This window comes from Plectropomus leopardus, chromosome 22, assembly GCF_026936395.1.
Source record: "Plectropomus leopardus strain MGB_pleo_1.0 chromosome 22, ASM2693639v1, whole genome shotgun sequence".
Taxonomy (NCBI): Eukaryota; Metazoa; Chordata; class Actinopteri; order Perciformes; family Serranidae; genus Plectropomus; species Plectropomus leopardus.
Genome location: NC_142197.1, coordinates 23,488,111 through 23,632,289, shown reverse-complemented (window position 1 = coordinate 23,632,289; position 144,179 = coordinate 23,488,111). Strand labels below are relative to the sequence as shown.

The 144,179-nt window shown below is 38.7% G+C and overlaps 7 protein-coding genes, 1 non-coding gene and 1 pseudogene across 9 annotated transcripts; 4 read left to right on the top strand and 5 right to left on the bottom strand.

The window, feature by feature from the left end:
* Nucleotides 1–65,153: 65,153 nt before the first annotated feature.
* Nucleotides 65,154–75,440, bottom strand: asb13a.2 (ankyrin repeat and SOCS box containing 13a, tandem duplicate 2). Its single transcript, XM_042511302.2, has 6 exons — nt 75,293–75,440; nt 74,051–74,238; nt 73,183–73,339; nt 72,937–73,071; nt 71,505–71,696; nt 65,154–70,599 (listed from the first exon to the last, which is right to left on the bottom strand). Exons 1-6 carry the CDS (start codon nt 75,438–75,440, stop codon nt 70,472–70,474), a joined length of 948 nt encoding a protein of 315 aa, XP_042367236.2. The 3' UTR covers nt 65,154–70,471.
* A 48-nt stretch (nt 75,441–75,488) lies between these two features.
* Nucleotides 75,489–81,585, bottom strand: asb13a.1 (ankyrin repeat and SOCS box containing 13a, tandem duplicate 1). Its single transcript, XM_088072800.1, is given in 7 exon segments — nt 75,489–76,946; nt 77,018–77,209; nt 78,135–78,269; nt 78,344–78,421; nt 78,424–78,493; nt 79,781–79,968; nt 81,441–81,585. Coding segments are annotated over 7 exon segments (864 nt in total). The 5' UTR covers nt 81,484–81,585; the 3' UTR covers nt 75,489–76,788.
* Nucleotides 81,586–83,567: 1,982 nt separating this feature from the next.
* LOC121961223 (rab GDP dissociation inhibitor beta-like) lies at nt 83,568–99,775 on the bottom strand. The gene is made up of 10 exons (XM_042511127.2): nt 99,610–99,775; nt 92,385–92,492; nt 91,649–91,748; nt 90,378–90,512; nt 89,912–90,110; nt 89,655–89,786; nt 88,498–88,597; nt 88,234–88,405; nt 86,563–86,762; nt 83,568–84,656 (listed from the first exon to the last, which is right to left on the bottom strand). The coding sequence occupies exons 1-10, from the start codon at nt 99,652–99,654 to the stop codon at nt 84,504–84,506; spliced, it is 1,344 nt and encodes a 447-aa protein (XP_042367061.1). The 5' UTR covers nt 99,655–99,775; the 3' UTR covers nt 83,568–84,503.
* A 2,889-nt stretch (nt 99,776–102,664) lies between these two features.
* ankrd16 (ankyrin repeat domain 16) lies at nt 102,665–109,489 on the bottom strand. The gene is made up of 7 exons (XM_042511128.2): nt 108,996–109,489; nt 107,149–107,369; nt 106,861–106,903; nt 105,286–105,394; nt 105,036–105,197; nt 103,923–104,001; nt 102,665–102,909 (listed from the first exon to the last, which is right to left on the bottom strand). Exons 1-7 carry the CDS (start codon nt 109,331–109,333, stop codon nt 102,746–102,748), a joined length of 1,116 nt encoding a protein of 371 aa, XP_042367062.2. The 5' UTR covers nt 109,334–109,489; the 3' UTR covers nt 102,665–102,745.
* Nucleotides 108,805–108,892, bottom strand: trnay-gua (transfer RNA tyrosine (anticodon GUA)). The gene is given in 2 exon segments: nt 108,805–108,840; nt 108,856–108,892. It is a non-coding gene; the product is annotated as a tRNA-Tyr (tRNA).
* Nucleotides 109,490–110,437: 948 nt separating the features above from the next.
* glt8d2 (glycosyltransferase 8 domain containing 2) lies at nt 110,438–121,974 on the top strand. The gene is made up of 10 exons (XM_042511663.2): nt 110,438–110,586; nt 114,367–114,410; nt 115,409–115,501; nt 115,710–115,908; nt 116,080–116,197; nt 116,337–116,421; nt 116,524–116,636; nt 117,196–117,362; nt 118,550–118,662; nt 118,791–121,974. The coding sequence occupies exons 2-10, from the start codon at nt 114,392–114,394 to the stop codon at nt 118,967–118,969; spliced, it is 1,086 nt and encodes a 361-aa protein (XP_042367597.1). The 5' UTR covers nt 110,438–110,586; nt 114,367–114,391; the 3' UTR covers nt 118,970–121,974.
* A 2,666-nt stretch (nt 121,975–124,640) lies between these two features.
* LOC148185928 (E3 ubiquitin/ISG15 ligase TRIM25-like) lies at nt 124,641–125,099 on the top strand. The gene has a single exon (XM_088073060.1). The coding sequence runs from the start codon at nt 124,641–124,643 to the stop codon at nt 125,097–125,099; it is 459 nt and encodes a 152-aa protein (XP_087929186.1).
* Nucleotides 125,095–130,695, top strand: LOC121961281 (E3 ubiquitin-protein ligase TRIM21-like; annotated as a pseudogene). Its single transcript, XR_015775548.1, has 2 exons — nt 125,095–125,569; nt 128,243–130,695. The product of XR_015775548.1 is annotated as an E3 ubiquitin-protein ligase TRIM21-like (transcript).
* Nucleotides 130,696–131,655: 960 nt separating this feature from the next.
* Nucleotides 131,656–138,161, top strand: LOC121961460 (E3 ubiquitin-protein ligase TRIM21-like). The gene is made up of 2 exons (XM_088072805.1): nt 131,656–131,754; nt 134,742–138,161. Exon 2 carries the CDS (start codon nt 134,744–134,746, stop codon nt 136,382–136,384), a length of 1,641 nt encoding a protein of 546 aa, XP_087928931.1. The 5' UTR covers nt 131,656–131,754; nt 134,742–134,743; the 3' UTR covers nt 136,385–138,161.
* Nucleotides 138,162–144,179: the final 6,018 nt, after the last annotated feature.

The window sequence follows — 144,179 nt, the reverse complement described above, 5'->3', positions numbered from 1 at the left end:
CGACATCACTTTCCATAGCTCTGCTGCTTTTAGGTGCATTTCACAAGTATTTCAACATTTTAACCCTGAACAAGGTAGTTAGATTTCCTCCAAAAACATGGGGGAAAAGCCAATCAACTTATTCAGAAATAAAACTGCAACTTCTTCAGGTCATTTTCTTTAATTGTTTCAATTTGTTTTTCTCTGTCTGTGTTTTTTTTTTTTTGGTACATTTTTTCCTGGTTTTTTTTCTTAATATCTTGCTAATTTTCATTTATTTCTTCTTAAGTTGGTAAGTTGTTTTTTTTAAGAAATCAAGCCAATTTGCTCAGGTTTCAAAGGGTTAAGAAAGTGATACTGTTCCACATTTGCAAATGACATGTTTGTTGTTTTTTTTAAATCACATTTTTCCCCCTTCACCAATGTGTTTTATGTATTATGTGTTCTCTGGGTCAGGGGAACTCCTCTAAAACCCACATTGATGAAACTGCTTCAGGGTCAGCCTCTCTTTAAATCTGAACATTGTGGTAAAATTGAAAGAATTGCCCAAGAAAATATAATCTCATTGCAGGGTTTACAGTCTGCTTTGGTAGCAAAGCCTTCTTCAAATCAGCAGCAGATGACACTCACTGACTGTTGCACAACATTCAATATCAGCTCAGGGTTCTACCTGGGAACCAATATAGTGCTTTAACCCTGTCACAATAAAAGATCTCCCATCAAAGCAGGAGTCAAAGTAAAGGATGGAGATGTACTTACAGGCTCCTTCAGCTTGCTGTATATTGAAACAGCTCGCGTTAATATTACTTGTATTGTGGTGTCTGCTGCAGGGCATGTGCACTTTTTTTTTTTCATTGACGATTGCTCAGCAGTAAAGAGACACAGTTAGCAACTAGCTTGTCAAGCTGGTGTAGTATTTAGCAGCAAAAGAGCAAGATATTAAAACCAAAAATCAGAAAAATTTGGAATATTGTATGAAATGCAAATAAAAAAAGGATGCAGTTGTCTGCATTCTTTTTTTGTTACCTACATACAATTTTAAAAAAGTACAGAGACATAACCAAACTGATCAATTGAGGGCGATGAGCAACTTAGCAAGATAGCGCTCAAAAAAGTTTTAGGAAATGTGTTAAGAGTTACAAGAAAGTTACCTAAAAACAAGCAAAAAAATCCAAACAAACAAAAAAAAAAAAGAAAATGACCTAAAAAAAGTTTTTTAAAAAAAGTCATTTTATTCCTGTAACATAATAACAAATATATAATTAACAGAAAATATATTTTAATGTTTTGTTTTTAAGTCTAATAGCTTTTTTTTAGATCATTTCCTTGTCATCTTTTCTCAGTTTGCAAAACATATATTGCAAAGTTACTCATTATTGGTTTTTTCACATTTTTCTGGAAGAAATTGAACTAATTTTCTTGGGTTTAAATACTAGTCAAAGGCATTTAAATGCAGCACGAGAAAACTGATGTTGATCCAGGTGTTAAAGGGTGAATAAATCTTTCAGGAAATGTATAAAACATGCATCGGGTACAATTAATGCATTTTGTTCTATACAACCTTTTGCTGGAGTACTTGATGACCTCATATGCTGACTTTTTACTCTTAACATACTGACGTTTTCCTTTTTCCACACTGTTTTCTTACTGCAGCACTCCAGCGCTAATGACTTGATAAGCTGTTTTGCAGTGAAACTGCTGACATCACATCTATTTGCAGCTTTTTTCTCTTACGTCTTTTTCCCCTCATAATCACCTCATAAAACAAGTGTCTCTGCATTATTTTGGAATCGTTACTTCAGCACAGCATGACAAAGGCAGAAATACACCTTCTTTAAATAGAGCACACACACCTCATCTGCTGCTTTTAGCATCACAAATGTCAGCAATGTGTCTGAAAGGTTACATCACCGAAAACTCCTTTCAGCTGAGCTCTCGGCTTGTATCAGGACGGTGTTTTAGAACAATGCAGTCCCAAAGGTCGAGTGCTTAACACACACACACACACACTAACAAACTGCATGAGTTCAGTGTTTATAAATGGACACGTTGTCCTGTGTCGATCCTGTGTCACCAGGCAGGATCTGCCCCCCCTCCCCAGTTTCTGTCTCTTATCCTTCATCCCATCGTTCCGCCGTCTGCCACTTCACAAATAACCTGCTGCTGTTTTTGTCGCTGCAGGTACCCATCAGCCCTGCCGACCTCTGGGCACAGATATAGTACAATAGGCGCAGTCTGGAAGGAGATGAGGGTGAAACCAAGGAACTGTCTTTGTCACCTGTGATCGTCTGTGAAGACAAAAATGGCCCACACACACACACACACACACACACACACACACGCACACACACACACAGAGGCAGCACAATAAGGGACACGGACGATCTGATTTATTGTTGTCCGGTAAAGTTCGACACCCTCTTTCAGATAAACCACCGAGATAACATCATGTTTGGAAAATGATAACGTCACAAAATGTTACCCTCTTAACAGTAAAGCTATTGTTTTCATCTAAACACAGAGGTAAACTAGCTTTACAAATGAAGTTTACTTGGCTCATAAAGAGGAGCGCTACACTGCACAGTGTTTTTCTTTGTCCAATCCGGAAAAAATAACCCAGATGATGTCATCATGATTATCTCAGCATGGGATTGAAGAACATTTTAAATGGAAACCTGTGTTACAACCTGGGGCATCAGCTTTAAAAGACATGGTCGCTTGAGGCAAAGTGCACTATGGGAAATGTATGATCAACCAGTTTTGGAATGTCATCCATTTGAGGGACTGCTATACTATACTATACTATACTATACTGAATTGTTCTGTAGTGTACTATACTATACTTTGCTAAAGAGACTTTCTGGAATACCCCTTTAAAATTCAGTAAATATTGAAATAAGGCTTTAGAAAATGGAAGTTTTTAAAAGGACAGTTCACTCTAAAGTTAAAAATTCATATTTTTCTGTGCGGTGATATGGTAAGCTAGTGTGAATCAGTCGAAAGAAAATAGGTCCTGCACAACAAGGTCTGTAGATTATCTTAAGTAACCAGGTCGTGATCTCTGGAAAGAGACATAACTGTTGAGTTTTTCAAATGTATGTTTTTGGCACTTTGAGCACCACAAGCTGAGTACCATCTAGTTCCATTATATTGGAGAGAAAGCAGACATCTCTATGGCCGAAATCTCCAACACTCTACAACTCATAACTATCTAGAGTGACGAATAGTACTACAGATAAGAGGAAAAATATGTATTTTTATTTGGGGGTCAACTGTCCGTTTAAAGTTCCCTTATCCACAGCCTTATTTGAATATTTACAGGGTTTGTAAAGGGATATTCCAGAAATTCTGTTTCGCATAGCATAGTATAGTACAGTATAGTACATTACAGTTTAGTATAGTATAGCCTAGTATAGTATAGCAGTCCCTCATATGAGTGAAATAGTGCTACAGGTAAGAGGAAATATACGGATTTTGTATTTGGGGTGAACTGTCCTTTTAACCTGCATGCTTCCTGCAGAGTGTCCACATAACGTACATACTGTTAGATATACAGTGAAAGCACATATGCTACCTGAAGAAGGGGGCTGTCCTCGTCCCAGTGGGAACTGAATGTGCTTGGGATCGTACATGGCCGCCAACTAAGAATGTCAGGTCTGGAAGTTTTGTTTTCTCCCATTAATCTGCTGCTTTTGAAGGGTCAACCTTTACTTATGGGTTAATTTGTCCCCCACTTAGCTTGAATCCTCTGTAGCTGGTTTTTAGTCTCTTCAACAGTTTGTCACATGGAGTGATTTGTGTTGAAGATCTAAAAGTGTCTTTGAGCGCGAGATTGACTAAACTTTAAAGCTGCTAATGCGTGTTTAGTCCTCGGAGTGGAAGATATGATCTACTCTCCAGGTGCAGGGGGATTTTAAAGAACCTAAAAATAAGGATGAAACTGGGGCAAAGCAGTTTTGCACTTAAAATCTGTCTGCGTTTCTGGGAAGCGCGCCACTTAGCAAATCCATATTCGCTTGTGAATGGGTTTAAACGACGATTAGAGCCATTACAGAGTCTGAGGAGGCCTAATGTATACAGCAGGTTTGAACAGTGAGGTGAGCAGAGGTCACACTGAAGAATGCTATACAGTAGATTAAAGTGTGTGTGTGTCGGGGCAGTCTTTGATGTGGGATCAGTGTGACTCCTGCGGGGTTACCAGCCGCAGGAGAGCTGCAGCTGCTGTTGTCATCAGGAGCTTTAGTGAAGCGCGGCCTCTTCTCTGTGCGCTCACTGTGTACAGTGTGTTGCTCACTGTGTTCACGTGCAGGATCGTGTTTTCATAGTAACCCGATTCAGGCAACATTCCCGTCATTGCTATTGTCATGTAAACACTGCTGCCAGGCATGTCGCTTACAAAATAAATAAAGTGGATTGCTGTGACAAAGCTGGGATACTCATCAGTGTCACAGAGCATAAATGTTTTTAGATTGTAACAAACCCACAGAGAATTCACACAACTCTGCATTTCGCCTATGTAGCCTTTTAGCATCTTTTAGCTTTCATCAACTTGCTGTTTTCAGCCTAAAAACCCCACCGTGCACTATATGGGTCACATGATGCTATGGCTATGTGCTTGTCAGTAGGAACTGGCTCCCGCATGATGCAGCAGGAGCTACAAGAACTGTTATTACATCACATAACTCTTCAAAGGTTGAACAGATTATACAGAACTGAATCTGTTAAAATCATGGACTGTCACCTCCAAGAAATCCCTCATATGTGGCCGCTCCCACGTATAAGGGGCTCGTCTTTCCATTATGGCTCCATAACACGCATAAAGCTGCTAATGCTCTGAACATCCATCACCATGCTTGTTGGAATGTTATCGCCCGAGGAGAAGTCTCAGAACATCACTCAGTGGAAACGCAGTCATCTCACAGTTGTGTTTCATCAACATTTTGAAAATATCGCTTAGGTTTTGCTCAAATCTGTGATGGAAAGCCACCTTATGTTTCCATGCAGTACACCAACAGCAAAAATAAGTACACCAAAATAGAGTAAAACTGGTGTATAAGTGTTCTATACTATCATAAATGTAATATAAAAAACATCCAAGACCTTCAATTCCTTTCATTTTGAATTTCTAAAAACAATTTCCCTGCAGTGTGCTTCTCACAGTGACTGTGATTTAGTCACAAAGACCTGTCACTGCAGGATGAAAGCAGGGGATAAAGGGGATGAGTGGAGAGCCAGATGGGTGTTGTGAGGAGATGAAAACTGGAAGGTCAAGTCGAGGAGCACAGAGAGTTGAGACTCAGGGCGGGGATGACATTTTGTCGATGTGACCTCTGAAAGCTTGGTCTCTCCTCCCTGTGGTTCCGGTGCTGAGAGAGGAGGAGGTGGAGAGGAAAGGGCTGAGTGCTCTTCAGCACAGGAGTATAAAGTTTGTCTTGTAATAACTTTACTATCAGATAAATCCCACACTGTGAGCAAATGCTGTTCATCTACAGTCAGTCTCCAACACTAAAATACTGTATTCATGTTAAACTCTTTGGTGCTGTAGCTGCATTGTGGGTTGCTGCAGTTGAAGCAACAGGAAGGAGGTCTGTAACAGTCTGCTGCTGTTTTAAATGACAGGACACCACAGTGTTTTTTCAAAAAGAGTGTTGGAAAATTTGGAGCTCGGTTACAAGTTTTATTCGAATTTAGTGTTGTATTTCTAATATTAGGCTGGTGCTTTTTGTTTCTCAGTTATTTTTCTTTTCTGAAAAATAGATGGTCTTAATTTTTTTATTATGGTTTGTTGGTTTTTAACACAGTGCCGTTTACAATCATAGCGGCCTTTAAATACCAGAACACAGTCACATGATTCATTCAGCTGTCAGCTCTGTAGTGTATTCATTCTAAAAAAAAAAAAGGTAGCGTCCTGCCTCACTCTCCATAAATCTTGCTTTTGTGACTAACTCATTGTCACGTGCACAGCGGAGGTAGTGAGAAGATTTATCTGTTTGTGTGTTTTGTGAAGTCCACACACACCTGGCAGCTTCCTGAACACAAAAAAGCCAAAGTTAACCCAGAAAAACAAACATTAGTACTGATGTGCGGAGGTCCAGATGACCTCATTCTGACACTGACACTGACTGTGAATACTGTGTGTGAGTGTGGGTGTGTCCGTGTGACAACGTCTGAATAGGTGAAGTCACATGTGTCATGGTGTCTCCTGTACAGGAAGGGTTTAACTGAGTAAACACCGGCAAACCGCGCTGTGTATGAGTGTGTGATTAGTGTTGTGTCATTTGGATAATACGACTGAGACTTGACATTCTTTATACGCACTTGTGTTTGGACAAATGTTTCTGTGTTCTCTTCTCATTATGATTGATTTTTGTTCTTGTTTTTTCAGTAAAACTGTCTCCCCCAAAGAGAGCTAGACAAGACAAAGAACAGTCCAAGACTTACAGGCACAAGAAAGCTAACACAGAGAAAATTATTCTGAATGCTTTCTACTAGAGACAACAGCTTAAATACACAAGAGGATGGCAACTTAACAAGACACAGGTGAGACAATCAGGCACAGGTGAGACACATCAGGGACAGGGGAGGTGATCACACAGGAGGGACATTTGACAGGATGTGTGGACCTGAAGTGGCATGAGACAGAGATTAACAAAATAAAACTAGCAGGCATGACAAGGACAGTATACCCACTTCTTCTTTGATCATCAACTCTTACTACACCACTGGTTACAATATCATATTACATGTGTGAATTCATGAAGTTTATCATTATTATCATTATATTTGTTCCAACATGAGTAGGTGTTCCTAGTCAATAATTCAATTATTTTCCTGATTATTCTGATAAATACAAGTAAGATCACATGTCATGCACATCATGTCACACCCCAAGCCAGTAAACAGGGTGGAGGTCGTGTTGTTGTCTTAATACAACATTTTGGGGAATATGCCAATGCACAGGTAGAGGGGAGGCCCTCTTTTATGCTCAAAGAAATGCTCAAAGAAATCTACTTTGCATTAAATATATTGAAAATTATTCATTTTTTGTGTTTTTTGTTTAATCTAAAAACAAAGTGTAATCATGATAAAAGCCTTGGATTTAAAGGGTTAAATTCTGAAAATTAATGAATATTTGATTTTTATGATCAGGACTGATTTTGGTTTTTTTTAAAAAAAGCAGAAAATCATACTAACAAATAATATTTTTTAAAGCCTTATTTTGAAAGGTGCATTTTGTGTACAGAGCAGAGTGAGTATTTGACACTGCACAAAAAATAATAATGTATAAAAAAATCAATGTTGTTGCTAATATTGACATATCCTAGCCTGTGATAATCAAGAAAAAATGACATTGATTTTAAAAAAAATGCGTGGGTGTTTTTTTCCATCTAAAAACTATGAATATTTGATATGATTAGGAATGATTTTATTAAAAAAAATAACTCATTGAAAGTAGACAATAATATTAATGTATAATATTTTATTTAATATTTAAGTTTGATTATTAAAAGTGCACTTTTTCCTATATTGTGCTTTGAGCTATGCGTGTTTGTAATATTAAAGCATTTAAAAACATTACAAACAGTAAAAATAAAAAAAAAAAGTGTGAAAGGTGAAACATAGCTGTCATGGCTGCTAAGTTGAACCAGGTAACTTTGAACACTAAATATGCTTTCTACATGAAAATCATGTATTTTGTTAATGCATTGATTTGTATTATATTGTGTTGTTTATGTTTGCTTGAAGGAAACTGTACTCATACTCAGAGCTTTGATAACAGTGAGTAATCTAACCTGCTGCTGCTTCGTGTATGAAGTCATGTTTGTTTGTGTTGTTTGCACATTAGTTCACACCTTTAGCTGAATGGATGTGATCAGACACGAGGAGCGTATCAGTTCTGGTTGCGAGTCTTTGCCTTTTTTCTCATGGGAAAAATGATAGCGAATGACGCACACACACACACAAAACAGCACACATATTTCTAATCCCAACTCTGCAGTCCCACAGTGGGACCAATGATGTCATTCACCTGTGGTGCCGCAGGGCAACAAAGGCTCTTTTGTGCCTGTGCAAACACTCACACACGTCCTCACTTTTCTTCCTGTGTGAGTCTCACGTGAGCAGAGCAGATTGAATTGAACACACATGTGGCGTCTCTCTGCGGGGGAACAGTCATTCATCAAACCCGGTGAACAGACAGAGCTGCCGTGTTGTCACTAAGTCACCTCTTACTTTGTAAGTCGAGTTAACGAGACTAATCGGGTCGGGTCAGGAGGAGGTCGGCAGGTTTGCTTTTAGACATTTGAAGAATTTGGGTTTGTAAATGAGGTTTCTGAAACATGCAGAGCCCACTTTACAAGACTGAAAACTCACATCAAAAGGGATTCTCCGAAAGCACAAGCACATGGATTAGAAAGTTGGTAACTTATTAAAATCTCTTCTGTGTCAATAAAATTGGAGGTTAAAAGTAATAAAAAATTTAGATGTCATCACATAAGGGCATGGAGACCAAGGTTAGAGTGGCCGGATTCTGAATTAAAATTTTAAGAAATTATGCTAAAAAAAAAAAGAATTTTTGTGCTTATTTATGTATTTCTACATTTCCAAGCACATGTTTTGCTTACTTATGAAGTCGTACAAGCTCCTGCTTTGTCAACAAAACACTTCACGATAAAATGTCTTGTGACGACAACTGATGGGATTCTGTCAACAGAGACGTTGTCAGGGGTCTTTTATTTTGAAATAGAAGCGGCAAAGTTTGAGTGAGACAAATATATTTGTATTTCCTATTTTTGTGACAGCTAAATACTTTGAAACTATAACAAAAGGTGATATAGAGCCAATATAATCATCAAAACACCCATTTTCACTGTCTGTTCCTGCTAACCACTGCATGCGGCACGCGGGAAGATCGCAAACCTCCGTTTCTCTAGATGTGACAGGCAGCTGAGACGCACCTCACCAGCACTGCTCATGCAGGCAATGTGGCTGCTCTCACTTGTGAACACAGGCGCCAAAAAACTGCCTCTGAGACACTCACGCGGGCGGTGTGTTCCAGGCGTGAGTCTGCACTGAGTTTGAATTAGTGACTAATAAAGTCAGAGAGAAGTAACCAGTGAAGTTTTCCCAGATCTCTGTTTCCTGCTGCTTTCTACTGTTAACCTGTTCACCGGTCTGTCCATTGCATCGACATCATGGACACACCAACACAATCCACAAACACACACACACACACACACACACACACACACACACACACACACACACACACACACACAGAAAGGCAGACTTGTCTCCTACATGCCTGTACACAGGTCTGTTGCTGGCAGTGGGAATGAACGTGTATGTGGTAATTCTGATGGGAAAGAGGTTCTGTGGAGTCTAAACAGAATGTGGCTGCAGCTATACATTACTCCCCTAAAGTGGCACTCACTAATCCAAACTTTAAGAAGCTCTGACAGTGGAGCATTTAGCAACAGTCAGATAGACGTAAACATTGAACTCAGAGTCACCAGAAGGTCACATCACTCCAAATAAAAGCCAACGCTGCTCCACGACTAGCAAATTTTATAAATTACTAAACTGACAAAGCTGGTTCAGTAAATATCATCCAGCTTGCATTAATGTCATGAAGCCTAATATACACCACCAACACACAATACCATTTTCCCCGTTAACCCTTTGAAAGCTGTATCCACATCATTTTTTTATGCTGCACTCAGACACCTTCACATGTATTTATATCTACAATCTGAACAAAAATTAGTAGTGTTATTATTGTTATAGTATTATTTCTAATTAGGCAAAAAAACTAAAAAAAAAACTATATATATAAAAGGTATATATTTTAAGGTTTTTTGTTATCTTTTGTGGAATTATTGTTATTCCTTAGATACTTTTTTTTAGTTCATTTCCTTTTTTTGTTTTTATTTTGTTTTAAAGAATTATCATTATTGCTTAAGTGCTTTTTTCATTGCATTTCCTTTTTTATTTTTCTTTTTTTTTTTATTTTAAAGAATTAGCGTTATTCCTTAAGGGCTTAAGGGCTTTCTTTTAATGTCATTTACTTTTTTGTTTGTTTTGTTTTATCTAAAATGACTTTATGAATGATTTTGCTGATTTATGGGCCATTTCTTCTGGAGTTGCTCATCACATTTTAATTATGGTCTTGAAAGAAATCAAGCAAATTTTCTCAAGACCCAGAGGACCAAAGGGTTTTTTGGTAATTTTTTTCCCCCTATCCACTGTTGGGCGCCAAGGACAGAGGGATGTTGTATGCTGTAAAGCCCTCTGAAGCAAATTGTGACTTTTGATATTGGGCTTAATGAATAAGAGTAAATTGAGTTTAATTGAATTGAATACATCATAACCACAAGTTAAGTTCTGCTTTATTACCTGATCTTGAGTCTCTGCGTAAAAGAAGGTCCTTGTATCAAAATTTTGTGTTTATTCCTAAAACTTTGCACTCAAATTACCATTGACCAAGAATAAACAGACAGGAAGTTCTATATAGATAATAGGGGTCACAGGTATCTCTTAAACACTGTGCTCCAGTCACTGTTTTATTCCGTACAGGTGAACTGAACGTGACACACACACACACACACACACACACACACACACACACACACACACACAGAGGTTTATAGACCTATAGTATTCAAGCTTGTGCTTTTTTAGGAGGTGATTTTATCTCTTGTTGATATTACAGCAGAAAAGTGAGGACTTGTTCATCCTGATAGCTGCTCCTGAACTCCACTCGAGCTGTTATAAAAAAATCACACCTGCCCTATCAATGCGTGACATCACTGTAAATCAAACAGGTGTTCAAATATGACTGAGATTAGCCTGGTGTTACCTACATTGGGAGTGTGTGCCTGCACGTACTACACGCCAACACGCAGACCTGCACTTCTGCTTGCTGGGTTAAAAGCATAATTACAGCAGCAAGTTGTGCACAAGATAAGTGAGCAAAAAGAACAATATAAACAGTAAAAAAAAAAGGTGCAACATTACAAAACAAGAAGAAAACTTCAGCTGTTAAAACATATTTATATCAATTGCACATAGAATATAATTGCACTTGTGAAAAATTGCACTTTATATATGTATAAGATATGTACATATCTTCGATGATTTCAGCTGTAATAGCCGAGGATTTTTACATTAATTGGGGGAATATTGTTCAACTTTAAAATGCATTTGCAAATGCAGAATTTCACTTTTGCACAGCTAAGACTAGTCAAGGTAAGCAGAGTAGCAAAGGTTGAAGTGTGAGACTGCAGTTATACTGACCTTCTGTAATTTGAACATTTGGTGCTCCACTTGATAAAAGTTTGCAGAGTCAGGGATATCTCAGTGCTGATGACATCATCAGGCTTCACTGATGTCAGGGCCCTCTGGGAGTCCTGCTGGTGGTTTGTGGGTGCAGATATGGAGCTGGGTGACCTCGTGCTCCAATGGCCCCGTCAGTCATCCTCCCCCTCCTCCTGAACGGTGCTCACATGTGAGCCAGCAGGCTGAGGCTTAGATCATCTGAAAGGCATGAGCTCATGTAAACTGCAGCTCCATCACACTCTGTATATTAGCCTTAGCTGCGGCATAGTGGGGGGCTAATCCAAACACTGATAGGGAAGGACCACCCTCTCATGTGAGACTCTGCCAGAGCTCTTCCAGTGAATTAATGGAGGGTGTGTTTGTTTGTGGATATCGAGGCGTGTGATGGTGAGCAAAGCCATGTTTGGCCTGTGTGCTCCGTCTCTGTTGCGGGGCAGGATAGGAGGCTCCGCACAGCCTTCTTGGTTCTCTCAAGACTTCAATCAGTGCGCAGAGGAGCTCTTCAAGGCCAAATTTTGTCTGTTTTTCCCATCAACTGTGAAGTAAATGTCATGCCAACTTGTAAATGTTGCCAACACTCAAATGAAAACCAAGCTTGTTTCCATCTGTGGGTTTGAAATAAAAACGCAGGATTTCTGAACATTTCCTTAATGTCACATCTACAAGGAAAATTTTTAGTAATGGGTTCCCAAGTTTTGGAAAAAGCTGTTAAAGCTCTCTCATGTGGCCAGGAGTTGGATTCAATTCATGCTTCAATTTGAAAACAAAGAAATTCACTTTTATATGTCCTTTAATTAATAAAGCTTCCCCTTGTAGTAGACATGAGGCACAAGGCTATGGTTCAAAAATGGGGTTTATCCCAACTAGGGGTCGACTGAAATTGGTTTTTCAGGGCCAGTACTGATACCAATTATTAGTGGTCAATGAAACTAATTACTGATATGCATTTACAATAAACAATGAAAATCTTTCTGTCATTATTTAGAAACTCCAACACAAAACTTTACTTAAATGCATTTAGCAAATGATTAATCAAAAGTGAAATGTTCATCATTATATACAGCAAATTCCCAGCACTTTTTAAAAAAAAAATTAAGTCACGTAAAAATATAAATAAAAACTGAATTTATTAAAACAGCTCCCTGAGGTTTTACAAAGTAAAAGTTCCTCCCATACTGACACTTTCTTTGCAGTTTTTAATCAATTAATTCTGAAATAAATAAAAGAATCTGCAAAATACTAAGTATCGTCCCCAATATGCCATGCCAATAATCTTTGGACCTCTATTTTTCTTTTTTTTTCATATTTAATTTTATTTTTTAATTTTTTTTTCATTTCATTTTGCCAATTTTGACTATTCCATGTAGGTCCATTACAAAAATATCCCAATAAAAATCCACTTAAATTACATGTTGTAATGCAACAAAACAAAATATGAAATATGAAAAAAAAAGGGGGGTGGGGGGTGGGGGGTGACTTTTGCAAGGTACTGTTATTTAGTAGAAATGTTATTTGTTGTAAAAAAAAATATGTAAATATGAGTGTGTTAGCACTTTTACATTGGAGCTAAGCATTTAAAGTGGAAAGACTTAACTGATAATGTGAGGCAGTTTACAATTACAGTGTAAAAATGTCATTATGAAATGGAACAAACTAACTTTAAAAGTTTTGCTGTTGTAGTTGATTTTGTTTGTTTCCATGTAAATGGCACATTGGTGTGATGTCACCACACGCTCTTAGAATGTGACCATTTTAGAATTCTGCCTTTTAGACACCAGTTCCATCTTTCTGACCAAACATTCTAACCAGACTCTAAGTCCCAGTAGCACCGCAAATTCACTTCCACTCAACGATTTTTCTGCCCAAGAAACTTCAGAGACTCTTGCATCTGCACTTCCAATTCCTGTTGTCAACGACATAAAGGACTTATCAAGACCTCAACCACAAGGCATTTATCACAGAAGACGTAAGATATTTACACTTGGCTACATGTTGCCAGTGTGGACAACATTTTCCATCTGCAGTGTAAATTAATCGAATGAGTTAAACTAAAAAAGCCCTAGCTACAGCTTGTTCGAAAAATAATGTTTTTAATTTTTTTATTTCTTGACGATATAGGTCTTCTATAATGCAAGTAGCAAATGTGGTATTAGTCCTAAGTATTTCATTATGCTTTTAGTTTACTTTTTTAGTGTAAATTTTCACTGTGTAAAAGATAGCTAATGTTGCCTGTGCGATAATGGGCTTGACATTGTGTCAGATTATAGTAAGAGAATAACAGGGTCATGTGTATCTTCAGATTGTACCAGCATGTTGACATATATAAGGCTTCCTACGATAATAACACAGTGAAAGAAATAGCTACATCTGGCATGTAAATACTTCAAATTATTTTTTTTGTGTAAACAAGTTAAGTAATATTGCATTGTGGCACTGATCCTTTTGGTTCAATATATGATTTGACAATTATAATAGTCCATGCTATGTTCACATGATGTGGATGAGTGCTCTGAATGTTGTGTTTGTTTTTACCTTCAGATGGAACAGCAAAATACCGGGACCAGCGTCCCCATTCCAGTTCCTGATGGACTCAACGACCCAGAGGTGGATCTCAAAATGATCCCAGAGCCGACCTCACAGAGCCGTTCAGCAACGTGCTCAGACTCTGACTCAATTTTCGGGTCTGTCTCTGACTCTGACTCTGAGTCTGGGTCTGACTGTGAGTCCGAGTCTGACTCTGAGTCTGGGTCTGACTGCGAGTCCGATTCTGACTCTGAGTCTGGGTCTGACTGCGAGTCCGAGTCTGACTCTGAGTCTGGGTCTGACTCCTCTGAGGCTCCCAGTTTCTGTGGAGACATAGTAAGTACATCAAGGACTCCAAAGAGTCTGTGCATCACACATTTTTTTAAAATACATCAAAGATATGGCAGGATACAACAACTGAATTTAGTCTAACATAAAGAGAAAAATATCTGTTGGTGGTAAACAATCATAACGGATGGTGCTAAAGCTTTAACCCTTAGGGCTCGCTTTCATATTACACACACTCGTATTGCTCTGCACACAAAATGCGCTTTTCAAAATCAAGCTATACAAAATATTAGACATTAAATGATTTCTTCTTTCATTCTTTTTCCCAACATCCGCCCTAATCATAAATTCATTCATTTATCAATTTTCATAATTTTATCCAATGAAATGCCAGGTTTTTGTCATGATGCAATGTTTTAAGATGAAAAAAAAGACAAAAAAATTGAATTATTTTCAATATACTCCATGCTGAGTAGATTTTTTTAATGAGCACAGCCTGGGATATGTTGGTGATTTGCAGCAGCATTGATTGTGATGGTGCACCTAGTAGAAATAGCATGTATTTTCTCAATATGCCAAATATGATAAAATTGCTTCATCAGGTGAAAAACAGTAAAAATTACAAAGCCCAGAACGACACCCAGAAATCATACAATGCATGCAGAAAGTCATTGTATAAAAGCCATGGTATAACAGTCCATGTTTTTTAACATGATGTGGTGATCTGATGGTTGTATTTGTTTTTATTTTAATAAGGATGACTTCGACCACTGGTTCCTAAACCCTCTTAAGGCAGACCCTATGCAGCCCTGCAGCCAGCAGCCAGACTTTCAGAGGGATCCGCTACCATCAACCCAGTGTGGCTCACCTGCTGTCTCCTTACCTGGCCCCTCACACAGCGCGGACCCTGGCCAATCACCTGCCACTGATCCAGTCACATCCCCCGGCACTTATCCTGGCCCCTCTTCTGCCATGGATCCTTGCCCTTCACAGTTTGGATGTGACAGTGAGGCGTCCAGTCCACTGGAAAGAACTGTAAGTAGGGCAAGTACAGCTAACATTTGGATGATGTTTTAACTTTAACTTCCTAATAACTGTATTACATTGTTATTACAACAGTGGGGTAGTTATATTTAATATATTATAGTAGCTACTTTATTTAACTGTATTGTATCTGCAGTTCATTCAACAATTTTGTATTTTAGTAGTTAACATTAGTTAAAAGGGCATATAAAGATATCAATATTTATTGTGTATCTTGACATAGCCTTCAGATATTGTGATATTATTTTAAAGCCATTATTGTCCAGCCCTAGTATAATAGCCTATGGTATGTTAACATAATGTGAAACAGTGGTCTGATTGTTTTATGTTTTTACCTTTAGATGAAGAAGCGCTACACTGAGGTTTTTATTCAAGACCCCAACCAGCCCGACAGCCAGAGGTGCATCTTCAGCAGGGTCCAGGTATCACCAACACAGAGAGGCTCTTCAGCTGGCTCCTCACCTGACATGGATCCTGCCCCGGCATCTGACACAGATCCTGGCTGCTCACCTCACTGTGACCTAACAGAGGCATCCAGTCCTCTTGGGAAAAAGGTAAGAATGACAAGGACACCAAATTTGTACATCACACATTTGGCACATTTTTTAAATAAATATATCAAAGAATGGGAACAAACAAACAACCTCATTCTTATCTTATCTGTTTATCATGAAGAAATAGATAATGAAATAGATCTGTTGTTGGTACACCATCATAACAGATGGTGTGTTAAAAACTGCAAGAATGTAGCATGATGTGTAGCAGTGGTCTGACAGTTTTGTGTGTGTTTGACTTCCAGACAAACAAACCCTACATGTGGATCAGTGACCTCATCCCAAACTCACAAGACGTCACACGGATCACCCTGCATAGGGTCCCAAGCCCAACAACCCCACATGGCTGTGACTCTGAGCCCAGAGACTCTGGCCCACTTCAGGCACCAGTTTGGGGTTTGACAACAGGGCTCCAGGACAGAACTGAGGTACCGGGTAAGGCATTACAAGAAAACTCCCGAAAAAGACATGCAACACCAGGAGAAGCTTTACAAACAAGCTCCCGGAAAAGACGTGCAACATCCGGAGAGACTTTACAAGCAAGTCCCCGGAAAAGACCTGCGACACCGTGTGAGGCTTTACAAGAAAGCCCCCGAAAACGACCTGCGACACCGTGTGAGGCTTTACAAGAAAGCCCCCGAAAAAGACCCACAAAATTGTGTGAGGCTTTCCAAGCAAGTCCCTGGAAAAGACCTGCGACACTGTGTGAGGCTTTACAAGAAAGCCCCCGAAAAAGACCCACAAAGTTGTGTGAGGCGTTCCAAGCAAGTCCCCGGAAAAGACCTGCGACACCGTGTGAGGCGTTCCAAGTGAGCCCCCAGAAAAGACAAGCAACACCCAGAGAGGCTTTACAAGCAAGCCCCCGGAAAAGATCTGCAACAACCGAAGAGGCTTTACAAGAAAGCCCACGGAAAAGACCAGCAACATCATGTGAGGCGTTCCAAGCAAACCCCCGGAAAAGACCCGCAACACCCAAAGGGGCTTTGCAAGCAAGCCCCTCCAAAAGACTTGCGACACGGCATGAGGCATCAGAGGAAGTGGCGCAGATCCTGTCAGGGCTAAGAAACCTCATTGGCAGGGGTGAGGGGGCTGCTTCACCTGCACAGTAGAGTGCAGGTTAGCTCAAGACGAGATGAAGCGAGAGGAGAGGAGAGGAGAGGAGAGGAGAGGAGAGGAGAGGAGAGGAGAGGAGGAGAGGAGAGGAGACTAAGGTGTAAGGAGTTGTGATAACCCTTACACTGAAAGGTTTCGGAGAGGAGAGGAAAGGAGAGGAGAGGAGAGGAGAGGAGAGGAGAGGAGAGGAGACTAAGGTGTAAGGAGTTGTGATAACCCTTACACTGAAAGGTTTCGGAGAGGAGAGGAGAGGAGAGGAGAGGAGAGGAGAGGAGAGGAGAGGAGACTAAGGTGTAAGGAGTTGTGATAACCCTTACACTGACAGTTTTCGGAGAAGAGAGGAGAGGAGAGGAGAGGAGAGGAGAGGAGGAGAGGAGAGGAGAGGAGAGGAGAGGAGGAGAGGAGAGGAGACTAAGGTGTAAGGAGTTGTGATAACCCTTACACTGAAAGGTTTCGGAGAGGAGAGGAAAGGAGAGGAGAGGAGAGGAGAGGAGACTAAGGTGTAAGGAGTTGTGATAACCCTTACACTGAAAGGTTTCGGAGAGGAGAGGAAAGGAGAGGAGAGGAGAGGAGAGGAGAGGACAGGAGACTAAGGTGTAAGGAGTTGTGATAACCCTTACACTGAAAGGTTTCGGAGAGGAGAGGAGAGAAGAGGAGAGGAGGAGAGGAGAGCAGGAGAGAGGGCAAAAGAAAGGCCAAAGTCAGCTTTTCTTTCATTTCCTCCTATTTTCTGCATTTCATTTATTATTTCTCATTAAACTCAGTTCATTAAATTCATTTGCATATTTGATTTACTTGGATTCTAACTGATAAGAATTGTACAAGGGCTGTCAGTGTTAATGCGTGAATTACCATGCGATTAAGGTCTGTAAGTTTTTGGGTTTTTTTTATTAACTGCTGATTGTCAATCGTGTCTATAAGAGGCTGTCCTGGGTTGAGCTCTAATCCAGTGGTACCAAACATGTCACACTCGTATTTCTAATAACACTCCACATTTAGGTAATGTTTTGGAAATGGAAAAACAGCATGCTCATTACACAACGGTCCCTTGACCTCTGACCTCAGGACATCTAAATGCAAATGAGTTCTGTGGGTACCCACGAGTCTCCCCTTTACAGATATGTTCACTCTAGGCTTATCTTTTGCAGTTATTTCAATCATAATCAAGACAATCTGGTAGAATAACTTTACCTTGTCGATATGCACTTTTTGTCTATTTTGTAATCCAAAATAATGGAATTGAAAACATGACTAAAAAATGCGATGAAGTATGATTAACCACTGAATTGAGATTAATCGCAAAAAATGGCCTAATATGAATTGAAAATTATATCCATGGATTTAAATTGATTCAAATTTAAATAGATTTATATTAAAAACAATAAAAATGACAGGGCCGAGCCACTGTGAGAGTCATGGTTGCTGCAGGGAGGTTAGCATGAACCTCCTGTAAAAACAAACAAATTCAAAACGCACCCACACAAAAAAATAGATGCTTTTCTGTAGTGCATCTATAAAGAAACTTCATAGTAGCCGCCCAAATAATGTATGTCGATGACTTTAAACCAGTTACTAACCATTAACAAATATATATGTGGTCTGTCTGTCTATTTAATATTTTATAGATTGTCTATGTCATCATTTATAGATTTTTTTTCCCCCCAGACGATATCTGAAAGGTTTACAAATTATTCTGTATTGACTGATAAATGCTTAGAGTAATTAAAATGTTATACTGTGTGCAACAATACATTTGTTAAAATAACAAAACAAAATGCGCAGCGCCTCAGTGCAGCGTCCACTCTGGGTAGAAAAAGGGGACAAAATAATTGTGACTGGTATGATCGTATTAGCAACAAGGTATTTTAAAAAGGAAGGAAAAGGTTATTGCAGTCATAGAGGGAGTTACATTAACGCAGGGAGGACACGTGAGGAGAAGAGAGGACACCCGTCATGTCAAAGGTACGATTAATTTCTTTAATGTTATCAGAATATTCATTTGTTTACCTTTATTCTCAAAACTATTGTTTTTCGTTGTCTGCATTTAATTAGTTTATTTAAAGGAGGCGAGGAGAGGAGTGACAAGAGAGGAGTGAGAGCAGCGAGCAGAGCGGAGAGGAGAGACTTTCTGCACGAATCAATCATGCTATAAAAGTTAAATAAAAAGTCAGACTAATAGGAAATGTCTTCAGTTTATTGTCTAATATTTATGTTACACCTCATGGTTGAGCCTCGCAGCTGATATTACATGTAGGATTCATCTTGTCATTTTGGTGGTCTTTAGTTTGGCTGGCCTGAAGTTTGGGAGGCATTTTTTTTTTTAAATTGTCAAAAAAAATTAAAAAAAAAAAAAAAGAAAGAAAAGAAAATTGAAAAAAAAACACCAAAACTTTTAAAAGATTTGTTTTTTTTAAAGGAAAACTTTTGGAAGAAAAAAAAATCAGCATTTTTTTAAAAAAGAAAACACGCCCTGCATGGCGATTTTTTTTTTCTTTTCTTAAAAGGATATGAAGGGAGATTTTTGGCGCGATCAAACTGTGCAAGGAAAGTTTAAAAAAAGTCTAACTAAGAGGAGGTTAAGTTTGGTGTCTAAAATTGATATTTTACCTCACGGTTGATCTTTGCAGGTAAAATTACATGTTGAAAAATTAAAATCCACTGTGTTAATATTGTTTTACTGTTATGTTTTGTACAAGGCACTGCTTTTAAACAATGCTCTGAGGGTGCAAACTATCATGTGCCCATTTCTTATTTCCAGATATTTCAGTTAAATGGTTGTATGAAACAGAGTAAATCTTAAAAAAAGAAAACTTATTTTGGAACAAGGGGCATCCGATTTTTTCTGTTATTCATACCTACACTTTCTGGGTTCAAAGGCCCCTGTGTTAAATGAGTGTCTTTTACCTCGTACAGCACACAATCAACATTGTTACAGTTTTTGGGACTATTACACCAGTGGTTTCCAACAGGTCCAAAAGTGGGTTGCGGAGTCCATTCTGAATGGACCACAAGTGACTCACAACCATATCAAGTTTGTGAAAAACATGTTATTTTGAAGTAGAGTGAATTTCCAGCACAAAGTGCAGTTTCCTGCAGTAGAGTGAAAGATTTGGTAGAACAGTAACTATTTTATTGCCCTGTTCTTGGTATTATTTGGCTTTTAGTCATGCTATGCCTTTGCACTTGTCTTGAAGCACTAATAAGCATTTTTTTCTGGTTGCAAAGTCCAGTGGAAATTTGAAAATTCAATGATCAATTTTGATCATTTTCTTATTTATTTATATTTTTTACTGTCACTAGTCCATGGAAGTGCTCACAAAGTGAAAACTATAAGTAATTTAAAGGTGAATTTCAAAAGTAAGAAAAAATTCATATCATTTTTTGATTACCCTTTGTTGGGGTGATTTCATTCAACTACAGCCCACGTTGAGCTCGCCTTGAAACTATGGTTTGGATCTAATCAACAGGGAATGCAGAGGAAATATGAGTGTTATCGTAAACCCTCATGAGGTAAGTTCAAAAGTAAAAAGTTTGAAAAAGGTCCTTGGTTAATCTATTTTCCTTAAAAGCATAGGGAAACTGCAAAAATCTTACAAGAAAATTATTGAGAAATTAGTTTTAAAGAAAATGACCTTGAGAACTAACAAAAAACCGAAAACATAAAAAAAAACAAGAAAATGACATGAAAATTAGCAAAAAAGGAAAAATAACCTGAGAAGAAGCAGAAAGGAAAACAAGAACAAAATAACATGAAAATTAGTAACAAAACAAGAAAAAAGCAGTTGTTTTTTTAACTTGAACAAGGAAATTACCTAACAAGTTTTTTTTAATTCTAATATATTGCAGTGACTCAAAAAAGTATTCACCCCCTTGGCATTTTCCTGTTTTGTTGCATTACAACTTGTAATTTAAATGAATTTTTATTTGTTTTTTTTGTAATGGACCAACACAGAAAGAATAGTCCAAATTAGTGAAGTGAAATAAAAAAATAAAATAAAATAAAAATTTTAATTCTGGAAAAAAAAGAAAAATGGTGCATACTTATGTATTCAACCCTTTGCTATGTCACCCCTAAACAAGACCTGGAGCTACCGTTCACCTTCAAAAGTCACATCATTTGTTAAATAAAGTCCACCTGTGTGACTTAGCTTTGAGTTATTTCAAGGGATGTTGTCACCATTTTTCTTATCCTAAATCCAACCACTTTACTAGCCTAAACCCTAACCTCCGTAATTTTATACTAAATGTGTTAATTTCATTCCTGGGACATAATTCGTAAGATATCGAACAAACCCTTCTATGAGGATACGTTGCTTTGCTTACTGTATGTACGATTTATGTAAATCCAAACATTTCTTCATCAAGCAATTCTCTATTTGCAATCATAATAAGGTGCAATTTTAGACTGTTATTCCCACACAGCTTTTCCATATCTACACACATTTGACAGAAACCTAGAAACTCAGTTTCGTTTCCAGGCCACTCAAGTGTTTCTCGAAACTCCATTTCTCTAAGAGCTTTTGGAGGTGACGCTGTTTGTTTGCACTTTGTTTAACCAAGTGAACAGCCTACTTAAAGCCTGAGATGATAACAGCCTCTCACAGCCTCACTGTTTTTTTTATCTTGAGTGGAGGAGGAAAAGGTTTCAGTGTTGGAGGGGAAACTGACCTGAGCGCTCTTATCTCACTGGGCAAAAAGCCAAAAGGTTTCACAGCCGCAGAGCCAGCAGAGCGGAGCTGCCCTGAACAACACATGCTGCACTGCAAAAAAATAAAAAATAAATAAAAATCACATCATAACATCTGCTGCCATTGCTTACAATCTTTAAAGTCAAGGTGAAATTAAAATTCTTTTTTGCTAAGAAATATGGAAGCATATATCCTTGGTATTTGTTTTGACTTTTGTATTTATTTGGTCCAAATTATATTGGCCCAAACTTTAGATTTAATTTAGATTTAACTAAAATAACAATAATCTTTATTTATATAGCACTTTTCAAGTTTAAGCACAAAGTGCTTCCCAGATAAAAAAGGCTTATAAAACAAAATGAAATATCCAAAAACCCATGTAGCTCATCCCCTGCTCCACTTATGGCATAACCAAAATTAAAAACATTAAGAATGTTAGAGCACAAATATATGAAAATATCAGGTTACAAGTACAAAAATAACATTTCATAAATAAATAAGTAAAATGAAGATAAGAGAATTAAGCCTAAAGAAGCAGATAGAAATCAAAAGAAATAACCATATGATTAAGCAGATACGATGTTAATAAAGGAGATGATTTCATATAAAACAGGTAGAACGCCAATAAAAGCTCTTTATAAGCTCTAATTAAACTCTTGAATGTAAAAGTGCAAAGTATATGGAAGTGCATAAAATTGTCACATAGGGAAACTAAAACAAGACAACTATAAAATGTGATGACAAACTGGCCAATAAATGGCCACAATTATTAAAAAACTAAATATCCGACCCCTTTGTGGGTCTTTAAGTACAATCAAAAACTGAACTTTTGTAGGCGACCAAAGCAATTCTATGAGAACTGACTTGCTCTTGGAACCAGCGTCAGCTCAAGGAACAGCAGTTTTTGGTTCTTCCATTTTTAAGTTTTAAGAGTTTGCTGCTTGCCTATTGGCTATTTCATCTGTGACTGTGTTGAAATAAAGCGAACAAAAAGAGAGAACCTAGATGTTTTTACAGTGTGCGGCAGCACCTGGGTCACTCATGTAACAGTCTCACCACAGATAATGTAGTAAACACACCAGGCAAACACTGGGAGTAGCCACTGAATGGGTTAATATTGACCAACTGTATTGAGAACAATGTGTTGAAATGTTTGGTTAATGTGACAGATCAATTTGTTCCTGTGGCATTGTTTCATAACTCTGCACCTTTGCTCCACTTACTCTACTTAAGAACCTTAAGAATAGGGCTTAAAAAATCTGATTGGCTGTCTCATTTCAAAATTTTACTAGACCAATTCTGAAAAAACACATGGATTTTTGCGCCTCCACACCATTTTACCGACAACATCAATATAAGAGTGCAAGACAAATTGTGTTGTGGTGCAATTTCAAACAAAGTCAGTTCAATGCGTTTATTAAAGTAATCAGTAATTAGTGTAAACCAGATAGTGTTTTTCAGCTAATATGATATGGCCCTCCATTTCAGACTATCAGGTTCTATCCATACTCTGCCTATGTGTGTCAAATTTCACCAAATAAGAACTCTGTGCCAGATCTCTGTCCAGATTTGCTTAATCTCTGCAAGAGAATTCCACAGATTTTGGTGATTTCATTGAAATTACCTGATTTTTTAAACTTAGCTTCTTCTTTTTCTTTCTTCTTCTGGGGTGCCTGGTAGCTCAGTAGGCAGAGAGGGCGCCCCCTGTACCGAGGCAATGTCCTTGTCGCAGCGGCTGCAGATTCGCTTCCAACTCGTGGCCCTTTGCTGCATGTCATCCCTTCTCTCTCACCCTGTCAAGCTTACACTCTGTCCTGTCAAATAAAGACAAAAACGCCAAAAAAAAACTATAAAAAAAGATGTTTTAAATGTTTGTAGTTTATGAAAGAGGACTGGGCCATGATGAAAAAAAAGTTTGATTTCAAGAATGAAGACATAATATTATGAGAAAGAGTCGTAACATTTTAAGAAAAAAAAGTAATATTATGAGAATTAACTCGCAGAATTATGAGAATAAAGTCCCAATATTAACCTGGAAAAAAGTCGTAATTTTTCAAGAATAAAGTCAGAATTTTACAAGAGGGGGGATATTATATTACAGAAATAAATAAATTGCCAGCAAACTATTAAACAGGTGAGAGCACAGGCAGTCTCCTTGGCAAACAGGGACAGTGGTTGCCAAGGAGACTGCCTGTGCTCTTGCCTTTTTTCAAATATTTGCTGGCAATATGTTTATTTCCGTAATATAATATCCCCCTTCTTGTAAAAATGAAGACTTTATCTTCATAATATTTGAGTTTGAGTAAATGAGTTTATTCTCATTTTTTTCTTGTAAAACTATGAGTTAATCCTAGTTTTTTTCTCATAATATTACAAATTTATTCCCGCGATCTTAACAAAAAAAATTGAAATCGTCCTCAATGTGGCCCTCAAACTGTCAAAGTGATGCGGCCTGAGACTTGTGTTAAAACCAACAATAGCACTGTACCTGTTAAACAGCTATTACACGTTTTTGTTCATGGAGAGACTTTTTCTTTGCCAGTTGTTGCACCCAAATGTAACAGAATGACTCATGTTAGTACTTTCAAAAAAACTGCACTGCATCAAAATATTGCTGCAATTGCAACACAGCAATATCCAGATCATGATCCTGTGGGGATCAAACTAGTACAACACTGTGACTCACTGTGTCAAACTGCAGGTTGGACCTGATCTCAGGGTGTAAAAGTTTGTTCTACTGCATGTTGTCTAACTATAAATCACAAGACTGGAGTCAGACTGACTCAGACGTGCAGCATTTCGGTCACAGCAGGTGTCTGTTTGACTGACGGGGAACACCTGCAGTGACATCACTTGCCGGGGGCGTGGCCCACACACAGAGCCGTGTGTCAGCAGTGCCGAATCTATAGGTACGCAAAAAGAAGCGTGACAAATGTGAAATTGTGTAACACCGTGACACTGCTGATCTTTATACAGCCACAGTAAAAGTATTACTCATGTTGTTGCCATGGATTCAAACATTATTGTTGTTGTTATTATGTTACAGTTACATTTTCAAGACATGTAACTGTTAACATCAGCCCAAATCACGTTCAGATTTTACGGACACATACATCTTGATTTGCACTGATGTTTTACTGTAATGATTCTACAGATAGTTTTTATGAAAATGATTTTGTCAAGTTATTATATTCATTTATTATTGTATACTAAGGATTGTTTGCCTTTATAATTATTGTTTGCATTGCTGCTTGTTTTTAACTGTCTTGAGTGCTTTAAAATGCGCCTATAAATAAATGTTATTATTATTATTTTTTTAAATGTATTTATTTATTTCTGTTAAAGATATTGTAAGGGTCATTATTGGATAGGACAGAAAGAGTGAAAGGGGGAGAGAGAGAGGGGATGACCTGTAGCAAAAGGCTGAAGCGGTTACTGACATACTTAAAATCATGATTTTTTTAAATCTTTTTTTCTTTCTTATTTCCATGTCTTTTTTTTAAAGTTCTGTGCTAATTTTGATTGTTTTTTATTGTTAATTTTTATTTCATGTCAACTTGCTCATGACCTCCTCCCAGTGTTTTTCAAAAAATAAATAAATAAATAAATGCTAGGCTTTTAAAGGGTCAAATAAGTGGTACGAAGTAAGGTCTGGCTGTGTCTCTCTCTGACTTCATGTACATGTACTTTTTATGTGTGTGTTTGTGTGTGTGTGTGCATGTGAGAAAAATGTGTATGTTTTTGCTTGAAATGCTTAAAGAAATGATGTCAGCGGGGGGTTGTACATACAGTAGCGGGCGGCTGCTGTGATAAGCCGCAGTCTAAGCGTCCAGCTTGTTTTTAGGCGCTGGGTTCACAGCAGGTTGCTATTGATAGAAGCCGGCCGCTTTGGAAATGAAAAGTGCATTTGAAGCCCCCCTTATGAAGCTGCATTCCTGACTAATCCTGAAGAGATCTGCACTGCAAGGCCCTCAGATCTCCCCAGGCACACAGGGCAGAAAAACAGACAGGGAGGGCAGAAGCGAGGGGAAATAACCTTAAGTTAAAGAGTGATTCATTAGCCGTGTGCCGATACACAGAACGCACTGCTGGCGTCAGGTGAGAACATGTATCCAGAAAATCCTCAGTAACATGTTTTTACTTCATCAGCTATGAATCAAAAGCATGAGAGCCTTTATTAACAATCAGGTTAGTTGTCATAGGAGGAACTGGTGGTAAAAATAATATTTAGGATGAGTTTGTTCTATTCAAGGGTCCCAATGAGCAGTGACAGTGAGCTTGCTTGAACAATACTCTGACCCGAAAACTGAAGCAGCTCAATGAAATTCAACCATCATTCATTTCATTATTTACAGTTTTCCAACGCTGAAATGACTAAGCTCAAGCCAGCTAGCCACTGATGATGTTATATTTAGTTAAATTTAGGTTATGACATTGGATGACAAATCGTCATGACTGTGCCTAACACCAACGTGAAATAGATGTAAATGGCACTGATATTTTGTTGGTTTTGTGTTGTTTGATGATGAAATTCGAATGTCTTTCAAATGTCTTATGCTAACGTCATCTTAACGTTGCATAACGACATTGAGAATGGAGAACGAAATACAACGTCTACAAAATGTCATAACGTTAACAACCACGCCATGTAAAATTCTTACATTGTTAGACTGTTGTTTTCCACGGAATATATACAGTTACAGATTTGCATTTTGCACATTAAAAAAAAGCAATTTAAAAAAAAGATTGTCGGGGTAAGCCAATCAAAGTGCAGAATAAGGCAGGCCATTCCTTCACTATCTTAGGAAACGCTAGTCCCCTCTATATTTACTGGTTTGCTGCTTCCTGTTCGATGCTGCTTGTTGACAATGTCCACATCACTAAACTTCAGTACTTGTATAAGCCAAGACTAACAACGCGAAAAATATTGATTTTGTCAGAAAGTCAAGACGAGAAAAGGTGAACGTAAGAAAGCTCAGACTGAGTTTTATGACCACCTTACTGCATACGATCAAGATTACAGGAGCGTTTACGCACTGAAGTCTCAGAATTTTATTCCAACAACAAGTCATTCAGAGTAAGGCCAGCGAAATCAATACACTAAAACCTCCAGTGGATTTTCAGTGCTCACTGAGAATGTATAACACCAAATGTTAAGGTTTAAAGTTATCGTAAATTAATTTAATGTATACATCTGTATAACTAGCTCATCATTACATATCATATTACATATTAGACATGTAAGCCTCGGTGTTGACGGCCTGCATATATAGCCCCGTCTAGACCAATAAACAGATTCCAAACTTAAAGTCACGCTCACAGATTTTTTTTTTTTTTTTTTTTTTTTGAAGGCCAAGAGTTCAATGAACCATGATTCAGACTTTAGTTAGAAGAGCCGCCCTAATGGCTCTGACACAGGATCCCTGCTTTTATCTGTTTTGGCTCATTCTTTCCATCTCAGCCCGGACTAACAGTGATACTCCGGCTGCCTGAGATTGTTGACACAGCAAAGCCTGCCTTTGATTTTCTGTCAAAGTGGGTCAAAAGACAACACATTGAGCAAGGGCTGAGAGGAAGGGGAGAGGAGGAGAGGAGGGGGCAAGTGTTCATGGAGGGTCTGGAGGCGGGCTGATGGAGGTAAAGACAAGGAGAAAACTAAAGGGTAATTTTTGAAGCTGAAACTTGATCCCCCCCCTCTCTCTCTGCAACTCATCCCAAAGTGGGCCTCTCTTGTCACGGGGTATGAAGGGCCACGTAGACAACACAATCAAACATGAACCACCCAAGCAGCAGCCATGCAGCTTTTTAAAAACCCCGAGTTCAGTTTGATCCATCTGCAAACAGATGATACTCTTGTAAACAAAGCCGGGGGGGAGAGAGACGAGCTCTTTCAAAGCCTGTAATACAAGGAGCTCACGTGAAAACACTGTAAATGTGAAACACAGAACTCCACTTAAACTGATGTCTTGTTCTGCAGCAACCCCGTCCATGTGACACAGAAAGAAACATTTACCTTGCATACTGTCATCAAGTGCCAACCTCCAGGGCTGAAAAATGAAGCCAACTTGGAAGTGCTCAAAACTGCAGTTCCTCTAATGAACACTTGATGTTAGCTCCAAGAGTGTTAGTCCCCATAGAGCCTCTTTGCCAAACTTTACAGCAGAAATTAACATAACTACAGCCTGGTATTAAACTCTATAACTATATCTATAACTAACAACATTCATGATAATTGTGCTTTTTTTTTATATAACTCGCCCTGTTAAACTGTTATTATGGCTTTAGGTTTTGCATAATTAAGGACTTGGACGCTTTGAGTGACAGGTGGGTGACGTCTGTGAACAAGTTGCTACCACTGCGACAGTGTTGATTAGGTAATGTAACCTGAGAGTACAGGCTTAGCTGTAGCTATTGCTATTTAAGTGTAGTTTCAGTTCATCGAATTTAACTGTAATGTGGTAGTCTTATTTAATTTTTATTTTTTTTATTTTTTTGCATTTGGTTGTACTAAAAGACCCTTTTTTTAAGTGTGGGTATGTGCCTTTGTATCATTCTGTGTCCCCTCTCGAAATTCAGAGGTTTTTGCAGGTCAGTGAATGTAGCACAGGCAGAGTGCTCCATGGGTTTTTTTTTTTCCTCAGCAGCAGTTTGTAACTCGCAGGTTGGATTATTGATCAGTCGATGTGTTGAGAGCTGATCAGATCAATGCATAAAAGGAGCAGCTGTTTTCGAGTGAATGCAAACTTTTAGAAACAGCAGAATGAACAGCTCAGTTAACGGCTTGACGGTCTGCTTGCTGATAATGAACAGTCCAGCTCCAAAGTAGAAAATCTATTAATGGCAGCAGATGTTTTAATCTTGAAGGACCACCACAAATTAATAAAATAAGTTATACGTTTATTACCCCTTTTAGGAAAATTAACTTTGGACTCTGTCCCGCTACAGAACAACATAGAACAAATGATTACACATACATCACGGACACACACACACATCAAATAAACCTTTTTCCATGGTCGTATGCATTGCAGTGCAGTTATACAAGTATTTAAAATGACTGCACGTCTTCAAAAAAAAAAAAAATACTGCACATGTGGAGTAACTGCACATTTGCAAAGTGTTGCATTTTTAAGTATTGCACGTTAAAATATTGCTCTAATGGATATTGTACAAAAAATAAATCTATCAATCAATAAAAATTATGAGTGGGAAACGATAGTACTCAATGAAGTACAGTAAAAGATGTTGGACTGACTGGGCCCAAACACTACCAAAATTTAAACTTACTTCTTAAAAAAAATTCATTAGGTTTTTGCATCTTTTAAGATCTTAATTTTTAAGTACTTCGGGTCAAAATGTTATCATCCATAAGTCATTTTCAGCGGTGTATGACGGCTGCCCTCCCTGTGCTGAGAACGCTGACGCGAGAGAAGAGTGCCAAATTTGAAAGTAGTTCAGCGCAGAGCTTTAGGAAAAGCTCTCTCAGCGTTTTTCACTAAGCCTCTCTGAAAACCTCCCTGGCTCCTGCACCTACAGAGCTGTTGTGTAACCTTTACACTCATCAGGACACACACACACTCTCTGTCGAACCATGCGGCGAGGAACCCTTTGAGGGGGGTTGTGGGGAACAAGGGAAAGCCTATTTTTGAAAGTCATCCACCACAGGACTCAATTAGCACTTCATCTAAAGGCCGGAGCACGGGGTCGATGTGTGCTCCCTCCCTTCCCTCGTTTCCTGAGGAAAAGCTAAAGTGAGTTGACTCTGCACAGCGGTGGTCTAGGCCTTTCCTCTCGACCCAGTTCTCTCTAGAAGACCCCACATTCTAAAGCCTTTTCCCTCTTCCTCAGACAGTCATGCAGGACCCGACTGCATCTACTCCGTCCGCACTCACATTTACACTCTAATTTCCTGCACGCTGTCCTGAAAATGGCCCACATTTGGCTCACTGATGTGCTAAGCTTTTGTCTGTCTTCACTGCCAAAAATCCCATATGTTTAAGCTCCACTCGTATGCCTCAGATGATGACTGTGCTGACTCGTTCTCTTCTCTCTTATTCTCTTTGTAATGTCTGGCATTTCGTAGATTTTGGTGGAACTTGTCCAAAGACGACTGCGTGCACTACGTGTGCAGACATTTTTAGCACAAAAATCAAACTTTGGATCTTTGAGTTTCATGCTATACAGTAGTCCCTCCCTTCCCTCGTTTTAGTATTTTTGACAACAGTAGGCTGAGCTCCTGCTAGAAGCTACTAAACTGGAAAAGAAGTTTAAGGGCAACATATGCTGAGCCATGACATTTACTATGCTCTTTGCAGTCTGCGGCTGGAAATACAAGTTGTCAAATAAGTAGAATCTCCATTAGTAAATGCCCTATTTACTATTAATAAAGGAAACATCTTTTCACAAACTTACTGGAAAGTACTACTACTAAGACAGTGCCATGACAGCTCATAAGCCCGAAGCCCCAATAGTCTGAAAAATTTCAAAAAAAGGCCATTTGTCTGATAGCCTGGTATCCCAAAATGCATACTGGTTCCAAATATCAGTTATCAGTATCATAAACTACTAATAATCAGCATGAAAAACCAATATCGGCCGACCCCTAATCAGCAATTCAAACAAGTCAATAAAACACTAAGTTGTTACTTTCACCATGTGTAAAACTTTAATGTAGACAAATTTACATGTCGTAATGCCCATAAATATGAACGCAAAAGCCAAAGACCAAGTTTACTGTGATTGGTACACAAGCAGATTGGGGCCAACAAGGACAACAAAGGCTAGGCACGTTGTGTTTTTATTTATTGAGGGCAAAATGTCACTGAATATTACACCGTTAGTGTCCAACCAAGAAGTGTGCAATATTGAAGTTCGTTAGACAGCATTAAGTCATTCAAGGTTCCTCGTGGTGCAGTTGTTTTTCCTGGGAATACTGCAGAAGTATCCAGACACTGTATACCACGTATGAAAAGTCGCCTTATTACAAGCAGACAAGTTCATAACTCATTTCCTGTCTTTCTTGAGAACTAGAAAAGAAACACTTGAACTAATCTCCATTAACTGACGCATTCAAACATATATGATTTATTCACAGGAGACGAAGTTGCACAAGCACTGGGTTCTTGGTAGGTAAGTTCATATCGATCTATCCAGAAGCCCCTGGCATGTTTACACACCAGCCCCTCGCAGAGCGGTGTGTTGCTCTCCCGTCTGTGCTGAGTCTATCCAGACCCTCACACTCTGTGTTGTTTTGCTCTCTGCGTCTCTCCTTTGTTGCAGTCTGTCGTGTGTTTGGCAGCTCTAATCTGGCCAAGCTCAGCACTATAATGTGTATTTTTTTGTGATTCTCTAGTGGCCTTTTTGTAGCAGAAGTCTATTTTTTCCCACTTGTCTGCAGGAAGTGTGTGTGTCCTTGCTGTAAGTAGATCAAATGCTTTCTCTGCAGGTCGAGGTGACCTCTGTCCCCGACACTGACCCGCCAACTGCAAACATGGACTTTCTCATTCCTCACACACATACACACACATGCACGCACACTTGTTGCCTTTGTTCACTCATTAGGGATCATGACCTCACATTTGTGGAGGGTGCGAGTATTCTAGGCACTGCTGCCTCCATATATTCTGGTGCATTACAGGTCGTTGTCCTAAATTTAACCCTCCCACTCTCTGCCTGCACGCTTTACATCACTTCGCTGTTGGTCCAATGATTCACAGGGTTATAATGGTGTGCAATTACCTCTGATTTAGCCTTAACACGAAACAGTAACAACTGCCAAAGAAGACCAGGGGGTAATAGCAGGATATAGCAGCAGCAAGGCTCAATGTACTTTTATTTTACTGGTAGTGCTCTGGTGTAAATATTATAATTAACTGTCGGGAGACTCTTACTCAAGGTGTTTGTTGTCCAAACTGCAGCTTGTGATTGTTGGTACTCAGTTACTAAGAGTCTTTTCAGATTTTGTTTTGGAATTTTCAGGGTACAGTGTCGTTTCTTAAAAGGAAGAAGAACTGGAGCTGTGACACATTTTCCTTTTGCAAGCGTCATGTTGTCTCTTTAAGTTAAAGCATCCATTAGCTTAGAGAGTGTATCTGTTCACGCTAGCTTTCAATGGCAGTAGCAGTTCACCAGCTGGGGGGCCAAAGTTGGTAGCTGTTACTTGTCCCATCTGTAATTTGAGCACTTGCCATATGTTACCCCTAACTAGGCTTGGGTGGTATCACAGTATACAAGGGTATTTAAAAATCCAATACCATCATGAATCCAGGCGTTCCTTTTTCTATTAAACTTACTGTGTGTAGTGCACGATGCGCACCAACAGAGCTCAGTCTCCTGTCTCTACTGTTGGAACAAGCAGCTGAGCTGAAAGATGCCACAACACCTAGTGGTGGAGGGAGAAGTTACAGGACTGTAAACAGCCAGCAGCCAGCAACAGCAGAGAGAGGCCATCCGGAAAAAAAGCATATTTTCACATGATAAGCCTGTGAATTAATGCTCTACGGTATGCATTATGATGACAGTTGGTAAAAAAATGTTTGTCATGTTTTTTTCCCATGAAACAGACTAAACAAAATTAAATACATTTTTTTTAATTGGGGGGTACATTTTTGGGTACCTTACCTTTAAGAAACACCTTACCATAATGGTAAGATATAGAGAAAAAAAGGATCATTGTTTAAAATTTCAGTAAAAAAATCACACAATAATAAATATTTCAAAGCCTTTATGTGTAAAATTCATGCCATTTTAAATTGAAAAACAGAAATTCTAAAACAACAAGGACCATTTTTGTATCTTGTGAGTAAGGTCCCGCAAAAGGGATGCAATATGGCAAAAAAAATCATGAGACAACATTAACAATCCTATTGGTTTCCTTACCATAGAGGGTTAAGGATTTATTTTGACCAAACCAAAGCTGGTGATTGTTCGAAGCAAAAGTAACCAAGACGGTTTGAGTGTTTTTTATTTTTTTATGATGAGTTAATGGGGTCATTACGCCTCGTCAGTCTTCTGTGACCGAGAGAAAGTTGAATTCAAAAAGGTGTACAGCTTTATTTCCCTGTTTAATAAGCAAAATAGGTAAAGGAGTATTATTTTCTTAACATTTTGTGGGGTTCTATTATTATTTTTATTAGTTTGAAAAGCTGAAAGTCAGTTCGACTTTTAAATGAAAAGTATGTTTCAAAATCCACTCCACCCACTGATGCATCTTTTTAGCTGCATAAAATCTGGAAACCAAAGTGCATCAGTGTGTGTGTGTTAGTTTTTGAGCATCTGTTGGTGCCAGTTGAGTAATGACCTGGCAGGCAGAAAGTACAGCTTTATCTGATAAGCAGCATTACTCCATACCATCTCCTGATCTCCCCCTCTCTCTTGCTTCACTCTCCTGATTCCCACTGGAGGCTGTAAACCAAGCAGGGAGCTCAACTCCTCGCACAAAATCTTCCCTTTGTGAGCAGCTAAAGCAGGTGAGCCAGAGGTACCATTTGCCTGTCGTTGCACTGATTGTGACCTGCCAAAATACCTGGGCAACAATGGCCTCCTTCACAGACAGCCTGGAGTGGAGTGTAGAATCAGAGCAGAGAGGAGGGCTCATGGAGCTCTTTAGATGATGCTCACAGTTACAAACAAGCAATTTGGCTGTAAAGGTCCTTCAATTATTATGGTAAAGGTCACAGTACATCTTTTCAAAATGTGTTTTTGTTTACTTAGACTTAGAGGAGCTGTTCCAGTTCACAGGACACATTAGAGATTTTATGGGTGGAACTTCATCTTGGCACATACTGCAGCTTTTTTGTGGTATGAATTGTGACACAAAGTTTTACGATCATTTCATATTAGAAATTCTAAAATGTTGCAGATCACGTCCCTGCTTCAATGGGTCTGTAAACAGGTGTTTTTGCAGTATTGTTACTGTAGATTGATGTGGGTTGAAGAGAGGTAATGGCTGGTGACAGCAGAGAGAAGAAGAGGAACAGAGGGCTGCAGTTTGATGTGGCAGGCTGAGGAAGAAGACAAATGGCTTTATATACAGGAGCGGTGATGAGCACATTGCAGGCAGGTGTGCTGGTTGGCAGGTTGCAGGTGAGAAGTGCAGAGTTTGAGTTTTATTAGTTAAACTTTAGGGACTGTTTGGCATGTTTAACACACTTTTCATTATTCATTTTTTGATAATTTTGGCTGTGTTCATGCATATGGCAAACATTTTGGCAAGATTGTGTATTTTTGTTGAATTTTTGAATTTCCAGCTCAGCTCCTACAATAAGTCTAAAATACACTGTGGAAACTAAATTATTACATTCAAACTATTAAGTGCAAAAAATGTGCCACTGAAACCCATTCAAACTGCAATTTTTGATCTCACAGCTATCAGAGCATAAAAACATGCATTGTATTATTTCTGGGTGTCATTCTGGGCTTTTGCCTTAGAATTTTTAAAAATCTTTTTCTGAACATTTTTCTGTTTTCTACCTGATTATGTCATTTTGACCATTTTTGGCATATGGAGAAAATACATTGTATTTCCAATAGGTGATTCATTTTTTGGTTTTTGTTGTTTGTTTTTTTTTTCATCTAAAAACATAGTGGCATCATGACAAAAACCTGGCATTTAAAGGGTTAACATTCTGAAAATTAATGAATATTTGATATTTTATTTTTTGGACTGATGTAGGTTAAAAAAACTGATTCAATGAACATAGAAAATACCAATGTATAAAATTTCTTAAACCTTGACTTTGAGAAGCGCATTTTGCACTCAGAGCGATATGAGTGTGTGTAATATTAAACAGGCCCAAAGGGTTAAGAAAGCTCATGTTTCCTCTACTGTATGTAGCAATGTTGCATTTGCCAAAGGTACAAAGGGACACACAAGTAATTAAATAAACAGCTGACGATAAAATACAAAAAAATCTTGTTTTCAACCAAAGAAAACTCAAACAAGTACACAAATTGTCTTTAGGTTTTCGTTGTGTGGGTCCCTGCGTCAGCTGAGATTTTTGAGGCAAGCACATCATCTTCACCAAACCACACTTACCCAGAAAACCCTTTGCAAACGTACACAGTACACGTGTTTCATTAAAGAGCATACTCGTCTTGAGCAGCTGTATTGACTTATATCCCCACATGCCATTCCCAGTTTCTTCTCTGCTGTTAGCTACAAAACCCCAAATGTCAAAAACATTACATGTCAAACTAATGTTGGGTTTGGTGAGTTCGATTCATATAAAAGAGTTTTTGTGGAGGTTGGCAACTCTGAAGAAATTTTTTTTTAAGACTGTCTGAAAACCTCTGTGAAAAGAAAAGCTTCCTCTGGCTATTTGGAAGCAACTGTAGTCAGTACACTGCATTTCTTCCTCAGCCTGAGTTGTGATCCAAACCTCGCCGGTCTGTTCTTCTTCTCTGTTCATTTAAAACACACGTGGCTCAGCGGAATGAATGTCTAGGAATACTCCCAAACCCCAGTCGGTTGGCCCAAACAACCACTCCACTCTGCGTCCTCTCTCGGGGAGCACAGTTTAATGCACCCCCCTACTCCTCGTCCTCCCCACCGTCCTCCCTCAGGTCCACAGTTCGTGCAGCTTGGCGCTCTGACAGACGGAGCTCATGCAGCACTGAACAATGGCTGGCGTCCGACACACTCTGGCAGTCTGCAAAGCTGTAATCACGGGATGGAGTAATCCCGACAGGCATTTTTTTTGTGTATGTGTGTGAGTGGTCGTTTTTAAAGCTACTGTATCTGCTCCTGTGCTCGCGTGTGTGTGTGGGTGTTTAACTCCGTCCCAAAAGAGTTCTCTAAGTGCTGTTAGAGGTCGCCGCGGCTGACGATCCAACGTGCCCGCGGCGATGACCGCTTCTGACTGGAATTCTTTTCTCCGGTCCGTGGCTCCGTCTGACCCTAGCCGGTTGTAGCAGCAGCCTGAGACCTCAAGCTGACAGATAAAGTGATCCCTGGTGGCCGGGGTGGAGGGCAAACAGCCAGCGGTCACATGAGCGAAACAATATGCCGGACTCAAATGCATCATCAGGGATTGTTAGATTTATTCTTCTCGCTGTCATTTGTGCAGATTTATCTTCTGCTTCTAACTTCTGTTACTCATTAACAGGTCACTTATTTACATCTACTCACATTTATCTTTTAAGCAAATTGCCTGATCTATAATGCATTTTTCAGGGTTTGGGAGGTTGTTTTGACCTAAGGATTAACAGTTATGTTACGTGACAGGAACATGCGTTGTCTTAAGACCACAGGGACTTTATCAAAGTTCGAAGAGCCTGGTTCTTATCTTGCCTTGTAAGACAGATACAGACTGATTCGGATAGAAAAACAAGATGTTCACATCACCAGGATGGTTGTTCCAGTGTGGTTCTAAACAGAAGGACACAATGCAAGAACAAGAAATGATGTTAGCTCTTAGAACACTGTTTTGAGGGACTTAAGGGGCAATCATGCCGAGATGCATCCTGCCAGGCGTGACCGCCCCTAAAAACGCCTTGGAGGCGCATCTGGAATAACAGCTGGGAGCGCCTGGAGCAGAGCAGTGTGTGCACACTGTGTGCGCATGACCAAAAATGACATTGAGGAGTGGTGCGACTCCGCTGGGAGCTGAAAAGTTGAAAATATTTTAACTTTGTGCACGGCCACAAACCACCAGAAAAACACATCGTGCCACAGCAAGAGAGGAGCACCCGACAGGCAAGCTGTGCCATATTGAAACAACGCTTTTGATGGTGACGTTTTGCTGGGTGACGGATAGTGACGGATCTCTGTGTGATCGGCCGTTTTCGTGGCTCGTATTTCAGAGCGAGTGTTCTCCAAGCTGCAACCTCTGAAGCTGAAAAATGAAACCAGTGTGGAAAAGTGTTAAATATTGCAGTTCATCTAATGGCCACTTGAGGCTGGCTCCAAAACAGTAAAAGCCCGTAGACCCCCCCCTCCCCTAAAAATGCCAAACTTAACCGTAGAAATAAACCGTTATAGCCTGGTACAAAAAACGATATAAGGGGTGAATTTTTTAATAATTAATCCATTTATATTTTATTAAGGCCTAAAGTTGCAAGGGGTTGCTTTAGTCTGTGACTCAGATCCACCCCTTGCCTTTCCACGGCTCCAAAAAACCAAGATGGTGATGGCCAAAATGCCAACCATGAGGCTTTAAAACGGCAGTCCACAAACCAGTGGGTGACGTCTCAGTACCTACAACCTTTATTTTTGCAGTCTACAGTATTTTCCCTGCACAAGAGCAACCATTAGTGACTTCAGTATTTGGTGATTGGTCCAGATGTTGCAAGTGGACATCGATTGAGTCAAACACAGCTGATGCGGGACAGGCAATCAACATACTGAAAAACTGATTAGCCATGTAGACACCACACAACACAAAACACAACAGTTGCATAAACCATAGTTCTTCTATACGTTTGGCACTCAGGAGAAGTTTCGAATTTGACATACTAGACCTTTACAGAAAGTACAAAATTATTGTGTGGGTTGCAACCTTGTGTTTTTTAAAGAGCAAAAAAAGAGAAAAAAAGAACTTTTTTAAAGAGCAAGACCTTTCCCCATGGTTATGATTATAGAAAAGAAAGGAGCCTACCCTCTCAACCTCCCTAATACTTGTACAGTCCCTCATCACACAGTCATACAAGCACATCATTTGGCTTTATCTTTTAAACTGTGGACATGAATACACATAAAACAAGCACGAAAGAACTTCCAAGTGAGGCTGTTGCCTAGTGAGTTTACCAGTAACATATCCTATCCACTAATGGTGAAACCTTTTCAAAAATAAATGCACTTTTAGTAAATAAATAAAAATCTTCTCTTAGTTCTCTTCCTGTGGATGCAACGTCTTGTGTAAGTGTAGGTCACTGTGTCAGTCACACTAATGCATGTGTGTATGCATGTCTGTGTGTGTGTGCATATGTTACTGTGTCCCTGCTGCTGATCTAAGCTCCTTTTCACACTCCCTCTCTGTTTTTCTTTCCCTCCAACACTCCCTGTATAAACACAGTTTGCACTAATAAGCCTGACGCAGCCCACTTTAATTGGGCTTTCATTTCCTAGGCAGGGGAACCACCGACACACACACACACACACACACACACACACACACAAACACACACACAACACTGGTTCAAGGGTTATTTATATGACCTTGTTTCTAATGCATGCAGCAGACAGGTTTAAAGGCCCTGGCAGCTCCACATGGTAAAGTGACTTACAGCAGCCATGAAAAGATTGGGTTTCCTACTCCTCTGAGAGCAGCTAATAGACCCACAGATCTGGCACATCAAACACACACACACACACACACACACACACACACACAGTCCTTTCGTCTTGTACGGTGGTTACGTTCCACACCACAACCACCGCTGAGAACTTTCTCCTCATTTCACCAACCATGTCTTTTTCCAACTATCAGTTTGATCCAGCAGCACATGCCCTCCTCCCCCCTTTTACAGAAAATCCTTGTCAGCCCCAAAGATGTTCCAGCACCCCCTTGGTGTCACGTGCAGCCATCCCAAGTGTGTCCACTCCAAATAAAATCCCGAGGATGGACTCTTTATTTTTTGCCGGTGGCCGGTAATGAAAACACTGTCAAACAACAGCAAGACAGAGTGGATATTATGGACTTTATTTAAGATGTTGTTGATAAATTCAGCCAGATCGGTTGAGGGATTGTACACAGAGTTGTTGCCACTGCAGACCTCAGACTTCATGAATTTATCCTCCTTTAGTGTTGTTTAAGAGGAAGAAGAGTAGGTACAACCAACAAGTGTGGCTGCTCTTTTGGCACAGTCTTTGCTGCAGGCTTTGGGCCACAAGCGTACAGGAGTACCACGTTCATTTAAAAAAAAAAACTGTTAAGTACTGATAATGAGCAGGGGTGGGTAGTAGAACATTAGAAGCATTTTTTTTTTTAAATAAACAAGTACTCATCATGTTACTTTCTTTAAACTGTACGTCTACTCTTTACTCGAGTACATTTTTGAGCCATTTTTATTTTCCCTTTATTATAACTAGTCTGCTCTAAAAAGACAACAGTTACATCATAATAAAGTGCTTGCGGTGCCTCTCGAATAAAGCTGAGATCCAAGTTGGTGAGGTAAGTTTGCTAGTACCGATGTCTTTCATTGCGCTGGTACAGGTTGCCCAAGACAACCACGACCATTGCCTGTCCAACCACAGCTTGGGCAGCACCTGTCATAGAAGAGAAAGCAGCTAAATTTGGGCTCTCTGGAGAGCATCCCGGGTCCAGCTGCTGAGTGGAGTAGGTTTACTCTCATCACTAGCACTGTACGGCAGGGAAAGCATATGGAAGCCATGAACATGGCAATTCGGGGTCGGGGAATCTGTTCTAAGACTCAAACTGAATTGTATGTGTGCTTGGTTGACAGGGTGGCCCCACAGCAGCTCCATGAGAACCAACTCTGGCTGGTAGGCAAGCCAACTGTTGAGGAAACCTTCTAATACAATTGGGGGACTTGAACTCTGTTTTCAGAGTCCCAGAAATGGCTGCCACAACCTCTTTATTCACAGGACAGACTCCCACACCCCCGACCTCATTCCTGAAGGGCAAGACCAGTGGGCACTTGGAAAGCAGGTGGTCCACAGCCAGAAGTCCTTGAGGTCATAGAGTACTGGGATGCCCTGATCCCTCTAAAACAGCCCAACACACTCCAAGCGGAGCTTAAGCTGTCCTGCAAACTTCTCCCCCCCTGCTTCTCCATGTGACTCATATAATTTTGAGTCCTGAAAAGCATCACTTTGTGTCTCTCATATGGTGATGGACCCCCTGACGGGATACTTGGAAGAAGACTGGAGATGTTGGTGGAGCGCAGATAGGTCACTTTGGTTGGCTTAATGACTCCGCTGAGTTTACAGAACCAGTACTGACCTGTTTTATCCAAGTTTTAGGAGAAATAGAAAGCCTCTTACAGATAGAGAGAGGAGGAGTCGTATCTACCTTTGCTCCCAGCCACGTCCTGGTTGGCCTACAGGAGATACCTTCTGCTGTCCTTAGAGAGCAGACTAATGTCCAGCACATGGCTGCCACGTGCACCAGCTTGGACAGATCAAGGGCATCAGGGTCTTTCTGAACAAACTTACAACACTGTCGGACTGGCCATGAAACTCTAAAATTCTTAAACATTTCTTTGACTTGTCCGTTGCTCTTTAATTGGAACCACCTAATGTCTACCTCTGTCTAACAGTGTGAGTTAGTCTCTCCTGACCCACTTTTCTGCATCCAAACATGAAGCCAGTGTTCTCATGTCTCTGTTAACCAACATCCTGAGTCGGTGTCATCTTTCCGCACCGTATCAGCAGGGGTTAGTTTGTGTTTCAAGCTGCTCTGGAAGATTCTAGGAGACTCCAGCAGAGAGGGAGTGTGGACAGAGCTGCTGAGAGCTCCATGTCGAGGTTGGGTAGTGTTTGTTTTTATCAGTTCGTGTAGGCGTATTTGGGCTTGAAAAGTGCATTAAGGAGGAGGAAACATAAGCCATGCAAAACACTTTTGGGAGAAATGTATTCATCTGTCTTATTTGATAAGATGTTGTAAGGGTTATATAAACATATATTTGAATGCACATAGAGTGTTAAAGAATAAATGATCAATATTAAATGTTATGAGTCATTTAGTAGAGATGCATTTTTCCATATAACAAGAATAAGGTTTGCCAGTGACATACAAGTTGTGCAGAGGACACAACCCCTCAATTTTTACAAAATGTTGTCCCTTTTGAATGAAATACTTTGACAGCCTATCCTTATGCCGTTCCATCAGTACAAAAACAATGCACGAAATGGTCTAAAATCACAATTTCTTTGAGATAAAACTGAATTTGGCCAAATTTGTTCTTTAATGTTGCACTTCTTAGCTCTGAAAATAAATATCCTCTCAGAATACACTCCAGTTTCTACTTTTGTCCTGTGAATATTCATGGTCATGTCCAACATTTGAACTTTTCTGTGTGTTTTATGCAGTAGTGTTTTTCTGGCACTGATGTTAACCTCCAGTCCGAGGTAATGTTGGGATGTGGACGGGCCTGATGCTGCAGTGAAAAGCCTCCTTTGTCTCGCAGCCTCAGACCTTGTCCAGCGTCATGTTTCTAATGGTTTCTCCTGGAAGTCGGAGTGTGTGGCTGACGTAACAAGTGAAATTAAATGTCTCGCCAAAGCAGATGTTGGACAGAGGCTGACTGAAAGACGTGTGTGTGTTTGTGCCTGTGTGCGGCTGGAAGTAAAAGTTTAAACAGGAAAGGAGAGAAAATTAGGTGTGAGGCCGGTGTTTGTGCGTGCTAAGGGTTTTGGGTTTTTGTTTCTCACTATTCACGTACTTCTGAACTCTTCCTGGACGGAGTGTGTGTTTGTGTGTGTGTGGCCTGGCTCCAAACCCCACTAATCGTGACCAAGCCCACTTTATCAAATGGTGCAACAACTCATGGAGACAAAAAGGCGGTAACAATGAATTACATGTGATGCAAGGGTCATATTTTGCATCACGATGATGTCATAGGCTATATATAAGATATATGACAGTAATGGTTCATTTTTAAACCAACCTATCAGGTCAAAGGATGTTGGTAAATCATCGAAAAGGGGACGGGGCCAGACCCTATTAATCATTGGACATAATTCTCCAAAAAAGTGCTCCCTGTAACTAATGAGATTTGGAAGGCAGGCTTCTGTGTGTGTGTGTGTGTGTGTGTGTGTGTGTGTGTGTGTGTGTGTGTGTGTGTGTGTGTGTGTGTGTGTGTGTGTGTGTGTCAGGCATTAGGTGCTAAACCCTGGATCAAAGACTGTGGCCAGCAGCGGATCTGTCTGCGTTCTGTCATTGTTTCCGTCCAGACGGTGGAGTGTGTAAAGCTGCAGGTGAGGCCTGTCAGGCCGGGGAGTCTTCCAAAAGCAAAGGGATGCTGGGAAATCCAGTAGGTGGGCAGCTGTTTTCCATCTTTAAGGTATGGACACGGTGGAGCGGGGAGAGATTGAACGGTGGAAACACCAGAGCAGACAGAGTGAGAGGGGTGAGGCCAGGAAGGAAAAAGGAGAAGTATCCCAGCAGGCATTTGATGGAAAGTCACGGGCAGACGAAGTTCAATGTCAACAAACACAAAGGGCAGAAAGGAATTCACGACCTTTACTGATTTTCATCTTGCTCACCATGACAGAGATATGTAGGCTGGCTACTAATCAAAACAAAGAGGTGGATTTTTTTTTCTAAGTTATGCAACTAAGTAATAGTTTATAAAATCATTTCTCACTACTGTGATGCAAAAGCGTAGTGCAGGAATATGGCATGACAAGTACGCACGCTGGGTCTGCTCGATAAAAAACAAAATAAACGGGACTTGTGTTCAATCCACATAACGAAAACATATTAATTCACTACAATTTTCTTGTCACATGAAATCAAATGAATATAATTTCAGTGAAGTGTAATTTTCCATCAACTGAGATTTTATCTGTGGAGCTCTCTGTTGTAAAGGATAAATAGTGTAGGACATGTTATGCAAAAGCGACAAAAGGGCAAAAGAGGCTCAGGAGTGTCTCAAAAACGCTGCAGTGAGTGAAGCGTTTTGTCCAGAAGTATAGATTTGAATACCAGTGTTGCATTCAGCACTGCCAGAACGTCGCAAAACTGTTTAACAAATGGAAACCGTGGTGCTTTTAATGTCCCATTTGGCCAAATGTTGGCAAACTTTTGGTACAATTTGTGCGTTCAGTGTGTTCTCTTCAAATCACTCGCTAAAGAAGAGGAATGACAGTGGAGATTTAAGTATATTTAGTGCTGCAAAAATGTACTATTGGAAAGATTAGTTCACAGTAGCTGTACAGAAAGTACAGGGAAAACATGTGTTGGGTCTTTAATCAATTTGCACTCAAAGTCTGCATGTAATCACTGGTTGATTTATGAAGTAGCAGCTCATTAGTCAGTGCCTGGGTTTTGCCCTGAAGGCATACTCCTGCCACAGCTATTCTGCTCTAATCCACAGTCCGCATTAAAATCCTGGTTAAGAGTTTACATTGTCAAGACATTTGGTTTCCATTGCAAAACCTACGTATCTGTGTAGATAAAATTGTAACCTGATCAAAGAATACAATGTGTACATATTAACACCTCTAATGACTAGCATGTGATGTATAATGATGTGCAAAAGTAAAGTTGTGAAATGCTTTTAAAGGAACAAAACAGTTGTGAACATTCCACAGCTAAACAGGTTAATTTGTTAGAGATTAAATTATCATTATCGGGTATAAAAGGGGTGTCCAAGAGAGGTCCAGTTGTTCATAAACAAGGACAGTCACTTTGTGAAAAAATGAAATCCAACAACACAATTTACGAGACAATTACAATTCATACTAACATTTGGTTGAAGGAATTCGTAAAATCACTGCATTTAATGGGGAAGCCAACACTGACCCCTCAGGCTGCACTGCATTAAAACCAACATGACTGTATTAAGAATACAACAACATGAGCTTGGGAACACATAAAAAAAACTTTGTTGGAAAACACAGTTCATTGCTGTATCTACAAATGCAAGTTAAGACTCTACCATGTAAAGTGAAAGCCATTTATCAGCAACATCTGGAAACACCTCCAAGTTGGTCCTCCAAGTGCACCTCTGGTCCACATTTCAATTGTTGGAAATCATGGACCGAGTGTCCTCCGGGATAGAGAGGGAAAAGGACTATCCAGATTGTTATGCAAAGTTCACAAACCAATATCTGTGATGGTATGGGTTAGTTTCAATGGCATAGGTGACTTGCACATCTGTGAAGGCACTATGAATGCTGAGAGGCACATACAGGTTTCTGAGCAACATATGCTGCCATTCAGACATCTTTTTCAGAGACATCTGCTTATTCCTCATTCTGCACGTGTTGAAACAGTATGGCTTTATAGTAAAGGTGCAGGCACTACACTGACCTGCTAGCAGTCCGGACCTGTCTCTAATTAAAAATGTGCGGCACAAGGTGATGCACAAAATACTACACCAGAGACCCTGCACTGTTCAGCAACTTAAGTCTTAAGTTAACTTCAACAATTAGTGTCCTTAGTTGCCAAAGGCTTACTGAGTGTTGTTAAATAAAAGGTGATGTAATACAGGATCAATCATGCCCCTATCCTAACTTTATTATAACATGCTGCAGCCATCAAATTCACAGTAAGTGTATATTTACAAAAAATATCATTCTGAACTTTGATATCTTGTGTTTGTACTATATTTAACTTTAACTGAATCTTGGTCAAAGGATTTACAAAACATTGCATTCTGTTTTTATTTACACAGCATCCCACTTTTTTCCAAATTGGGGTTGTAGACATTTCCAGTATTTGTCCAGATTGTCCATGTTTTTGCCTTGTGTGAAGGAGCTACGTAACAGCGGTTGTAATTTCCGTCACGGAGCATGGCAAAGTAAACATAAATTAACTTTGAACGGCAATGCCATCTACTACTAATCTCACCTCTCCTCATCCACAAATATGAAATCTGGTTTGCTGTCTACCACCTCCCTACTTCCATGTGAAAGCAGCATTACACATTTTACTCTTGTGTTTTTAGTTTTGGAAAGCCACCAAAATCACTAGTAATATACCATGTATTACTGCTACTCTGCTCTGGGCACACCGCTACAGCATGTTGAGAATCTCTGTTAATTCTCAGTCTTAATTTTATTGCACTTAATCTTTTAGGGTTATCTGGAAATTCTGTTTACATGGGAATTTCTTATTCAGAGTCTTAACTTAGTTAATGTCAAAATAAAGCAGTCGCTGTAAACACTGTCGTTATTTAAACACAAAGTCAGTAATCTGTAAAGATGAATACACCTACTCACTGTCAAACCATTTGTAGACAGACACACACTCACACAGAGCAGTCTTAACCAAGCTACCCGACGTTTGCTCTGTCAGAGCGTCTGCAGAGGGATTATATAACCTACGTAACAAAAGATGGTTGTGGTTGACAGAAAAAAACAAAGTATCATTCCAGGGACGATGTAATCCAATTCTATCTCCTTTAATAATCATTATGAGCACAGAAAAGACAGTCGGACCTCAGCAGGCACATCTGATCTGTGGTGGGTTTGTTACATAAGGTCAACCGCATGTGGAAAAATGTCTTTCTGTAGGATGGGAACAGGTTTCAACGTGTCACTTACATGCATGTCACTTAATTACAGGAAAACCCCTACTTATCCTCTTTAAATGGCATACATCTTCAATCTTTTGCATTCAGTGCGTTCCATTGGTTTCCCTCAACCTGATTCAAAAAGCGTTGCCCTACATATCTGTACATCATGTCCCAGTGTCTGCATCAGCAGTTATCTCTATGATTTAGACTTCTCAGCAACAAAAAGGCAGTAGATGTAAGCTGTGCTAGGTTTGCCACTTTCTGACAGGCTGTCAACCCCCTGCCACAGGCCTCTTTTTAAAAATCTGACCTTACAGACCTTTTGTTGCATGACCTGAAAGTAGAGCACACCTGCCTGTCAGCCCTTAACACACACTTCCATTTAGGAGAAACACAGACTTGAAAATATCTCTGTCAACAGTTTCTTAGCGTGCGAATGGATTTCCCTGAAACTGATGTGCTTGAAGGACCCTGAAGAATTTTAATTGTCTTGTAAAATATTCAAAAGGATTTTCCCTCAGAAAGTTGATACTTGCTAATAAACTCGCAACAGCGTTTGATGTTGCCAACTGGCAAAGCTCCCTCGGGGCTTTTTGTTCTATATTCACCGCTCCTTCTGCTTCATCTTCCATATGGAAACACATACTACATTATGTGAGCATAAACATTTACACAGTGAATACAAGTGTGTTTGTACTGGAATTTCCTCAAAACAAAGTATATAGATTCAGATATCTAGATCTTCTTTCTCAGCTAAGGTACATACACACAGTACTATCTTTTAGCTAGCAGCAGTGCTAGTTTAAGCAATATGACAGGAGAGGGTATGCTTTAATGGTATTTGAGCACGACAGTGATGCGATCGGTGTGCAAGCATCACTGAAGTGTTCAAATGACATTAAAGCACACCCTCTTGTGTAATATTGCGATTATACAACTATTGCCTACAAAATAAAAATGTATAATCAAAATGCATTCATGTTTTGGGGCAATTAGCTCCCAAAATAAAAAAATAAAAAAAGCTTTTGGTGGCTGTTATCTCTGTTTCCATGGAAATACACAGTCTGACTAATTACTGGAACACAGACACTCACGTCAGTAGAATCCTGTATTTAATGAAACCTAGTTTACTACTCCAGCGAGTATGACAAACTTTAATAACGACCTGCAGACACGTCTTCTCGTCCCTGTTGAGTCCGCTGGCCAACTTGTGCTTATACTTTTAAAGCGATCGTGGGATTTCCCAAATGAAATAAATACACCAGATACAAACACAGAAATGCTCAGCTTGCTCAGTCTTGTTATGACTAACATATCTGCTGAAAAAAAATCACTTTCCATATACAGATTTAGCTATTACAAACTTTACCTGTATTTTTTGCTTATGGCATGTTTCAAGCAACACAGCTCTTCATCAGAGCGTCACTTTGGTGCATTGAATAAGTGATACCTGGAGCTCTGTAGTGTGTGAGCCATTTTTTGCCTTTTTACTATTTACTCACGTTTGGTTCAGCACCTGCTCGAAGTTGGGATTGGATGTGAGTGCACACTTTTGCGTCTATAAAGACGTAACATTACCTATTACCTTGTCTGCATCATCGTTTTCAAAAGTCTCTGCTTCTGCCCATCCAGAATGAAACATAAACCCAAAAATGGAGGTAGTAGCGTTTGCAAAGGTCTTCCAAAAGCCTTAGAGTTGGGTGCATCAACCCAGTTAGTTTTTGGTGCTAATTTTCGCATCCGGTGCTATTAAACCATTGAAGATGAAGAAGGCCCAATGATGAATGACAGTCCAAACTCTAATAAAATCAATGTGGAAAACATAAAGGAAATGCAACCTTTCTGTGTTGCACATTAACTCAATCTGCTACAATTTTGCACCTCTCTCTATCTTAAATACACACACACACGCTTGTGCACACTGGATGCACTTTGTGCTTGTTCACATGCTCGCACACTAATACATACACGCACTGGCTTGACTTCTATCCCTTTTACACAATAACACCAAAGTTGTTCACACCCGCTCTTCATTTGCCAGACACACACACACGCTCACTCTCCAGATCTTATTACATGTGTCTGCCCTCGGAGTGCTCGGCCCCTCGTAGCAGACATTAAGCACGTCGCCTCTGATGGAAAACTGCAGTCAATTCACATCGTTATTTCAATTTTTGGCTGCGGCAATCTCAATATCTTTCACCGCTGTGACAATTGCCTTAGCAGACGGCCCGCACCGCGCTGCGCGGTCACAACGTAAGGAATCCAGACATTACCCAATATCCTGAAAGGGTCCGCAGGGATACACGCTGCTCATTTACAGACATGCCAATACGCCGTGTGACTGGTCAACAGGTCTGCGGTTTTAAAGGCACAGGGGAGATTTACAATTATACATCGATAGACCTGTCAATATTTGCTCTGTGGAGAGAAATCCACCAGCAGTCATCAACAATATTAGATATAATAATCTGGGATAGTCAGCGCACGTCTGGAACTTATTACCTCCGCCATGGAGGTTTGGGTTGTCAGCAGAATCACGGAAAAACTAGTGGCGCAATTTTTTTTTGAAACTTGGTGGAAGGGTGTAACATGGGCCATGGAAGAACCCATTAAGTTTTGGATTAAATTAAATTTCCGTTACCGTTGTGAGGCGGAATAAATCCCATACATCGTAAAATCCAGTAGATGGCTATAAAGTTGAGAAGTGACAAACCATAGCCAATTGTACAGCAGAAATTCAATGACTCTATATCACAATCCACTTTAGCGGGTAGGAGTAATTCTCGGGGGTAGCCTCCACATGTTGTTGCTCAAACTTTATACAAAAAGTAGTTGTTACGGAGCAATCGTTCAACATCCTTCTTATAGTTTTGGAAATACATCCTGACATATATTGGCTGCTCTTACCAAACAAGCAGATGAATTAACAGCACGGCATTCTGGTCTATTTCCTGCTACTGTGAACGTAAAAGAGAGGGTGTCCCCAGTACTTCTCCAAAAGACTGGATTATTATTAAACTATGGTGAACATATGCAGTACTAGAAAGAAGCCCTTGTTCCTTTATTGCTAGACTTCAAATGATCATACTGGTTTATTATAATGTGGGTTTTCACATTTATGCAAGACACACAGACTTTGTGGAGGTTTTGCTTCTTTTTTTTCTTTGTTGTTTTGTCTTCATGTTATGCAACTCTGTGATTTTGTATTTCTGTGTCTCCTTGTGGTAGTTTGTGTCTATTTGTAGCCTTTTTGTGTCTTTTGTCTTTGTTATGGTAGTTTAGTGTTTTGTGGAGGTTATTCTGTTTTACTTAGCAGTTTCTCTGATTTTTTTGTAGGGTCTTTGTGGTCATTTTGAGTCTCCTTGCAGTCACTAAGTGTAAAATTGAGTGAAATTTTAAAGATGAAGGCCAAGGGGGCCCTCTGACACTTTTGGCCCCAAGGCCTGTGCCCGGTATGCCTGTTCAGTGATCCATTCATGCTTTTGTCCCAGGCGTAGATATTTTAACCAAAACCCTGTTCTTTTCCTAAAGTATTTTCCTAGATAACTGATCACTGACATTACCAACGGAAAGTGCTTTTGATATTAAATTAGCATAAATTTACTTTTTTGGCCAACAGAAAACATCAGAGTAAGCTGTGAACATAACAGTAATATATTATCATTTTCTAAAGTTCACATGGAAAATGTGTTAGCAAACAACTGCCGATTCAGCACAGACTCACAGAAATACAGGACACAGACACAACCTCTAAAGACATTACACATTACGTGGTAGCGGGCACGAAACGTGTTAAAATTACATGCTTGCAGCACGAACATAGTTCCAATGCAAAGTGGATTATGAACAGTTCCAGTTTCAAACATGTTGTTATAATCCTGTAAACCACACATACCGACACAACCCAGAAATATGAGATGCTGCTCCAATAGCTAGTTTCTTAACAGTATTTCTGTGTGGCACCATTTTTTTGCCTAAATTTTAATGATTCAAGGTTAATTTACTCTCCTTCTACAACACACAAGAAAGATAGTGACGGAGAATATTGTTAATTAGTTCAAATGATCATATAATAAGTATGTCATATCACAGTATAAGATAGGAAAGTTATGTTTTTAATCTCTATTAAAACTGATGCATGATGAGTATGTTCATTAATGCCTCTGCAGGACCACTGAAACTGACTGCAAACAATCTGGCATGTTTGTGTGTGTGTGTGTGTGTGTGTGTGTGTAGGAATGTAAGACAAAGAGCAGATACCCCCCACCAGCGCTCCTGATGTCTCAGCCAGCTGGCCGACCCTCTCACTCCCTCCACCTCACACTGCTAACCTGCTGCCCTTTCACCTTTACCCCTATCACACACCTCACACGCACATACACATGCACACACACACACACACACATCTCAGGGGGGTCGTACTAGAAGTAGGTTAGCATCGCATGGTGGCGGTGGTGGTGTGGACCATTTCCAGGAATCACACTCATCCCCTTCCCTGCCCTCTTATCCTTCACTGATTTTCCAGTTTTCACAGCGAGCCTGGAAAGTGTGAGTAAGCGTTTCCTGTGGAAAACCGTATTTTCAACATAGTAATTTGGCTCCTGCAGGCGTGCTACTGTTAACAGACAGATGAAACTGTAGGACAGTAAAGATTTGGAGGGGAGAAAGTAAAACGCTGTGTCAACTGTGAGCAGATCCGAATTTATCCTTCCAGTGGGTTTTAATAGAGAGGGCCAGGGGGTGCAGGTCAGGCTCACTGCAGCTCAGGGTCATAGGTCAAACGCTGGGAGGATGCTGCACAAGGTCTGCACCGTAAAGGAGATATTTATGGAGCCTGAGTGAGGCATTAGCTCACAACTCAAAGACACAGTTAGGACATGTGTATGCACAAAGGACCGTTAAAAGTAAAAATAAAACTGAGTTAAAGGTAGCATGTGTAGAATTAACATGTGCTAATAGCTTAAACCATTGCTATTTACCTATTTTTAACATTATTTATTAATCTATTTGTTTAGTAAAAAATGTAACATATGTAACAACTGCTGCAGTCTATAATGCTTCAGGCTCTTCATTATATTGTATTTCTACTGGGAGCAGAAAAGTCCTTACAAATGTTATGTATAGTAGAAGAAGTCAGTCAGAGGAGCTAATCAGAACTCAAAACACTTATTGTTGCAACTAAAAACAAATCAATGCACTTTACATGCATGGGTCAAAGGCGCCCTTTGGCGTCTTTATGAGGCGCACTGGGCTTTCAACAAACTTCAATGTAAACCAGTCCATGGCAATACTAGACACTGAGAAACTGAGGCAGTATAATGAGGGAGGAAGTGTAACTTGCAGACCATCCAGGAGACCTAAGTTCGTGTGTGAAACCAAAAGTCAAAAGGTGTTTTTCTATTTCAGATTTGCTCAAAATTAAGTAGTATTTTGTCAATAAAATACAACTGCGAGATGACTGCTTTTTCATTCAGTGATGTTATGCTAATTTTCTCCAGATAACTTTCGAAGAAGCATGGCGAAGGATGGTCAAAACATTAGCAGCTTTATTTCTCTTGTAGCCACCTCACTAGCTGTTATTATTTCTTATTGAAGGCCACTTGCGCGTGTTATGCGAACCATAATGAACAGACGAGCCCCCTATACGTATGAGGGATTTCTCAGAAGTGATAGTCCATGATTTCACAGAGGAATTGCGACTGCCAGATGATCCGTTCAACTTTTAAAGGGTTATTATGGATTCTGTTCAGCACTTTCATCACCCTGGATTTGACGTCATCGTTTGGTGTCACATTGTGAGTCATGGAAAAGACACTTTGAAATCTGATTTGAGCAGCAAGAGCAGCTGGACTGAGATGTCATCTGTAAAAACCTGATTGTAATTGCTTTTCACATGAACTCCACATGACTTTTGCAGTCTTTAGAAGGCCTGACATTGTCCATGCGAAATATAACAAAAAACACATTGAGTTCTCAGACTATGCAAAAAAAAAGGGAAATGATGGCACAAACATGACATGTTTTGGATGAACAAAACCTCAATATTATCAGACATATGAGAACACACTTTACACTACAATTGTGTAACGGAAGATGAGCTGTGAGAGTTTCGTGCCTCGGTACCTCCAGGAATGTTCATCACACGGTTTCAGTGTGTTCCACCTCGTCGCCACCAAATAAACATGAGACAGTAAATTAAGCAGCCTCACCTGCCAAACCCAAAATAAAGAGGTCGAGGCACGTGAGGGATGAAAGTAGGGCAGGACTGCCACGGGGGTGTAAACTCCTCTCCTCAGCACCTCGCAGGCGCCATGGTGATATGTTCGGGCTAATCTCATCTTGCTATAAACTATTATTACAGTTTAAAGTGCAGGAGTGATTTAATGCTGCAGGGAAACACTTTGTTGAATCTTTGTTTTATTGCTGTTGCAGTAAAGCGATGTTCTGAATGCATGTTCGTTCTCATTCCTGACCTTAACTCACCTGCACTGGATGCTCAGGTTTTCTGGGCAGGTTACAAAACAGTAAACATAATTATACAATATTGTGGTCAATAACAGACAGTGAGGTATTGAGAAAGAGACTGAATATGTGAATGCTTTTGTTGTCATTGGGTGTTTTTTTTTTTGTTTTTTTTTTCGGGTTTAGACTGGACTGGTGTAATTTTGTTTTTGAGATTTCAGATTGTTTCATTTCATGTTCTATGTTATTGTGTCTGTCGTATAATCACATCTTGGTTGGGCTGGATGCCCTTAGGGGTGTAAACTTCACCTTCAGGTACTCAGTGTTCTCAGGTTTGACAGCAGAAACAGAGTGACAGCCAGCTAATGTTATTATCTTGGGTTTGACAACACATCTGCCCGGAGGACTGTAAGTCCGTTCATTTTTTGGTTTGTTTTTGTCGTTGACGAATAACAGAGTTCAAGGAGTTTAAAGTCTTGTATAAGGACAATTTCTACATTTACATGAGGGCCCTGACCAAGAAGGGTGCCAGGCTTTTAAGCAATTTTTTTCAAAGTGTAATCACATGCCCTGTGGCCCAAAAAGACTTTTTCCCATGGACTTACATGGCAAAAGACACATCTATAGATGCTTTTTTTGTTTTTATTTGAAACATCACAACAAAATAAGTCACTTCACTATCAATAGTTATTGAGGTTTGACTTTTCTTTTGCCCACTGAGCTTTTTACATCAAGCTCCTCTGTTCTTTCAACATTGGGTTGTGTTGTGAATGTACTGACTGGTTCAGTTTCATTTTTTCAAAAGATGAGAGTAAACTACTGCCACCTGATGGCACGGAGAGCTATTTCTATTTACGCAGGTTTACATGCTAGTGGGCCAATGGCTGTAGATTTTGCGATGTGTTCAAGTTTAACTTTTGGTCATGACAGGCAGGCAGTGTGAGGCAACACAACTGTCAGCCTTCGTCACTGATGTCAGTTTAGCATGTCTGGGTCTTCACAGCTTTGAAAGCAGGAACAGAATGACAGCCAGCTAATGTTTTTATGTAAAGTTTGACAAGACATCCGCCCGGAGGATTTTCAGTCTGCTCATTCTTGGCCTGTTTTTCATCTTTGACGAGTAACAGAGTTCAAGGAGTTTAGAGTCTTGTATAATGACCATTCCTTGTTACATGAGCAATCAATAGGGAGGATAACATAAACTTGAAGACAAATCAATTAGGCTGCCTCGACTTATCTTATCCAAATTCTTTGGATTGATTGGGAGCAAGTCCGGCCTTCATATTGCAGTATAACTTCAGTAAATGCTGTCTATCACGACCCATGCTCTATACACAGGTGATCTGTACCAGCCACTGAAATTAATACACCTGACAGCATCAACAACATCATAAAACATTGTGGAAGTTGTCTAAATAGGTAAGAGACAGTGTATCGAACACCAGGCCAGACAATGTTAGAGCATATCGATGGCTAATTGCATACAATCATGACACTGTCAGCTTTTTGTGTGTGATGAGAGTCACACTAATATAATCTTGATATGATTAAAATTGCTTTAAACCAGCATTTAATTTTCTCCTTTTTAAACCAGAAAGTATGTTTAAAAAAAATAAATGATTCAATACTATAAGGTAAGATAAATAAAAATCTCTATATTTCTATACATACGTATAGAAATACATATACTAACAAAAACTCTCACGTGTATATAAAACACAAACGCATTTGCGTATAGATTTTCGTCCACATATATGCACACCTTTACGCGTGTTCCATGAGTGAAATAAAGATATCAGCATCAGTGATGTTAACGTTTCTGGTGTACGTCAGCAGTGAAAAACACAAACCTTAAAACCAAGACTACATATTGAACTATAACACACCTTGTTCACATTCCAGCCTGGTGCTCATTTCAGCAAGAACACTTAGACACTACATTTTAGTGTTTCCCTAAAATTTTTTTTCTCAGATGTTTGTGCTGTAATAACTCGTTTCTGCCCAGACGGCTTCAAAATAAAGATGACAAAAGGAACAAATAGGAAATGGAACTTTCAAATTAAGAGGTGACAGGAAGTGATGTTAGCTTTAGCTTCTTACCTTATTTATTGAAATGCTTTCCCATTTTAAGGATCATTTACAGAAGGTAAAAAACATTTGGGCATGAGATGGATGCCGATGTATTAAAAAACTAGCAATCATCACGTTGAACAACCCACATCCACTGGGTCATGGACATTGCTGAGCTGATATTGTACCCTGAATTTAAAAGCCGCCCCATCCAGTAAAAATACAGTAACAGCACTGAGATTACTGTTTATAATTCACCAATTACTGGAGAAGGAAACATTTCAGTGGAATGGCAACATTCATTTATTTCTATCTGCATTTCAATCAAATGAGAAAGTAGGTGACTTAAGATTGGAGCCAACAAGTTAGGTAACTTAGCCTGTATTTGCCAAAATATCTTGATTAACTATGTTATTATAAAAGAAAGACGCTATGATCATGTTTCTTTAGCACTGTTGCATAAAGTTCAATAAATACCAAGCATTGACTGAGAACATTAATTAAACCATTTACTGAAACCATGTTTCAGTTGTCTCAACATACAAATGAGGACACACGCAATAAACAAGGTCTTATGTAAGTTTATAAATATGTTGCACCTCGGCCAAGGCATTTATTACTGAAACACTCCTCCTCACCTCTATAGCTTTCTGGTATGGAGAGCAAGTGTGACAACTTACTAGGTCTGTGTTACCGTTCTCAGCGTGTCAGAGGTGATAAAGGTCTAATTAAACGAGCAGTCCATAAACGCAGCACTACCTGCAGCACATTCTGTACTTCTGTTTGCTGTTTTTCAGGCGGAGGAATGACCTTCCATCATCCAGCCCAGACAGATTGAACAGCGCTGCCTTTGAGGGCTGATGGAGGTTATGAGTTACATAACCATTTATGACTGCACCAAATGGTAAATAGTGATTCCATTCATTTAAGAACTACTTTTATACCGTAATTCCCAGCAATGCTGGAAGAGTAGCTCAAGTAGTTTGCACAAAACAAGAACTGCTTTTTTTTTTTTTTTTTTGATGCATGTACCAAGGAGCAAACTCCAGGGCTGAAAAATAAAGCCAAAATGACATGCAAAAAACTGCAGTTCTTTGAGTGGACACTTGAGGGTGACTATGAAAGTCAATCCCCATAGATACCCATGTTAAAATGCCCAACTTTACAACAGAAATAAACATGTTTACAGGCTGGTCCAACAAACAGTTTTGGTTTCTATGGCTATTTTCAACATTCATCACAACTCTATGTGAGGTGAGTTTTTAAATATCTCATACATTAACATTTTATTTAGGTTTAAAGTTATGAATATTTAAGGCTGTGGCTGCTTAAGCAATTAGCCATGTGTGAGGCGTTGTTGCACTCCATGCAGTGTTTCCCATTAATAACCAAGACTATGGCGGGCCGCCATAATCTAATTTTTGCCGCCATAGTCTGAATGGAGTCGGACTGTTAATTAGGAGCGGTATTAAACACAGTTGGGTTACCTATTGCGCAGCAGAGGCAGAGAGAAGCAGCAGAACATCAGGCGCATTAAAGTGAAACTAAACTGTTCATCCTGCTGGGCCTAAAACTCTCTTTCACTTACAAAAATCCATTGATCTCATCAGCTGTGAACGTATTAACAGATCAATTATCCACCCCGCGAGTGACATTCAGCAAAGAAAACAAAAACAACTCTGCCTGTTGCTTTGCATTCACAGACCCGCAAAAAAATGTCGTCGGATGTTAAAGTAACATCACAGAATGCCACTGAGCAGCTTTCCTTGAGGCCTGGATCCACCCTCGCTTCTCCACAACACCATCCTCTTGTCCAAATTATTCCCTTGTGGCTCCAAAACAAATCAAGATTGCTACAGCCTAAATTCCAAATTCAGGGCAGATAATGAACCAATAAGTAACTTCACAATAGCTACAACCATAATCTTAAATAAAATCATATGTGCACATATTGAGTCAGATGTAACACCTGGATGTTACATGTTGTAATTAAGAGTGCATTAAACTAGTTTGCAGGCTAGCAGAGAGGTCTGAACCATCAGCTAAAAGTTACAGATACATTATAGTTCAGATATCAGAAAGTCATGGATAAATGTCTGAATAGTAAGCTAAGAATGACTATTTGAATTGGTTAGCTAAAAGTTAGCTTACAGCTGAAATAGTAAGCTGTGGTTTGCTAGAAAATATGAAAATAGTTAAATCGCTAAATGCCTTCAGCATAGAGCAAGGACACAGTTGATACAATCAGCTAATAGAAAATAGTTATTATTAGCTAGAACTAATAAATAATTAACTGAAACGTCTAATGGATACATTGTAGAATAGTTTAAAGTAATAAAATAGCTGACATTAACTACAAGTAAACAATACATTTTGAAAAACTTAATTTAGCTAAAGTACATGGTTGAGACATCCAGTGGTAATTACACAAATGCAAACTAACCAAAATATTGACAGTTCAAGCGCATGAAAACATTACTGTAACAATATCCAAGATCATATTATTGATTGTTTAATATGAAATCAGTGGGCTTACTTAAAATGTATATTGATTTGTGTTAGGCTTCAAAATAGACATAAAAGCTAATCAGGTGCACTTAAAAGTGGTATTAGGTCAGATTTAAGGCTCAAATCTGAACTTAAGCTCTATTTTTTGGCAGTTCATATCTGTTCTTGGATCAGCACTTAACTGCAGGAAGTAAAAAAAAAAAAAGCAACAACAGTGGAACACTGCAGCACATGCCGATTATATTTTTGGAGTTTTGAATGTCAGCAATTTGTCCCTTTCTTTTTTGAAGTTGTATAAATGTTTCTCAGGTTAGTTACACAACTGACTCCCTGCCAAATGAATATTTGGTTTTGATGGACTACAAAAGGAAGCTACATAGTAGAACATTAAGTGCAAGCATGCAGCTGTAATGCAGTCTGTTCACATGCTTGTGATTTCTCAGGGTGTGCTGAAAGCTGCAGGGGTGTACATTTTACCGTCAGGTATTTAGAAATGACAGATGAACACAGTGACAGGCAGCTAATGGTTAAGAAGACTGCGTTCCCTGACACTGCTTCCTCCAGGTTTTTACGCTACATTTGCCCAGAGGATTGACGTCTCATTGTCAGTCACATTTGTCTTTCCATCTGTCCAGCACAATGAGCAGACCAGAGGGCCGGTGTTATAGCCTCAATAACAGATGTCATTTCTTTAAAAATGTGTCGTGGTGGAGTTATGACTCCATTAAGGACACACTGAAACCCTGGAAGCACAGCAAAGTTTATCTCTCCATCCTGACAAAATAACTCGTTTTAGAAATTAAAAAAATTAAGGTATTTGCACTCTTTTTGCAGTTAACAATGCAGTAATGAGAGGACGCTTTCAATAAAGAATGAATTCTTTAGACCCTGGACTGACATCAGTTTCGTTGTGCTGCGCTCTGATGTATTTCAACCTCTAGAATCTAAGATAACTGGTTTGCTTTGTAATGAAAGCATAGGGAAAAGGCAGTGAATAACTTGGCAATAAATGTCCGGAAAATTACCAAAAAAATAAAAAATAAAAAATATATATATATATACAATAAAAGGCAACACGACATTGACTTGACAATTAGCTATTTCAAATTATCTCATATAGTTTAACTTTTTTTTTAACTTTACTTATTTCTGTGTATTTATCTTCTCACTAATATAGTTTGGGCAGTTTCATTTTAAGGTACTCATTGTCTTAACATGTTTCTGGAGGAAATCAAGCCAATGTGCTCAGGTTTCAAATGGTTAAAATCGTGTGACAAAACTGTATTTTTTTAAGCACTTTTTCCAGGTCATTTCCTTGTTTTAGTTTTCTTTTTAACTTTCATTTCTTTCATAATGTATCTATTTTTTCCTGATTTTCAGGAAATTTACTTCACTTTACTGCACTTTTTTCCCCCTTTTTTGCTAAATTTAGGGTCATTCTTTTTTCTTTGCTCATTGCCTTCTCTTATGTTTTTGAAAAAAATCAAGCCAGTTTGATTAGATGTCAAGGGGTTAACTCTTTAATGAACCACAGCTTATTATTTAGAAACACTCACAGATATAGCTTCTGTCATTTTATCAAAGTCACTTTATATGCACTTTCAAACTGCTCCACAACAAGCCTCCTAGACCTGGAGTTGATTTTTTGTTGGCTTCCCGCTCTTGAGTCATTGTCGGTAAGCGGGTCTAGACAGTGTAGTGATTTGAGCTGCACAGGGGCACTCTGGCCAGGGATGAATTGGCCTTTGGTGCAGAGCTATGTTCAGTTTCTTGGCTTCTACAGGATGAAAACAACCTTTTTTTTAACCTCCAACTACTAGTGACCTGGTGCTTAAAACCACCAGAGCCTCATTCAATGCCACAGATGTAATTAAAGCAGGAAAGGTTTTGTCATTTGCTCTCCCCATAAAATAATGAGAGAAAATAAGAAACAGTGTTCTACAGAAAGATGGCCTGTCCTTGCGGCAGTCCAGGCCATCATGAACTTCGCTGGAAAACCGTGCGAGCCGTCCAGCGGGCTACTGCTGAGCAGGCGTGAGTCACGGCAGCTGAAACACAAAGACGGAGAGCGAAGACGTCTGGGAAGGAAACTGCTGACTTAATTCACACTGGAGCGTCTATATTTGAGACTGGGCAACTTCAGGACAGGGGGACTCCCTTCAGAAAATACAACCAGATGGCTCAGTGATCCGGCTGCCTTTTGAAGTGCTCCTGCATATGTGTGTGTGAGAAAGAGAGAGAGAGAGTGTGTATCCGCGGGCGTTGTCGTCAGGACACGTGAATATTTTTTTTTCAAACCAAAGCCGTCTGTTTTCTTTTAAGTGTGGGAGCAGACTGGAGGGTGGAGGCCAGAATCAAACTGGCTGGGAACAATTAACTGCAGCAGGACTTACACAAGTCTTTAATTTACCCGTCTAATCAATAAATTATTACAATCAAAGGGTTAAATCTGTTTTCACCAGCTTGTCTGTTGTCTTCACATCTGCTGTGACGTCTTCTTCCGTGGGAGCATAATGCAATGTTTAGTTACATCTCATTGTCCACCCACGGACTGTGTTCTTGAAAAGGCCGCTTGAGACACTTTCTTGTAGTATTTACAGACATTTTAGGCTTTTCACGAGTACTTGGATTGAGTCAATTCTTTGCATTTTCCTCAAGAGAATAACAAAACAGCACATAGCTATGTAACACTGAAATTAGACTTGACGTGGGAACCGAATCCAACAAGAAAAAAAGCTGGCAGAGATATTTTTAACAGAAATCAAAGTGCTTATTGACGATCTTTGACATCAAATTCTTCTTCACTCTTTTGGTTTTTTTAAAAAAATCTGCGTTCAAAGCTCTGAGGCTGCGAATAATCTCTCCTCGAGTTCACTGAGTGAGTTATCGTCTTATTTCGTTCCACGCGGTTTCAGTTCTGCCGGGTCGTTTGACAGAACTACAGCAGCTGCTGTGTCAGATACTTCCGTTCATGGAGATTAGTCTTTCTTCAAAGTGGTTCCCCGTTTCTGCGGGGCTCTCCGCAGCAAAGCGGTGGAATAATCTAATCTTACAGGTCACAGCAAAGGCTTGAAAAGCGAGCCTTGAAAAGAGCATTAAAAGTGCCTGACAATCAGGAAAAATGAATGATACAAAGCAATTTATGACCAATAAAGAGGTCAGAAATTAAAAGTAAAGACAACTGAACAAACATCTATATGTACAGAGCTGCATTAAACTACAATGTTTTTTTGAAGAAGTATTTTTTCACTATACAGAGTACTTTTTAAATTGTTGCTACATGAGCACTGAAAACAGAGACGACTGTAGCATTCGCAACAGACCAATAAACGCTCCCGCAGATAGGAGACGTAATGTAATCTTGTCCGTTTGACACTACGGCAACTGGATAGTAACAAACTCATGTTACAGATAAACAGAAGCTACAACATGCTTCTGAAAATAATTTAGGGTGAAAAATAGGCAACTCGGTGGTAGTTTATATATTTGTTCAGTGCTGATTAGTTTCATTGTTTGAAATCCTTTTTTGGGAGATCAAACGACACCACCAAACAGGCATCTTTAGTCCTGAATAATTTACACTTTGACCAGTTATTGTCACTCAAGAAAACAGCAGCTAGACCTGACCAGTCAGAGAGGATTTACAGAGCTCCTGTTTCCCGTCTAATACTGCAACACTGCAGGACAAACTGACTGAACAGTGTACTGCCGTTACTATTCTCTTTAGACTGTGGCCCAAACACACTGAACCAACTTATGTTTGCTGTCAGAGGTCACAACACATAACATTACGGTGTGGATCCAAAAAAAGGTCCAAAGGTACACACAGTGATTTTACTTTCAGTGGAAACTCAGAGAGAGCGACAGGCAGCTGCATGTGATGGAGAGGGGAACAAAACACAAACTACACTGCATCAACATGGTCTGAAAACAGGCTGTATGAGTGAAAGAAAACCTATTTCATATTCCAATATATTAACATACAGCTATGGAGGAAGTACTCAGATCTTTTTCTGAAGTAAAAGTAGCAACAGTGTAGAAATACTCTGTTTTAAGTAAAAGTCCTGCATTCAAAATAGCATTCAGGTACAGGTATTGGAATTCAAGTATACTTGAAATAGCCTAATAGAAGTAAGAGAATGTTATTTATTATGAGCACAGTTTTGAAGCAACCCCTGTTCTGACTCATAACCCCTAAAGCGAGGTGGTTACTGGGTTTTTGTCATGATGCCACTACGTTTATAGATGAAAAAAAAGGTAAATTACTGTCAATATCCTCCATGCTCAGTAGATTACTTTAGCTGCTGACTGTCTGGGATATGTCAGTGATTAGCAGCAACATTGATTGTGACAGTGCACCTAGTGGAAATAGCATGTATTTTCTCCATATGCCAAATATGGTCAAAATGACGCCATCAGGTGAAAATAGTCAAAATGACAAATTCCAAGTCCAAGTCAGCAGCCCAAAATGACACCCAGGAATAATACAGTGTATGTTTTTATGCTTTGATGGCTGCAGCATGAAAAATGTCAGTTCGAATGGGTTTCAGTGGAGCATTTTTTTACCTTAACAGTCTGAATGTAACTATTTAGTTTCCACAGTGTACTTATTATAGGAGCTGAGCTGGAAATTCATGGATTACACTAAAATACACAATCTGGACAACATTTATGACATATGCATTAACACAGAAACAATTATCAAAACATGAGGAATGAAAAGAGACTAGAATGCAGCAAACCATCCCTAAAGGGTTAAAGTCATACCTATGGCATACCCTAAGCTATAGCCTGACATGCACCTCCTCAGAAATTTATACAACAAATTGTGAACACATAAAAGTCCTCCTGAAAAAGCATTTTAAGTCTTGTGTGTGATTTATCCACCAGTTGTTAGGCTAATTTATACAGCCAGAAATGTGATAGACTTATGCTAAAAACGTTAGCGTGTTGTATATGTGTGGGACATGTCTAGTGTAAGACAACTGTGTTGTTGGTAAACATAGTGAGTTAACCCTTTGATTCCTGGACCGACATTAGTTTTGTTGTGTTGTGCTCAGAAAACTTTCACAAGCACTGGAAACACGGGGAACAAAGGCAATGAGCAATCTGGCAAGAAATGTCCCACGAATTTGGAGTAGTTAGTATATTTAGATTTTTTTAAAGCAGCATTTATAATTAGCATAATTATACATTACATGTTTTATTTTTAGGCTTTTTATTCAGGTCTTTTCCTTTTTTTTAATTTTTTTTTTTTTTTACTTTCCCACTCTTTGACTGTTTGTTTATGTACTTTGGGGGTTTTGGGCTAATTTTCATTTAATTGAAAAATAAATAAATCCGTTTTTCAGGCAATTTTTTATAACATTATCTTGTTAATTTTTGGCTCATTTCTCAAGTTTGTCATTGCCCTCTTCCCGTGTTCTCAAAAGAAATCAAGGCAATTCGCAAATGAACTGAAATTTGTCACCTTACCTTTGTTGAACGCTGCTATGCCTGACTTCATGTGAGTAGGGGGAAAGTCCATGTGTGTAAATCCCTCTTTCTGGCTAAGTCTCAGCAGACTGAGGTGATCACACAGCATCTTCTCTCAGGATGGCATTTATTTTTCAGCACTGTTGGACAAATACATCAATGTTGCTGGTGGTGATGTTGAAACAGTACAGTACAGCTCCTGCTCTGTACATGGAATTGTCAGCTAGCAAAAGGGTGCTAGCTTATTACACTTTTACAATGCAGCTTTAGTTTTTTTGAAAAAATAAACATACATTTGTATTACAAAATAAAAGTCTACTAATAAAAATGTGCACTCTGCATCTCATGTAACATCTTGCTCTGTCACATGCCTACACGACCTTTAAGACCGTTTCTTAATGCCAATCAGAATTCAACAGATTTGAAGGGGGAAAAATCATTTTTGATGACATTAATGCAAGATTTGATGTCATTAATGCATTTGTTAGATACATTTTTTTAAGTTACCAATTATTTCAAGATTTTACAATGCCACATCAATAAAACAGAGTCATACATCTTGTGTCTTAGCATTTTTACATTAACTAACTCAACACCTTTTAAGACTTTTTAAGGATCTGCAGGGACCCCATAAACTGCCATGAACCTATTTTTTTAGGTTTCTATGAAAATAACTCTAATTAACGCTATGCTATGCAGGCCCAAATAATGCTCAATAAAATTAATAGCGTGTTTCTCCTTACAGAAAATTCAAACTTACCTGTTGAACAAGCGCATGAATGTGGCTAGTAGTGAAGGTGAAACATACAGCACAGCTCCTGTCCCTAAATGTCAGAATAATGATTCAGTTAACACACTGAAGCAGTCGCCATTTTTAATTAACATCTGCTGTGCAGCACTCTATTCAGAGCAGCTAGCTGCTACATGCTAACAGGCTTAGCAAGCAGACTTCACTTTAACAAAACAATATAAAAACAAAATAACAGCTACGTGACGGTCACAAGACGTGTCCAGGCTGTTCATGGCACTTTAAATACACTCTAATATGAGTGAAATTAATTTCTATTTGAGAAAATGATCCATGGAGCTATTTTCATTACATACCATGGAGGGATGCAAAACCGCACGAGCTAACGATGTCAGGCCTCTATAATTACCACCGCCGCCACACGAGGGCGCTATAGTCACACAAATTGAAAAGAGCCTTGCATAGTAACCAACTTACAAAACCATTTCCAAAAAATAAAATACAAGTGGGAAAGAATAAATAAATTGGATAAATTGCTTGTAAAATGAAGGGAACACTGAGTGAATCTTTAAGTGAATTTTGACAAACTTCAGCAACCTTTCAACCTGTCACACTAGCTGCTCGGCTAATTTATGCAATGTAAAATGTCATAGGCTTATGCTAATTACATTAGCATGTTGTATTTCTCGGGAAAACATGTTCAGCAAAAGGACAGTTGTTTTGTCTGTGAACCTTGTGTAAAATAATAAGTTTTTTTTCTGTAGGCCAGCCTGGAATCTAACATCAAGCAAAACAAAAAACTAAGGAATTTAGCCTGGAAAAGATTCTGTAACATAATTGTAATGTCCTTATAATAATTATGAATATAACCTTTCAATAGCTTTTGCCTTTTTTTCATAAACATTTTTTCCCTAGCTTTTTTAAAATGATTTTCTACATCTACTAATTTCTTGTGATATGTGGAACATTTCCTATCCAGTTGCTCATTGCTCCCCCTTTTTTTTGCAAAGAAATCAAATCAATTTGCTCCACATTCAAAGGTTTAATTACTGAAAGGCCTCTGAAAACATCACAGGAAAAGTGATGTCAGCCCAGGATTCAAAGGGTTAATTGACACAAACTCATCTTGATGTAAATAATAATTCTACAGCAAAACAAATTATAGAATATCTGAATTTGAGTTTTGAATTTTGGTGCAATTTGAGGCATGTATCTTGGTCTATGTGCATCTTTGGGTTTCTGTATGTCTGTGTAAACCAGTTGCTTGTAGAGTCAGCCTAATGCACAGTCTCACATCTGCAGCTCATTTCAGGGTGGTGATTTTCGGGCTGCAGTGTCTGATGGGGGAGCATAGCATTGGACCATCACAGCATCCAGCTCTCTGTTTATCTGATTCTCAAACAAAAGCCTCCCAGTTCCTGTCTGCTTAGCGCCTCAAATCCACAATCTGCTCTCCCAATCTTTTCCTCCTCTCCTGTTTTTACTGCCAAGATGTGATCCCTCATCTGTTTACTGTGCAATGAGGGAGATGTATTTCTCATGAGACTGAGTGAGCAGTGTTTCCTGACAGATGTAAGTAAATCAACAGGGGCCGGATTAATTAGAAACAAGCTGGGGAGTGACCACAGTAACAGGAGCGTGTTTGCTCTTTGCCCTCTGGGCCTGATCACATGCTGACTGGGGAACACATTTGGTTTTCAGCTCACTACAAGCATTTGGTTGACGAATGATTTCTTTATCTGTGGCACATCCTAGTGGTCATTTAGTGCAACTGAGCTTATTTTTGGACAAACTATACTTAACTCAATTGATCTGAATTTGAGTAAACAGGCACAGTTTTAGCTGAAAACATATCATAGTGAAATTCCAAGATCTTTCACTTTTGGAAAACATCTCCAGTTTTATGTATTTTTGAGATTTACTCTAAAATACTGACAAATATACAACCAACGAGACTGTGACAGTACCTGCCATCACTCCCCACTAGTTTACTGCAACTTCATGAACCCTACTGACCACAAAATACCAGTCCAGGATAAAATGTTGGCCTTGTACATCTCTGCAAACCACAGATATGTTACATTTGAACATTTCACACGTATGTCGTAGTTCAGATTACATGTGTATGAGCTGGGTTTCTCATCAGGAGCTGTATGGCGTAACGTCTGCTAAGCAGCAGACAGAAACATACCACTCTTTTAAACAGACGACAAAGGTGTTGTCATGGCATCATTACATACATGACTTAATACACATTTTCCTATAAAATTAGATTCATCCACAAACCACAAATTTGTGACAGATCTGCTGTGAGATCATGGAGTTAAAGTTCAACTGTGTAAGATTTAGTGGCATCTAGTGGTGAGGATTGCACATTGCAACCAGCTGAAACTTCTCCAGGTTAAAATCCTTAAGTGTTCGTAGTTCAAAAGGTTTTTTTGAATCTGAATCATCCGCAGAAGTCTCATCCTCTCCAAAATAAACAGACCAGGTGATTAAAAATGGTAAAAGAACACACACAAAAAAGAATAAAGCAAATGTTATGTTATGTTTAAAATCTGAGGTTTTAACTGGGAGCCAAATTATCTGCAGGGGCTACCCACTATAAAACAAAGTTTCACATTAAAAATCAGTGCTTTTACATTGATCTTTGGCATCAGAGGTAAGCTGCTAGCATAGTACCTGCCAATATATGCTTACCTTTTTTCTCAGATAACTTAATATCCAAACGTTCAGGAGGTTTTTACCAGGAGCTGAATTATCTGTCGAGGTCTTTTCCTCCCCTAGACAAACACACAAAATGGTTTAAACTGGTAAAACACTGAATGAAGCAATGTCATGTTAAATAAAATGGTTGTTTTCCCGATGCTCTAAAAGCGGAAGAGCTGCTAAGTTAATGTCCCAGCCTAGAACCAGCAGGCGGGTTGACATTAAAACTCAAATTGCGCAAACTGAAATTGTGAATAGAAAACACGCCTGATGAAAACGCATCAATTTCGTAGTATTGTATCGTGCATACAAGGCATAGTAACCTTACTGCAAAAGGTAAAGATGTGCCAGGACGAAGGATCTGTCATGTGCTGTTCTCAGTTTGCATTTCCAAGAATACTACAGCAGACAGACGGACGCCTTCATGAGGACATGCACTCCAGGATTATACGGACACACTGCATTTGACAGTAAGATTCATGGAAAAACATGAGGGCAACAAGCACGTCAACAGTATAATTTATTCAACAAAACCACGTACATTCATCATATTCAGAGCAACACTTCTGTACAGCTTAATAAGATAAATACACATTTTTGCGGGATGATTCATCAGTTTTTCTGTAGCACCTTCAACACATAAATCAGTGTGTTTTGCACATCGCAGCAGATTAAACTCAACTCTATTCACATTAGCATGACAACACTTAAACCCGAGAGGACGGCCAGCGCCGTTTAACCTGATGAACCGGGAGAAACGTTTAGAAACAAGTCAACCTGAAGTTCAACATTCCTATTTTAGAGCAAGGACCATTTCTCATGTTAGATAACTGGGCATTCTCTGCATGCCGGCTTTTTCCAGTCCCTTGTGCTGCTGAGGAGCCTTAAGTAGAAATCTCGTCTATATCAGGGTCGGATATTTTGGGTCTTAAAGGGAACGCTGCATGGGAAGGAGCAGAGATCTGTGCTCGGCGTCATTATTTACAGCCTAAGATTATGATGGCTGCATTTTTGCAGCATGAAAACTAGTCAAAATATCTCATAATGACGGAAGATTAGTTTGGAAGAATTTATACTTTGATTAAACAAACCTTAACAGCTTGGCATGTTTATGGGGTGCAGCGGACAAGCTTGCGTATCCAGGCCAGCATCGTGCAGCCCGGGCACGTTTTTGTAGAGAATGAGGGGAGCGAAATGAGAGATTTGGATGAGGGTCCGAAGGCATGGAATATTGCTTTTGAATGCTTTGTAAAAGGGTCTGTCAGACAAACAGTAAACACACAGGTGCAGACCTCCATGAGAGCTGACAGATGCTCTTGTGCTGGGCAAACATCAGAGGGAAGGTAACAACGCCCGTTGGCAGCTCCGCTTAGATGCAAAAGATTTAAAAACACCCCAAAATCCTGAAGGGTGAGCTCAGTAAACTGCACGTGGACGGTGTTTTATATTAAGTACTGAAGAAGGGAAAAAAAATCTTAACAAGGAGAGTTTTGCTGTTTGCGGACACATGATCGCTCCCTGATATTTTGCGGTTTGTAATAGAGATTTAGAGCCATCACTGAAGAACTAGATTTTAGCATGTTTTAGTCAAATGAAGTGCACAACATACATTTTTTATTACTGCCAAATATCTTCAAAGCACACCCTAAGATGTGTTGGGACAAGGCTTCCACAGATTTCAATTTGCAATGCAAATTTAGCTTCCATAATCTTGCTGAAAGTGATCAGCAGCAGACTTTTGTTGCATGTCACGACTGGAACACACTGCATGTGTGAGCAGCGCGTGACGGCAAACTCATCAAACTACAGTGTGTTGCACGCTCGCTATGTTCACACTGGCAGCATTGTTGCCATGACGCTTCTGCAAAGCTGCTTGCTGCTATGAGCACTTTATTTCTACAAGTACATATTCCGCTCATTAATGAAGTCATGCAAGCTCCTGCATCGTCAACACCACAGCAAATGTTTCACAATAAAATGCCTTGTGTCATCAACTAATGGGATTCTGAGGGCTTTTATTTTGAAACAGAAACTGGAAGATTTGAGTAAAATAAATATATTTGTATTTTCTCATCTCTGACAAATAAATACATTGAAACTGTAGTAAAAGTTGCTATAGAGTCAATATAATTATCAAAAAAACCCACTTTCACTTTCTATTTCTTTCTATTGCATCACATAACTTCAAAAGTTGAGTGGACATCCGGAAGTTTTGAATTCACAATTCTTCTGTAAAATCATGGACTATCGCCTCCCAGAAATCCCTTTTACATGGCCGCTCCCACGTTAAAGGAGCTTGCCTTTCCATCATCGCTCGCATAACACGTTTACGTGGCCTTGGATTAGAAACAGTGATGGCTAGTGTCGTGGCTGCAATAGAAATAACCCCGCTTATGTTTTGAACATCCATCGCCATGTTACTTGGAATATTATTGCGAAAGAAGTTGTGTAACATCGCCCAATGGAAACACGATTAATTGTATTATCAATATTTTGAAAATATCACTTTAGTTTTGTACAAATCTGTAATGTTATCTCAATACTGGACCAATTTAAAAAGCTTTAGTCATTTAGACACAAAAATACAGCTAAATAGGGTGAAAATTACCGCAGGTACCCCTTAACTTATTTCCCAGTGCTCTGGTGTCAAGGAGCATATTGTATTCAGTTTCTGATAACAAAATCATAAACAGGGAGCTTGGCCTGATTCAACCTCCATGGATAAGTTATGAAACTTCCAAAAAAACAGGTCATGTCATCTTAGAAGAGAGCCAATAAAACAATCTAAAGCACTTCATGGAATTCGTAAACAACTTCCTTCGCCGCCTTCTAAAAATACTAAGATCTCACTGAGCTCTCTGGGTCCTCTCTGGGGGCAGATTTAGTGGGGCAGCGGACATGCAGTTATTAATAGACAGGCAGGATTTCTGTCTCCTTGGAACTTCAGTGTCTGTGTGAAACAAAGGCTGTTGCTAGGTGCCGTGGGTGAATCACGGGAATCTGAGAAGAAGCAAAGCAGCATCTGGAGAACGTCACTATGAGTGCTGCTGTGACCGCAACACTGCCCGGTATTCCTCAGGATGTTACATTTTTTGCAGGAAACTTTTGTTATCCAGGGAGTGCTGACTAAGCAATGACCCAATTCACATTTTAACGCATTTATGGTAAACATGCAAGTTTACTGACATGTATGCATTTTCCTGGCAACCTTTAGTTGAGCAAAAAACTACTGATGTTTCTTCTGTTGTCAAAAACGATGTCATTTGTCTTCATCCTCTCCCTGAGCTCTGACACATGTTCAAATAAAAACACTGAAAATGATCTCTAATATTAGAAGCTCGCTCTTCACTTGTAGTGCGAGTTATGCAACTATTTATCTAAATTGCAATCGTTAAACGCTACTTAAGACTTTTATTGCTGCAGAATTACACACTGGAGCCTCCATTGAGGACTACTTAGCTTGCTAAAAAAATAACTTTCACAGAGTGCACTCGTGTTTATCAAGCTAAGCTGTGATTATTTATAATAAAAGAAGCCAAATGGAGAGATGGTGAGTGCAGCTTTTTCCACAATAAGCCTCTGTTGGGGAGACTGTTTGGGTTTTTATTTTAGGATTATTATTTTTATCAGCAGGTTAAAGCTGGGGTAGGCAGAATATGGAAAAGGCAACGACAAAATAAAAGCCAGAATTTGGAAATACAGCCTCCTCCTGCAGCTCTTCCGTCTCTGTCCAAAGCCCCTTGCACCACATGACCATAAGCATTTGATGTGTTTCACACAGTAACCCTGTGTTTCCCAAACACTGATTTATGTAGTCTTATTTCATTGTAGAGCTGCAAAAAGCTCATTCCCTCCGCCCTTTCTTACACGCACTCACTCAGTAATTTAGCAAGCCACCCCATGGTCCCTGTGCCTCATTCCCTGCCACTATGGACTACTTAGTCGGGAGGACAGGGGACAACATTTCAAAGTACAAGGCAGATTATTAAAATAAAAATTTGTCCTCGATCCTGCTACATCCTTTGGAGTTGAAGGAGGAGTTGAGGAGTCTCAAAGCCTGGGGAAAGAAGCTGCTCTGTAGTCTGGTGGTTCTTCAGCGGATACTTCTGTATCTTTTCCCAGAATGCAGCAGGGTGAACAGACTCTGGCTGGGGTGGCTGCTGTCTTTCAGTATCCTTTGGGCTCTGTGCAGACACCTCACCTCCAGTCAGTATGCTTTCCATTGCTCCTCTATAGAAGTTAACCAGGATCTTGCTCTGGAATTTAGCCTTCCTAGGTTTACGTAGGAAGTAGAGCCTTTTCTGTGCTTTTTTAACCTGGGTGATGATGTGTGATGACCAGACATGACTAAATAGATCTTCAGTCAGCAGGTGTAGCAGCTCGAGTTTGGCCAGTGCAGACTTTGCAGCATCCGCAAATTTCCCATTTTTTTTTAAATCTTGAAATTCTGTGTCCTCTCTCTAAATTCTGACATTTTTGCTGGTCTGTGAACGCAGCGGTGGCGAACTCTTTATGAGTTATTTTTTTCCACAGCAGAATTATCTGGAGTTTGAGTCACAGGGTGGATAACTGATTAGTGGATGTGGTCAGAGCTGATCCAATCTGATTGATGGATGAGAGGAGCAGCTGCTACAGAGGCGGCGAAAGCAAACTTTTAGAAACAGCACAATTAACTGTTAAGTTTCACTTACGTTACGGCGAGCATTCTGCTGCTCCATCTGTGCCCAGATTGTGCTCAATGAATAACCGATTGGTATGTATATGTATAGCGCTCCTTATGACGGGTCCAGGTCCAAAAACATAAAATGATTTGTGGCACAAGATGTATTAATCGTGGTCAACCACCACAAATAAATGAATGTTTGGGAAATCCTGCATGTTTTGTTTCGTTTATTCCCATTAAAACATCTTTAACCAAAGAGACCTGCACCTGCATTTGCAGAACAGCCAAGAACACCCTCTCTCTGATAAGATCTGTGATTGGCCTAAGTCTCCTGCCATGGACTAGATTTTCTAAAGCTTGAAACAGAGCCAAGAGGATGTGCAGCAGTCTAGTTTTCTCTCAGACAACTGAAATTACAATGATCTAAAAATGAATTATGGGATTTTTGCCCAATGACGCCAAAATAAAACTGCCTACCCCAGTTTTAAGTGTCCAAAGCCAACCAGCATGCTTACATGCACACTATAAAATCAATATATTACTTCAGTTTTTTATGTAGGCTATGTATTTGCCATTATTACTGTGCCTGTTGTTGTTTTGCATTAGGTTCAGGTGATGATCTTTGTTGTGGTACGACTACCACGACAATCAGGAGGGACGTTCCAAGAACTGACCTCCACGACAACATCACCCTTCTTTCGCTCCGTAATGTTTACAGCTGTGTGCAGGAGATTTCTGTGTGTTTCTATGGATTAACGTCGCGAAACAAACCAGCCAGAGAATTATTATTGAACTAGAATCCCATCATCTGATCCTGACACAAGGTGTGTACAGAGTGTGTGTGTACATTCCCAAGACTGACAGCTATTCCAGTTTGAAAATTGCTCGAGGTCTTTGCATTCTGATAATTTTTTAACCTAGATAAAACAACAGAAGTTAAACACAATAAAATAATTTACAGCACCTAAACAACTTCAACAGAGGATGCTCCTTTTGATGTGAAAGTGCAGCTTTGAATAGAGGCATTGTGCTTATTACTAAATTGTGTGTCTATTATATCTGGTCTAATGCAGTGGCACCTTTGCTGTGTTTTTCTCCACATTGTGCAGCAGGTCTGTGAGTTTTCAGGTTTTCTTTGAACAACTTGTCATCCAGGTGAAACTCACTGATAGCAGAGGTAGCTGATGATGAGTTTTGGTATGTCCAGCTGACTGATGACCTTCAGAGCTCTGGTGCCAAGATTCTTCCTCACTGCCAACCTGCTGAGCTGCTGCAGATCCATGGGGGTGCCTGCAGAGAGAGGGAAGTTGGATCTAAGCGTTCACAAATTATTATTTGCTTTTTTAAGTCATGTTTGAATGTTTATTTTAATATATACATATACAGCATGTTCATATTACCCCTATCTGTTTGAATGTTACCCCTTTGAAACTTGAAAAAATGGGAAATTGGTTTGTTTTGGGGGGAAAAGCAATGAGAAACTCAACAACACATGGGTTTAAAGTTATTACAAAATTTAAAAAAAAAAGATTACACGAAAATAAGCACAAAAAAGAAAGGCAAAACATAAAAAACAAACAAGCAAATGGCCTGAAAAAAGAATAAAAATATATATGTGCAAAATGTTGTTATGTAACATAATTTTCAATGTATAAGTATAAATATAAATATATAGTTCTCTGAACATTTATTTCTCTTTTATTTGATAATTTCCTTATAATCCTCCACCCTTTTTAACAAGAAAACTAATTTAAAGGTAATTTTCTTTTAGTAATTTCTCACACTTTGTGGTCACCGCCTCTTTTTCTCCATGTTTTATGAAATCAAACCAATTTGCTTAAGTTTCAAAGGGTTAAATCGCTTGTAAAAGATGTGTGTAAGTGATTTTTAATTCAGGCTTCAGAGGGTCAAGTCTACAAACTGCTGTGCATTGCTTGGTTCACACTGTGCTCTACCTTCTATATAAAGAGGTGTCATGCATATACATCTAGATATGTGGTCAAAGGCGTATATGTGCATCACGGTAAACAACAGGTGTCATCTGTCTGAGACTTGCAGGAACTGAAACGTGATCTTTGCTTGCCATCTGCTGGTGTTACACTAACACTACACTGTTGTAAAGGACAAAAAGGCAACCGACTACCCAAACTGGGAGCGTGTTTTCCTAGCAGCTCTGACTTCTGTGAATAACTTACTCTCATAAAACTTTAGACAGGTTGCAGAGGGAGAGCCTGGCGTGGTGTAATCCACAGGTTTCCTGTTGTGCTGATCTCTGGCGTAGACGTTAGCCCCAAACTCCACCAGTATCTTGACCATCTCAACGCGCATGTTTTTAGCAGCGTGGTGAAGCGGAGTCTCGTGTAGTCTGGAAGCATTCACTTTAGCACCTGATAAGAAAATGACTTTCGTCAGCTCTATATATTTCTCTTACTGTAAGCAGATCTCATGAAAAGATCAAAACCAACAATGTGTTAGTCTGTTTCTAAAAACCTCCTCACCTTGTCTGTGGCCTTCAGCCCATGGTTTCTTCTGAAAATGTAAATCTTTCAAATGTCTTTTTCTTTGGGACTATTTTCAAGAGGCAGATTAATCCACATGATGTTCTTGTGAGTATTTACGGGGAAAAAAACGGGTGTGTGGGATTAAGTCATAATAACCTAAAATGTGTTCAAGGTCATGAAAGAACATGTCAACATTTGACATTCAACCACCAGATCCTGATCAGTTCCTTCTTGAATCCAAGTTGACATTCTCAAGGCCATCCTTACACATTGCGTTCACAAAAATGAGACGGATGCAAAGTCACAGTGACCTTGACCTTTGAACACCAAATTCTTATCAGCTCATCGTTGAGTCTACATAAATGTCTGTGTCAAATTTGAAGAAATTCCCTCAATGTGTTCTTGAGATATCGCATTTACACAAATGAGACAAATACAAAGTCACCATTACCTTGACCTTTGACCTTCTGATCTAGTAAATTCATCCTTGAGTTCACTGGAAGGTTTGAGATGTTCTTGAAATATCGCGTTCAGAAGAATGAAGACAGATGAGGACACAGGGACCTTGACCTTTGACCACTAAAATCTTATCAAGCTAAGTGAATGTTTGAGTAAAAGTTTAATAAATTCCCTCAAGGCATTCTAGAGATACAGTGTTCACAAGAATGGAGCGGACAGATGTATGGACAGATGTACGTACATATGGATGAACAACCCAAAATCATTATGCCTCCGGCCCCGGCTATCGCCAGCACGAGGGCATAAAAGAAACTGAAAATAAAGGCTACCTGGAAGGTAGACAATATCTTTAAGCAAACTGCTTTGTTAAATGGTTATATGGAGAGTTCGCACAATTTGTACTTAGAAAGTTAAATCATGGAAAGCTGCGGGGATGACCTCAGATATCCTTGGTGTCTGGTACCGCGGTTTGAGCTGAGAGAGCAGGAGGTAGCATTACGAGGCAGCTAACCTGTCCTCAGCTGACACCAGCAGTGAAATCAAATGCTAGATTTAGAATACAACTTCCAAATTTGAGAGCAGTAAACATGCAAACAAGAGCCAAATTTAAAGCAAAGTGACATCTGGTTTTGCATGTTTTGCTATCCTGCTTTGCACCGTCACTCACCTGCATTAAGAAGCTCCTTAACACAGTCTATGTGTTCATTAGCACAAGCCACATGCAGCGGGGTCCCGTAGTACAGGTCGTACGCCTCCAGACAAGCACCCATGCCGATCAGCAGCTTCACACACTCTGAATTTCCTGGAAAACGACAAGAGAATACGTGTCATATTAGATTATTTTATTAGATTTATGTTAATTCAAGTTCACAGAAACTACTCAGTACTATGTGCAGTGAGCTGAGGGACTCACCTCCCATGCAGGCCTCATGGAGGGGCGAGGCCGTGCGGGAGGTGAGGGCAGGGTTGGTCTTGGCGCCATGTTCCAGCAGGATCCTGACACACTCCAAACTACCGGCCGAGCAGGCGTCACACAGCGGGGTGCTCCCGTCTACGTTCCTCGCATCCACCTGAGTAGCATTGCAAGACTTAGTGGTTTAGTTTTCTGGGTTTTTTTTACTTCTATTTATTTGTGGGGTTTTTTTTAAATACATGTACAACATTTTCTTCTGAGCATATATGCTTATACATTCTTAAGTGCAAAGAGCATGTACACATACATATGCATACTTAATAAAAGAACTTATAGGCACACAAGAAAAAATAAATAAGTTTATAAAAAAAACAAATATATAAAGAGAACAAATTTTAAAAAAAGAAAGATTAAAGAAAAATATATATATAAATAAAACTTTTAAAAGGATGTCAGAGATGTCATTAGAGTTACTGCAGGGTTATTAAAAATCAGTCATTGGTTCATCTTATTAAAATGGTCTTCAAAGGGATGCCATGTCAGGTAGAACATATTCACCTTTCCTCTCAATTTAAATTGAATATTTTTATTAATGTAATATTTTTCATCACATCATTTAAAGTTTGGTGGGCTTGTGGGTTTTTCTGTTTCCAGTTAGAAAAAAATCAATCTTTGTGCCAACAACGTCACAAAGCGTATTATGTTATATTGGCTACTTGGTAGTTCTATTAAAGCTGCTTTAGTGGCTCAGTATATTTAATGGATATTAATAAGATTAAAAATTGTGTGGGATAGTTGTGTGTATGCATTAATTGTAAAACTAGCAGTTTTCTACTAAACTCAGCATCTTTTCATCTCCCTGGCTCACCTGCGCTCCAGCGTCTAGCAGCAGCCGCACACACTGGGTCTGTCCGCGGAGGCACGCCTCATGCAGCGGCGTGATGGAGTCCACAGCCACGACATTGACTGAAGCTCCGCTTTGGATGAGATCCTGCAGGTGGGAGGTCTGGCCGAGGCACGCCGCTTTGTGCATCTCCGTCCTCTCTGACCAGCAGCCTGCAGGGACACAGGTCACAGCACACTGTATATATGAGTTACAATTCATTATTATCACCAATATTTTCATCCACAGCTGTTTTTGTAGTTCAGTGTATAAATATACATTTTAAATGTGCTGTCTGTTCTCTTTTTAATGTAACTGTTTGTTTGTGAACTTATTTTAGCAAAGTTATTGAACTTTGCTCTATTAATTATCTACGTATAGTAGTAGTAATGAATATTATCATAATTTTTTTTCTACGATTACACCATATAAAAATAATACTGAGTTGACAAAAAAATCTTAACAATAATATTGATAGTAAATGTCAAAAACTGGGTAGAGTAAGACCTATGATAATAATATCGAGTTAACAGAAAAACACACAAAATAACATTTCTTGATAATAACAACATAAAAATAAAAATGTAATAATCATAACAATAATAGTAGTGCATGTCTCCTCAAAGAGTGTAGATAATATTGGGTTGACAGAAAAGCTCACAAACTAATGCAATTTCTAAATAATAATAATAACGACCATAATAGTAATAGTAAATGTTTGATGAGTGTAGAGTGTAGATTAAGATCCATGATTTTAACGATAATAATAATAATTGTTATTATAATTATGATGCGTGACAATGGTGTCAAGAATTGTGATAAGAATGTCAAATGTAGGTACAAACACAGAATTTATATTTACCTTAAACTATTAGTGGGTACAAACACAGACCTACAATATGCTGACTATTCTTACTGACATGTATCTGTATGCACCGCATATTTTGTCAGAAGATATTTATACACTTTCTACTTCAACAATAATTAAAAAGGTAAGCTACTGGCAACACTAGTAACAGTAACACCAGTAACAACCGAAGTAACAATACAAGGAAATACAGCTGTTGTTATCAGCTAATAGCTACATTAAAACAAGCCGTCGGAAGCCGCTTGCTAGCACGTTAGCATTTCTGTTGACATTCCTAGCATACATGCCGACGTCTAACTGGGTCAAGAACCGAAAAAGCGACCATCTCACCGGCCATGTTGTCTTCGTCTCATACTCACCGATGTCTCCACAGAGGTACGGGTGCGCGTTTTCAATTTCCATCCCGTCTTTTTTATCGCTCCGCACGGAATTAACAACGTTAAAGCTACCGGACATACACGAAATGTTTGTAAATAGCCGCGTGCTGGTGATGTTTACATGCAGCATGAGCCATGTGACTTAACTGGAACTCAAGGCGCATGCTGGGACTTGTAGTTTTTTTTTACACCACATATGCTATTTAATGACCTTTGACAAAACACTTTTTTGTGCCAGCATAAATAAAGCAATATGATACACAATATTATTGTACAATACTACAACATTTTAGCAGCAATGATGACATCAAGCCTAAATTGACATGACATAACATACATGAATCCTTTGAAACCTGAGCAAATTGGTTTGCTTTGAAAAAAAAAAAAAACATTGGGAGAGGGCTTTATTTATTTATTCATTTTTTTAATCTCTCTTCCTCTATTCAGTCATTTTGCTGTTCCTTCTCTATCTAGCCCTTCTTTATCCTTCTGAAGTCCTGTTCTTACCATCTTTTCGTGTTATCATTTATTTAGTCGTTCATCTAACTTTTATTCATGTTTTTATCTTATTTTTGTTTAATCCCCACTGATGAGATGTTGTCTTCTTATATCATATTTATCATGTTTTGTTCCTTTTATTCTTATATTTCCTAAAGCTCTTTTAATCTAGCTGCCTTTGGAGATCTGCCTGTTCACTTTTATTCTTTTTATTTGCTTTATTCTTGTTTACATTTTGTGTTATTGTTTTTGTTCCTGCCTTTTTGTTGACTGTTCTGGACCTTTCTCTGTTTGGCATGCTTGTTGAATTATTGTCTGCATTTGCTTTTACTGTTAAAGAACTTTGTAAATTTCAGTTTTTAAAGGTGCTGTATAATAAAATTATTATTATTTTTATTGTTATTATTATTATCATAATTGTTGTTGTTGTTGTTATTGTAAGGCAACAGGCACCATAACAAAAATGTGGACCAAAATTTGCAAAACAAATCAGTAAAAAAAGTTAGAGGAAAATTTCCTGAATATTTGCATAGACAAAAAAAGTGAAAAAACAAAAACAAACAAGAAAATGTCCTAAAAGTGCTGCTATATTATGTATTTATTTGATAAATTGTATTATACTTTTTTCTGTAACATGATTTTGAATATAATATTAACATAATTATATATTCTTTCCCATTTTTGGGGGGGTCATATTCTAATAATCCTCCCATGCCTTTTAAACTATTTTAGGCAATTTTCTAGTCACTTTTTACTAATTTCTTAGAATTTGTGGGGCATTTCTTGCCAAGTTAGTCATTGCCTTTTTCCCCAATGTTTCAAAAAAATATAACCAATTTTCTCAGGGTTCAAATGCTTAAAAATGGTGGATAACCTCAATTATTTTGACTTCTAAGCAGATGTTGTTCGTGATGCTTCTTTTTGGAGATGATAACTCTAAAATTCAAACAGCAGTCTCTCACAGGGGCTTAGAAATCCCTTCATGTGTCACTCTTTAGCGATGCAGGATGATCGCAGTACTGCAGGTAGCTGTGGATGCGGTGGGATACGTCCAGCTGACCTATGACCTCTGAGGCTCTGGTACCCAGCATCCTCCTCACAGTGATTCTGCAAAGCTGCTGCAGGCTCAGAGGATTACCTGCAACAAGAAAAGCTTTCCGTCGATCACAATTTAAAAGCAAAAGACTCTGAAACTGTGAATGCACTCACTTTCATAAAACAAGAGGCAGGTGTGAGCGGGGGACGCAGGGGACGTGTAGTCTACGGGCTTTTTTCCCAGGTTGTCGCTGGCGTACACGTTGGCTCCAAACTCCAGCAGCAGCTCGATCATGTCCACCATGTGGACTCGGGCTGCGTGGTGCAGAGCTATCTCATGGAAGCGGACTGAGTTCACATTGGCACCTGCAGGAAGGAGGGATGAGCTGAGGCATGTTTGTTGGGATTTATGGCTGAGATGATCTGAATATTTTGGCAGCCCTCATAAAAAAAGAAAAAAAAAATTCCACCCTCATGCAGTGTTATTACAGCTGACAAGAACCATCCTGCATTCTCATTTTGTTTTCTTGGTGGTAAATTTTTCTTTTTCAAAATGTAGTCGATGTGGACACAGAAATGCTTCTTTTTTTAGTTAGATTTGGGCAACTTTCATATTTGGAATCAGAGAATTTTGACTTTCTTTTCTTAAAAAAATGCACAAACTGATGTATTCTATTCTAAATATGAGGGTACAACAATGAGCAGCTTGAAAACAAATGACTTCTGAAATAACTGAAAAGAAATTAGTAAAAAGTTACAAGAAAATTACCTAGAAATTAGCAAGAAAAGCAAAAAACAAAAACTCAAAAGGAAATTACCTTAAAAATGCTAAAAAAAAAAACCCAAAATAAAATTACGTGTATATATAATATAATTTATCGTATTTTTATTTTTAGAACTTCTAAAGGTAATTTCCTTGTTTGTTTTTTCTTTTCTTTTCTTGATAGTTTTTAGGTAGTTTTCTACTAATTTTATTTTGTATGATAATTTTTAAATATATAATTCTAATAATTATGAATTTAGTTTCTGGACATTTTCTCAATTTTAATAATTTTCTAAAATTTGTTTCTGTCTCTCTTTCTCTTTTATTCTCTTAGAAAAAAAAATTCAGGTGGTGTTCTCCTCATCTTTTACAAATTTTTACCAATTTGCTCATTGCCTTTTTCCCAATGTTTCTGAAGAGAATTTAACCTATTTGCTCAGGCTTTATGGGTTTAGATATTTGTGAAAGGCATCTGAATGAAGAAAAACTAATGTCGCTCCAGATTTCAAAGGGTTAACACTTGCTGACCTGCACTGAGCAGCTCCTTGACACAGTCTATGTGTCCTTTAGCACAGGCGATGTGGAGCGGGGGACCAAAGTGGACATCATTAGCCTCCAGCTGGGCACCGCTGGCGATCATCAGCCTCACCACGTCAACACTACCTGAGAGGAATGCAGAGTTTTAGACAGTGAGGAGGTCTGATGGAGGTTTGAACGCCGCCTCAGCGCTGCTTTACCTCGTATACAGGCCTCGTGGAGCGGCGAGGCGGTGAGAGCTGTGAGGGACGGGTTCACTTTGGCTCCGTACTCAGCGTTGCACACTCCAGGCTGCCAGAAGCACAGGCGTGACACAGAGGAGTGCTGCCGTGGATGGTCCGTACATCCACCTGGAACAACCACAACAACAATTCACTGTTTCCATACAGATTTACATTATTGTCAAAATTCTATTGGCACATCACACTTACTGGAGACAATCGCAAATGTGAAAACTGGGCAGACATAATATTATTTACCCATAGGGGCTGTTTGGCGCATTTTATGCACTTTTCATTTTTCATTTTTTGATCATTTTGGCTGTGTTCATGCATATGGCATACATTTTGGCAAGACTGTGTATTTTTGTTTAATCTGTCAACTTCCAGCTCAGCTCTTAAAATACAAATACACAGTGGAAACTAAATTGTTACATTCATACTGTAAGGAGCAAAAAATGCTCAATTGAAACCCATTCAAACTGACATTTTTAAACCCACAGCCATCAAAGCATAAAAATATGCATTGTATTATTTCTGGGTGTCATTCTGGGATTTTGCCTTGTAATTTATATTTTTTTTTATTATTTCCCACCTCCATGTTTGACATATGGAGAAAATACATGCTATTTCCAAGAGGTGCACTGTCACAATCAATGCTGCTGCTTGACATATCATATCATTGACATATCCCAGTCTGTGATAATAAACAAAAATCTACTTTGCATAGCATATTGAAAATTTCCCTTTTTTTCATCTAAAAACATAGTGGCATCATGACAAAAACATAGCATTGAATGGGTTTAAATTCTGAAAATTAATGAATATTTGATGTTCGTGACTAGGACTGATGTCAGTTTAGAAAAAAAACTTAACTCAACGACAGTATAAAATCATATTAATAGATATTATTTTTTATAGTCTTGTTTTGAAAAGCACATGTTGCGTGCAGAGCACGAGTGTGAGCATTTGACTCTGCACGAAAAATAACAATATATAAAATTAATGTTGCTGCAAGTCATTGACATATTCTAGGCTGTCATAATAAAAAAAATCCACTTTAGTACAACTGTAGTATATTGCAAATATTTTTTTTAAATCTTTTTTTGTGCAAAGAGCTATATGAGTGTGTGTAATATTAAAGTGGGCCCTAAGGGTTAACAACTGTATGATCTGAATGTTAATTTTTATGTGTGTCAGAGTGGTGTTGACCCAAATCCATGGTGACCTTTGAGACTGTGGGTTGCTTCACAAACGTCACAATGGTAATATTTATTCTGTATTATATTGCATCACTTTACAGCAGCGTTTATGATAAGGTGTCCTCGTTTATTTAGGCTTTGCATTTCTTCATATCTACACGGTCAGGTTTGGCCCTCCACAGGTAGGGGTCGGAATTGTAAAGGGGGTTTATCTCACCTGGGCTCCGGCCTCCAGCAGCAGCCGGGCACAGTTTGGATGAGCCTGTATGCACGCTTCATGGAGCGGAGTGATGTTGTCCACCGTCACCATGTTGACCGATGCTCCACTTTCGATCAGCTGTTTGAGCTGCAGGGCTCTGCCGTGGGACGCCGCTTCATGCAGGGCGGTGCGATCCGCCCAGAAACCTGACACAGACAGAGACACATTACTAACAGGATATTCACATACTCTGGCACAAGTTGCACAAAGTATAAAAGATTTTTATGAAGCTGATATTTCACACAAGTTACTCAATAAATCCGTGACATCATTTTTCACATGCTGTTTTCAGACACCTTTCACAAGCATTTAACCCTTTGAGCCCTGAGCAAATTGGTGAAATTTCTTTCGAAAACTTGGGCAAAAAAGTAATGAGTAATTTGGTAAGAAATGCCCCACAAATTGAAAAAATAGAAGATATAGAGTTTTTTTTTTTTTAAAAAAAGTTAGGTAAAAAAAAAAGTTTAGGAAAAACAGTATTTATAATTATCAAAATTACATATTTAAAATTATGCTATGGAATTCTTTTAGTTTTTAAGAAGTGTTTCCAAGTCTTGTTTGCCTTGTTTTTCTACTTTCTTTCTTTCTTTTTTACTAATTTATTTTACTATTTTATTTTTCCTGTTCTTTTTACAAGTATCTTGCTAATTTCCGGTCATTTTCTCTTTTGATGTTCTTGAAAGAAATCACACCAATTCTCAGGTTTCAAAGGGTTTTTGATTTTTTTTTTTTAGAATTTATTTTATATTTTACTTAAATTTTTAAATTTTAAATTAAAATGTTCTTATGCAGGATAAATGTCTTATGTGTGCTAAAAAAAAGACAAAAATGGGTCTTTGGTAAGGAGAGAGTTGATAAATACCAATAAAACCAAAGAGTGTGGGGTCGTAATCGGAAATAAGAATATTAAATGTTGTAGCCCATGTAATCTTCGAGATTTATGTACATTGTAACTCCTGTAACAATCTGTTTTTCATCTCTGCTTTATTTTTATTTTATAAATGAATTATTATTATTATTACTATTACTATTGTTATTATTATTATTATTATTATTGTTGTTGTTGTTGTTGTTGTTGTTGTTATTATTATCATATTTTATTGTTTTTTCCGTTTGGTTTGTTTTTGTTTGGTTTTGGTGTGCCTTTTCATTTTGTTGTACATCATATTTGCTGCCATGGTTTTTTTTTTATATGTAATATCTGTTATAATTGAAAACTCCAATTAAGACCGTTAAAACTATTACTATTAGCTAAAATTATTATGGTCGTTTTGGCAGCTAGCTACATTAGCTGTTTACTTAGTTACTCACAGAAACTGCTTTATGCGTTTACCATGGTAGAGTTTCTTCACCTCAACAATATTTTGTAACTTTTTATAAAGCAACAACTGTTTTAGGATACATGTCGTGTAGCCTTCTTTAACTCAATCGCCTGAATGTCACAGTCACGGTTTTATGAATGTTTTTATATATCTATATATGACACGACAAGTGACAGTCACGAGCAGTGCACGAGCTAATATGATTAACTCGACGACGTCAACAAGAACGACCGCCATTCTTTACATTCTTCAGGCAGCTAACATTTGCTGTTGTGAACATCATTAACGGCGCTCACCGATATCACACAGAAACGACCGGCGGGCGGCTGTCACCTCCATGTTTTACCGGTAAAACATATCTGCTGGCTGCAGCTGAGAGGACTCAAACACATTTATGCTAACGTTGCAAGTGTCGAACGGAGATGCAGCAGAGGATTATGGGAGTCGTAGTTTACAGGTGTGCCGTTTCCTGTGCTGCAACTGTGTTGATAACTAAAACAGGATTATCATGTATTAGATTTCATGAGATAAATGATGTACTTAACCAGGCTTTAACATTTCATTTGTTCTACCTAATTACAATAGAAACCATATTTCTCATTCTCAGAACTTGAAAATTTACCATGAAAGCAGAGGGTGGTGAGCTTCCAGGTTTCAAATATAAAAAACATTTAGGGACTGTTATGTATTTATCAGAAGACAAAGGGGGCTGGGGTGTGACTTTGACTTTGCTTTTATTGTGACCCTCCCTGAAGGTGCAAATATGTTTCCTTGAGCCTCCCAGGGTGAGTGGGGGAAAGTGCATGACCCCTCCCTCCAGATTTCAAAAACTGACCCTTTGATGACTGACAGTTAAAAGCTGAGGACGAAATCAGTTGAAAACTGCTGTCTTTTTACTCGTCTGGTTAGTTAGCGTGAAGCATAATCTTAAATGAGACATATAGAAGTGATTTTGATGAAAAAAGATCAGATTTGTTTTATTTTTGTTTCTTTGTTTTTTGTTTTCTGGTTGTTTTTTGGGAGTGGGGGATTTATGGCTTTCTTCCCACATAATGTGTCCCATTGATAATTTCTATTTACACTTTCTGGCGATGATAAATGGCGTAATTTTGGCGATCTTTGAAGAAAACATGCCTTCCAAACCTGCATGTTTTCTTAAATATCTGTGGTTAAATAAATATAAAATCCAGCCATCTAAATTTCTCCCTCCCCTGGTCCTCCACAGTGCCTAAAAGGTTCAACTACTAAGATAACTGTGAAAACCCATCTCTAATTTATTTATTTATTTTTGTTCTGTTTCTGGCTATGATAAATGGTGTCTTTTTGGCATTTTTTTAAAGAAAGCATGCGTGTTTTCTCCTAAAATCTGCAGAAAAATAAATACAAAACACAGCCGTCTAAATCTGTATACTCCTCCTCTGAGCCAAAATTTAAAAAACACAAGCACTCCCCAGTGTGTAAAAGGTTCAAGCACCACTGAAAATATGAAAAATGATTTGATAATTTATGTTTTTACAGTTTCTGGCTATAATAATTGGTATTATATTGGCAATTATTGAAGAAGACATGAAGGCATGTTTTTTTTTAAAATAAATCAGCAGTAAAATAAACACAAAATTCAAAGATTAAATTCTTATGCCCTCCCCTGAGCCAAATAAGAAAACATAAGTCATTACCCTGTTCTTAAAAAAAAAAAAATTTACATGCCTCCCATTTCTGCACCACCCCTCCCCTCTCTAAAAAACACTCCCCAAGAACTTTCAGGTTTTTCCATGATGCTGCCTCTGCATCTTCAGTATGACTATTCTATTAGTTCTCAAAAAATAATCATAAGATTAAATACATTAAGCATTTTCCCCTAGTTTCTAATTATCAGATTGCAACATCATTTAGCATTTTGAATACTTTTACTTTTTAAGATTACGGCAGAAATCTCAAACTGATTAAAAAGCAACACACACGCCACTTGCTTTGTCTCCTTTAAGGTGCAGGAATTCAATTATCCACAACACCCATCTCCAAAGAAATAAAGTTAATTTCCACACACACTTATCACCTCTGCATTGGTTTATTTAAAAAGCGTTTATGATTCGGTAACAATTAAGAAATCTCAAACTGCCAAAAAATGTTGCTATCTGTGATATAAATTCAAACTTAACAGGAGATACAATAACAACACTACAAACAGCCTGAAACTCCCCAAAAGTCCATCATGATGCAACGATTCTCCAGGTGCAGATGGTTAGGTAGCACTACAATAACCTGAGATCACATATTAGTCAGTAATTCTTTTTGTGGGTGAGTCTTAAGTTCAGGAATGACCCACATTTAGCCTCACCCTCAGTAAAAGTGCAGGGTATTTCCCTTGTGTTGCACACATTCACACACTTTCTGTAAGAGAAAATAAACTGATCAAACACAGCTTTGGTTTTTGACAAAGTTGTTTTTACTTTGCAGTACAGAAATCATTTGAGCCCAAGAGGATTTTTTTTTAAAGTTGTTCTAGACAATATCACAGGGCTCTCATCAATTCAATACTGCTGCAGTACACATTTGGTCCTTCTTAAGCAATTACAGTCAACCACTCTCGCCTTTAATCTCGCTGTTAATGCTCGGCTCTCCCATCACTTTGCATGATACACTAACTAAAATATGTGTTATTGTAGCTAGAGCTGTTGGGTTTGGGTAGTTTAAGCTGGACTTGTGGCTTGGCTTTTTAGTGTGTCTGAGTGAAAAGACACAAAAACAGCCTTTACGTGCTTGAACGGCTGACGCCTCGCACGGATGTCTGCTTGTTGCTGGACCTGAGTGTGCTCGCCACGTTCTATGCAAAAACACTCCGTTACTCAAATGATTCAGACGCAAAGCCAAGCCACTTCTCTCTCTCACTCTGACATTAAAAAAATACTTGTAGAGACCAATAACTGATGTATAGATATTTATCTTCCAAACGCTTTTTATACAATGACAGAAAAACTGAACCCCCACCCCCTCCCTCCCTCCCGAATACACATATATCCACTCTGTAAGATAACTATTGATTATGAATCATGTGATTTGGCATCTTTGGACAATGCATCATCTCAGCATGATGAAGCAGAAGAATGTCGGGTTATTATTACTGTGTATTAGTGCAACATCCCTCTGAATTTGAGAAAGCTCCCTCCCAGAACCCTATCCAACAATACTATATCATTTCTCTATATATCAACTTCCTCAATGGGCAAAAACCATATACTCGGATGATCAGCGAGCCCATTGGTGTGTACATTTTTGTGTAGGTTTTCTATTTTTTTGTAAGATTTCAGTTGTCGGCAGCGTTGTCTTTGATAATCGGGAGTGTCGCGGATGCCTCGCCTCTACTCGACGGCGTCGCCGAAGGTGTCCTGCTTCTTGCGCTCCATCTCGTTAAAGTCAAACTCTGCGCCCGTCATCCTCTTGTAGATGTCCTTGATGTCGTCGCAGGTGGTCTCAAAATGAGTCGTGGCATCGTAAGATTTGGAGATGAAAATCTAGAGGGGAGACAAAGTCAAATAAAGGTCAGAGTTGTCTGTCAGCGCACAGAGAGAGAGATAACCAGTCAAGGTTAAAATGCAACCTTGACTCTTAAAGCTTTATTTCACCCACAAAGTTAGTCAGAAAGTTACTTTTCTTTGCATGTCTCCACAGAAGACAGCAAACACGTTGACTTGTTGATTGATTTGGGGCCTCGTTGAACAGGGACTCGGCATACGACTTGATAAATCAGACTTGGATAATACTGCACCAGTTGTGTGACAGTTTGTTAAGAGATATTTTGATATAGTTTTGCTGTGATTAAATGTTCATTGTTTTTCATGGAGGCATGCAAAAAATATGTTAAAAGTGTGATGTAACCTGTCAAAAAAAATCACATTAAAGTGTGATGTAAGCTGTCAAAAAAAATCACATTAAAGTGTGATGTAAGCTGTCAAAAAATAACATTAAAGGTGTAATGTAAGATGACAAAAGAATGTCAAGTGAGTGTCCTTGTGCTGTGTGCTGAAACTTTGATTTCCTTTGGTTTATAGTAAGTTAAGTAAGTATCTTACAAGAGGATACAAGAGGGGCTACACGAGGACAGGAGAGCCCGTCTAAACCAATCAATATCAAATGTTGATAGGCGCAGCCTGCATAGGTGATGACGACAGGAAAAAGGATTGCTGTGTTGAAGTCCACTCGTGTTATTGCAATGTTAAACTCAAACAAACCTGATCAAATGTATCCAATGTAATAAAATGCAAACCTTAGTTTGGACTTTCAGGTATGAAAAGGCCTGAAAATGCACAGGCTGCCATTTCATAGAGAACAATCACTGTGCATCACAGTGATTGTTCTGTGATTGAAACGGCAACAGAGTTTTGTCTTTACAAACGGAAGGAACCAGGCCACAGAAGTGTTTCCTGTGAAGGACATTTTGCTGACACAACTTTCCCTGCTCACATATAACGGCAGCAAAACAGCACAGTGGTGCACGGGTGGCATTTTCTGATCTAACAGCAACACGGAGGGCAAATTCATGAGTTACAATGACTCAACTTTGGCTGAGGGTACAGACATTCATTCAGAAAGCCCGTTTACCTGATTATGGCCAACAGTCAATTCAGTATTTGAGCTAACTTACAGTTCACATTTTTGTTGTTTCAATTGTGAAAAGTAGTGGATGGTCCCTTTGAACCTTTGGAATCTTACCCTTTTTGGACCCTAACCCTCTGCTTAGGGTACCTAGCACACCAATTCGGTACTAAAAGGAGGGTGCCGAAAATCAATACTCTGTGCTCAGGACTGAGCTGTGGCTGCTTTAACCAATGTTCATACCATGACAACTTCTGCATACATTAGTTAACTTCACAGGGCCGACTGCCGGCAACTTGCCGTTTACTTGTAATGTTGGAGGATATACACTTGAAGTAATGATTGGATCTTTAAGTGTTAAAAAATTCAAAGTAACTGTACTGATTGTGTGAACTTCTAATATTCACTTGGAGAAAAAAAACAAAAACGCCTCGCAGCATCTTGTCAGGCAGTGCTAAACCCCTGCTCTTGAGCCAATACACAAAGCTGCTGTTTAGAAATATCCCATTGCAAGCAAGTCTCACTCCAGCCTGCTCTTTTTTGTTCTGGAAAAGTTTTTTGTTCTGGGCAATAAATGGGGTGTAGACTTCACTCTGTGTCACCAGTGAAAAAGGAAATACAGCGAGCGCTACTGGACGGAGCAGTGTGTCAACAACCCCACCTACATGTAAGAGTACTGTCTGTGGTGGAAACGCTACACAGACCTCGGATCTTGCTACACCATCAAACTTATTACTTTTGGTCCCACAGGTACTATACCGAAAGCTTTTCATGGAAACGCTGCTTATATGATGTTAGCTAGTGGATGTGCTGCGTTGCTCTTACCTGGCTGTCTGTGCCAATGTCAGTGGGGACATACTGGTCACTGATGCTGACAAACTTCTGCTCGATGGGCTGCAGGAGGTCCAGGGCTGGCTTGATCTCCGACTCGGGGTCGTTTGTCTCCACCGTGGTGCTGGCAATGGCGATATATTTACCTTTGGCTGCCACGTTGTGAGCGAAGGAGATCATACAAACGTAGATGTCTGGAAACCAAAAACTTAGCGTTAATGTCTGGTGGTTTGCCTGTGGATGCGTTAAAACATTATTCAACGTTCGGCAGTTGCTTTAAGCACCCAGTTATCCATAGCCAACAATAACATTTACATGCTGGTGTATATTCCTCGGTGTCCTAGCAACATGGAAATGTAAAGGGTCTATTAGGCTAAAATTTATGTACAGATGGAGCATTCAGCTTTAGACATCCTAACTGAAAACAGTAAGCCCAAACTCACACAAGTCTCACATAAGACCAGACCAGTCCCAGTTACCAGTCTCCTGTATATAAGTGCCGTGCTTAACCCATTCATCAAACACTTCTCACTCTATACATAGACTGTGTCGCTCTTTATACTATGTCACCTGACTTTCTGGCAGTACATGTTTGAGTTTTTCCCTCTAAATTTACCACTTTGAAACCATTTTAAGTGCATACCATGAACATTTTGCCCTTGTCCTAAACTCTTCTAAGCCCGACACTTCCACACAATGAGCACGCAGTGGGATCAATCTGATCTGATCCGGGGGACAGTCAGGATGATCCTGGATCAGACTCCCAGCGCAGAGAGGATCAAATACAGGTATGACTGGAGAAGTGTCGGTACTACTTGGGTTCTGGGTTATTACAGTCGATAACTTAAAAAGGTCTCAAGTACAGATGCTCAGCCCTGTTTGGCCAAAATGCAATCTGATGACAATTTAGCTTGTTATTTGTGTATCCCACACCGCCTTACGCATCATATTCAAGGACCTTTCAAAGATGTTTTGGCCCAATTACCTTGTAATTCAAGGACTTCAACATGGCATTGTTTGAAACGCAGATACTTTTTTACGATTACAATAGTGAGAATTTTTAGAATGAGAAGTAGCAGACTTTACAGAAGCTCACAGACTCTTAAAAAGAGAGTGAGGCTTGAAGGTGTGTATCAAAAGAACTTCCAATTTCTTTTCTTGCAAAAAATACAGTCAATGACCCATGTCTATTTCAAAAACTTTCAAGAACTTAAAAATGTTTCTCCTTAAATTCACAAACTTTCAAGGATTTTAAGAACCCTCATGAACTCTGTTTTTTTGTGTTTGTCTACATTCATATGCAGATATATGTGTATAGCAAATAGTCACCTCTAAATTCCATTCTCGCATCTCAAGTTGCAAGTTGGACTGTGAACAATGACCAGTGCAACAGAGAGGAAGTCTAGGCCTGGATTTCTGTTTTCCAGAACCCCAGACATTTCCTCAAGGGGCTAAATCATCATCTGATGGGTTTCGATATTGCTATTTACTTCTAAACCCCCTTTGCCTCTGCCTATCTGCAAAAGATCTGTTTTTTCATCAGGCATTCACAGAGCAATTAGTGTTGATAAGGACATTATATATTTCTTCAAGACGTGTTTTAGTTAAGGCAATAAAGGAATGAAATACAATGACGTCATCTGCTCATTTCCTGCTTGCACTCACCATGCTTCCTGTTGACCTGATTCTGGGGGATGATGATCTGGCAGGAGCTGACGTCGTTGGTGTTGGGGATGGGGTGATTCAAGATGCAGATGGCTCTGATCACCTGACCCACCTTGTTGACGCGGTCCGTAATGTAGCTGGGGTCGCAGATCAGCTGCTTGCACCTGGCCATCTGTGTTGGGCAAACAGCAGAAGTTCAAAGGCCAACGAAAGATTCACGTTTTAACGGAGGAATCCCAACACATTTGAGAGCGAAATGCTTACCTCTCCCTCCGACTTGACTCCCACCACCTTCCCATTCTCTATCACGATCTCATCAATGGGCTTGTTCAACATGTACGTCCCTCCGTAGATAGCACTCAACCTGGAATGGAAACACGAGTGAATGATCAGTGAGCTACAGAGAATTACAACCACTAAAAAGTTGGGACACTGTTTTAAAACGTAAATAAAAACAGAATGCTATGATGTGCAACTCCTTATTGAACTATATCCAGTTGAATACAGTACACAGACAATTTATTTAATGTTCTAACTCAGACTTGTCCAAAGTCCGGCCCAGGGGCCAATCATGGCCCGCCAAACTATTTTAAATGGCCTGTGGCTTGTCTCTCAAAATCTTCTATGTTTTAACCTGCCGCTCACTAATGATTTATCAAGCCAGTTCAATTTGCATTTTTTCCCATTCACTTTACAACGGCAGCACTATCATACAGTCAAACACCATGAACTTGGCATGGGCAAAGTGGCAACAATTAAAAAACTCACACATATCTTGCTAGGTAGCAGGTATGGCCACAGCAAAGACGTGTAAGGCTGACAGCGAGAGCCTCCGCTTTTAGGAGCGGTAGAAAGTTAAATATTTATTTACTAAAAGACAAAAAAGTTGCTTTTGTCTCAGCTAACCTATTTGCTGCGAGACACAGCTGGCCCCGTGAATTTTACATGATCTTATCCGACCCTGTTCTTACTGATAGACTTTATTTCCTTGTGAATTACATGCCTGCGACACGTTCCACAAAAGTTGGGACTGAACTGTGACACCACTGTACCGTGTCGAACCCAACAGTGAATTTTGTGAACCGTTACACCTCTGTTGTTGATATGTGGCTTTGGTTTGCATGGTAGAGTCTGAACTTGCATCTGTAGATGCAGAGACAAACCATGTTTACCGAAAATGGTTTTCCAAAGTGTTCTCAAAGCCAGATGATGTAAACCACTTCTATGTGTATATAACGAAAGAGTTGAAAAACGAAAAAACAAATGACGCAGAGGGACCTTTAGTTAAGTTCCTTTGCTTTTAGGTGAAATGTCTTCACCTAGTCCTTCTCAGAACTCTACTTATTTAGCCTACATTAAGATATGACACAGTGCTACATATAACTATTATACATATGCGTGTTGAAGGTAGAGTCCCCTACCTGGCAAACCCCTGTGGCAGCTCTCCCAGGCCGTACAGTGGGTAGAGGTACGGGCTCTTGCCATATCTGGCCAGTGACTCACTGTAAAGCTTGATCCTGTTTATCGTTTCAATGCAAGGTTGTTCCATGTAACTGATGAAGAGAGAGAGAAAGACACCATTCAAAACTTAATAAAATGTTCAATGGTCAGTCACAATTAAATGCAATGAAAGTATTACAAAAATAAAATGCATTAAACAACTAGAAAGACCACTTACTCGTCTGTACGGTAGAGGGCGAGGGAGTGGCCAGTGAAGTCTATGGTGTCCGCTTGCAGTTTAAAATACTGGAAAATTGTCTTCATATTTGTCTTTTGTGGGTCAAAGCCGCACATGGTTTTGGGGTCGTTCTCGTCGAAGTTGGTGACAAACAAAAGGAAGTTTCTGAAGCGCCGTTTCTCAAGCAATCCCAAGAGACCTTAGGGAGACAGTTAAGGCTATGAGTGGACCCACGCTGAAAGCAACAACGAGAGTGAAAAGAGAGCTGAGGAGCATTAATGCTACCAGCAGCTCAGAGTGTTAAGGTTTAGACCCAAACCACATTAGTGATTAAAACAAGGACTAGAGCAGGCAGAGAGACACAAATGCAGCATATATCAGAAACAATTCTTTGACGGTTTTAAGCCGTCTACACATTTTTTATATCACTTTATATCATTTGCCATTGCATCCGCAGGTAACTCACTCGATGACAGAGCCTCAGTCTCAGTGGAGGGCACTTTATGGACTTTGCCCTTCCTGTACACATAGCTACCGTCAACCACCTTGAAATCCAGGTACTGAGTCACCTTTGTGATCAGCAGCATGCGCACCAGCTGACCTGAGGGACAGAGATTCAAACATCAGCGCTACTTTCACAAAAACACTAAATGAGGCTCGTGCTTGCTTGGGCGTCCCGGGGCTACGTAAAGATGTTTTAAATATCGAACAGTCAGTACATTTGCATGGTGTTTGGAAAAAGTCCAATTATTGTATTAGTCTGAGTAAAACTGGACTGATTGAAATTGTACTAAACTGAATGCCTCTAAGAAGAAATAACACACCCTGATAATGGATCTGGAAGTTGATTTCCCCCGTCATGTGCACGCTTGAGTCAGACTTTAACCACGGATGGGGATCGAAATCTAGTTCTATTGAGGACTGTTTCTTTTTTAAACCCAAAAATCAATGACGTTTGCTTATACTGCTGTGGACGGGGCTGCAGCAAAACATATTTTAGCCACCTAAAAAAAAAATCATTATCAATGTAAGTATTCACTATATTTGAATATTTGCTCCTCTTTATCTTCCACAACAGCTGATGGAGGCAGCAGTAGAACAGAAACTCCGCCATTCAGTGGAGTAAAATAAGTGTTTTTCTCAGTGGGGTCTGGTGTTTTTGATATAACGGCTTCACATCCCCGTCGGTAAGGGCTGTCTGACAGCAAGGTAAAGCGCTGAAAATATTCTTAATATAGCGTAGGCCATGCTGAAAACTGATGTTGATTTTTTAAGTGGCTTAAAACAAGTTTACTCAGCACCGTTTGATTAAATGTACATGTTTTCTACCTCAAATTTATTCAAAATAAACAGTAATGGTTATGATTCAGTCTATATCACAGACTGTATAAGTAATAAAGGTCAATAGCATCTAGCTGAAAAAGGGCATGTCTCCACCATCCGTGCTGAAGTCAGACATACAGTACTTCCATTAATAAATCGATTCTCCCCCGGTGCTTGTGAACTGAGACAAAGACAGTAGTGCAATTAAATGACCTAACTGAGCCATAATCATAGCTTTACTGAACTGTGAATGTAAACATACTGAGAGTTTGAGAAATGAAACATTAGCCCAAACAACAAGCTGAAGCTCAGCTCTGTTTGGAATCTGTTTGCAAGGACTCTGCAGCTAAAGGTCAGAGGTTTCCGTCACAAGATGAAGCTGTATGTAATGTGCAGGTGAGGGATCAGTAATACCGTTGGCCATGAGGAATTTAGGGATGAGGTCCACGTTCCAGTCGCGGGGTTTTCCCATCGACTCAGGAGGTTTGCCAGGAAGGCCGAAGCGCTTGTAGAGCTTTACGGAGACAAAAAAAATCAAAAACAGATGTGACTCAAAAGCTACAGACAATTAATTTTAAGTTCACCAATTCACAAAGTAACCATTGAAAGGCTATCATTGATTTTACACATCAAAGTCTGTTTACAGGTCTTGGGAGTACTACTGCAACTACCAGTACTGCTGCAATGTTAGAACTTTTAAATCTGCAATGACTGTAGTTAATCAACAAGTTTGTTTGGTGTTTCAGAAAAAAAGGTTGAATAAAGCGTCCACATGTATTAAAAAAAATTACAATAAAAAAATCCAAGGACTACCTCCCATGGCCATTAAAGTGGGCCTCATTCATTAATATGTGCGTAGACACCTTTCTACTCTGCAAAGTGCACATGCTCGGGGTGTGTCATATCATACTGTCCACAATAATACCAGTATTATTTTTAATGTGATAAGAAAAAAAATCATATTGTTATTATAGCAATATTTCAAATGGCAGATCACATCAGATCAGATTTAAAGTACAAAGTGAATATTTACATGTTTTATATACACACAGTCAGCAGCTCTTGCTTCCTCATATTTTTATGCTTCACTTTTCAGACCAATTTCACCTCCCCAGTGTCACAAAGTTGAGCCAGCAAGCTCACAACTTACATCGTCAAGAGGCGTGATGGAGGCGCTCTCAGCTCCGTAGTAGGAGTTGCGGTCCATGTGGAGAACCTTCTTCCCCTTCACCGACATGATGCCTGATAAAATGCATTCCTGTTTGGGGGGAGAAACAAAACAGAAGAGGAATCAGACCACATGATGCTGGGGAAAAAACACATGGAACATCCAACTGATGTGGTGTCTTTACTTGAGTTTTTATATTTCTGTCAATTTTTACTTTTACTCCACTTCATTTCCTAAATAAAACGTGTACTTTTACCCCACTAAAATTCCCCTAAGCATCTCAGTCAGTATCTCAGTAAGAAATGAACATAATACTAAAAATTGTGACTGCGTACTTTTTAATTAAAAGCATTTACTTGTACTTTTATTTTCAATACTATTTTTCATCATAAAATTACTTTTGATACACAAGCACAGACCAAATCACATACTACAAGACTTTTACTGTATTTTAATAGGTGACTTTAACTTCTAAGTCATTTTCTGGTAGGATTTTTTTTACTTTTACTCAAGTACAGCTTTCAGGTACTTCATCCACTACTGATTAATACCAGACATTGGTGTATCCAGAAATTCTGTTCGGACCCAATACCAACATACTGCCTGACATGCCTCTGTGGAGCTGGGAGGATAATTACAGCTCTCACATGGCTATTAGTCTCAGAGCTTTGGTTATGATGAGGGAAAATGTGCATGTTTGCCGGAGCTTGGAATTCACACAGACCAAAGGCCATAATGCGATTACTGTGTGCATCATGTGACTGTGTGGACTTTAAAACAAGTTTTACAATCGAATGACAGCTTACAGTACGGCGCTGCATTGTATGACTTCCCTCTCATGCCAAACCAGAATGACGACCTCTTCACCCTGTATGCCTCGGCCAACCAGTCAATACTGAGTTAACATCCATGTCTGTTCTGAATCATACAGGAAGTGTCAAGTGTTTTATCACTAAATGTCAGCACAGTTTAAGGATTAGTGTCACAAGATTCAGTATCTGAACAAATGTCTCCCCGTGTTTCTGACTTATAGCATTGAATAATGACAAGAAGTCAGTCAGTCAGTCAGTCATTTTCTGTAACCGCTTGTCCTCGTAAGGGTCGCGGGGGGGCTGGAGCCAATCCCAGCTGTCATCGGGCAGAAGGCGGGGTACACCCTGGACAGTTCACCAGACAATCGCAGGGCCGACACATAGAGACGAACAACCATACACACTCACAGTCACACCTAAGGGCAATTTTAGAGTCATCAATTAACCTGAGCTGCATGTCTTTGGACTGTGGGAGGAAGCCGGAGACCCCGGAGAGAACCCACGCGGACACGGGGAGAACATGCAAACTCCACACAGAAGGGCCCCCACCCGGACCGAACCCCGTTCCAACTGGGATTCGAACCAGTGCTAACCACAAAGCCACCGTGCCGCCCATGACAAGAAGTCATTTTGCAAAAAAAAAACAACTTAATTTTCTTCTGTTACACATTTGTGTGAAATTTTGTCACATAATACGTATGAATTCTTGAGCAAAAGACGTGTTTTATGGAGACATAAAAACAACACTCCAACATAACTTTCACTGGGTGATGTCACCTTCGTTCCCCTTATCGCAGAGAATGTCCTTTTGTCCTTTTGTTGTTTTGGTGTGACTCTTCAGAGGCAAAACAATGCTGCACACCTATTACATGTAAATGAAGGCTCACTTCCACTCTTAAACCTGTTGGGTCTCCTACTGAACACAATAAAATCCTGACAGGTGACTGCGGTCAGCATACAGTATGACTCATCTTTAAAATCAAACTTGCATTGACCAAATCAATCTCAATCAAAGCTGCCTTTAACAAATTCTGAATAACACTAACTGTGGATGTAAATAAAAAAAAGTATTAATAGAGGGAACTGGTTAAATGCTAAAAAAAAAAGTCAAAGGTGTGACACCTCAATACAGAATTAACTGAGAACAACCCTCTCTTTGACCTGAACCACACCATGACACTTCAGAGCACATGTGTAGTCTCCATACTTTATCCACAAAGAAAAGGAAAGTTACGTCCATTAAAAAGGCTAAATATTATTATGACCGATATATCAATATCACGTTTTTTTTTTTTTAGGTTAGGCTCTAATGCTAATGGTAGTTCCTATTACTTTTTTGAACCAATCTCACATAGTGTAAAATTAAATGAACTTTGAAGTTTGGTCTATAGATGCTTTAATCTTTAACTTTTTAGAATAAATTTGTCAGATAATATCTGGCAACATTGCAACTATCAGGATTACTGGAAATGTGGCCAATCGAAATTTCAATAAACCTCTCATTAGCCTCCACATATCCTCACTGACACACCTACTCCTCTACATCCTGCAACATCCACGCTAGCTTCTGCATAGGTGCCCTCCCAAAAATAACACATGACGCAGTGAAATCGGAATACCACTGCGTTGATGGACATAAATTCAGGCTACACATGAATCCCATGAGTTCTGATGTGTCACCGTCACTTTGGTTTGACATGTGACTGAAGCCGACTTTCTGCTGCTTATATAAATACAGGCTTTGACACAGAGCCCCGGGCAGCCTAGTCATCACTACCTCAGCCAGACAGCAGTGCCCATGCTGACAGAGAGGAAAACACACTGATCCAATGGACAGTCAGGCAGAAAATTAGGCCACTATAAAACATCGGGACCAAAGGCAAAGTCCCAGTTCAATTTTTAACACTTAAGACCCATAAAAATCAGTGAAAGGCCACAAAGTCCAGCACAGAAGCAAGAGCTGGACATGTCTCTGCACTTCAAGAAGACACAGGCACATGACAGGAAACTGCAATCACAGCATACTTAGCTTTGACTTTACAACAATGAAAACTCCTAACACACCACTTTGGACTTTGATTTATTAATATCTTTGTGACACAGCAGAATAAAGTTCTACATGCAAAACATGTGATGGGCCTATAAAATGAGATGGGAATGTGTTGCTTCAGAGGAATGCTGATTTTAGAAGTATACGGTCATCAACATATAGTTAGTCATGCAAATCTTAAAGTTTCATACATTTCTAGCGATTGTTTTGGTCTTCACTTAATTGCCAATCCCTAAAACTTTCACACTGACTAACCTCCCTTATTTCTTAAATTGTGAGTGAATGCAAGCATTGTTTCCATTTCCTTTACTTTAATACCATTTCCTCATTGATGTGCACAAAGATAGCAGTGGCTATTTCTTACAGGAGAATGCAGAAGTTATCTATATCTATCAAAAGAATTAGCAATTTTACTATATTTTAAGGATGAGAGATAAGGCTTAAAAAATGCTATTGCAATATTTTTAGGCTATATCGCGATGCACGACATATACCTCAATATTATGATATATCCTCTAAACTACTGTAAACCAAAATACAGAACTATTAAATGAACCCTTTAAAACCTGGAGTGAGATCACTTTTCTTGTGCTGCTTTCAAATGTATTTCATTTAAACCTTTGACCCCTGAGCAAATTTGTGCGGTTTCTTTCAAAAATATGGGTGACAAGGCAATGAGGTAGGTAATGTTCCACAAACTGCAAGACATAAGGAGATTTAGAAAATTATTTTAAAAAGCTATGAGAAAATTACATAACAGAAATATTCCAATTTTTAAGCATGTTTTCCATGTAATTTCCTTGTGGTTGTTTTATTAGTTTTTAAATAATGTTCAGGTAACTTTTTTGAAAAATCTTGCTAAATTGAGTAATTTCTTCTATCTGTGCTTATTGCCTTCTTCCAATGTTTTTGAAAGAAAGCCTATTTGCTCCGGTTTTTAAAGGGTTAACTGCATTTACAATGAAGTTACATACAGTAGAAACTGTCAAATAATAAAGTACTGGTACAATAAAGTTAACTCATGCACTTTTGTAATTCAGTAAAATTAAGTATTGTTATAATAAAGTTAACTAAAGAACTGCTGTAATATGCAGAAAAAAAAATATTGTTGTAATAAAGTTTTTTTTTTTAAGTAGTAGTATCTGCAAGTCACACTTGTGCTCCAATGACAAAATGCAACAAATTAGTCACAGTCTGAAGCCCTGCAGGTACAAAAACATGAGCTCTGTCTGGTCAAACTACAATAAAACCATTAATGCTGCACCTCTAAACATCACGATTTTTTCACTGTAAGCTGGAGACAAATTAACAGAACATATGCAATTTGCAATTGTCACAAAATGAGACTAATAGTAGCATATGGAGCCCTGCAATACTTAAATTTGCTTTGCCTGTTCACTCTCTCTAAAGAGAAGGGAGTTTGGAGAAAAAACATGACGTTTCTTGTTTGTGTTTTTTTTGGTGTGTGTGTGTGTGAAACGGAGGGAGCCACTGGAGAGAGTGAGAGAACGCAAAAGCTCAAGTCAGTCCCAAGCTGGTGGCTTTCAAATATGACGTGAACATTTATACTAAATGTTTGATGAGCTCAATATAGTGGTTTTTACATTGCACACGGAACAAACCACAATACATCAAGTATATTCTATATGTTGTCTGCCCATACTTCATGTACTTCCGTTTATTTAACTTTAGAGCTGCAACTCACAAATATTTTTTAGCATGTAATTGTTTATTTACTTTATTTCACTGCACTATTAGTAGTTTTTGGTAGATAAATAGATATATCCATCATGTATGTTTCCCCAAGAACCAGTGGTGGTTTTCCATCAATAATATCAGATATACTGACTGGTGTAAAACCATCACTGCAGTCCCTGTATGTTCATCAACCCACAACCTCCTAAATCACTGAAATGGCTCCCTACACACTTCTCACCTCTTCAGGCAACAATCTGCTTACTTGGGATCACCATAATGATGTGAACCAGACTGCAACAAGGTACAGTTTGATTTACTGTGCCAAGACACTCCCGTCATGTGTCATTAGTAGTGGACAGATGGGAAACCCCATCCCCCAGTCGCTTAACCTAATGACATACAAAGATGCCTACGGTGGCAGAAAAGATTTCATATAAGAATATAAACTTGTACATATTCACCTTCGGAATTACCTTAGGTTAACCATTTGCAACTAGGAGTGACATCAGTTTTATATGCTGCTTTCGGATGCGTTACACAAGTATTGAAATACTTGAACCCTAGGCAAACTGCTGAGATTTCTTTTAAAAACATGCAAAAAAAGCAAAAGCAATGACCAATTTAGTGAGAAATATTCCGCAGAGTGCAGGATTATAGAAGACTTAAACATTTATTTTAAAAAGTTAGGAAAAAATGTGAAGGTAAAAAAGAAAAATAAAGCCACGTGAAAAGGTTTATTTATAGCTAATAATCATACTTACATATTAAAATTATGTTACAAAATTATTATAATTTTTATAACCTTTTCCAGGTAATTTCCTTTTTCAAATGTTTTTTTTTAAAACTAAGTTTTAGTTAATTTTCTTGGACTTTTCATCTTTATTCATTACATATTTTGGGGTAATTTCTTCTTTTGCTCATTGCCTTATTCCCATGCTTTTCAAGCCAGTTTCCTCAGGTTTTAAACGTTAAAAAATAGGGAAAATCAGTTAGCATTCTCTAGTGGCATGTGGGTAAAATAATGTACACATAGTAAGTTGCACTGTTTATTATTTGATTGTAGTTAGGTATTATTATAATTCGGTGTTATTTGTTGAAATGGTAATCAAAACAGTGCTTATACTAGTGTGCAACGTAAAAGGAAATCTGCCAGATATGCAGAAGTGAAGTCACTGATTTATATAAAGGGAAGTGAGAACATGAGAAATTACGCTGTGCAGCAGTTTGCAGGGCTCTTAAGGCTGGCTGGCACTCGGTCTAGCTCTGGTTTACTGAGCCTCCAGAGTACTTACAGTGTACTTTCGGTTCCTCCGTCTTGGTGGAACCACACCCAACATGAGCTAAATCAACACCCTGCCCACCAGAACTTAACCAACCAACTTTCTGCTAGCTGCTTTAGCCCTGCAACCTCTGCCTGCTCTGAGCCTGAAGCTACACAATCTCATCTGCCGTCATAAATAAATATCAATTGAGAGAAACCCAACAAGACGATCCTGAGATGCATGTAATATCACAGCTACTATTATGTACTAGTCCCGAAAGTGCACAAGTGAAGTGCATTGGAGCTAACAGGAAGTATACCATGGTATTTCTATTTCATGCTTCAATCGTGTGTAACTGACAGTAAGTCAGGAGGCCTGGCAGGAAGTATTACTTTGTCTAAAGGACAAAGGCATGGTAAATGCTAATGCTGACAATGGTAATATCCGGGTAAACAAGCCCTGCACAAATGGGAATAGCTTTTAAACTACAATTTTCTACTGTAGTGTATCAACTTTTCAGCATACAAGTAAAAACAATGTAATAATTTTAACATCTAATTACAGGTTAACAACGCATTGCTAAAGTTTCTGGCCGATAGTCCAAAGTAATAACGCTATTCTGCACAAGCAGCAAGTTTCATCAAATGTATTCTCGTTTAACTTACTTCAAGGCTTTGTTAATTTTGTGATATATATTTATTATTCAACTTGTAAGACGACGACGACTACGTTTTACTCGACAGCCTGTTGATTCCACCGCACGGACAGAACATCGGAAACTTAACATAGTTTGAGTTAGTAAGCTACTACGACTTTTTAGCGATTGTCGATAGATAAGTTTCTTGCTATGATAAAATTGCAGTGCAATAAGGTCAACGTGCAAGTTGACCGACACCGCACACGACAGATTTATCGGCGAAGCTGACACGTCGTTATACTATTACTGAAAGGCTAATTAGTTAGCTTAATTTAGGACGGCTAACGTTAGCAGACTAATCATCCGCGTATAATCTTATTTTGACTCAAAATGGCACCCAACTTTTTAAAAAAACTATTTAAGTACACTAAAATATGTTCATTTGAGAGTTAACAGAATAATTACTGGCAACAGCAGCAGATTGAGAGTTTGAAAGTGTCTTGTGTAAATTATAAGAGTTATACCGTTAATCTCTCCAATGCTAACCGTTAGCATTAGCTGCTTCGCTCAGAGTTTCCATTAGCTAACAGGTAGTCGCACACTCGCTGTTAGCGGCTAAGCTAGCTACTTAGCGCTGACGTTAGCTCCGCTGATTAGGCCTAGTTAGCTCAAAGCCAAACTGTCAGGCGCTAACTGCGTTAGTAACAGGTTGCAGTTCACTTCCGCGCATTGTTGAAGTCTCTCTCACCGTGAGTCCGGTGCCCAGGACGATAACGTCGTAATCTTCATTCATTTTTCCAAGTCTTTACTCCTCTGAAGCGGAATAAGTAGAAAGAAGAAAATGGAGATCTGCGGGACTGGGAGTGAAGCTGGGGCTGCGGTTCAGTCAGGCGCTCCGGGAGGGGCGGGGCCTGCCAGCTGTCAATCACTTGGAAGAAGCGGCGCAACAGTGTCCGTTTGAAAACGACAGTACCTGAGGGAAAATGCCATAGACCGTATATAAAGATATCTTATCTTTATATATATTTATATGCAGTCTATGTAAAACCTTATGGAAAATACTGTCTTTACTATTTCAACCTTTATGTTTATGTTATATGCTTTAATATTACACACTCTTATCGCTCTGCGCACAAGATGCACTTGCAAGCTTTAAAAAATATTTACATATTATTTTCTTCTTTAACTGAGTTCATTTTTAACCATCACTCCTAATCATAAATATCAAATAGTCATTAGATTTCAGAATTTTAAACCTTCAAATGCCGTTTTTTCTAACTAAATAATATATACATTCAGAATACATTCAGATTGAGTGAATATTTACAAAAAACACGTTTATCAGTTGGAACAATGGATTTGATTTTGAATTTGTTCTTGTGGTACTGCATTCAATTAAATATAGGTCAAGAAGCATCTGCAAGTCATTGCATTCTGTTTTTATTGACATTTTACACAGCACTGCAACTTTTTTGGAACTGGGGTTATATTTTGAATACCAATGTTAGCATGAGCTCACTTTACATGAGGAATTCCACCTACAACCAAAATGATGAGTAATGTAGTCCCATGTCACTATTTGTGTTGCCATAGTGGACTGGATTCACAGCCGACACGCCTGTTTAGTAAACCCAGTGATGTTCACAAAGTTTGCCTCTGTATTAGTCACTGAGTCGGTCTTTATGGGGCTGGATCTACAGCCAGAAAACATGACATTTTTAAAAGGTGACATCATGCAGGAGCTTAGAACTGCATACATTTATTTATTCACATTTGCATACATACACTGTTTAAAGCTTAGGTTTTGTTTTGTTTTGTATCTGACATCAAAAAGCAGGCTGATCAAACTACAATCAGACAAAATCACACACAGGCAGGCGAGCTTATCTTTAGCATGTCCAGTCATGTCTAAACTTACTTACTGCTTAGCATTCTTCAGATGAGATACTTATGAGAGTGGCTGGCTCTTTTGCACAAATACCAGTAAGGCCTTTTTAAAAAAAACGTTTTGGAGACACTTACATGATGCCATTAGGAGTGCCCCGACAGTGTCATCTTTTAAAGGGAAGTTGAGGACATCCCTTTTAGCCACACATTCCAATAGTCTGGCTCTACTATTTAATTTAATTCAATTCAATTTAATTTAATTTAATTTAATTTAATTTAATTTAATTTAATTTAATTTAATTTTTTTTTTTTTATTAATAATGACTACTTTTCAGAGGACAGCAATGGAGTTCATATGCTAGGCCATTTATTAAACAGCTTTTCAGGTAAAGATTTTACATGAAAAACACTTAAGCTTAGAAAAAGCTATAATTTGTTAAGGATTAACCCTTTGAAACCTGGAACGACATCACTTTTTCTGCTTTCAGACACCTTTCACAAGTATTTCAACCTTTGAGCCCTGAAAAAATGGTGCATTTTTTAAGGGGGGACAAATGCAAGGAGCAGCGTGGTGAAAGAAATTCCCACAAATTGCAAGAAAACAGTAGTTTAGAAAATTAGTCTGAAATGCTAGGGAAAAATGTCTACGGAAAAGGGGGGGGCTTGGGACAAACTATTATTATGACTTAATATTTAAAATTGGATTTGAGAATTATAATCATCTCTGAGCATGTTTTCTAGAAAATTTCTATTTGTTTGTTTATTACTTTTTAAAAACTCCTAGTAATTTTCTCATACTTTCTACTAATTTCTTGCTTTTATGGGTCATTTCATATAAAGCGAATTCCCGTCTTTCCATGTTTTGAAAAAAAAAATCAAGCTAATTTATAATAACACATTTTATTTATAGAGCGCTTTTTGGGGAACTCAAAGACACTTTATATAGTAAAAAGGATTAAAAAATACAAATAAAATCCATAAAAACATAATAAAAATACATAATACAGCACAGGAATTACATACTAAAGGCAGTTTTGAACAGGTGGGTTTTGATGAGTGATTTAAACTGAGAAAGGTCACTGCAGTCACGGATGTGTTTGGGGAGGGATTTTCAAAGGTTGGGTGCAGCAATGAAGACGGCTCTGTCGCCCCAGGTTCAGTGCGTGGTCCTGGCTGGTTGAGACAGGAGGTTGGCATCAGAGGAGTGGAGGGTGCGGGAAGGAGTGTGGCGGATAAGCAGGTTAGTGAGGTTGGAGGGGGCCTGGTTATAAAGGGGTTTATGAGTGAGGAGGAGAACACTGAAGCCTATGTGTTGTGGGACCGGGAGCCAGTGGAGGTTAGGGTTAATATGATCCGGTTTCAAAGGGTTAACTTCAGGTCTGTTACTACTTTTACTGATTTATTGGTTTAGTTAAAATTCGGTCTTTTTGTTTTACTAACTAGTTGCCGTATTTAATGGTCTATTATCTAATTTTAGCTCTTTTATCCATGTAACTTAATAAGTATTAACAGAATTATTTTTATTTAATTTTGACACATTGTAATCAGCTCCGACTCACATATTTGTATCTTTTAGAGGCTTATTCCTCATAATAATTATTATTTAAGAAGTTGTTTTTTTTTTTTTTATTTTGAATGGATTTTCATTGCTTTTATGGTCAGTTGACGGCTTTATTTTTGCGTGAAACTTGTGCCTCACACTTTGTGAAGCACATTGTCCTTCCACCTGGAATGAAATGTGCTATATAAATAAAGTTTTGCTTGCTTGCTTACCTTTCAAGAAATTGCAGTCGAAGTCAGGCCACCAGCACCAAAGTCATATCTGAAGTAAATATAGAGGTCATGATTTTCCATCACTTAAGTATGCACTACACAGTCAAGAATTTTTTTTTCAATTTTTACAAAACCAAATTAAGTGAGTTTCAGGTTCTTTAATTTATTTAAATTAACATTACAGGTGAATTGCTAATCTGTGTTGTGTGTCATTATAACATTGTTCATGATGGGTCCGGTACGCCACATTCAAACACTCGCACTACGTCCGGTTTCTTGGCATGCTGCCGTGCTGTTGTACCAGATGTGTCCTCTGAGTCTCTGAGTCCGAGGTGCAGGAGTGTCCTGGTGGCATCTGCATGCTGCCCGATACAGGCCATGTGAAGAGCTGGAAGGAGAACATAAGACGTTGGTAAGGCTCTAAACTGGTATTTTCGCATGTTTTAGACCATGCATACCTCAAGTTTTCTGGAGTCCTCATTTGCTGTCACTGCTGTAAGCTACACTTACAGTCCCACGTCATTATATCTATTTGGAAGGAGTTGCATTATTTTTTCTGGTAATGCAGCTTTATTTTAAATCAATCAACTTTAAAGGGACTGTTCACCCCCACATCAAAAATACATTACTTTAGTTTTGATTTTGGGGTAAACGGTTGCTTTAAAGATGGATTACTTTATACTATAACTACAATAACCATTAATAAAACAGTAATTACCAACAAATATGATGGATTATCCATCAGCTGAGTTTCAAGTCTCAGTGTTCTGAAACGAACGGTAATATTAATCATGAAAAGTACACATTATCATCAAATCTTCTCAAGTTATCACCAACTTATCCTCAAAATGACATACATTTTTATTTAAGGCTCTGAGTATCTATTTCTCAAGAAGCTTCCTTCTATGAGCAATGTGGTGCCACATGCACACATCACTTTCTGCCAAAATTACAACACTTTCAGTTGTTTCACATGAGAAGATTCTGCTCTCAGTGTTTCTCTCACTGGTTTTCAGTGGGCGGGGCTCAACTGCAGAAAAGTGATGTCATGTGCATCTGAACACCAATCAGGATTTAGCAAGATATGAGTCAATGAGTGATGACAGTTGTGGGGCTGTTTGCTGATGTTGTGAGCACTATTAAGTCTGATCAAACCATGCCCAAACAGCCCGATGAAGCATGATAACTGAGTCTGAACTGTCAAACTGTTATTAAATCATATATAAACCAGCCTTTTCTAAACTTTAACTTTTATTATTGGTTATTTAGCCATGAATATGAATGTCATAGAGATATAATTAAGATGTGGAACTACATGTTAAGGCGCTTTAGAATTTTTGATAAAAATCACAGCTGCAGATGAAGTGTAAAACACACCATGGAGGGTGATTCACTGCTTACCAGTTCTTCCCTTTTTGTCCCGAGCGTACAGATCTGCCCCCAGCTCTAGCAGTGTTTTTATAGCAGACGTGTGGCCCTCCTGAAAAACACAGATGGAAATGAGTAAGGACAGTGTATTTGTGAATATTTACATATTGTAATCTCACTATTGCCGTGTCTGTCAAAACAGCAGACACCTTCTTGGAAAAGGACTCACTCTTTGTCTCTTTTTGTAGATTTAAGTTTCTGAGAGTATAAGGACAGAGAGTGTTAAATGTAGTACTGATTGTAGCGAGTTCAGAGACAAATTTGTGATTTGGGTGTATATACACATAATACATGTTGTTTGATAGGATAATTTGACGTCATTAGGAGAACAATCCTCGTGTACACCGATCCGCATAAAAAACTGAAAACGCTGTAGTATGACATCACTGTTCTCACAGGACCCACACATTGCCAGCTTACACGTTTGTTTGTGTTTTCAGGCCCCCAAAATGCTGGTGTCATGTGACCGAAAGGCCAAACCGCAACAAAAGTTTAACATTTCATACAAGAACTGTTGCCGTGTCGATGGGAGGGGCGGTGATGGTGTCTCTCTGAATTTGGTCGTTTTTGTTGGTCAGTAAACACAGCTCAGCAGGCGTAGCTCTCCGTGTTTTGTTTTTTTTCCCTCAGCAGCAGTTTGTCATTCGCGGGATGGATAATTCATCTGTCAATCTGTTCAAAGCTGATCAGATCAGCTCCAAAAATGTCTCTGTGGTAGTGCATGATTTAGTTGTGATGACACGCCACAAATAAATTAATGTGTTGCAAACCCTGGAATTAGTGGTACATCCCGGTACCCCACCTCATAACCCACAGGATTCAAAGGATCCACTGCTAACACCCCTGTGCCAGAAACAACAGGACGCCCCCAGAGGTCCTGGGTCCATGCGTTTGAATGTTTTGCAGCGTGCACTCTAGCGTTTTTGTGAATTTGGAACAAAAAATTCAGAACACCACACTCAGAACAACAGAGTGTTATGTTTGGGACTAAGTGTGATGTGTGAGATGTATTATCTATCTTCATATAAAGTCACTGGTTTCAACCATTTATCTGTCACTTTTACATTTACGAGTCACTGATCTAACCTTTGCAGCATAATGCAGTGCAGTGAGCTGGACCACAGTCGCTCTCTGATTCACATCTATGGTTAGGTCCCGCACCAGGAATCGCAGCGCCTCCTCCTGGCCGGTGACAGCCACCTGGTGCACCGGCTGAGCCCCGATTGTGTCAGCTGCTGTTGGAGATGCCTTCAGGGCACAAAAGTCATGTCGTGACATACATATTTCAGTTTCTACATGAGCTGAGGCATTACTGAACTGAAATATCTTGTTCTACCTGATGCTTCTCTAAAAGCAGCCTGGCCACAGAAATGTGTCCGTTCCTAACAGCATCCATGAAAGGAGTCACTCCACAGCTGTCAGTGCTGTCTGGGGTGTAGCCACATCTGGAAAAAAAAACAATGAAAGTGACGGACAGTCAGACAAGGTTATTACGAGGCAGGTTTCCATTACAGATTCGCCCAAACCTAAAGCGATATTTTCGAAAGGTTGATAATTCAGAGATGACTGCGTTTCCATCTTGCGATAACATTCCAAGAAGCATGTCGATGGATGTTTAAAACATTAGCAGCTTTATTTCTATTGCAGCCACCACACTAGCCGTCATTATTTCCAATTAAAGGCCACGTTGGCATGTTATGGAGCAATAATTGACAGACAAGAACCTTATACGTGGTGGCTCCCACATATGAGGGATTTCTGGGAAGCGACAGTCCACGATTTCACAGAGGAATTATGGATTCAAAACTTCCAGATGATCCACTCAACTTTTGAAGAGTTATGTGATGCAGTAACAGCTCTTGTAGCTCCTGCTGCATCATGAGGGAGCCAGTTCCTACTGACAACATATCCATAGCATCATGTGACCTAGAAAAGCCATTAACAGTGTTTCCATTTCCATTTTGCAAAATAAGACATGTTCAAATCACCTGAAATACCACCTAATGCAAGGGTAAAACTTTTTTGCGATAAATGGGAGTTTTTATTTAAATTGACGCGTTTTCAGTAGGCGTATTTAATATACGCAAATCAATTTGCGCAAGTGAAGGGTTAATGGAAATCCACCTAATAAGAGACACTGAATTATTTAAATAATATAATAATAATAATACTGAATTGATTATGACTACCTGAGTAAAGATTTTTTTTTACTAAGTGTTTTTATTCCTCTTTAGGCATGAAAAAAGTTCATTTCTATCTAAGACATGCATTTTTAATAGAGATTTTCACATGTACATGTGTTAAAGTTTTCAAATGGAGAAATAAAACCCAGTGAATAAATTGATGCATTATGTGAAACTGTAAAAATATATTTTAGGAAGGAGGCACTAAAAAATGTTAACTGTAAAACAAAAGCTTTTTTTATGAAATAGAAATCTCCATAGAGGGACTGAAAATTGCATGTAGTTTGTTGTTTTTATGGCAAGAAATTAATCCATAGTTTTCTTTGACAATCAAATTACTGTAATATTTGTACTAATTCTCCAAGCCAGTCTGTGTTTAAATCGCCTGAAATACCACCTTGTGCGAGAGTAAAAACATTTTTGCACAATTTTAGGGTTAATGGAAACCCTTCTTGTCACCTACAAATCATCATCAAGCTCCTAAATACCGAGTTATATTTATGCCAAAACAGGTCACACAGGAAATTAAGAGGGTGGACATTTTCAGGGACAAAGAAAACTGAATTGGTTTCGGCTGAGGTCTACAGACAAGATTATAACCATCATTATTTTAGGGCAATACAAGTTAGACAATAAGTAACAAATGACATTGTGTGTTTCCAGAGCTAACTAATATAGTTCACAAATATGACTGGTTTTTGAGAAAAGTATAGAAATTTTCAACCCACCTCTCCAACAAGATCTGAACAACCTCCTCACAGCCGTGCATCGCTGCATGATGAACAGAAGAAGAATGATTTAGAATGTTACAATGACCATAAAAGGTCCCTCACCTAGAAAGATAAAAATTTTATCGCTCTATTATCACCGCACACACACTTGAAAATGTGTCCACAACAGAACATTACATGCTTTTTTATAGATTCTGGAAAGATAAACCAGCCAAAAGTCGGGACACTTTCGAGTGTAAGTCAGGTGTTTCCATACTCTGGAAGCTGGATGTGAGGACGCCATACCTGCAGTGTGGAGTGGTGTCCTGCGTGTCTTACTCTCCGTCCTCCAGACATCCGGAGCGAGATGCAGCAGGTGTTGTACGATCAGAGGATCCCCCTCTCTGCAGGCGATGTGGAAGGAGTTCCAGCCGTCCTTGTTTTTCAGTGCAGGGTCGGCGCCGTGGCTCAGCAGCTCCTGGATCACATCGAGGTGTCTCCTGGTGCAGGCCATCATCAGAGGAGTCCTGAGAGAGAGAGACAGAGAGGAGGAAAAACTGACACCTGCTGACCAGATCAAATCTATTATTAAACTTTATATCAGGCCAAACAATGTGTACTAAGAGAGAAAACACAAATTCATTTATTAATTTGTTTTTAAAGTGAATTGTCAGACCTCTTTTTTAATCGTAGATGAACCCATTAAAACCTGAGCGATTTGGCTTGATACTTTTCAAAAAGATATTGGAAAAAAAAGACAATTAGCAACTTGAAACATTTTTTGAAGAAAAAAGTACAAGAAAATTATTTTTGGAAAAAAAATTTCAATTTTGCTGCTATAATAATGACTGAAATGACATTAATGGCCCGAGAGTTTTATCAGCTTAGATAAAACAGTCAGTTGTTTAATAAAATTTTGTTGTGGGACATGATTTAGGTAATAAGATGCACTATGTTGCAGTATATTTTGTCACAATACTGATCATATCACATCAAATTTAAAATTGCAATCATACTGTATTGTGACTTCAGTATCATGATAGTATAGTATTGTGGAGGTTATGGTGATTCCAACCCTTAGTAATTTTACATTTAATATCAAAAAATTAAAAACATTATTTACTATGTTAATTTTGTTGAGGAGTTGTACTATGTTCCTTGATCACCTTGTTTAGACAAGGAAATAGTCATTACTTGGAAATCTGATTTTAAAGCTTTTTTAGTATACAATGCAAGGAAAACTGATATAAATAGACAGGAACGTGTTTGAAGCTCCCATGGAAAAACATTTAAACAGACATTTTAGGCTTTTTTTCTTTTTTTTGAGAGACACAGACACTTAGTTCTGTAGGTATAAGTTGCATTCAATAACTCTTTGAAAGCAGGACAAATCTGTTCACTTTTATTAAAAAATACGGAAAGAGAGCGATTAGGAGCTAACAAAGAAATTGCCCCAAATTTAGCAAGAAATTAGTAAAAACTTACAAAAAAACTACAAAAACAAGAAAACGACCTCAAGAAAGTGTTACAAAAAAAATACCCTTTTCTCCTGTAACATAATTTTAAATACATAATAAAGAAATCTATAAAAATAGTGTAGTGTAGTATCCCACACAGATGTACACATCTTTTTCTTGCCACCATTCACTAATTTTATATGCACTTCGGGGACATTTCTTGATAAATTGCTCGTTATTTGTTTCCTATATTTTTGACAGAAAGTTAAGTTTTCCCAGGTTTCAGAGGCTAAAATGCTCTTAAAGGGCGTCTGAAGGCAGGTCAACAAAGCTGATGTCGAGCCAGCTGATAAAGGGTTAACACGAGAGGTGCATATTGTCCGCAGTTGCTGCTTTATCTTTGTCTCTTTACGATTGCTTCATTTGTGCGTTTGACTTCTTGAACAACAGTTTTGAAAATGTCTCTTAAAAATGAACGATTTATAGCAATATATCAAAAGAGTGCTCCTTCGAGCCGGATTCGAACCAGCGACCTAAGGATTTCAGCATTCAGCCTCTACAGTCCTCCGCTCTACCAACTGAGCTATCGAAGGGAGCTGGGAACAGACACGCGATTGTTTCTTTTTAAAGGCGGAAGATGGCGCCACATTTTATCTATATTTGTAACTACGACCGGTTTAAACGTGTCATCCTCACCAGTCAGCTTTCTTCAGACTGTCCACCTGAGCTCCCGCCTGGAGCAGGTAGCTAACACAAGCCCGGTGGCTCATGGACGCAGCTTCGTGCAGCGGCCTCTTGTAGTCGTTGTTGTACACGTCCACGTCCATGCCCAACCGTTTTATTAGATACTCCACGATATCCTGGTGTCCCTTTCTAGCAGCGTAGTGCAGCATGGTGTCCCCCGACCGTCCAAAGTGTTTGCTGCGGACAGTCTGAACCGCCGCCGAGTCTTCTAACGGTATCAGAGTCTCCATAGAGCTTAACTGTCCCTCCTGAGTGAGCTTCACCAGCTGCTTTAAAGTGTGTTCGTCCATGCTGGGCTAAATGTGAAAGCTGCTGTAGGAACACAAAGTCACTTTAAAGCTCAAAACGAAAGAAAATACTTCATGTTAAGCTGTGTTTCTCCTTAGACGCTTCAGACATGCTGGAGAAAAAGTGTTTACCAGGTTGTTTTCACAGAGAAGCAAAAAATTAACTGGCCAACCATGACCTTACACTGTAACTGTCTTTCCATACAAAATCAGTACGAAACATGTACAAAAAGAAGTTACGATTTTTGAAATGATTGTTTAAATATGTTTATTCGACTATGTATTTTTATTTCTGTTATATTACCTTAAACGCTGAGCACCCCGTGTTCTATGCCTGCTTTTTCTGTTTTCGGTGTTACTGTTTCTATAGTGTAAAAAAACAAAACAAAAGAATTGAAAAATGGTTCACCTTGTAAAAATATTTAATTCAGGATGTCTATGACGTTTTTATATTATAGGTACATGACATATGTATCTGTGAGTTACAAAACTTATCTAAGCTATTTACAGCATTACATAGTTTATTCAAGGGGAAACCGGTGTAAATGAGGGCCAATGGGTGGAAAATCGTTGTAACGCACGGTTTTGATAATTGTTTTAAACATGCAATTATTAATAAGGACTAGAAAACTATTTTGAGATCAACTTCATACAAGACGAGGAAACTTTTAAAGAGGGGGATGCTTTTTAGTCGTCCATTCCAGCAGAGCAACACCCTGGTAATTATGGGAAATGTAGTTTTTATGACAATGTGCAAATCAGCTCGTTAAAAGACTCCCAAACAGTTTAAAATCATTTTTTTCCATGACATGAACTTATAAGCATTTGTCCAGTGTTCGCATGATAAAAAACTATTTTATTTCACAACGCATTAGTGAAAAAAGAGCGTTGTCTTTGTAATTTTTATTGACTGCAGAGGGGTTTTCTCACATTGTGGCTAAAGTAACAAGCCTAGAACAGCTATTTTAGAAACACTAACCACAGTATAACAGTGTAAATTAATGTTTCACTATCACTACTGTAATTCCTCGAAATGGGGTAAGCTGATCCAGTCTGTGTTTAGATGACAACGAGGAATCAGAGCGCTCGTGAACAAGATGAGTCACATCTGGAGGAAAGAAAGAGGAAAAAAGAGGTGGGAGAGGGGAGAAAAGAGGGATTGTTGGTGAGGGTGAGTCTCAGTCCTCAGAGCTTTTACAACATGGACCATGAACATCAGGAATGAGACTGACCGTGATCAACACCATGTCTTTCTGGTGAGTACATTATAATGTTCTTTAAAATGTGTTAAATGTCTGATCACTTACATTTCAAAGCAAAAGGGACACACCTCCTTCACCTATCTCTGTCTGCTGGAATACATGTTATAGTGAATGCAGTTTTAAACTATATGTCAATCACATGTTGAGAAAAGTGTTGTATGAATGTACATATTAGTGTCATTTTTGCTATTCGTGCAACCCTGTTGCATTTGTCAGACAAGGGAACTTTTTGTCCCTCTACACTGAAAAAAATATCTAACTATAAAAAAATGTCTGGTTGTAACCTTTAACATTAATAAAACAAAACACAGTCTGTAAATGCATGATGCAAGACACAGTTTGACCACTGTGTCAATGCAATTCAATACTTTAATGGTATTAATGGTCAGTTTTTTTGTTTTATTTGTTTATTTGTTTATTGTTGTCATTTTTGTTCTGTAGGTCTTAAGGGAAGTGATTTGTCTCCATTAAACTTTTTTTTTTTTGACATTTATGCGTTTAAAAACTTCCCTTTATTATTTAACTCCTTTGTAAATCAATGAAATGTTACAGATTATTACTCTTGTCAGTTAATTGTACTCCTGAAAAAGTTAACTGCTTTATCCAGGTTAGGAATTTTTTACAGTGTGATGACTTAAGTGGTATGGTTTGTACCCCCAACCCCCATTCACACACACAGTTACATGCAGACTTTTAGATTCACTGCTGGTTGCTGCGTAATCCACAATTTATCATGCAGGCAATTCCCTCAACGACGTCTTGAGGAATAATAAATGAAGGAAAATCATTTAAAATGAGAGAGAACCTTGTTTACTGATATTTAGCATTATTTATTTGACACATTCTCACAAATAAAGAACAGGAGTGGTGTAAAATCTTGTGAGAGTTCAAATGGGGTGGTGCATTTATGCAACAAAAAACATCAACAATGCCGTTATAAATGCACTGAAATTGGTTAAACATCACACGTGGGCTTGATGCATTGTAATTTGGAGAGCCTTTAGTGAATGACCAATTGTTCGAATGCAGGCCAGAGACAGCGTGTTAGGCAGCTTAGTATCTGAAGCTAATCCACTCCAGATGTTTTGGGCTGCTCTAAACAGTGACAAACAAACCAGAAACAAATGCATGACACAAACTACCTTTACTAGATCAGTTAGAGTTTGCAGGTTTCTGAGGAAGCACTAAGAAATATAAAAAGCAGACGGTCTACTGCGGGTGTGAGACAGATGAGAAATTTAAAACGTGCTGCTTCTTGCTGATGTTTCACCGCTTTGCAATGATCACACAAATAAGATCAATGAAACCTTAGTGATTCTGAAAGGAGGTGATAGATATGCAGGGAATCAGATGGATTTTTTAAGCTGTGCCACAGTTAAAAAGATGTCTTTCCTCATTCATTGTGTAAGCATGTGTTGTTGTTATATAAAGTTTTAAAGGCTGGAAGGCAAACAGATTCCTTGATTAAGCCCTGGCACCGGAAAGGAAGTGGTGGAGGGTTTTCGACAAAATACAGCCACATGTGTTGTCCAGTGTCACTTGGCTTCGGGCCTCGGCACGGTCACACACAAATATAAATATATGAAAAATATGTGTCACAAAAGGTATTTCTGTGACTTTTGGGCAATCTAACCAGCCCTTCCTCAGCATGTCTTAATCAGATCCATCCTTGCGAGGGCTCTAATGACTTGACAGCCTCTCTATTTCTTCAGTGTTTGACAAATCTTGACATTTAAAGTCTTCAGAATGTGATCACAATGTTCTCCATGAGCAAAAGACCCTGTTTACTAAAAGTACTTCTGCTGTATTAAGCGAGCAATCATTGTAGAGAAATGCTTTTCTACCATAGAAAGTACATTTACATGAAGCTAGAAAAAGTTAAACCATATTGTGTTGGTCCAACTAAGACTGGACTTTTGAAATACATGTTAACATGTTATTTTTACTGAAATCGTACTGTCAAATTTCTGAAAGTTGGACAAACACACCCAGATGATGTTGTTGGGGGTCAATTTACTCTTTCATGTATATGCCTTAACCTGGGCACGTTCTGCATACACTCCATAGTCCTCACACCAGGCTTTGACTCAGAAGTTGATCAGCAGAAATTTGTCAAAGAAAGCCAAAAAAAAAAAAAAACTAAAGAAGAAGAGAGGAAGAAAACAAAACAAGAGTAGGGTATGTACAAATTGCACAGCAACAAAAACCTGTCCATGTTTTCTTTGTTTGACATGCCACCCGTTTGCCGCCTGCTGACTTGTTTGGTATGGGACGTAATATATAAACTGGAAGAAGGTCAAACAGCAACTAGCTGAAAAGGGGCATATCGCCACCTAACATGATGGAGTCGGACCTAAAACTGAGAAAATGCAGTACTGGTTTTAGAGAAACATTTTGGCTCATGGTCGTGGTATCCCAGGCTGACTTTCGGCTGTTGGTCAATGACTCAGTCAGTGAGCATCTGTTGCTCTTATTTGGATGGGTCCTGCATTGTTGGCACTAGTTGGCCCTTGTTGGCAGCTTTTTGGGTGATAGAGCATGTTTTATTCGTGGCAAAACCTGCTGTTAAGAGAAATCACTCTGATTGGCTGCTCAGCTCAGTGCATGGGAAGAAGCAAACGTTTTCATCCAAAGTGATTACATGTTGCCGCTTTGCAGTAGACCTCCCCGTCTACATGTTACACTGTAAGTATACTTCTGCATCACTCTTGACGTTCTGGGATGGCATGACCATGATGTCAACACAAGCACATGGTGGGAGTACGCTGCATGCGGTTGTGTTTAGGCAACAAAAGCACACGACAACCAACACCAACAAACACACATGCTGGCACGGATGGTTAGGTTTAGGGGAAGGAGGCACATGGTAAGGTGTAGAAAAGTAAACATCAAATTCAAATGAGAAGCAAACACCAGACTCCTGCATGAAAGTCCAGGATTTGGACCCATCCACTGCCCCTCCTATAGGGACCTTTGCGTTTTGTGACGTTGTTGCTGGCAGCTTGTGCTGTCAACATAACCAGATGTTGAAAGAACAAATGACATTAGAAATGATAGAACTGCCGATAAAAGTGACTAACAAGGGCCGAATAGCATCAATAGTGCGACACATCAAAAAAAACTAAGGCGACAGACACTCACTGATGGCCCACCGATGGCCCAAAACGTGAGGCAAGGCAACAGTCTACCTTTGTTGCCACTAGTTCCTTAAAGCTGGTTTTGTATGTCTAGGCCTTTAGGAGGAACTTCCTTTATACTGCTATGTATACATGTGACAATATATGTGTATGAGAGAAAAGTGTGTTTAGAAAATACACGTATGTAAAAGTAAACTTATAGCTAGTTGATTACTTGTGAAGCGTATGTGATTAATTCAGCAGTTATGATGTCCTTTTCACAGGTGAAAGGGTGAAGTAAAAGTGCATTAACACAGTTAAATCTCTGCAGGGGAAACCAGATTTTTTAGTCATGTTTTAGTCAAACTTCTTTTTTCTTTTTTTACAACTCCTTTTCTCTACATTAGTGCAAAAACAAACGAGACCTGTCATCTTAAAAGATAACAAAGACTCAAAACACTTTCAGCTGTGTTGCCAGGTTTTTGTTAATACTCCACTGAGGCAACAGCCAAATCCTTCAATAGATTATTATCATAGCCAAAGAATATTTCATTTGTCAACTTCTCCTGTGACTAAACAGCTCTCTGTTTCTCTCTCTCTCTCTCTCTCTGTGTGTGTGTGTGTGTGTGTGTGTGTGTGTGTGTGTGTGTGTTTACAGATGTCATTAGAAGCCAACATGAAACATGGCTCTCCTGAGAAAAAGTAAGTGAAAAAAAAGTGTAACACAGCTGTAATATGGCTGATTTATGGTATCGGGTTACATAAATTTACATGAGACAAAGCAGAAACATCTTCATGTTGATGTGCAGTGACACTAACAAACGTAACTGTCCATTTGTGGTTTAACATTCGTATTAACTATAGTATTAGCTCTTCTTTGTGTAGAGAGTGAGGTTTAGCTGCTGCAGCCATTGCAAGTAAAATAACCCTCAAATGGCTCTCCAGGAATGCATCCAACTTCCATGCACGTGCACTAAATTGTGTGTGTGTGTGTGTGTGTGTGTGTGTGTGTGTATTTGTCTGTGCTGGGGGAGGGTGTGATGAGATACCCAGATGACAAGCTGTGAGAAGTTAACTTTAACGATTCCATTTAGTGTGAACAGCAGTTTGGACCGAATGCAAAACGCTTCCGAGTTTGCTTCCAAAATCAGACATGACTTTACAAAAAAAAGATACAATGCTTTTAATGTGTGTAAATGGGTAATTTAAGTGTTGTAATATAAAAACTGTAACATGTTAAAACCTTGCAGATTTTGCTTTAATATTTTAATCCTTCAAAACCCGAACAAATTTGCTCGATTTCTCTCAAAAACAAGGGAAGAGGGCAATAGGCAATGAGCAACAAAAGAAAAGATTAACCCAAAATTAGCAAGAAACTAGTCAAAAGTACAAGATGTCCTTTATGGCATTTATCCAAAAAATGCAAAACAGTTCTTGGTCAGACGACAAAAAAAAAAAAACATCAGCTTGGGCTTTGTGATCCACCATTAGAGATTTTTTAGTTTTATTTGAAATTTTTTAGATGAAAAATTTGAGAAAAAAGAAGAGATGAAATTATAAAATAATTATTTTGCACCACACTGCTGAGTTTTGCGAGGTATATTCTTTGGAACATTTGAAAACCACACTAATACTGTCTCTTACAGTCTGATTGGACTAGGTAAAACACTGACTTTTTCCTGCCTCTCCCTGGATTTCAGTTAACCGGATCCTCCTGGTGCTGCTGGTGCTGATGGTGTGTCTCCTCCTGCACAGTACACTGCTCAGAGCCTCCACTCGGCCCAAACTCTCAGGTACATCCAGCAAATCTCTAAAGAGCTAATTTGATTATGTCAAAACATTAAAGGAGCCTGATCCTCCATACACCAAATGTGTATTCATCCACAGCTAAAAAGGTTCCCAACAAATGTAGTATTTACTCTTTTTGGAGATATGTTTAAAAACTACAGTGACCATCTGTTTTAAGAGATTGCTGAGTTTTACTTTTGAAATCTCTCGTAGATCACTGGAAGAGTCTCGGAGGTGCACGAGTTCCCGCAGTGAGAGGGTCAGAGGTGGATAATGTCATCCCCATCATCATATGTGCATCGGAGGAGCGTATCGGTGCATCCATGGCAACCATTAACAGCATCTACAGTAACACAGACGCCAGCGTGTTCTTCTATATCGTCACTCTTCGTGATGCAGTGAAGATGACGAGGTTTGTCATTTGTTTAAATATTGATTTTAACCTTACAGATTGATTCATGCTCTTAAACGTATTTTTTCCAAATTTGGAGGGGAGGTGGCCATCTGACATCCCAGTATTATTGTGTACGCTGATGATGTTCATGTTTATTTACCCAATTTTACTTTCTTTGCATGTTCCCAGGCAGTACATAATGAGGACTAAATTGAAGGGGATCAAATATAAGATATTGGAGTTTAACCCCATGGTTCTAAAAGGAAAGGTGAAGCCAGATTCCTCTCGACCTGATCTTTTACATCCAGTAAGTTCTAGGTTAGCCTTTTTTCATGTATTCATAAATGTATCCATGCCTTACACATGCACAGATGACAGTGTGCTGCCCCATAATCTCAATGTAGACTTTCAAAGAGGTGTAATAATCTTTTGCCTTGGTTTTGCAGCTCAACTTTGTGCGCTTTTACTTACCGCTGCTTGACATCAACCATAAGAGGGTGATATACTTAGACGATGATGTCATTGTACAAGGTGTGTATTTAATTTTATCAAATATTTCATACCAAAGGCAGTGTGACAGGTTTAAAGTATATGTAAATATTGTACTACTTACGGGCTTTTGATGCTTTTCAGGCGACATCAAGGACCTGTTTAATATCAAACTGAAGCCGGGTCACGCTGCTGCTTTCTCCACTGACTGCGACCTCCCCTCCACACATGAGATGGTGCGCAGCATTGGCATGCAGGTGGATTTTTATGTCTTTTATAATATCACTTTGTGTATTAACCAGCCAGTGTGAAGAGGCAATACAAAAGCTGTTTGACTGAAAAACAAAGAAACACATCAATGAGTGTAAACACTACACTTTTTGCATTTAGCTTGTATCAGTAAAGAGAAGCATGCAGTCTATGTCAGTGCATGTGTGTAAGTATTCAATTATTACATCATTCAACTTAAATGTGAATTCATGTAAAATTTATAATGCTATTTTTTGCCAGCTCACATTATGAAAAGAATTGACACTCAATCAATTACTCAGTCAATCAAACTGTCAAACAGTCAGTCAATCAATCAGACTTTATTTGTATAGCACATGTCATACAAACAAACCATGTAAATGAAAAAAACATGACTATAATAAATAAATATGTTAAAAATAATAAAATATATAGGCAGTAATAAAACTGTGAAACAGACTAAAATGTGTAAATAGATAGTCAATAAATGTTATTAATGTCATATTCCTTTGAGAAGAATTTTTTTTATTGGAATATGGCGTCCTCTCCTCTGAGCTTGTCCCCTAGACAACCTACATGGGCTTTCTGGACTACAGGAAAAAGGAAGTTAAAGACCTGGGCATCAACCCCAGAGAATGCTCCTTCAACCCTGGAGTGTTTGTGGCAGATATCAGTGAATGGAAGAAACAGAAGATCACCAAACAGCTGGAGAGATGGATGGAGGTGAACTTCAGGTATGCACAGTGAGCAGCAGCTTCTAGAAACCCCACTTAGTATTTTGCCACATGTTCAGCTTAAAGACGAATCTGGTGAACTTAAAACACAGATTGGCTACGAGAATTCATCTCTAAGGACTTTGTCTAGTACAAACAATACAGTAATTTGATTGGCAAAGAAAACAGACATATTTCTTTTATACAAAACAACAAACTACATGCAATTCTCAGTCACTCAATGGAGATTCCTTTTTCAATAAAACAGCTTGTGTTTGACGATCAAAATGTTCTGGGGCCTCCTTTGCCTGGATCTCTAGTTCAATGACTCAAGGTTACAAGATTCCAAACATACATAAGAAGAATGAAATTTGACATAACCTTTAATGGCTCATACATCCTGCTCACTTGCCACCTAAATACATGCTTCCCTTTGGTCATTTAAGATGGCATTGTTTTACTAATCTCAACATCTATGCAGATGATTATATATTTTTGTTAATCCAAAACTCCTGAGTAGTTTATGCCCCTCGTCTATGTGCTTGTCTGCTGTTAAATAAGATTTTACTTTGACCATAAGATAGAAGAAATTGACATATTCGCGGAAGCAGAGTAGTGGATTATGCTGCTATGGATATTTTGATCCAACTTTTATTCACAACTTTGTTCATATATCAAGTCAGTGGACTAAGTGTGAGGAAAAAACAATCAAAAGAGAGCAGGTGACTCCAGGTTTAGCTTCAGTGGGCTGTCTCTAGATACCTTTTTGTACCTTGTAATTGATTAACTGTACACCTTCTGAATTCGCTCTTCCATTGAAGTCAGAATAGCTAGACTAGACTAGACTTCCTCGAAAATCCCTTATACTGTTCCCATGTATAAGGGGCTTGCCTTTCCATTATCGCTCACATAACACGCCTACGTTGCCTTCAGTTGAAAATAATGATGGCTATAAAATTAAACCTGCTAATGTTTTGAACATCCATCGTCATGCTTCTTGGAATGTTATCACCAGAGAAGTCACAAAACATCACTCAATAGAAATGCTGTCATCTCGCAGTTGTGTTTTATCTACATTTCGATGTTATCACTTAGTTTTTTTGCAAATCTGTAATGGAAACCTTCCTGTTGTTGGCTGGTTTATTTTTTAAGAGTTGTGCAGTAGAGGCATGTGCCTGGTCAGAAACCCTCTTCTTCCTCTCCACCAGGGAGAACATATACAGCAGTGCCATGGCAGGAGGCGTGGCGACTCCACCCATGTTAATAGTGTTTTATGACAAATACACAACACTGGACCCACTGTGGCACGTCAGACACCTGGGTAAGATCATCACTCCTGTTCCCAAAAAGAGGAATATGCCACACACAAAGCAGAATCATCAATCGATCATCAATTAGACATAAAGAAATCTATAACGACCATTTCAAAAAGCTGTCCTGTTTGTCTAGGCTGGAGTCCGGACGCCCGCTACTCAGAAAGCTACCTACAAGAGGCGCACCTGCTGCACTGGAATGGCCCATTTAAACCATGGAATTACCCTGCTGTTCACATCGATCTGTGGGAGAGGTGGTTTATCCCAGACCCCTCCAAAAGGTTCGCCATTGTACGACCTGAGAGCGACACATGAAGTTTGTGGAATACACCATGTCTGAGCCGCAGTCGGACATGAAGCGTGGGAAATTCAGGACATGTTTGAACAACTGTTTAAAGGAAACCAACAGCTAATGTTATACTGAGGAATGTCCCAGAAACTTAATCGCTGTTGGACGAACATGTGCGAGAAACGGTGTTGGCAGGGTGGGCAAATCATGTATTTATGCAAAATACACAAAATGTGACTAATCTGTTCACTATAGCAGGTGACAGACTGCTGTAAAGATATCAGAATATTACTTGTAGGACCAATGTGAAAGTGAGAAACTCATACCTTGGACAAAATTTGTGTTTTTGTATAGTGTTCAGCAAGAGAAAATGTTTCTAAAATATATCTACAATGACTACGACTATGGTTATATTACTGTTAGGTACTGTAATGATCAACTGTAAAAACTAAAATAAAGTTAATAGTAAAGTAAAAATGAAGAATGTAATAATTTCATCCCTAGAAGTTGTTGGACCAAGAATTATCCTCAAGATCGCTGGTTTATGATCAAATAGACTGCCCCAGTAAAGAACGCCCAAAACTGACCAGCATTTCAGCTCCAGTTCCCTCGTCTCAAAGTCGGTGGGTTTTTTGAATGGGTTCTTGGTGGACAGCCTGGATTTAGGCCTGTAGCTGAGACTTTTTATATTTTGTTCTACGATATGAAATAAGTCAGTATCCCACTTGCGAACTTTGAAGCTTTCATATATCTTAAAAAAGGTGTTGCTAACAAGTGGCTAAATGAGACTACAGAACATCATGACACCGAGCTGTGCTGAACACAGCTATAGAGCCTCATAATTGTGAAGTAATCTGTTTATAGCCTATTATTAGCTTTATACTTCTGGCAATTACAATTAAAAATCAAATAAATAAATCTAATAAATAAAAAAATCCTAAAATTTTTGTTCATTTGTGATTATCTTCCTGAACAAAACATGTAAATATCATAAACTTTTGTGTAACACATAGTTTATTTTCTGCAATGATCCAAAATCCAATGGAAAAATCCCAAATTAAAAACTAAAGAACGGGAAGAAGCACAGCAGCGGAAGAAGAGCAGTGAAGCGAAAACTTTGCACAATGAAAAACAGCAGCCTTCATTTAACAGCCTTGATCGACATTGAAGAGAAAGGTGTTTCAGAGTTAGGTGTCATGCTTTACACTGCATGAAAGTGAAAGTGACTGAGGGCTATAGCACCGCAGCAGCCGAGACAACTCTCTCTCTCTAACAAACAACTGCAGGTCAACAGAAGGCAACAACAGCCTCCGCAGACATCACGTGAGTACAGATAATTGTATTTTACCAGTAAAAATGATCAGCGGAAAAGAGTGATAACTCATATATGGAAGTCACTTTATTATAAAATGTTTCTGTGTTGTTCAATAATAATATTAAAACTCCTTTAGATCCGCTTTTCTTATTTATTGTTATCCCTGATGACTCAACACACATTTGCATGATTTATTCTTCTGTATTTACATTGCGCTGATTGTTTATGTATTATAAATGTAAAACATTCTTGATGCAAATCTTTTTCAGAACTTTTTTTAAAAAAAAGATTGTGCTTTTTCAGATGGCAATCTTGAATATTTAAGTCCTGGTTAATTAGGCGATAACTGTAGTCACTGATTTTAACAGTAAATGCAGTTTAATGCGAGTGGTCACAGAGTTGTTTCAATGTAGAACTCAGGCAATAAGTGGTATTTTTACATCATTCTTTGCGCAACCATGATCTGATTTTATGCTGCACAAGGCATGATTCTGCAGACAGCAGTACACTCTGAAAGTAAAATTTTGCAAACATTTTCTTACTAATTTGAAGGTGTGCAACTGGTCGTCTGCAGCTCTTCATCTATCAGCTGACTGTTTTATTACTGACAGCAAAATTTCAAACTGATCCGCTGTTTCAAAAAATGCTGAAAATTGCTAGTAGCTGTAGTGCTAATCTCATCGCAAAACACATTGCATTTCCTGTAACTACTTCATAATTAAAGTCAACTCGTGTTTTACCAGTTAAATGCCTTTAGTGTGAAACTGCAGCAAAAGGAAACATTCCGTTTGCATTCACAGTAAATGAATACAGCACTTTTCCCCTCGAAACCCAGCTCATAAAACTGCAAATAAATAAATAATGCAAAACTTTGATTAGTGGGACTTTGGGTCAGCTCATGATCTTGAGACAATGGTATTATAAAAAATAAAAAACAAAAAAAATCCAAAATCTGCAACAGGGCTGTTCTTGGCCTCCCTACTTCAGTGATTTGCAACATAGCTGTTCAATTCAACATGACTTTTACTTTTTTACTATGATCAGGGCTGCAAAAACAAATCGACAAAAGCAATTATAACCAATTATTTAATGTCTTGGCAACTAATAAGATTATTGATTCATTGTCTCGCGATTATTACGTTAGTCGCTGTGTGGCGGGACTGTTTAAGTCACATGCAGATGTGCACATGCAGGTGTTTTGAGGACACATGGGGAGGCAGAGAGGACGTTTCATACAAATACTTCGAAAGTTTGGGAGCACTTCACGTTATGCATTTTATACTAATGTAAAATAACTGACTAAATTTTCATGTCTCTAGGTATTTCCTAATGAATCCCAGAGTTTTATGTTTTCTTTTTTTTGTTTTCATTATTTAATGATTTGTTTTGCTGTAAGAGCAAATTTTTCAGAACTGCTATACAGTAAAATAAAGTCATAAAGACTATTATTGGGCCTGTTTTTATTGATCTAAGACTTTTCTGTTTCCCTGTTAGCAAGCTTTGATTCATTGTGTTGCTGTTGAGAGCCAAACACACTGTGTGAGTCTATAAAATCAGTCCCATTCAGCATTAGTGGAGATATTTGAAGAATATTCTCCTGCTGACTTGTGCCTTGTTATGTTATTATTGGGAGTGTAAGGAGATATTTTGTAGTTGATTAGTCTACAGCCAGTTTGGTTATTAATTAAAAAGCACTAAATTTGACACTCAAACAAACACTGGGAGTCTGTACAGTCATTTTAACATTTTTTTTCAGTCTGATGTCACAGATTATGGTCTTAAATCAATTTATTTTAGTGTTTTGCTTTCTTGCCTAAGATAAAAATAATTTGCGTACCTGAATGCAATTTCTTTTCAAAGATGAAAAGTTATCTGCATGCAATGTTACGATGTGCACTCAGCAAAAAAGTTATACATTTTGAGTGAAATACTGTAGTACTCCTAGTCATATAGTTTAAATTATTATTGCTTATCAGCTGTGGGAGATCAATGTTTTCTGTCATTATGTTTGCTGTTTCAGTAATGGTGTTATTCAAGTGCTGCGTCATAGTCAAACTTGTTTAAACATCCAACTACTGTTAGCAGTTGAAAGTTTCTTTAAAACGACTTTACGATTTGTTGTTTGAGTTACATATTTTACGGATTATTCATGGGGTAGGTATCAGCGTTTAATTGTAATGTAAGATTTTTACTTAATTTCCATTTCTTTAAATTATATTTGCAAATGAATCTAAGACAGTTTTATGTTTTACTTTTGTGTTGTTCTTTTTTTCTGTAAGAGGAAATATGGTAAACTTCTTTATAAAGAGATTACATTTTTCGATTAGGTTGGTCGGTAGCTAGAAATTATAGTATTATTGATTAATGTTTTCCACACTGCGTGAGTTTATAAAATCTGTCCCCCATTTAACATTAGCGGAGATCATCTCATATTGTGCTATTTTCTTCCCACAGTAGGCTATAGTATGAGACATGTCAATTGAAAATGAGTTTTACTTTGTAATTTCAATGTGAAATGAGTCAGTTTATTTTGTAGTAAAGTCAGCATAATCACCTCCACACCACTAGGAGAAAAAAAGAAGATAACCAGCTGAGTTGCAAGAAGAGGTGGAGCAACACTGCAGAGAGAAGTTCTTCACAGTCACAGTCTTTACAGTAAATGAAAAGAAAAGTGATTCATGACCACAACACCGCTGAATCTCTTTAAACAAACAACGATAGATCAACAGAAGACTACAACAGAAGACTACAACAGAAGACTACAACAGAACTTCTTAGTGCAATGAGTAAGTATAGCTGTAAATATTCATTGTTTTTTGAAGTAAAAACAGGAATCAACAGAGAGAAGGGGATACTGTGGTGGAAATTTTCTGCTGCTTTTGCTGGTGAAGAATGAAATAGAGACTTCTGTCGGCCGACAAGGTTTTATTTCCTTTGCAAAGAAAAGGTCAATCAACATGTGAGCGGTCAGGATGAAGAAAGACCCCGAGCATGGGGAAAACTGGACATTTTATGCTTGTGGAGAGACACACCCCTCGGTCTTTTATCAAAGGTGTGAGTTAAACTTATCACAGTTCAAAATACGAACGAATTTGAATCTTGATGAGGAGACAGAAGGGAAGGATGTCTCACGTGGTTGAAATGCAAAGGAACTGAATTCTGACATTTTGGTGAGGCGGTGGGAGGTTGTGTGTCTCACAAAGAAGTCAAAATTACAATTACAATACTCACACAAAGATAATAATGCCAAACCAGTCTCATAAGCTTCTTTTCTTGTTAGGGAATTGTGCATCCTGCCTAGCAAGACACAGGAGGAGATTTATTTCTGGATTGTTGGCACTAAATAGGTGAACTATACATGTGTCTCTTCTTGCTCAAGCTGTCCATTACAGTGACATTTAACAGGTGATCTTTGGTCCCTTTAAAGACAATGCACTACAATACAGACTTATTATTACTCATTTTTCAGAATTAATTATTGTAAAATGTTAATGTATGGGGGCCAAAAACATCTGTGCTTGCAGTTATTTTGGTAATGGCATTTTCTCAAGATCAGGGGTTAATTGTTTTGTTATCTCAAGATAACAAAGCTTGTTTTCTCATAAGCAGTTAATTTATGAAGATTCTAGAGAAAACAAAAATGTGTTGGCAACTAATAAAATTATTGATTCATTGTCTCACGCGATTATTACGTCAGTCGCTGTGTGGCGGGACTGTTTAAGTCACATGCAGATGTGCACATGCAGGTGTTTTGAGGACACATGGGGAGGCAGAGAGGACGTTTCATACAAAAACTTCGAAAGTTTGGGAGCACTTCACGTTATGCAGAACAAGGATGTGTGTGAGCTGCAAAATATGCAAAAGTGACACGGCACGCAAGAATGACAGTTATGGCAGCATCTAAAACGAAAGTGTAGTGTATGTTGTAAAACCTGGCAACTTTTAGATTTTGAAATATTTCATGTTTGATTTTGTTGTTATTTATTTATAATTTAATATTATTAAACAGCTCTGGGATGCCTGTTTATGCGCTGCACTTTTTGCACTGTTGTCAGTGATAATCTGTTTTCAAACAAAGTGATGGGAGAAAATATACTTATTTTATTACTATTTCTATTTATCTATTCTATCTATTCTATCTATTTTTATCTTTTTAAAATCTAATTAATCAATTAATTGAAAAAATAATCGACTGATAAATCAATTATCAATTTCAATTCACACTTTCACTTTTGTTTGAAATGGTTGATCGCTCGAGATAGTAACATAATTTATCAGGGAACAACTTTTGTTTTCTCAAGAAGAATATAATGTCTGTAATGTTATGTAATGTAATGTTATTTCACTGTTTGTATACCACACTTTTACTTTTGTTCTTAGACATGACATCTGCTGACAGTCTCCTCTCTGAAGATCAATTTCTGTGCTCTGTCTGTCTGGAAGTGTTCACTGATCCAGTCACCATACCATGTGGACACAACTTCTGCAAGACCTGCATCGCAGAACACTGGGATACTAATGTCCAGAGTCAGTGTCCTCTGTGTAACAAACAGTTTAATGGAAGACCTGAACTCCATGTCAACACTTTAATATCTGAGATGGCTGCTCAGTTCAGACAGTCAGTTCAAAATAAAATCAGCAGCTCAGAGCAGCAACAAACCAAACCAGGAGAAGTTTTCTGTGACGTTTGCACTGAAACCAAAGTGAAGGCCATAAAGTCCTGTCTGGTGTGTCTGACGTCCTACTGTGAGACTCACCTGGAACTTCACCGGAGAATCCCAGGCCTGAAAAGACATCACCTGATTGATCCTGTGGAGAACCTGGAGAGCAGGATGTGTTAGAAGCATGACAGAGATGACCAAGAGCTTGCACTAAATGCTGTTTCAAATTCATTTCTATTGCTACAACCACACATTTGCAGTAAAAACAGCATTTGATTGATATGATGATGATTTTTAAGTTCACATGATTGCGCTATGAGCATATGACTTGTGTCTTTCAGTTTTTAGCATCTAATATCTGTCACTACATCATAATTTCCTGCATGAAGAGGTGGAGCAACACTGTGTCAAGAGGAGTGTTTTACAATCTCTTCACAGTAAATGAAAGTAAAAGTAAAAGTAGTAAGTAAATAAGTAAGTAAAAGTAAAAGTAGTAAGTAAATAAGTAAGTAAAAGTAAAAGTAGTAAGTAAATAAGTAAGTAAAAGTAAAAGTAACTCAAAGCAGCAGCACCACAACAGTCGAGACGACTCTCTCTCTCCCTCAACAAACAAGTCCAGATCAACAGTCCAACAGAGCCTCTGAGTTCAAGTGAGTACAGTTAGATATTAATCATGTTTTAAACAGTAAATCTGGGAATCAAGAGAGAAGAGGGGAATATTCTAACAAGGACAACAATGTATGGAAGTCTGACAGGTTATTGTTACTGTCAGGGCATTGTGAGGCGTCCTACACTGGTTGTCTTTTCAGGCCCAGGAGGATATTTATGTATCACATGTTAATATTAAATGGTTGAACTGTAGATGGGCTGCCTGTGTTTCTTGGCACCAAAATTATCTTTTACAGTTTGAGCGGTTAATCTGTGGTTCCTTTCAAGAAATTGTACAGTAACAGGCCTACTATTGCCCCATCAATACGGAAGCCAAGAGCTGCCATGCTTGCACTTACTTTTTTTTAAATGCCGTTTTCCCCAAATCTCAAGTAAATCATTTTGTTATCTTGAGATAACAAAGCTTGTTTTCTTGAGATGAGGGGTTATTTTATGTCGATTCTTGAGAAATCAAAAGGCTGATTTCTAGGAGTGGGTAATAACGCATTGCAAGTCATGCACATGAGTAAAAACTAAATCTAAAAAAGACAATAGTTATATTTTGAAGTGTCTGGGGCCGCTGCAAAAAACACTGCAAAAAAGCTTTTATGCTCGCATGAGGTGGTATTTCAGGTGAAAAAGCCATATTTTGCAAAACTGCAATGAACTCTTTTATCGCTTTAAAAAGTCACATGATGCAGCCCACTTGTTTACTGAACCATGCCTTTTAGTAAAAACTTACTTTTAAATTTTATGTGTTGCATTGTGCTTTTGAGTCCTTTGTCCCAGTGTCACTAGGCTGGTTTCCATTAACCCTCAAATTGTGCAAATTTAAATGCAACTTCAAAATATGCATAAAAACATGTCAATTTAAAAAAAAACCCGTACAAAAAACTTTACATTTATTGCAAAAAAGTTTTTTCACAGTTCCATGAGATGGTATATCTCTCGTGATTCAAAAAAAACATTTTTCTCAAAACTGCAATGCAAACACTTATTTGGCCACATAGGTCACATGATGCTATGGCTATGTGCTTGTCAGTAGGGACTGGCTCCCTCAGGCACGATGCAGCGGGAGCTACAAGAGGTGTCATTGCATCGGATAACTCTTTAAAAGTTGAGTGGATTATCTGAAAGTTTCAAATCCACAATTCCTCTGTGAAATTGTGGACTGTCACCTCCCAGAAATCACTGAAACGTAGCTGCTCCCACATATAAGAGGCTTGCCTTTCCATTGTCACTCACATAACAAGCCTACGTGGCCTTCAATTGGAAATAATGACGGCTAGTGTGGTGGCTGCAATAGAAATAAAGCTGCTAATGTTTTGAATATCATCACCATGCTTCTTGGAATATTATTGTCAAAGGAGAAGTCGCATATCATCACTTGATATGCGACAGTCATCTTGAAATTGTGTTTTATGGACATTTGGAACATTTTGCTTAAATTTTGCCCAAATGTGTAATGGAAACCCACCTTCTGATAGTATGAACAGGTAAAGACAAAGGGGAGCACACAGTCTATGTACATAGAGGAGAAGGGGATGCGGGCGGGGCTTTCATGATCCTGGGTATTTTGTTATAATGTGAACTTTGTTTTCAGGTTTCCTGTTTGTGTTGTCCTTGTTTCTTGTTGTTCATGTTCTGTTTCCTGTTTTATTTTGTAGTATCACTCCTCATGTGTCATGTCTTGTTTTATTTACTGTCTTTGTGTTTTCCCGCATTAGTGTTTCCATGATTAGTTACACCTGTCCCCTGGTTGTCCAGTCCTCACCTGTTACCATGATTGTCATTGGCTGACTTGATTGTCAGCCAATCACTGTATTTCCCTCCTTTTCCCTGTTTCCCAACTCCCTCAGCTGCGTCTCATTTTCCTGATTAGTTCTCTGTGTATTTATATATGTGTGTGTTATCATTTGTTCCTCTTCAGTTTGTCTGTTATCATCCCTGTTGTTTCCACTGTTGCTGCTGCTGCTGTCTTAACCCAAGATCTTCTTTGTTATCCCAGTTGATTTTAGTCTAGTTTTTGAATTGTGTTTTAGTTGCCTGCTTGTTTATTTGTTGGGTTTTTTGGAGGGGGGTGTTGTGTTTTTTGTTCGACACCTGTCTGCCCTTTTTGTTCTGCATTTGGCTCCTCATCTGCATTCACCTGTGACAGGGGCATACACATTAGTGGGAAAACACACAAAGGCAGGAAGTAAAACCAGACATGATACATAAGATACGACAACATAAAAAAAGGCCAAAATGAATAAATTCGACAAAGAAAACCCCCAAACCTAGTCAACAAAATCCTCACAATAATAGAACATGAAAAACAAAGAGATTACCGATTAATCAAACTAAAAAGGTACAATATATATAGCCAAGTCTCAAACAAAAAATTGCAAAAAAATGCAGAGCAAGACCACAACAACAAGAAAATAAGACCCTTTACTTTTTTGAAATAATAGGTTGTCCATCTTGTTATCTCCAGATCAAGCTTGTTTTCCTGACATAATTTATTCATGATTGTGAGAAACATGGCATTAGAAATAAATACTTGCAAGCACAGCCATACTTGGCTTCCATACTTATGTGATTTGCATCATAACTACTTGTTTCCACATGACTTTTGCTAATATATTGTCTGTTACTTCCAAGTTTTTAATTCACACTTTCACTTTTGTTCTTAGACATGGCATCAGCCAGCAGTCTCCTCTCTGAAGATCAGTTTCTGTGCTCCATCTGTCTGGAAGTGTTCACTGATCCAGTCACCATACCATGTGGACACAACTTCTGCAAGACCTGCATCGCAGAACACTGGGATATTAATGTCCAGAGTCGGTGTCCTTTGTGTAACAAACAGTTTGACAGAAGACCTGAACTCCATGTCAACACTTTAATATCTGAGATGGCTGCTCAGTTCAGACAGTCAGTTCAAAATAAAATCAGCAGCAGCTCAGAGCAGCAACCAACTAAACCAGAAGTTTTCTGTGACGTTTGCACTGAAATCAAAGTGAAGGCCTCGAAGTCCTGTCTGGTGTGTCTGACGTCCTACTGTGAGACTCACCTGGAGCCTCATCAGAGAATCCCAGGCCTGAAAAGACATCAGCTGATTGATCCTGTGGAGAACCTGGAGAGCAGGATGTGTCAAAAGCATAACAGACCTCTGGAGCTGTTCTGTAAGACTGACTAGATGTGTGTGTGTCAGTTCTGCACTGAATCAAGTCACAAGCTTCATAACATTGTTCCTCTGATAGAAGAATATGAAGGAAAGAAAGCTGAGCCGGGAAAGACAGAGTCTGACATTCAGCAGATGATCCAGGACAGACGACTAAAGATTCAGGAACTCAAACAGTCAGTGGAGCTCAGCAAGTAAGATGCAGACAGAGAGACGGCAGCCAGCGTGAAGATCTTCACTGCTCTGATCCAGTCTGTTGAGAGAAGTCTGGCTGAGCTCACTGAGATAATTAAAGAGAGGCACAAAACAACAGAGAAACAGGCTGAAGGCTTCATCAAAGAGCTGGAAGAAGAAATCTCTGAGCTAATGAAGAGAAGCTCTGAGCTGGAGCAGCTCTCACGCACTGAAGACCACCTCCATCTCCTCCAAAACTTCCTGTCTTTGAACCCTGCTCCACCCACCAAGGACTGGACAAAGGTCAGAGTTTACACATCATATGAGGGGACTGTGAGGAGAGCTGTGGCTCAGCTGGAGGAGACTCTCAGTAAAGAGACGAAAAATTTGTGTGCTGATGTTGAGCTGAAGAAGCACAAGCAGTTTACAGTGGATGTGACTCTTGATCCTGAAACGGCAAACCACCATCTCATCCTGTCTGATGACGGGAAGCAAGTCAGTCATGGTGACGTAAAACAGAATCTTCCAAACAACACAAGGAGATTTTATTCTTGTTCTGTTTTAGGAAAGCAGAGTCTCTCTTCAGAAAGATTTTATTATGAAGTCCAAGTTAAAGCCCCAGTCTGTTGACAGACTGGGGCTTCTCCCACAGACACCTAAGAATGGCTTTTGGTTTATATACTTGAACAAGAAACAAGTGTACAAAGTTCCTGGATCTTCAGTCTGCCTCTCTCTGAAGAGGCAGCCTCAGAAGGTGGGGGTGTTTGTGGATTATGAGGAGAGTCTGGTCTCTTTTTATGATGTACATGGTGCAGCTCTCATCTATTCCTTTACTGGCTGTAAATTCACTGAGAAACTCTATCCTTATTTTAATCCCAAGCATAATGATGATGGTAAAAACTCCACTCCCCTAATCATTTGTTCCATTAATCAAAGTGATTAGACAAAGTCAGTTACTGTTATGTGAAAAACCTAAATTACTCTCCTATTTTGTTCAGACTCTTTTGTGTGTTTTTGATGTTTCTCATTCTTGCAGAAATACAATTTGCCATTCTATCTTATTTACTTGGGTTTTCCAATCTGAAAAAAGGTCTCAAGTAAACACTGAATTCTTGTGAACTGTAATGTGTAGACCATAAAACCCTTCAGTTGTATAACAGAATCCCCAGAGAGAACATTTGTCATCCAAGGCTTAGTGCACTGCTGCTGCTGCTCCACCATGAGGTGCCAGAGAAACAGTCAACATCCTCAGTGTAGTACGCATGATTTTATTGGTGCACTCTCTGAAGATTTGAGAATCTGTAAATAATAATAATAAAAGGTTTTACATGTATGTATAAAATCTGATTTGCATGAAAATGAATTTGGAAAAAACTTTTTCCCCTTTTCTGAATTTGAAACTCTTGCAGTTACTCAGTCTGTTGTGGTCTTATGCAAATTCTGCATTATGGAAATCCCCATGTGCCAAAATTACAATGTGAAGTGACGTTAAATCAATGTGCCCTAAATGGAAAGTGCAAGTGTTTGCCTGAAGTTTGCCAAAAGTTTCCTACAGGGGCTTTTCCCATTTTTTTTTTTTTAAAAAGAAAGTTAAAATATAAATAAAACAATTACAATGAAACTTTGATTTTCCATTGTATGTTTTGTAGTTTTCATGTTTATTGTTTTTTGTTTATTTATTTGCTTTGTTTTGGTCAAAATGATTATCTTGTTTCAGCAACTATTGTACAATATCATTTTTTTGGAGTAAGGAATGTGTGTTCTTTTCTTAATAAAAGATTTACAACTTGATGTTTGATTCATATATTACTCTGATTTTTTATTTGGTAGTTATGAGCATGTAATTCTAATGTAACTTGTTTACTTAGTGAATAATATTTGCTAATGATTCAGAGACAATATAAGTTTTACTTGGTATGGTATTGTTTTTGTTTGTGCTTTTTTGCTGTGAGAATATGATTGATTTAAACTGATATATGAATAAAGACATAAGGACTATTATTTAGCCTGTTTTGAGTGATAGCCTATGAAATTCAGTATCAAACACATTGTGTGAGGCTCTTAAAATCCCATTTATCATCAGTGGATATATTTGAGGAATATTCTCCTACTGATTCATACCTTGTTGTGTTAGAGGGCATTTATTGATATTGATTATAGTGGTTGAGCACAGCTAGTTTGATGTAATTCTCTGTATGCAGTGTTATGGCTGATGTGTGCACAGAGCAACATATATATATATATATATTTACATTTTGAAAGCAACATATTGTAGTACTTCTAGTCTTACAGTTTAAGCATGTACTCTTATCATGTACTCTTATTAGTTGTGGAAGTGGATTATCTCTCTTATTATCATAACTCAACAACAGGATTGATGCAAATTCAGCCTGATTTGAACATCCATCTACTGAGGCAATTTTCAGTGTGTGTGTGTGTGTGTGTGTGTGTGTGTGTGGGTGGGTGTTTGTGCAGAGCAAGAGGAGTTATAATTGTAATTCCTCAAATTCATTTCCAATGCCACAGCCACACATTTGCAGTAAAAACAACACTGAACTGACATAATGATGGTTTAAAGTTGATATGATACCTCTGTGAGTATATGACTTCTGTCTTTCAGTTTTTAGCAACTAACATCTGTCACTGCATCTCATCTCCGATTGTGTGTTCTTTGTATGTCCTGCATGAAGAGGCGGAGCAACACCGAGTAGAGAGGAGTGTTTCACAGTCACTTCACAGTACATGAAACTGAAAGTAATTCAGAGCAACAGCAACGCAGCAGTCAGGACGAGTCTGTCTCTCCCAACAAACAAGTCCAGATCAACAGTCCAACAGAGCTTCTGAGTTCAAGTGAGTACAGTTAGATATTAATTATGTTTTAAACAGTAAATCTGGGAATCAAGAGAGAAGAGGGGAATATTCTAACAAGGACAACAATGTATGGAAGTCTGACAGGTTATTGTTACTGTCAGGGCATTGTGAGGCGTCCTACACTGGTTGTCTTTTCAGGCCCAGGAGGATATTTATGTATCACATGTTGATATTAAATGGTTGAACTGTACCTGTGTCACTTTCAAATGATCTTTTACAGTTTAAGCAGTTAATCCAGTAACAGGCCTACTATTGCCCCATCAGTACGGAGGCCAAAAACTGCCATGCTTGCAGTTAATTTTATTAATGCCATTTTCCCAAAATCACAAGTTAATTATTTTGTCATGTCAAAAAAACAAAGCTTGTTTTCTTAAGATAAAGGGATATTTTGTGTCAACTCCTGAAAATCAAAAGTCTGATTGAGGAGTGGGTAGTAATGCATTTCAAGTTATGCACGAGTAAAAACTAAATCTAAAAAAGACAACAGTTACATTTTGAAGTGCTTACTGCACCTAACATCAGGATTTCTACTTTAAAAAACTCTTCTAACCTCTGCTAGCACATTTGAGTGCAAAAAAACAAAACAAAACCAACATAAAACAATTACCCATACCAGGCCCCCAAAAGATTCTTGTCACCTGGCCTAACCCCTTTTTTGGCACCTTACATTTAGTTAAGTTGCACATACTGTAGGTGAAAATGTCGTTATATAGCTATCATGTTCATGTTTCATGTGTAGTGTTAATTGTTGATGTTTTGATAAGAAATAGAGGGGCAGAGACGAAGGAATGGACAGAGTCAGAGATTATTCATATTTCTATTTTATAGGCGATCCATATTTGTTTGATTAGCCGACCCGCTCAACAAAACACTTTTACTTTAAACTACTTTTACTTCAGTAGGTTTCTCAAATGGCAATTTTTACTTTCACTTGAATATAGATTTTCAGTACCTACTGCTGATTTCACAAGAAAATGACTTGTTTTCTCAAGATCACGGGATATGGAGACTTAAAAATGAACCATCCGATCACACTGATTTCAGCCTTCAGCATCATTTTCATGACTGTCAGGAAGGATTCATAACTATGCAGGTTTTTAGGGCATGAATGTTGTAGGTTTTTTTTTGTTAGTTTGCTTTTGCTGCAGTGACATCATGAAATCACAATTTTGTTTTATATTAGCCAACTCCCATCTCTCAGCTTCAGCCAGCAGCTGCCTTAATAAAGCCCATGAAGATGCAGCTGTGCTATTCTTCTCCTCAAAAAATAACTGCAATACAATTTCTGCCTATTTTAGACCTTGATTGAAGTACAGTCTGATACATATATTATTATCCCTTTTCTCATATTTTAAGCTTAAATCACCCTCTACAGTTGTTAATACACTGTATCCTAAGCTGTTTCTCAGACTCCTGAGGTCTGAGAAACGGTATAAGTCATCATGTTATGTTCCTGCTGTGTGTCCAAAGGCCTTTAAACCTATTGTTTCAGACTATTTATCCCTATATTTTTTAATATATTTTTATTTTATTGTAGTAGTGATCTGTATTTGTAACCACTTGTACTATTATCATGAGGATTTTTTTACTTGGTTTGGTTTCTGTTTTTGTTTTTTTTGTTACATTTATTCAGTAAATGATGTTTTCTTGTTTTATTTTTTCATACTCACCTTATGTATCATGTCTGGTTTCACTTTCTGCCTTTGTGTGTTTTCCCGTCTGCGTAATTGTCTGCCTCACCTTGATGTTTTTCACCAGTTCCTCATGTGTCCCACCTCCAGTTTAGTTTATTCAGATCTTTGCCAAGGTTTTGGATGTGTTTGCCTGTATATTGGACTGTCTACCTGAGTAGCAAACCATGCCTTTTAGAAAAAACTTATTACCTGTCCCTCACTGTTTGTTCAGTCCTGTTCTCACTTTCCCTTATGGTTTCCCTGTGTCCTCAGTTCTGCCTGCCTTTCTCTGTTTCCTTCCTGTCTTGTTTGTCCCTCCCTGTTACCAAAGTCTTCTCTGCACACCTGATCTGTTTTAATCTTGTTTTACTCGAACCTTGGGCTCCCTGCCACACCTTGATTGTCAGCCAATCACTGTATTTCCCTCCTTTTCCCTGAGTCCACCCCCCCAGCTGTGTCTTGTTCTCCTGATTAGTTCTCTGTGTATATATACGTGTTTCCTTTTGTTCCTTGTCAGTTCGTATGTTGGCCACCCTGTTTTTTCCACCGTTGTTGCTGCTGTCTTAACCCAAGTTCTTCTTTGTTGTCCCAGTTGACTTCAGTTTAGTTTTTGAATCTTGTTTTAGTTGCCTACTTGTTTTTTTTTCTTTTGGAGACTTCTTATCAGCATTAAAGCTCACTTTTCGTTGGACACCTTGTCAGCCCTTTTTTGTTCTGCATTTGGCTCCTCGTTTGAACTGACCTGTGACAGGGACTCACAATCATATAGGTGGGAAAACACACAAAGGCAGGAAGTGAATCTAGACATGATGCATAAGGTATGACAAAATAAATTAAAAAAAGGACTAACTGAAAGAATTCAACAAAGAAAAACCCCACACCTAATAAACAAATCTTCATGATAACAGAACAAGGAAAACAAAGATTACTGATGTACTCAAATTAAAAAGATGCCATGTATATAGCCAAAAAGTCTCAAACAAAGGGTCTAAAGGCCTCTGGACGCAGAGCAGAATCATGACAATAATAGAAAAAGACCTTTAACTTTTTCAAAATAATAGGTTTACCATCTTGTTATATCCAGATCAAGCTTGTTTTCTTGACATAACGTAATAATTAACTCTTGATCTCGAGAAAACAGCATTACAAAAAAAAACCTTGTAAGCACAGCTGTTCTCAGCTTCAGGATTCATGTCATTTGCACAAAAGTGCTTGTTTCAACATGACTTTTGCTGATAAAATATTGTTTGTTACTTGTTTGTTTTTATTTCACACTTTCACTTTTGTTCTTAGACATGGCATCAGCCAACAGTCTCCTCTCTGAAGATCAGTTTCTGTGCTCCATCTGTCTGGAAGTGTTCACTGATCCAGTCACCATACCATGCGGACACAACTTCTGCAAGACCTGCATCGCAGAACACTGGGATATTAATGTCCACAGTCAGTGTCCTCTGTGTAAAGAGCTTTTTGATAGAAGACCTGAATTGCGGGTCAACACTTTCATATCTGAGATGGCTGCTCAGTTCAGACAGTCAGTTCAAAATAAAATCAGCAGCAGCTCAGAGCAGCAACAAACCAAACCAGGAGAAGTTCTTTGTGACGTTTGCACTGAAAACAAAGTGAAGGCCACAAAGTCCTGTCTGGTGTGTCTGGTCTCCTACTGTGTGACTCACCTGGAGCCTCATCAGAGAATCACAAACTTGAAAAGACATCAGCTGATTGATCCTGTGGAGAACCTGGAGAGCAGGATGTGTCAAAAGCATAACAGACCTCTGGAGCTGTTCTGTAAGACTGACCAGATGTGTGTGTGCCAGTTCTGCACTGAATCAAGTCACAAGCTTCATAACATTGTTCCTCTGATAGAAGAATATGAAGGAAAGAAAGCTGAGCTGGGAAAGACAGAGTCTGACATTCAGCAGATGATCCAGGACAGACAACTAAAGATTCAGGAACTCAAACAGTCAGTGGAGCTCAGCAAGGAAGATGCAGACAGAGAGACAGCAGCCAGCGTGAAGGTCTTCACTGCTCTGATCCAGTCTGTTGAGAGAAGTCTGGCTGAGCTCACTGAGATGATTAAAGAGAGGCACAAAACAACAGAGAAACAGGCTGAAGGCTTCATCAAAGAGCTGGAAGAAGAAATCTCTGAGCTAATGAAGAGAAGCTCTGAGCTGGAGCAGCTCTCACACACTGAAGACCACCTTCAACTCCTCCAAAACATCCCTCCTCTGAACCCTGCTTTGACCACCAAGGACTGGTCAGAGGTCAGCATTTGCCCATTATATGAGGAGACTGTGAAGAGAGCTGTGGCTCAGCTGGAGGAGACTCTCGGCAAAGACGTTAAGAAGCTGTGTGTTGACATTGAGCTTACAAGGTTCAAGCAGTTTGCAGTGGATGTGACTCTTGATCCTGAAACAGCAAATCCTTATCTCATCCTGTCTGATGATGGGAAGCAAGTCAGTCATAGTGACGTAAAGCAGAATCTTCCAGATAGCCCAAAGAGATTTCCTTGGTATTCGGTCCTGGGAAAGCAAAGTTTCTATTCTGGAAGATTTTACTATGAAGTCCAAGTTGAAGGGAAGACTGCCTGGACTTTAGGAGTGGTAAGATGGTCTATTGACAGAAAGAACACCTTCATAACAGTGTCCCCTAAGACTGGCTACTGGACTGTATGCTTGATGAATGGAAATCAGTACAAGGCTCATGACAGATCTCTGATCCCTCTCACTCTACAGTCGCAGCCTCAGAAGGTGGGGGTGTTTGTGGATTTCGAGAAGGATCTGGTTTCTTTTTATGACGTAGATGCTGCTGTTCTCATTTACTCCTTTACTGGCTGTAAGTTTGGTCACAAACTCTACCCATATTTCAATCCCAGGCATAATAGTGATGGTAAAAACTCTTCTCCTCTAATCATTTGTTCCATCAGTCAATCTGCCTAAAGTAAGCAGGCTCAAGCTAAAGATCTAGGATTTTTTATGCACTCAGTAGATATGTTTCCCCTTTAAAATTCTTGACACAGATTTGAAAACACTCCTCTTTTCCCAAGATAACCCATCCACCTGACAGGTGTGGCATAACAAGATGCTGATTAAAAAGACATCATTTTTCACAGGTGTACTTTGGGATAATCACAATAAAAGGCCACCCTAAAATGTGCAGTTTGATCACACAACACAAAGCCACAGATGTCAGTTTTGTGGGAGTGTGCCATGCTGACTGCAGGAATGTTCACCAGTGGACTATGATCTGAATATTCATTTCACTGCCATAAAACGTCCCCAGTTTTATCCTTCGGAATTTGGCAGTACATCCAACCAGCCTCACAGGAAAAGCAGAACTGCTCAGTAATACATTTTTTAATAAATTTGTGACCAAATAGACCGTATATCTATGTGCATGAAAAAAGTCTTAGATTTTTCCCTTAAAGCTGTCTGAAATGGGAGCAAAAGGTCTTGTGTTTAACTTTTTGTTTAGTAGATTTAATTCACATTCCTGTATTTTTTTTTTTTTAGATTTGTATTTTCTATCCCAAAACTGCAGACATTTTGCAATCCACATTAATATTGAGAAGATGGTCTTAAGTAAACATTCTGAATTCTTGTACACTGAAAATTTGTACACTACATCGCTCTTTTGATGAACATTTTTTTCAAGGGTTTGTGCACTGTTGGCATTACTCCACTGGAAGGCGCCAGAGATTTAATCAAGAGCCTTACTGGAGCCTGTGTGGTTTAATTAGAGCACTCTTAGGGTTTGGGAGCTGCAGAAGTTCTTCTTCCGAAGAGTTTTAGATTTGTTTTTCTCAATATACATGGGAATGAATTTGAAGACAACTATTTTCCCTATTCAGAATTTGAAACTTCACATTACATTTTTGGATAACTGTGTTTGGGAGCACAAACAAATTCTGCACTATGGAATTCTCAATGTGCCAAACTTAAAATGGGAATTTATAATACGTAATGAAAAAAAAAAACCTAACATACAGTAAGACCAAATAACTGAAATGTCTGTTATTCTGGCAAGTAGCAATGAATGTCTATTATTTAAAACATTATTATGACAGGTTACATTAAGATTTAATGTGCTGATATAGAAAATGCCACTGTTTGCCTGAAAAAATATATATACATATATATATACATATATATATATATACATATATTTGAAAATGGGGTTTTCACAATAAAGATTCGTAAAATACATTTTAAACACTTTCAATAGGTCTCAGTCACCATTAAAATAGAGGATGAAAATGCACATAGTAACAGTGAATACATTCAAATACATTAATTCATAATTTCATCCCATTATTTCACAACGTACATTTTTGAATTTGTGTTATATTTTCTATATTTTTGTTTATTGTTTGGTCATGATGATAATCTAGTTTTGGCCTACAATGGATTGTATTATATCCATTTTGTATTTTTTTATTTTAGGTTTATTTTATTTATTTTTTTGTTTTTTGGGGGCTTGTTTTTTTGTAATTTATTTTTAAATAATGTTACAATTTGTTGGTTGATTTATGAATTTTACTGATTATTAATTTTGGAATTATAAGCATTAATTGTAATGTGAAATGTTTTCCTTAATTTAATGTCATTAATGTTTGATAATGAATCCGAGACAATGTTATGGTTTTTTTTTTTTTTTGTAATCTATGCTGTAAAAGCAAAGTTGTTTGAGACTTCTATATAAATAAAGACATAATGACTATTATTGGGCCTCTTTTTAATGTAATATTTTTTTTAGTTAGCCAGCTAGACACAGTGTCAGTCAGTCTTTAAAACCTTTTATATACAGATATTGGAGAATATTCTCTCACTGACTGGTATTTTGTTGTGTGAGAGAGCAATTATTCCTTGCGTATGGAGATATATTTTGGTCAGCCACAGCTAGTTTGAATTTTAATTAAGGAGAAATACCTTTGAAACTCAAGAAAACACTGTGGGAATCTGTGAAGTCAGCCTCCTACTTTCTGTTAGTTCAATAAATTCTTTCTGTCTGACGTCACAGATTACGGTCTGAAATCTCAGCCTGGGATTTCATTTTGCTATATGCCCGAGAAGACAACAATTAATTTCCCTAGATGCAGTTCCTCATCAAAGATGCTAAATTCTGTGCATGCAATGTTATGACTGACATGTGCGTGGTGCTACACATTATATGTACGTTTTGAGAGGAAAATACTGTAGTACTCCAAGTGATATAATTAAGGATACTATTATTGCTTATTAGTTGTGGGAGTGGATGTTCCACCCTGTGTTTGCTGTGTAGGTATGATGTAATACAAGTGCTGCGTCATCGTCAAACTGGTTTGAACATCCATCTGCTACAGCAATCTAGGGCTAAGGTCACAGGTACTTAGCTGTGTGTATGTGTGTGTGTTTGTGTGTGTGTGTGTGTGTGTGTGTGTGTGTGTGTGTGCGCGCGCGTGCAGAATAAAAAGAGGGAGTAAAGTATCACTCCCCTTAATCCGTTTCAAATCTGCATGTTTTTTCTTTCATCGGGAGCTGCCCTCGGATACGTCAGGTGATGACGTGTTGTTTCTCGTCATCAGGACATCACGGTTCAAGTTCAGGTATCAGGTGCTTACATACATCTTTGGCAGAACGCCAGAGCCTCATAGCTATAAAAGTTATGTAGCATCCCAAAGAAAGTTGATGTAGCACCAAACTTAACATCTGCACTGCAAAAGATTATATATTAAAGGGGCAATTAGTGATTTTTTCTGCTGATAGGACAAATAAATACCAGTGAATCCATGTTTACCTCACCGGCATTATTTCAGGCTGTCAGGCAAAAAATTCCCCACCTGTGCTCTGGTCAAGGTAAATGTTAGCATACTGAGGCAAATGAGGCTCATTTGGACTTAAGGGTTGTAATGTGCGTTTGCCGTCAGGGCCCCTCGGCTTTGGAACGACCTGCCTGAGGAGATAAGGCTTGCAGAGTCAGTAACTTTTTTTAAATCACTTCTTAAAACCCATTTTTATAGACTTGCTTTTGTACGATGTTGTCTTTTCTCTTTTTATTTCTTTTAATTTATTGCACCTTTTTAATTAATGTTTTATTTTCTTTTATTTCTGGTTTCATTGCTTGTATTGTCTCTGTTGTTGTTTTTGGCCTATTTCTTTGTATTATATTATATTGACATTATGCATCCTGCACCTTACAATATTTGTCCTCTGGTTTTAATTTATATAATAATAATACCATCATGAGTTGTGCTGTTTATATAAAAACCAATATAGATCAAGCAGTGCACCTTTATATGGGATCTGGAAGTCAAAACATGCTAAATTCAAAGGTGCTTTTTGACTAGATTTTTACACTCTGATATAAAAACTTACTTATTTAATCATCTCAGTGAGATTGAGATCATTGAATATATTCAAAACCTAGAGTATGAGCTCTATTTTTTTGTTGAACTTCAGTTCCTGGTTAATATTTTAGCTATTTATGATTTTATTATTTAACTTCTTACTTATCTATTTGAATGCCCTTACTCTATGTTTGTTTTGTGATTGTTATATGTGTCACATGGCTGCTGCAATACAGCAATTCCCCTTTGGGATAAACAAAGGCTGGATTTATGAAATTTGATGAGTTTTCTATTCAAGCTGGTTGACTCATCCATGGAGCCGCACCCAGCATCGCCAGTGGGTGGGGCCAGACGTGTTTTCTGTCGCACCTTTACCCACACCTGGCAGTAATGTGACAGTCACGTACGTACTATTTTTACTAAAAATAAGACAGAATGAAAAGAAAGGGAAAAACCTCAATAAAGGAACTTGCTAACTTTATATTTTGAACTTCCGTTAATGCATTGATACTAAACAAACTGGATTATATGGAATTAATGGTAATAAATAAGGCATTTATTTATTTTTTATAATTACGGGGGTTTTTTTCTTACAGTCGCAAACATCCTTTTTTCCAATTTGTAGTCCCATTTTCAAAAACTCTAAACACAGTTTGCACATTAGTCTGTTTGTGGATCAAACCAGTGCCCTATATCTAAATTATGGATCTTTTTGTCTTCTTTGCAAATGCTTGCACACAGCATGTCAGATAAAAAAAAATGTTCAAAACCTTAACAAGAACTATAGTTTATAGCTTCTTTTCCTGCAAAAACAGCAGTTATATTGAATCAGCTGTTAAGCATTTTTAAATAAAGAATACACTGAAACACTGAGAAATAGTTTAAGTTGTGTAAAATAAACTAGCTGAATCCAGTATCAATCCCTGCGTCTTTTTTTTTTTTTTTTTTTTTTACTGTATGTTTGCATTTTATTTTTACAATTATTTGCAACCAAAAGCCATGCAGCAATTTTGTGCCTTGTTAGCAAGTTTTTATATTTATTTTACGTATTTTATCATTGCACATGTGAGGGAAATTTCAGAGGATCTAGTCATCCAGGCACAGTTGTGTTAATAATTAGTGTGGGAAAAAGGCTGTGGCTGGTGAGGAGACGATGTGTGGGACTGCACGTATGCTCCTCACAGCTGGCAGACAGGGCAGGAGGAGCAGGGGCTGTGTGTGTGCGCGCCTGTGTGTGCAAGTGTGGAGCATGGTGCGGAGTCACGTTTATCTTTGCATTATGGAAACTGCAGGTTGTGTGATGTCATTGCCTGCTTAACGGATTTTCCACGGATTATTTTCCTCTGCGTGGCCAAAATCACTGCCTTGAAGTTTGGAGACACACACACACACACACACACACACACACACACACACACACACAGAGAGAGAGAGAGAGAAACACATTTTAGACTGAATATGCTTTTCTGTGTTTTTATTAGGTGAGCAAATCCCATAAAAAGTGCATTACCAACACTGAATGTATCGACCTAAAAGTATTGTGTGTTCACAGTGCCTGATATTTCTTCTTTTCCTGTGCCATAGTGCTCCATTTTTGTCCAAAAACTATTAAAACACGCTGAACCGCACTGTTGCACTGGGTGACATGTTCCTTCATTTCCATGAACACACACTGTAGTCTATTTTGACTCAATACCACCTGCACCATCCTGCCACCACAAAAGGACCAAATATATTGTAATCCGCAGCTGAAAATAGTCCCCCCCCCCAAAAAAAATACACTCCTGTTTGAGTACCATTTGATGTAAATTACAAAGTGCAGTAATTTAAGAAAATGTCTGTCTTTCAACTTGAAATTTCAACCAAATTTGTGACATCACTAATTTTTATATGTCTCACAGTCACGAGTAGGGTCACTCAGTCCATGAGTGAATGCATGCTTTCTTCTGCGCAGTAATATGGTTTGTGGGTGTACTTCGGCAGACAGAAAGAAGTTCCTACATGTAACAGCCAACAACAAGGTGTGTTGATTATTTTGTGTAACTGGGTCACAATTTCTGGAAAGAGACATTGCTGTTGAGTTTTTTAAATGTATTTTTTGACACTTTGAGCACCACAAGGCAAGTGCCATGTAGTTCCATTATAATGGAGAGAAGGCAGACATTTCTATGGCTGATATCTCCAACACTCTGCAACCCACACCAAAACTATCCACTAATAAATAGTGCTACAGGTAAGAAGAAGAATATGTGTTTTTAACTTTTGGGTGAACAGTATCTTTGAGTCTGTTTTTGGCTGTTCCAATTAGTATCACTGTTTGCATGAATTTCTGCTGCACCTTGCAAACCAAACTAGCTATCTAGCCCCGCTGGGGCTTAACCCATACATTAATGTAATGGTAGTATGCTGTATAATATTACTATGAAGACAAAGCCACATAAGAAGTTACATTTCACAGTTACGCTAGCAACAACGCAGTTAAGCTAGCACCTCCCAGCTAACTGGAAACATTTCCACAACATTGGCTTACATTACCTACAAGTTACAATGTTTTAATCTATTGTTCAAAGAACATTTTAAGGATGTTTAACATTTTAAATAATGTCCCTATATGGTTAAATGTTGACCAAGGCATAATGTTATAACTGACACGTTCTGAGGATGTTTTGGTGATGTTGAGAGGTAAGAGATCATAGATAGTACTTTTATAAAAACGTTTTTAATGGAAATGTAATGTAATGTGATATGTTAACAACAACAACAACAACAAAACATTTTTAACATTTCATTCGTTCATTCATTGTCCATAACCTCTTGTCCTTGCAAGGGTCGCAGGCAGTGTTGCCAACTCCTCTGTAAGGAAAGTAGCTATTGGCTCGCCCAAAAGTCGCAAGAAGTAGCTAGATGATGTCACCAGCTAATTTGCATAATAAGAAATTCTGAGAGAGGCAAAATTAATAGAAAAGGCTGACCAGGTAGTTTACAAACTTACTATTTATGTATTTACAAGTTTGTTTTTGTTTCCATATAACTATAATGTTAGCTTTTTTCTTTTCTTTTTTAGTGACCTAATGAATGTAGAGCAAAACAAAAACGTGGTCTTGTAGCTTATATTTGGCCAGAGGAACAAGGTCAAGAAGGTGACTGAGTGAGACTGACTGAGACAGAGTGAACCATGTGAGGGATTTTGGGAGGTGAAACTAAAAAAGAGTGAATATTTAAACAAAAACGTAACGTCTCTGCTGCAACTATACAAAATCATCATCTGTGATTGGTTGTAAGCTGCACACGCGTGATTTATCTGCAGGGCCGACAGCTCTCAGGGCGGTCACAGAGTCCACTGCAGGTTGGGACTGAGGGGCTGCTGGTCAGACTGACTGCATGAGTGCTGTGAGAGTGATGAGGAGGAGGAGATGGCAGCTGCCCTCGCCGTACTGTGTACTGTCCTGTACTGAAATGTGAACTGCGGAGTGAGATGTGTTAGATGCTTCTTGCTGAAGCTTTGTCAATACAAGTCACTAGATTTGCTTTGTCAACACAATCATTCCCCAGATGACCAGAAAAATTTCACTAGATTTGTCGTTAGCCGTTTTTGACAAATTAAGTCGCCAAGGAGGTTTGGAAAGTCGCTAGATATAGCGACAAAGTCATCAAGTTGGCAACACTGGTCGCAGGGGGGCTGGAGCCAATCCCAGCTGTCATTGGGCGGAAGGCGGGGTACACCCTGGACAGGTCTCCAGACTATCACAGGGCTGACACATATAGACAGACAACCTTTCACGCTCACACCTAATATATTTAGAGTCACCAATCAACCTGACCTGCATGTCTCTGGACTGTGGGAGGAAGCCGGAGATCCTGGAGAGAACCCATGCAGACACGGAGAGAACATGCAAACTCCGCACAGAAGGGCCTCCGCCCACGGACTGAGCCTCGTTCCACCCGTGATCGAACCAGACCCTCTTGCTGTTGTACCATTCTCAGAGCATTTTTAGAACCAAAAATTCCAAGCTGGGCTTGTACTGTTTCAAACTTGTGTGTGTGTGTGTGTGTGTGTGTGTGTGTGTGTGTGTTTGTGTGTTATTATGGCAAAGTGTGGTCCTGGAGACACAGCCTGTTCTCATTTCAAATTTGTCAAATAGCGCTGCTCTTTCAGTGCTTTTTGTAAAAGTCTGTGACTTTGTCACCTAAACCTAACCATCTGTACTGCATGTGCTGTGTTGCCTAAACAAAACCACATGCAGCATCATCCCACCATGTGCATTTGTTGACACCACAGTTCCATCCTGAAGCATAAACAACAGATGGAGAAGGATACCTTACCCAGAATATGTAGATGCAGAAGTCCACTGACAAAGCTGCAACATGTGGTGACCTGGGACGAGAATGTGTGTTGGGAGACACCAGGT

Bases quoted from the DNA above. Each gene is read 5' to 3' on its own strand.
- asb13a.2 (XM_042511302.2), bottom strand. From the start codon at position 75,440: ATGCTGCATGTAAACATCACCAGCACGCGGCTATTTACAAACATTTCG. The intron at 71,697-72,936 runs GTGAGTGACGGT...TTTTCTTATCAG, and splicing joins TAAGGAGCTTCTTAATGCAG to GTGCTAAAGTGAATGCTTCC. The intron at 70,600-71,504 runs GTAAGTTATTCA...CTCTCTCTGCAG, and splicing joins CTGTCTAAAGTTTTATGAGA to GCACCCCCATGGATCTGCAG.
- LOC121961223 (XM_042511127.2), bottom strand. From the start codon at position 99,654: ATGAATGAAGATTACGACGTTATCGTCCTGGGCACCGGACTCACG. The intron at 90,111-90,377 runs GTGAGTTACCTG...TGTCTCCCTAAG, and splicing joins GACTGAGGCTCTGTCATCGA to GTCTCTTGGGATTGCTTGAG. The intron at 88,406-88,497 runs GTAAGCATTTCG...TGCCCAACACAG, and splicing joins GAGTCAAGTCGGAGGGAGAG to ATGGCCAGGTGCAAGCAGCT.
- ankrd16 (XM_042511128.2), bottom strand. From the start codon at position 109,333: ATGGACGAACACACTTTAAAGCAGCTGGTGAAGCTCACTCAGGAGGGA. The intron at 106,904-107,148 runs GTATGGCGTCCT...TTCATCATGCAG, and splicing joins GACACCACTCCACACTGCAG to CGATGCACGGCTGTGAGGAG. The intron at 105,198-105,285 runs GTAGAACAAGAT...TGTGCCCTGAAG, and splicing joins TGCTTTTAGAGAAGCATCAG to GCATCTCCAACAGCAGCTGA.
- glt8d2 (XM_042511663.2), top strand. The intron at 115,502-115,709 runs GTACATCCAGCA...AATCTCTCGTAG, and splicing joins CACTCGGCCCAAACTCTCAG to ATCACTGGAAGAGTCTCGGA. The intron at 115,909-116,079 runs GTTTGTCATTTG...GCATGTTCCCAG, and splicing joins GATGCAGTGAAGATGACGAG to GCAGTACATAATGAGGACTA.
- LOC148185928 (XM_088073060.1), top strand. From the start codon at position 124,641: ATGACATCTGCTGACAGTCTCCTCTCTGAAGATCAATTTCTGTGCTCT.
- LOC121961460 (XM_088072805.1), top strand. From the start codon at position 134,744: ATGGCATCAGCCAACAGTCTCCTCTCTGAAGATCAGTTTCTGTGCTCC.